We start from the raw sequence: 112,693 nt of genomic DNA, 5'->3' as shown, positions 1-112,693 counted from the left end.
GGTATAAAAAACGGAGATCAAAAAAGAAACCCTTTTAAGTAAAAATGGTTTGGACACAAATGACATTTTTTTAAGTGCACCCTTTATTGGAGGCCTCTCATACTCTCCTAACATGTGTAAAGTTAAGGATGTTTATTTCCAATAAGTGATTCGCACTCTTAATTTATTTCTTCTGTCATACGTCACATTATCATACATTCTCTCTTCTGCCACCCATCACAATATCTTCCACTCTTTATCATTCATTACATTCCTTTGTTTCATCTTCTCTCATTCTTCACCTCAGTTCTTAATATTACAGCTAAGTTACATTTGATTATTTTACTTCTTTTCTTTATTTTTACAATCATACTCTTATTCTATTTTATTAAACTATTACTATATTGCTATATACTCATATTGACTTATACTACTTTCTTACATTATCTTGTATTAGTGGTAGGCTGGGTCTTATAACTACTCACTACAAATGACATTTAGAAATGGGTCAATTTGGGTTTTTTACATCGCTGTTACAAAAGATACTATAGTACCGTAGATGCGAATACCTTTTAGTAAAATGTAATTCAGTTAAAATTCAATCCTACATGTGAAACCTGGACGATCACACAGAAAGACGAAATAAAATTATTAATGTTCTAGTGGAAAATCTTTAAAAAAATTTTCATCACAAACTTAATGATTTTGATACACAATGAAATGACTGTCAGGATCTTCAATTCACAAAGGATCAGATGGATAGGCCACTTGGAAAGAATGAACCACACCAGGGCTGTTAATACCATCTTTAAGTGGACCCCTCAACAAAAATGACCCAGAGGAAGATCTACGAATATGAATAGAGATTTTAGGAGTATCAGAAGGAAGGCACCTTAGTAAACAATGAAAGATACAGTGAGATGGAAGATGATCGTGGAAAAGACCAAGACAAATAGAGTTCTAGCGCCACAGGAACAAATGGACTCCAGCAACAAAAATGACCCAGAGGAAGACCTAGGAATATGTAGAGAGATTTCAGAAGTATCAAAAGAAAGACATCTTAGTAAACAACGAAGGATAGAGTGAGATGGAAGATGATCGTGGAAAAGACCAAGACAAATAGAGTTCTAGCGCCACAGGAACAAATGGACTCCAGCAACAAAAATGACCCAGAGGAAGACCTAGGAATATGTAGAGAGATTTCAGAAGTATCAAAAGAAAGACATCTTAGTAAACAACGAAGGATAGAGTGAGATGGAAGATGATCGTGGAAAAGACCAAGACAAATAGAGTTCTAGCGCCACAGGAACAAATGGACTCCAGCAACAAAAATGACCCAGAGGAAGACCTAGGAATATGTAGAGAGATTTCAGAAGTATCAAAAGAAAGACATCTTAGTAAACAACGAAGGATAGAGTGAGATGGAAGATGATCGTGGAAAAGACCAAGACAAATAGAGTTGTAGCGCTACAGGAACAAATGGACTCTATCAACAAAAATGACCCAGAGGAAGACCTAGGAATATGTAGAGAGATTTCAGAAGTATCAAAAGAAAGACATCTTAGTAAACAACGAAGGATAGAGTGAGATGGAAGATGATCGTGGAAAAGACCAAGACAAATAGAGTTGTAGCGCTACAGGAACAAATGGACTCTATCAACAAAAATGACCCAGAGGAAGACCTAGGAATATGTAGAGATTTCAGAAGTATCAGAAGGAAGACACCTTAGTAAACAACGAAGGATAGAGTGAGATATAAGATGATCGTGAAAAAGACCAAGACACATTTGTAGCGCGACATGAAAAATAGAAGAAAATTCAATCCTTTTGTAAAGTATCAAAATGGTTTGAAAATATCGTGAATATTTCTCCTCTTGTCATCATCATTTCATCTGTAATATGCCCAATGCTGGACCTATTGAAAAAGTCGGAAGTGGCTTCTATCTAGCAATGTTCAACAACTTTTCCAAGGTCATCCACATTTTTATCATTTATTTTTGAAGCATTTGACCAAGAGGTCAAATGCTTTACATCAGGTAAGAACCTGATGTAAAGTGATGTCAAGGTCTACCATGCTACATGCTTGCCTAGAAGAAACCTATTCATTCTTGTCTTGAAGACACCTAAGTTATATTTAATGGCATCAGGTGTTACCTTGCGGAAGTCCTTCCTAAGTAAGAAAAGGACCAATATATAGCTACATCCGCACATGCAGTGGTAGTCGTGCAACAAAGTGCACCGCTCGCCAGCCCGCTGATAAATGCGTATGCGGCAAACAATGCGAATCACACAACTGCCACTGTCAAATCACTCAACACGTGTCTCACCCCTCCACGAGGCATCTTCAGGAGTTATGTTACACCGATTAGTGCCAAACACAGAGTCACTCCTTTTCTTACCTAAGTTATAATTGGAAACAATGACGCCGGTAAGTTGTTACATTCTGCAGTTCGCAATATAAAAGTATTAATGAAACGTTTATGCTGGTGAAGAAAAGTGGAAGGAGAATGGGGGACTTATTTATTATAGCCTTGTAGAAAAATAGCCTACTTTGCGCTTGTCTGTACAATTCTATTGACCGCTTGCGAGAGATTTATAATTCACGGTCAACTGTATCAATATCGGCTTTTATATAGTTTAATATTATGTACTTAACAAGTTGTTAAGTTCATTACTTAACTGCATAAGCTACTTATTGTAATCCGGTAAGTTATAGAGATTTTAAATTTTATATATGTATATTTATTTAATAGCTAAGATAGAAATATTGAGATTGGTTATTTCATATCATTTATGTTCCCTAATCAAATGTTACAGCCTTATAATTTATGACATGCTTGCATAGACTTATTAAGGCTAGGGGCCACTCGGGTAAATCATGAACTAATGGTGGGCCGGCCGCCAGAAGTATAGGTAATTAAATTTTTTTGGTTTTATTCTAGAATAGAATTCAATATTTTTCGAATGTACGAGAGTATTATTTTTGCTGTCGGCGGGCCACCAGTATTCGACCGGCGGGCCACCAGTATTCGACCGGCGGGCCGCGGTCTGTGCATCCATGGTTTATGGCAATATAAAGTTTACAAGGACAGATAGTAAACAATAGTTAAATTTAATATACAGTAATGGGACCTTTTTAAAATCTTCTTACTTATATTATAAATTAGTTATTATTTTTGAAATCTGATTGATATTTGAAAATGGGGTATGATACATTATACAGTAGAAAGAATAAAATAATCATCCTTTGAAAGGTTTTACATCTACAACCAATAAAAAACTGTCCTTAGAGAGAGAGAGAGATAGCTAGAGTAGACTTTTTCCTCCTTCTTCACAACTATAACACCATGCGAAGTAGTGTCAAACAAAATATAGATAAAAAAATTATTAGTTGTAGATCAATTTTATATATATATATATATATATATATATATATATATATATATATATATATATATATATATATATATATATATATATATGTGTGGGTCTACTTTAAGTGAGATTAAGTAATCTCACCTCCGACCCTTTTTAAGTATCGGATCACTTAAAACGAAACCTTTATAGCCGTTTATATATCGACACTCCAATTATTACGTCATTCTAGAAGTAACTAGCAAGCAATAGAGGATTCTTGCAATTGAAGGTAGCCTTTTCGATTTCCGGGATACAGCCTTATATAACACTCCATTCATTAATTATATAGGATTACCACTGTTCATCAAAAGTTTCCAGATGATATGCAGCAACGTTCTCTGCGTACAATAATACTACACTGCGATCACCAGTCTACCACCACACCATAACAGTTTATTCTCCCATAGATCTGTGGTGAAGATCTATACTTTGCAACGATCGTCTATGGGGTAAAAAGAAGAAAAACAAGTTCACTTTGATAGTTATTGCTACAATGGTTATGGTTTACACATAGGCATTCGTATATCGCATATCTCGCCATAGATATCTTTGGAGAAATTTGGGATAAAATTCGTAATTACAACAGATAGACTTGCGATATTAGGTCGCGGGTTCGTTTATATATATAAGATTGTCACTGCTCACTAACATATATATGTTTGGGGGAGGCTTATATCTTGCAGGAGGGTTTAAGTTGAAACACTGATGATGAATATTTATTATTTTGTCAACGAGGATTTTGGTCGCAGGAAGTAACTGCATGCGGGCAGTGCAAAACCGGCGAATGGTGATTTTTGGTGGTGGTGAATATATCATACAACAGGTGATTCATCTTGATAAATATTTTTTGGTGATGGTATCATGTATAAAAAAAATATCTATTGTCTGGTACTTAAATTTTTGCTGTTGTTAACAACAAGAGACCAGTTGCAAAGATATACATCTTTGTAAAAGATATAATCACTCTTCAGTGCGTGTGTTTAAATTGTATCTCTATGTCTTTATACTTAAGACTCAATTTTGGTCTGAGTTACGGCACGTTCAGAGTTAGAGAGAAAGAGATGGGCTTATATAGCAATTTACACGTAAAAGACAGAGACGGATAATTATTGCATGTTTGTATTAAAAATGTAAACTTCGAATTTTCCGAACGACATCAAACGCGCGGGCGTTTAGCTTTCATGTGCTTTAAGACAAAGAAGCAAATGCAACCAAAAAAGTTCACTAGATCGCCATAAAAGATACGAGAGCTCGGCTCAGGGTCGACTTACCATAGGACTCCTTTCGAAACTCACCGACATAAACAAACTGCGAAAACTCATCAAGACATCTTTCCATCTCACACAACTACTGAGCGGGCACGGATACTGCAAGCAGTACCTGCACCGTTTTAAAATAATCGATAATGAGACTTGCCCATGTGACGTCCACAGTACAGACTTTTGATCACTTACTCAGACACTGCTCCCGATTCGAATCCAAAAGACGTAACCACGTGACCTTATGTGAAAACCTTTATATACCTCCGTTCAACTTACCGGACCTTGTCGAGAAAAATCTACAGCAGAATCTTTTGATGAGTTGGCCCGGCACATTGTCTTCAATCTCAAGGCATTTAACGGTCTGTAGCGCTTGGGCAGCGACTTGAAATAAAATAATGTAGCAACTAATATATAATTGAGTAAAACTTCCAAATCGTTTTTTTAATATGTATAAATTTTAGCTGTATTTACCCATAAGAGAAAATCGTGTAAGAAAAATTGTAAAAAATTACAAAACAGCGTTTTGTGGCTCGCAGCTGGGAGAAGAAAGATCCGTATCAAATAGCGGCAACCCTCTCCCAACTGTCTGCGTTTAGTAAAAGCGAAAAAAAAATGATTAAAAACAAACACTAGCAATACAAATTAGAGTTAATAAAAAAAAAAAGTTCGTCATAATTTTCAAGATTCCATTATTTCAATTTCACAGGTTTTATTTCGCCTTACTAAGTTCTAAGTCTGAGTTAAAAGTGTCGAAGATATAAAGGATATATATTTTTATTATTAGCTGCCCTATTCTCTCTCTGAGCCGTACTGAGTTAAATGAGTCAAAGATATAAAAGACTGATATATATTCCAAGATGGAAAACATATAAATCACTGTTTTCTTATCAGAGATATATTTTCCCATCTCTATTAACTACAAGTTATTTATACTTCTACTTTTTCCATACTACGGTTGTCTGTAAGAGATTGCCTCGTGTGATAAGACGACCCATTGTACATTTTTAAACGGTTTTATTTAGTTCGACCCGTACGGAATTTGTTTGGGTTAAAATTAGAAATTGAAATTTAAGCACCTTCCCGTTGTCAGATTGATCTGAAATTTGGTACAAACATTTAATTTAGATGACAATACAATATAATAAAATCAATAACATTATAAATCTAAGATGGTCGCCAGTACAAAATGGCGGATTACATATTTTTCCTTAACCCTCTCAATATGGGTATCAAATGAAAGGGCTACACTAGTAAAACACGATGATTATGTCAAAATTTAAAATTCAAGATGGACGCTGTTCCAATATGGCGCACTAGGTACATATTTATCCACAACCACCACAATATGAGTATCAAAAAACCGTTTAACTTAAAAGTTTTTTTAAACGGTTTTATTGTTTATTATGAAACTATTTAAATGCATCCTGGCATGTACAATAAAGAATATTAAAATAAATGAGCCATGCATTAACAAAGAGCGATATCGGAACAGATTCTTCCAAGAAATGATAGTTTCATTTCAGCACAGAGAGAAAAATAAATGTAAAGTGTATATGTGTAAATATAATACACCAATACCTCACTTTGCGTCGTGGTTATGTTCCAGATAAACACGACGCAAATTGAAACACCGCAAAGTGAATTAAGATTTTCTATAGCAAACCATGTAAAGATCGAAGATAGGTTCCAGGGTCACGGAAAAACTACTTTTTAAAAAGAAAATTGAACATAGTAAACATTTAAAAAACAATCATAATATAACTCTGCCAATAAATAAATTGGAATAATATTTACCTTTTTTGTAACCAGAAACAACACGTAAAAACTTATTTATATTTGTTATTCTCTTTTAAAGCAAAACACAACATTATAACACACTACGTAATTGAAACTGAATTCTAAAATTAGCAAAACAAAGTGAAAATAAAACTGTATTAAAATTGCGTTGATTTTTAGTTATAAAAGGAATCCCCGAGTTTTGATGGCATGGCGCAATAAGAAACGAAAGTGTTGCCATCTTTTAGAAAAAAAAGAAAATTAAAAAAAAAATTAAAGACTGGAACCCAAAACAACGCAACCTCGAAAATCTAACGCACAGTGAAAATTAGTAATAACTAAGCAGCGACGCAACTTCGAGGAAAAAAAAAAACGAAACGACGCAAAGCGAGGTGTAAGAGTGGTCGCAGTACTGTTGCTTCTTGTTCGTCGGTTGCTTCTTGATCTTCAGTTGCTTCTTCCTGCGTTGACCGCACCTCCGCTAGCCCTTATAATGAGCGCAGAGACTCTCAACAGCGCGATGCAGATTTTCGTTGGGTCTACTGTGGCGCCATCTGTACGTTGAATCGTAAATAATAATATTGTAATATGCACAATTGTTCGTTGTCACTGTACGTATAGGAATATAAGAAGCTAAATGTAAATTAGATAAAGAGTCTTTAAACATGTCTTCGTCTTTTCAGCCGATGAACGCCCACTGCTGGGCATAAGCTTCTCTCAAAGATCCTCACGATGATCGATCCTGCACTGCCCGAATTTAGCTACTTGTCTAGATTTTAACTACAGTAATACCCCGCTTTACGCGAGGGATACGTTCCAAAAAAAATCGCGTTAACTGTAATTCGCGTATAACGAGGTTTATGATTATACATAGTCAAAAATTATTACAAAAAAATAAAAATCATTTTAATCAATCACTTTAATTCTGGGAACACTTTATGCAACACATACTCTTAATTTTTACGGAAAAATACATCTATTGTCTTTTGGGTAACGTTTTGTTCTTGTAAAATTCGTTCATAACACCCAACACTGTTTTTAATTGTTTGACAGATGGTCAAGACACCATAGAGAAGTTGGTGACTACATTATATTTATACGCATTAATGGGGAGTCTACCCGTTGCGTCGATTGTCATAGTTGTTACATTTGTGTATATAAATACAGTAATACCCCGCTTTACGCGACCCCGTTATACGCGGTTTCACTATAACGCGAATTGCAAATTTCGCGCTCAAATGCCTCGAATTATGCGAAAGAGTGCGTATAAATAGAATGTAGTCATCAACTTCTCTATGGTGTCTTGACCATCTGTCAAACAATTAAAAACAGTGTTGGGTTTTATGAACGTATTTTACAAGAACGTAAAAAAAAAACGTTACCCAAAAGAGAATAGATGTATTTTTCCGTAAAAAAAGAGTATGTGTTGCATAAAGTGTTCCTAGAATTAATGTGATTGATTAAAATGATTTGTATTTTTTTTGTAATAATTTTTGACTATGTTTAATCATAAACCTCGTTATACGCGAATTTCAGTTAACGCGATTTTTTTTGGAACGTATCCCTCGCGTAAAGCGGGGTATTACTGTATATACATTTATATATGATATTTGGATTCAAATTTAGAATTGGACAAACCAATCAAGAGTTTGAAAGGTTGAACCAAATAGATTCGAATTAATCGGTCTGCGGTCTATATATAATGAGATGGCAACCAACGGAACGTTGTGGTCTGAGATTTTCGTGAAACTTTGCATTTAAAATGAGAAAAGAGGTTCAATTCCTTTTTATATTAAAAAAGAAAAAAATTATAATAACTTATACGAATTTTACAATATATTTTACGTATATTTGGTAAAGATTCATGAGTGAATATACGGAGTAATTGGTGATAAAAAACAACCTTTTAGAGGTTGTATGTATGAATCGTTGTTCAGCAAAAAAGCGGTGAAGATTTTACGTCATACAAATTTGTTAGGTTTTTTTTTAATTCAAATGTGACTGGCCAGTAAATGTTGGCAGTAAAAAGTCTACAGGGAGAGATAGTACAATAATTAATTGTAATATACAGTAATTGATAATTTTGAGTTTTCTTAGTATGTACCATATATCATAATCTGTGATCTAGTCCTGATATTAATCCGCTTGGATTTAGATCAGGACTAGGTAGACCATTCAGACCAGAAATTTTCTAAGTAAGAAAATGACCAATATTTAGCCACTTCCGCACATGCAGTGGTAGTCGTGCAATAAAATGCACCGCCCGCCAGCCCGCTGATAAATGCGTATGCGGCAAACAATGCGAATCACACAACCGCCATGGACTTCCGCGAGGTAACGCCTGATTCCATTAAACAGATATTTTCTGTCAAAAACGAAGAAGATTTCATTGTACCTATCAACATTCCAGTACACAAACATTTGACTAATTTTTTTATTTTAATCATTTGATTTTAAAAATCCGCCATACCTGCTTCATGTAATGCTATCACATTCGATTCTCTTTATCAACCCACTACATATTAATATCATATATATTTTCATCCATATATTGGCGCGAAAATAAGTAATAGTGACAGATTCCAAATTTAAAAGCGATCTTTTGTTTATTTTTAATTATAGCAGTATTTATGGCCAGATTAGATATAAATTTTTTAATGTTATTTATAAGTAAAGCATTTGACCTGTCTCGTCTGATGTTAAGCAATGACGTCTATGATACTACATGCTTGCCTAGATGAAACCTATTCACTGTTGAACACTCCTAAGTTATAGTTGGAAATAATGGCGCCTAGTTATTCCATCGCTGATCGCGCTGTAAAAGTACAGTAATACCCCGCTTTACGCGAGGGATACGTTCCAAAAAAAATCGCGTTAACTGAAATTCGCGTATAACGAGGATAATGATTATACATAGTCAAAAATTATCAAAAAAAATACAAATAATTTTAATCAATCACTTTAATTCTAGGAACACTTTATGCAACACATACTCTTATTTTTTACGGAAAAATACATCTTTTGTCTTTTGGGTAACGTTTTTTTTACGTTCTTGTAAAATACGTTCATAACACCCAACACTGTTTTTAATTGTTTGACAGATGGTCAAGACACCATAGAGAAGTTGATGACTACATTATATTTATACGCACGTTTTCGTGTAATTCGAGGCATTTGAGCGCGAAATTTGCAATTCGCGTTATAGTGAAACCGCGTATAACGGGGTCGCGTAAAGCGGGGTATTAATGTATTAGCAGAACGCTTACGTGTTTTTGTAAGGAATTTCGTATTGCGGTCTGATGGAAGAAAGAGATATAAGATGCTCCAAGCTCTAGAGCGCACGTCATTGTTACCAATCAGCCTCTTGGCTCGTCTCTTGAAGTCTTAAGCTTCGAGCTGGTACTTCAATCCATCATCTCCACAATCTTCATCCTTAATCTAGTGCTGGTGTAAAATACTGCGGAACCTTCCCCCGACTACCCAGCCTTTTTAGTTAATTAACCAATTTGTTTTATTAAACGGTTTTATTTAGTTCGACCCGTACGGAATTTATTTGGGTCAAAATTAGAAATTGAAATTTAAACATCTTCCCGTTGTCATGTTGATCTGAAATATGGTGCACGCGTTTAATTTAGATGACAATACAATATAATAAAATCAATAACAATATAAATCTAAGATGGCCGCCGATACAAAATGGCGGATTACATATTTTTCCTTAACCCCCTCAATATGAGTATCAAATGAAAGGGCTACACTAGTAAAACACGATGATTATGTCAAAATTTAAAATTCAAGATGGACGCCGTTCCAATATGGCGGACTAGGTACATATTTTCCCACAACCACCACAATATTGGTATCAAAAAACCGTTTAACTTAAAAGTTTTTTAAATGTATTTATACAATATAGTAATAAAGTTTAATAAAACGATATAAGATCTCATTACGGGAAATGCGAGAAAAAAATTGTTCATTTTTTGTTAGCGAAATAGACCGCAAGTAATGAAGCCATCTCTTCCGAAGTTATTAAGAATAATGGCGTACTCCACACCTTGCAATTAACGTTAGTCCGTTTTTTCAAATCTCCCGACTGATATACAGGCAACTGTAATAGCTTTACCACTGCTAGGCATATTTGGGTCTAAAGTACTTATTACTTTGTCATCTAAATCTTTTTCAAATAAAAAAATTAGAAGCCATTTTGAAAGTAAACTTTTAACGTATGTTTTAATAAGCAGTAAGACCACAGTTGGACTTAAACCTCCCCCTATAGTTCTAACAAGACCTATTCGAAGCGGTACATGTAGCAAAATTCGTATAACTCAAAATATATGTTACTTTTCTATGTTATTATTTAAGAGGAAAAAAATGGTATGTCGAAATTCGAGAGGACATTTTGGAAGAAAACTTTTAAGACAAGTAGTATTATTACTAAGCGGTTAGATCACACCTGGACTTAAGCCTCCTCCTATATTTGTAATAAGACCTTTTTTAAACGGTCTTCGTATAAAATATGTCACTTTTTTAATTCTTCAACGATAAAATTGATATGTAGAAATTTAAGATACCGTTTTCAGATATATATATATATATATATATGTGTGTGTGTGTGTGTGTGTATCTATACAAACAGATAGCTTTAATAGGTGGCCATGTATGTATAGGCAATAGGTGTTTTATAGGTGTTCATCGTCAAAAAGATATATATATATCCATATATTTACAATAGGACCGGTTTGGAGGCTTTGTGGATGGACATCGTACTCTGCGCTTGCACTTCAGAATCTAAAGGTCCAAACGTCCATTCTTCGTGCTATGCGCTCTGCCCACTGTCCCTTCTATTTTCAAAACCGCTATGATAACGATAGGGCAGATCAGCTGCCGAGGATGAGACTTTGAAGTATAAAATAAGATCGGACTACTAGGAATGCCCCATATCATTGGTCAGACGGAAGCTTAGGCTGGGAACACTTGACGAATGGTATAGGAGGAACATGGAAATACGGCATCGACAACGCGGAAATTCGTCCCGGACTCTTGGCTTACCTTGCACTCCGTAGCATCGTGCTGAACACGTCTTAGCTCAGATGATCACGCGGCACGAGGGATTCCAGGAGTACCTTCACAAGTCTAAGATCAAGGAAAGTTCCTCGTGCTTCTGTAAGACGGGGCTGGACCAGGTCATGGTGCAACTGGAGGCCAAGGGTCCCGCAGGACTTCCGATGCAATTCCGAGCTCTTGATAGGAATAAAAATTAGTGAAGACAGTATCGCTTCACTAATAAATGATGATGAAAGTTGAACTGCGTTTCTCAAACACTGCAGGGTCATAGTTGAGGACGTGATCAAATAAAACAAGTCGGGTAAACATGTAAAAACGGGAGGAAATGATAATAAAAGCAAAATAAAAATTGTAAACAATATATGATCAGATCGTATTTTCTCTCTCTTCGGTTTCGTAACAGTTGTGATGACGAGAAATCAAGGCGGATCTTGGAGGCTCCGAAAGAATGCCGAAATTGAGACTTTAGTAGCACAGCCAAATATCATTGGTGAATATAAATCTCAACGAATCCGCTGGCTTGGTCACTTGGAGCGAATGGGATCGGATCGGAGCGTGAAGGTAGCGTACCTGGAAAAACCGAGGGGTCGAAGACCAGTGGGTAGACCCAGGTATCGCTGGATCGATCGCGTTGAGGCAGACTTGCGCGAATTGAATGTCAACCAATGGCAGACGATGGCGCAAGATAGAGGAAAGTGGAAGTCTCTCGCTTCGGAGGCCAAGACGCATTTTGGGTCACTGAGCCAGCGGAGTAAGTAAGTGAGTAAAAAATATATGAAGATAATAACAAAATATATGAGAAAAACTAGAAATAATGTAATAAATTTAAAATCTTGTGGAGACCTGTCCAAAACAAGATAAGAAAGTACGAGATAGATCCTAAAAAAATACGCTAGGCTATTGGCAACTTTCATTCTTCGACAATATTCCGGGAGTATAAAGAATCATTTCACATTTACACTACGTTTATTCCGTGATAATATTCCTGAACGATGGTCACTGTGAAAGGTTTGCTCAACTGATCTAGTCTCATTTCCGTTGCAATCAAAACCTGCGATCGATCTCGTTTTGGAGAGCGACGAACTCGACCGACAGACTTTGTTCAAGTTGGCGTTTATATGCGCTTTTTAATCGTTGAATATTTTAACATAAGCAGTAAGTTACTGACTCGGAACTCTGATCAGTTGGAAAGAGCCGAAAACTCAACAGATGCTCTTTTAAAATTAAATTTATCATTTTTATGTGTACATTATAATATTAAACATTTAAATGAGTCAACAATGCTGTGCTATAGTTTAAATTTCGTTGCGAATCGAATCATAAACGAGGAGATTCTCAGAAGAACCAAGATCACCGACGTAGCTCGAAGAAATGCTCGTTTGAAGTTGCAGTGGGCACGGCATATTGCTCGTGCAACCATGTGTTGGGTTACCACCGCTCTATTGAATGTTGTATTTTATCTCACTTTAATTGACCACACTTTACAAAATTCTATTACACTATAATCCATTCTATTATTTTCCTAAAAAATTATTATTTATCATCACATGAGGTGAAAGACGCCACCACTGCAAGGATAACATTGACTAACACCACTATTATTATTATAAATGTATCGAGAACAACGCCATCTAGTTGCATCGCTTGCAACATCATGCAGTTTTATCGATACAAATAGTTTAATTTAGCGCCATTTAACGGCATTCGAAAGCCATTCCTTTAATGCATATGAGAAAAATACAAATTTCGTACAAAGAGCAAATAAAACATTAATTTAAAACAGCAACAAACCTGCCCTTAACAAAATAAATAAAAAGATGCATCATATTGAATCACATATATTTAAATATTTCCAGATGTAGTAACCACTAACTTACGCCTCTACAGACTTATTTGTAATAAGACCTATTCGTTCTAGTCTTTGTAGCGAAATTCGTATAACTCCATAATAAATTTTACTTTCCTATATAATTATTTAACGAAAAAAATTGAATTATATATAGAACTTTGAGAAGCCTTTTGAAAAGATTTATAAGACTTCGACGACGTATTTATTATATATTATTACATATAGAATAACTTAAATTTAAGTACCATCAACAGTCAAGTAAAACTTACTATGTCAAAACTAATCTGCATTCCCTAACGAGTTTAATATGTTAAGAAAAGCTCACTTTATACTTACTCGTTATATAAAAACAGGCACATGATTCACAGACCTTTCAGACAGGGTAACTGTTTTGGCAGGAATCCTGAATTTCAATTGACGTGTTTAATTCAATTCACCTAATGAAACTGGCGCCAAACATACAATTTTTTGGCAGGAACAAAGAGGATTTTGAGTATGATTGAGATGAGTAAGATATAACATACTATCAATGTCATACAGTGTCATTTGCTATAGGTGTAAAAGTTTTTAAGTTTTCAAGTTATTTATATTTTTAAGTTATCTATACATTCATCCATTTAAACCTCTTACAACTGCAATCGATCATCCTGTATATAAAGATATAAATATAATAGCATAGAGAAAAGGAAGGAAATTGGTAATGACGTAAATACAAAGTACAACGGGCGGTCTCATCACACAAGGCAATCTCTTACAGACAACCATAGTATTAAAACAGTAGAAGTATAAATAATGGGTAGTTTACGTATACAAAACATACATATATATGTTTATAGTATATATAGTTATAATAAATAAGGTAATTGATTTGGATCGCACTTGCCTCTGAAAGAATAAAGAAACAGAGGAAGAAAAAGAAATGATTTAACAGATAAATAATCACAGATCTAGTAAATATTTCTTAACAATTTTCAAAAAATAGGCAGTGAGCTAGCATGTCTTATGTTCAGCGGTAAATCATTCCACAATCGAAAGGACTGTGTGGTAAAAATAATGATAATGTAATAAGATAAAATATTTTCAAAAGTATTGCAACATATGAAAATTAATATTTACTATCTGTTCATACAGACTATTGCCAGAAGTTATTGACTCGGATACATTTGTACAGGTTGATTTATGTTTAAAAACTTTGAAAGTTTTAAATCACAAATGTGCTATACATTCGCTATTTAAAGTTTTTACTTTTGTGATCAATCATCCTGTGTGCTAGTAACATAATGGAGTGTTCCAAACAAGTTTCAATTGAGAATTTAAAACCTGCACTTAAAGATCGGTGACAAAGAGATTTATTTATACACGATAAATACGCTCCGAAAGCTTTGTCGAATGGAATTTCGTAAAATTCAACTCGAAGAATCGTTACATTTGGGAATTTTCGCCTTTGTCGTTTTAAGCGTCATGTCATTTAAATTCAAATTTACACATCGAATACAATATGTATTATACTTATGGCTATAAAAGTTGTATTGCGGAGGGTAATCTTTTACCTTGTGACATTTATTCACACTGGGACATACTAATACGTACAAACACAGGATCACATACTCTTACACACTCTCACACATCGATACGACTATATATCACAGAGTTCCCCAAACTTTTTTGTGTCGTAGACCCCTTGCCATGTTTTTCCATGTTGGGTAGACCCCCTACTTACCTGATATCGATTTCCTGTGAATTTCTAACTGTAGTGAAGTTTAGTGTTAAAAACTTGTTAATTTAATAATCCTACAACTTACACAATTTTATTAACATATACAAAGAATTTTTTTTCTTTATTGGGAATTTTGATAAATAATGTAAAAATCGAACTATTATACCGACAATATCACTGTCGAAAATAAAAGTTTTTTTTTTCGATTATTCAATTTTTAAAATATCGTCTATTTAATTTTATCAATCGGCTAGCTACAAATATGTCGCACACTTATATATAAAAACTAGCTGATCCCGCAAACGTTGTTTTGCAAAAAAAATTAAAGTTTTTAATTAACAAATGAAAGATAAGGGTTGATCGTAGAGGGGTGAAAATTTAGGTTTGTATGTATTTTTGTATGCTGTATCATAATAAAATAAAAACCAAAAAAATTGTCTAAAAAATTAAAAATAAAATTTAGGGGTGGACCACCCTTATCACTTAGGGGTATAAAAAATAGATAGTAGCCGATTCTCAGACCTACTAAATACGCATATAAAATTTGGTAAAAATCGGTCAAGCCGTTTCGGAGGAGTTCAAGTTCGAACACCGTGACACGAGAATTTTATATATTAGATATATCGACATATAGTAAAGTGGTTCTAGTATTGTGGTCTATTTACGTCAACGTTGAAATATCGTGTTACGTAGTTACGTGAATGTAGCGCGATGCGTTATTTGTTTGGAGGCTCTTGTTTACGTAGGGGTAGAATAAATAGTCGGTTATTTATACCCGCTTAAGCCTCCCTTGTTTTGTGTGATATTATCATACTATCTAGTTGTCATTTCATATAAGCAGGAATTTTATATGTACGTATACATTATTTTATTTACTCTTTTCTCCCACTTCACCTGCCTGCAACCTGGCAACGAACTTGAATTTAGATGTTAAACATCTAAATTCAAGTTCGTTGTCAGTACGCACGAGAAAACATTTCATTCCTCGAGTCAATATATATATATATTTAATTTATATACAGGTTTTGTCGTAAATAGTGAATAATCCATCAACTAGGGTTAGTCCTGTTGTCCAGTAAAAAAATAATGCACTTTTTATGTTAGGGTTGGCAACACTGTGAAAATTAGAAATATTTTTGTTTTTATTTTTTTTTCGAAATTTTTCTACAGCGACTAGTAATTTGCACATAACTTTCACAAATGAAGGTATTGTAATGTAATTTTTTTTTAATTTACTCAGCAATACTTGCACTATCTAAGAAAATTACTATATTATGTATAACTTTTTCGAAACCTATAAAAATTTGTATTAGAAGTCAAATTTATTTTTGTTTGTTAGTTGTCAATTTTTAACCATTCATTGCAAAAAAAATGATACCGCTCCATAATTGTCTATTGTTTTAAAAACTTGCTCAGTTTGTCTTGTTTATAAAAATATATAATAATTAATGATTGATAACCAAAATTACTTTGTAGGAGCGAAACGCGGTCAGAAAGTTGTTTTTTTCTATTATGCGTGTATGTACCGATTTAGACAGTTTGACTAATTTATATGATTTACACAATAAATAAATGCTATTGTATAACGCAATATAGCCCATAGCACTTCAAAATAATAAAATTATTTTATATTAAAGATTTTTGACTAAGTTCATACCAGTTGTAACGGATAATCTCGGTGGAAAAATAATAGATCCATTTGAGTTGGTAGCAACATTAAATATTGAAATATATTTGCACTTTTTGCAAAATATTTTACTTGAGGTGATGGATGATGTACCACTGGAGGCAAGGAGGGGAATGTGGCTGCAAAATGAGGGGTGTCCCACGTATTATGCTGTTCTGGTGCGAGAATATTTAACACGTTCTCCGCCAACGAGGTCAGTGCTGACCGTCAGCGAAGTTCCCCTTTAGGCCTATTAAAGATCATAAACCTGTTTAAAATTTACTAAATTGTTTTTTGATTTTATTCTTTTACTCATAAATCATGCGGAAGATCTTGGAACCAGCGAGAAATCAAGACGGATCTTGGAGGCTCCGAAAGAATGCCGAAATTGAGACTTTAGTAGCACAGCCAAATATCATTGGCGAATATAAAGCTCAACGAATCCGCTGGCTTGGTCACTTGGAGCGAATGGGATCGGATCGGAGCGTGAAGGTAGCGTACCTGGAAAAACCGAGGGATCGAAAACCAGTGGGTAGACCCAGGTATCGCTGGATCGATCGTGTTGAGGCAGACTTGCGCGAATTGAATGTCAACCAATGGCAAACGATGGCGCAAGATAGAGGAAAGTGGAAGTCTCTCGCTTCGGAGGCCAAGACCCACTTTGGGTCACTGAGCCAGCGGAGTAAGTAAGTATTCTTTTACTCAAATGTGGTTGTAACAAAAGTCAATTTGAGGCATTGTTTATGGAAATAACATCAGGTAGCATTGACCGATAGGGCCTGGACAGGAAACTGAGTTTTTTTTTTCTCGGCATAGAACGTGTTAAACAGTTGATACCCAAATAGGTGGATTGGGTGCATGGGTCCAATTTTATGCCCACCACTACCACTACCATCTGAATTAAACCTACTGGACTTTTTATTGAGGATGATGTGCAGCAAAAATACCTCAATCTGTAAAAGCTATGAGCAAAATACTATCCGCGGTAGAAAATTTTCGAAAAAAAAATATTTATAATTTTCAGTGTTGCCAACCCTAACATAAAGAGTATGTTTTTTTGTAGTTGGACAACAGAGCTAGCCCCAGTTAACGGATTATCCACTATTTATGACAGACCCTGTATATTTAGTCCCAAAGTTTAATTAAGTTTAATTACCTTTACAACCTTTTTTGTCCTCTGCAAACCATAAACCGGTAACATCAGGTGCGTTCTTCCCCATGGAAAAGTGGCCTGGCAATCGATTATCCACCATGCTTAAAAGGTTATATCAAAGCCTATTGAGTGCATATTGAACGAGCTTCGTGATATAATATGCCACGATATTGATCAGACAGGGAATATACAGGATGTTTGGTGGCATGTGTAAAGGCTTTAAATGTAAATACATATTATTAGAAACATACTTTTACATCTATTATTCATCACGCTTTATAAACAAATATCTCTGAAAACTATACATTTTCTGTCAGCATCATGTTGTACTATATTTACTAATAACTTTATTATTAAGTAAGAAAAATACCAATATTTAGCCACTTCCGCACATGCAGTGGTAGTCGTGCAACAAAGCGCACCGCCCGCCAGCCCGCTGATAAATGCGTATGCGGCAAACAATGCGAATTACACAACTGCCACCGTTAAATCACTCAACACGTGTTTCACCCTTCCACGGGGCATCTTCAGGAGTTATGTTATACCGATTAGTGCCAAACACAGAGATTGGACTCTCAGACTCAGAATTTGGCAGTGGCGGTTGTGTGATTCGCATTGTTTGCCGCATAGGTATTTATCAGTGGGCTGACGGGCGGTGCACTTTGTTCCACGACTACCACTGCATGTGCGGAAACGGCAAAATATTGGTCCTTTTCTTACTTAGGATGGATTTCCGCAAGGTAACGCCTGATTCCATTAAATAACACTTTATTATTAGTATATGCTATTTACATATGTATATATGTATATATATGTATGTCTTGTACACGTTAACTACCCGTTATTTATACTTCTACTGTTTTCTAGCGTTCACGATAAAGAATATTAAAATAAGAAGTAAAAAAATGTCTGAAAAACATATATATATATATATTACATATATATTACATATATATATATATATATATATATATTACAGTGTGTGCGTGAGAGAGTGAATGTGTGTGTTTGTGTTTTTCAGACATTTTTTTACTTCTTATTTTAATATTCTTTATCGTGAACGCTAGAAAACAGTAGAAGTATAAATAACGGGTAGTTATATATATATATATATATATATATATATATATATATATATATATATATATATATATATATATATATATATATAACGACAATATACTGTGATAATTTTTTATTTACTAAACTTTACTCCAAGAGAGTCTAGATGTTATATTTGATTACTTTAATAGCTATAGTATATAGATATATAGAATGTATAGAATCTGTATATATAGATGTATAGAAATCTCTATGTGTGTTCAATTATTGATGACCACAGCCATCGCTGAAAGCAATACGCATTTGTAACAATGGTTAGTCCTGAATCGACATTGATATTTTCGTCCATTGATCATAGTTCATTAATATTTTATTTTCACCTTTAAGTGACTTGGCGTGCTTAACAAAACAATTTTTACTATCTAGTTTATATGATGGAAAAGTACGTTTTTAATACTGTATACATGACTTTAATTTTTACGAAAAATTAATTTTTATTTTTTCACACGTACGGAAAAATATATGGTCACCCTTGCCATGATATTGTATTGAACGAACAGGGAATATACAGAGATGATTAATAAAAGTTGTGAAGGCTTTAATGGGTTAGAGAACCTCCCGTGCACCGTAAAGAGCTGGGCAGAGACCGCGTCCACCTCGATACTGCGGAGCACGCGGTAGGCTGAAATGGCGTTCGGAAAAAATGTCCTCGTTATTGAAGCCGTCGTTCCTTCCATATACCTCCTGTTCCATTCGTCGAGCGACTCCAATCTCAGTTGTCGCTTGACCCCCAACAGTTGTTGGACGAGCGATGTGATTTTTTTTTCTTATTTTGTTTACAGACACACAACCTTTAATCATAATATTCTTATCCTATCTAAGACCACATACACTAGTAAATTCTACACTAAATAATGCTAGCCTAGCTGTGGTAGATCAGCAGTAGAGGAATGAGATTTGCGATCGTATGTCGCGGCTTCGATTTTCGGGATACAATCTTATATTACACTTTATCCATTAATTATATGGGATTGCTACTGCTTACAAAGAACTAAACAGAGGATGGGCAGCAGCATCATCTGCGTACCATAATACCACACTGCGATGGTCAACCCTGCCAAGCATGGCGATTATGATGTAAATTCACTTTTTATTGTGATCAATTTAATAATACTGTACTTATGTTGAAAATTCAACTAAAAAGGTTATATATTTATATAAAACTATTTATTCTACACGCTAGAAAACATATACATGGTTGAATAATAGTAAAGATAAAAGTAGAATGTGCGGTCTTATCGCATGAGGAAATTTCTTCCGGACAATCATATTATGGAAATAATAGATGGATAAATAACAGGTAACGTGTAAATATATACATGAACATACAAACATATGCATGTAGCATATATACTTAAAAATACAGTTTAATACATGATTAAAAATACAATGATAAATAAAAACATCAGACTGATTTGATTACACTTAATAGAGAAAGAAAAAAGATGAATTAAAGTAATAATAATCACAGGTCTAGTAAGTATTTTTTAATCATTTTCTTACATATAGTATGGAAAGAGTAAGAGTGCTAATAATGGGTAGTTTACGTGTACAAAAAATACATATTTACAAACAAACCAACATAAACATACATAGCTATACATACTTAAACATACATACATATGTATGTAACATATATACTTATAATAAATAAGGTTTAATACATATTATAAATATAATACAATAATAAATAAAAACATCTAACTGACTTCGATCAGTATTGGTTCGATCGCACTTGCCTCAGAAAGAAACAGAAGAAGAAAAAGAAATGAATTAACAGATAGATAATTATAGGTCTAGTAAATGGTTCTTAACCATTTTCTTGAAAATAGGCAGTGAGTTAGCACGTCTTATATTCAGTGGTAAATCATTTCACAATCGAACGGCCTGCGTGGTGAAAGATTTGGCAATAAACGAGGAAGAATCCACTGGTATTATATAGTATATATAGTATTTTTAATTCAAGATTCTCTGATGATCTCAAACACCTCTCATGTGTATCCTGAAGAAATTGAAACCTTGATTTGAGATACGAGCGAGTGAGTGGATTGAAAAAAATATATGAGAAGAATATTATAGAATTATATGAGATTGTATTTCTGGAATCGAACCAGTGACCTATATCGCAAGTCTCAGTCGTCTACCGCTAAGCTACCACTGCTCATTTTACATTTAATAAATAAATAATTGATCAATTTAAAATACTTTAAATTATTTTTTTCTATTGTAATACTTCAGGCACAGAATGCATTATGTCATAAATACATTATAGTACCCGGCGATAAATATTATGTGCCATTATCATCATCATTTATTCCTGTGTCCCCAAGATGGGTCAAAAGGCGTCCACAGTACGTCGCCATCCCGAGCGGTCTTGAGTCTCGCGCTTTACTTCGCTCCACGTCATTCCAACTGCCTTCACTTCTGCAGTGATCGTCCGCCGCCAGGTTTGCTTTGAGGAACCACGTCTTCACTTTGCTTGAGGATTCCATTCTATATCTTGTCTCGGTATGTGATCAGGGTCCTTTCGGAGCGTGTGACCTATCCAGTTCCACTTGCGGCGTTTGATCTGCTGGTCGATCGGCATCTCACCGCAGCGTTTCCAGAGATCTACGTTGGAGATTTTATCAGGCTAGTATATACCGAGAATACGTGTGTGCCATTTTAGTTATTGTTTAAATGAGTCATTATAATAAAAATAGGTATAATGGTGTTTATTATGTACAGTGTAATTTTTCTAAATAATTAAATACGTAAACATAATGTAAACATTTATTTTACCCCAACCTAAATACACCACGTATAGAAAAATTGGTGTATTTTATACATAGAATGAAAATAATTATCAAAAGAAGCAAATGATACTTGTTGTATCAGCTCCTTATAGATACCAAACGGTTTGAATTTCGTGCGTACGACAGAGATAACGCTCTACGAAGCCGAAATTAGACGGATTGTCTTTTTCCAAAGGTTGATGTACATCGTGCGGGTACGGTACAATGTCTTTCTATATAATACTATAAAGCCTTATATCACCTTGAAAAAGCTTTTGAGTTGCGTCCCCTCTTAAAGTCACTTGAAAATGAATAAACAAAATAATGAGCTTTCAAAGTTAAGACGTATTCCGTGCCATAATAACTTACAAAGCACTTTGTTTATATCATAGCAATATTAATATAACAGAGCAGATGTGAGAGAAATACTCGGTGTTTCAGTATGAGTTAGTTCGATGTGATTTCGGTATCTATGGGCTGATATACTATTACATCATTAAAAATACCAGTGGATTCTTCCTCGTTTATGGCCAAATCTTTTACCACGCAGGCCGTTCGATTGTGGAATGATTTACCGCTGATTATAAGACGTGCTAACTCACAGCCTATTTTCAAGAAAATGGTTAAGAACCATTTACTAGACCTGTGATTATCTATCTGTTAATTCATTTTTTTTTTCTTCTTCTGTTTCTTTCAGAGGCAAGTGCGATCGAACCAATACTGATCGAAGTCAGTTAGATGTTTTTATTTATTATTGTATTATATTTATAATATGTATTAAACCTTATTTATTATAAGTATACATGTTATATACATATGTATGTATGTTAAAGTATGTATGTCTATGTATGTTTATGTTCGTTTGTTTGTAAATATGTATTTTTTGTACACGTAAACTACCCATTATTAGCACTCTTACTCTTTTCATACTATATATAAGAAAATGGTTAAAAAATATTTACTAGACCTGTGATTATTATTCCTTTAATTCATTTTTTTTCTTTCGCTATTAAGTGTGATCTAAATCAGTTTGACCTTTTTATTTATCATTGTATTTTTAATCATGTATTAAACTTTATTTTTAAGTATATATGCTACATGCATATGTTTGTATGTTCATGTATATATGTACACGTCAACTACCCGTTATTTATTCCTCTATTATTTCCATAATATGATTGTCCGGAAGAAATTTCATCGTGTGATAAGACCGCCCATTCTACTTTTATCTTTACTATTATTCAACTATGAATATGTTTTCTAGCGTGTACAATAAAGACTTTTAAATAAATAAATATAACCTTTTTAGTTGAATTTTTGATCGAAGTCAGTTAGATGTTTTTATTTATTATTGTATTATATTTATAATATGTATAAAACCTTATTTATTATAAGTATATATGTTAGACATATGTATGTATGTTTAAGTATGTATGTCTATGTATGTTTATGTTCGTTTGTTTGTAAATATGTATTTTTTGTACGCGTAAACTACGCATTATTAGTACTTCTACCTTTTCCATACTATGGTTGTCTGTAAGAGATTGCCTTGTGTGATAAGACCGCCCATTGTACTTTTCTGTATATTATTGTAAAACTTATTAAATATATCTTAACGTGTACAATAAAGAATATTAAATAAAATAAATGATTCAAACTTAGTGCATTCATTATATATCCATTATTGAGTGTACTCATATATAATAAAGTTTCACAATATATCTTAGATCTTTCGTTTCTTAGTTTTAAGTCTAAAATTAAAAGTTTATTATTAAATATACTTTATTATAGTATTCGAGAGTTTTTAGTTGATCTAAATGTGTGTTGGTTTGTTGATTCATTTACTATTTGATATTATAATGTACACATGAAAAAAAATTAAATTTAGTTCAGAAAGAGAAACTGTTAAGTTTCTGCCCGGCTCTTCCTAGATCACCATTCTGATCTGGTAACTTACTCAGGGGCGGTTCTAGCTCGTGTAGCGCCCGTGTACAATAAAACCCTGGCGCCTCCTAGACCTGACCATGACCCTGACCATCCCCCCCCGCGGCTATAGCTATTAACATTGCCGTCGTAACAAGAAATTTTTTCCTATTCCAACAAGCTGTTTTATAAGTAGGTATAGCTTACAGTATTAAGTTTTAAAAACTTGAAATAAGGTTTATTTTGAGTTGGAATAGTGTTCGAATAAAGCCGCCCATATCGCGCTGGCTGGTTGTTTCAGTCATATCAATGTTGTACCAAGATAGTCCACGATGACGCTCTTCGACGGCGCTCATGTGCATTGCACACCCTGCACTATAGGCTAAACCGCCCCTGTGCTTACTGTATATAAAGTTAAAATAATCGACAATTTAAAAACAGGTGTAAATGTAAATAAAGTAAATTTAAACAAAGACTAGAAGTGAATATGATTTTCCAAAACCAAGTTACCAAGTGGACACTAGATATATCGTACTTGTGTTAAGTTTCACGAAATATTCATGAGATGCAGTGGATGTATGCAAAATAGAGATACATGCTCATTAATTCTGCGACGTGGATCCTGTGAAATTTATCTCAAAGGAGATATTTAAACAACAATAAAAAATTCTACTATTATATACAGTCATATATACAGTATTAAAAACGTACTTTTCCACCATATAAACTAGATAGTAAAAATTGGTTTGTTAGGCACGCCTAAGTCATTTAAAGGTCAAAATAAAATATTAATGAACTATTATAAATGGAGGCAAATCAATGTCGATTCAAGACTAATCATTGTTATGTGCGTATTGCTTTCAGCGATGGCTGTGGTTATCAATAATTGAACACACATACAGATTTCAGTATATTTATATATACAGGGTGATTGACTATAGCTATAAAAGTAATCAAATACAACATCTAGACTCTCTTGGAGTAAAGTTTAGTAAATAAAAAATTATCACAGTATATAGTCGATACATGTATATTCATACATATATATATATATATATATATATATATATACATAGTATATATATACATATATATATACATAGTATATATATATATATACATATACGTCAAGAAATGTGACTCAATTTTTTAAAAAATACCAGGCAAGCATAAATGACATACATATATATATATATATATATATTTGTCGCCACTGCAAAGGCTGCATAAACCATAATCGCCACTATAGGAGGAATAGGTGAGTTTTTTTATTTATTTATTCGAAAGTCCTCCACCATTGGACTTCTACTACTCAATAATAAAACACATATTATTCAATTCTTTATAGTTACATACGTGTGTATATTTATGTGTTGGTGTGTGAATCTTTGGTAGTGTCGATGTGTGGGTGCTTGTGTGTGAATATCTTTGTGTGTTAGCAACTTACTGGGTCGCTTAAAACCTCTTTATATTTTTATGTTTTTTTAAACTTTTTTATATTTGACAGTTTGGGTCGTTAGGCGTCCTGCATGTGCTTTTGTTTCAGTCTATTGTTACGCTTCTATTAACTGTTACTTATTTTTGTGAAATTATATTTAAAAAACTTTTAAGTTAAACGGTTTTTTGATACCCATATTGTGGTGGTTGTGGAAAAATATGTACCTAGTCCACCATATTGGAACGGCGTCCATCTTGAATTTTAAATTTTCACATAATCATCGTGTTTTACTAGTGTAGTCCTTTCATTTGATACCCATATTGAGGGGGTTAAAGAAAAATATGTAATCCGCCATATTGTATCGGCGGCCATCTTAAATTTATAATGTTATTGATTTTATTATATTGTATTGTCATCTAAATTAAATGTATTCCAAATCAATCTGACAACGGGAAGGTGCTTAAATTTCAATTTCTAATTTTGATCCAAATAAATTCCGTACGGGTCGAACTAAATAAAACCGTTTAAAAACTGTTGAGTTTCTGGCCGGCTCTTCCTAGTTCACCATTCTGAGCTGGTAGCTTACTCAGGGGCAGTTCTAGCTCGTGTAGCGGCCGGGCTAAAACCCTGGCGCCACCAGGTCTTACGCCCCCTCCCCCCGCGGCTCTAACTTTTAACTTTGCCGTCGTAACAAGTATAGCGTACTATCATATAAACTAGTAATTGAACCCGTGATCTAAATCGTAAGACTCAATCCCTTACACCTGGACTACTTGTGCTTTTACCTTTGTTCGTGAGGTAAATACCTTCGTATATTAACCAACGCAAGGGATATTAGTATGCTAAATGATACCTATTTTAGATACGATAAACATCAACAACAAATAAACAAATTATTTATGAAAAAAAAAACCATAGACAATACAATTATGACAATTGTTGCTATATAAAAAAAAATACCAACCATGATGTGGTCAGTTCGACATCATCTTTTCTCTATTTTGCAGCTGATAGACGCCCAATGTAAAGCATAGGTTTCTATCAAAGAACGCCATGATAACTGGTTTTACTCTGCCTGTATCCGGGGACTTCCCGTTCTATGCCATCGGTCGAGAACTCTTCAGCACCAATGGCCATATATATCCCGCCTTCTGCCACCTGACGTGCTATTCTGGCTGTGGATCATCTCATTCGATCTCATAAATTCAATCATACCCTCCTCCATTGTTTTCCGGGTGACATTGATCAATATGTCATCATCGGCAACACATATTAGTCAAAGACCTTTATATTCACATCTTGTTACTTGCTTAATAGAATTTCTATTATACGAATATAAAAAAGGCTTTCACAATTACGTCTGGATGTCCGCTGTAGACGAAAGAAAATAATTAATAAACCTCACGAAGCGTGAAGTCGATCCGAAATGAAATCAATTTCACTTTAGTTTTATGTTCTGTTTTTCTATCGTACATGATGACATAAGACGATAATGTTCTTTCGTTATATTTTTAAACGGTTTTATTTAGTTCGATCCGTACGGAATTTGTTTATTTGGGTCAAAATTAGAAATTGAAATTTAAGCAACTTTCCGTTGTCAGATTGATCTGAAATTTGGTACACACATTTAATTTAGATATATATGTAATAAACGGAATCATACTGTTTTAAATAAAATTCAGCAAAACATTGCTGTAAAGTAAAAAGTAAATTGACGGAAAATGCTCATTATTCAATATACATATATTTAAATGATAACGATCCTTGGCAGCGATGTCGCCTGATTATTATGATTTCATTTAGGATATGTCTGATATAGTGTACATGTATAAATATATGTTAAACTTTATTAAAAGACGTGTTGTTGTGGAGTATTTTCCTGCTTCTTCTCCATAACTATAACACCTTGCGAAGCAGAGAAGAATTCAAAATGAAATAGATAATAGGTTGATCATCAATAAGAGTTCTTTTAAAAGTGTTAGTGTTGAATAAATTAATTTTATCTTTATATATTATCATTATTAGGTCACCATATAAACGCCATCTGCCTCCCTAAACATCGTAATGATGATCGGTCTCGTGCTGATCGCTTCCAGCGACTTCCTCTCAACTCGACTATGTCGTCGGTCCATTTAAAAAAGAGCTTACACCATATTTAATGGAATCAGGCGTTACCTTGCGGGAGTCCATCCTAAGTAAGAAAAGGAACAATATTTAGCCACTTCCGCACATGCAGTGGTAGTCGTGCAAGTCGGCGGTGCACTTTGTTGCACGACTACCACTGCATGTGCGGAAGTGGCTAAATATTGGTCCTTTTCTTAAAGAGCTTACACCATGTTTACCTGCTGGTGGTCGCAACTCGAAATCTTTTCTGGTCCAACCATCATCGCTCACTGCCATGAGTGATTCTGCCAGCTACGTCGGTGATCTTGTTTCTTCTGCGAATATCTTCCATTTCTAATTTAATGTGACAGCTAAATTCCGAGCGTAAACTTACAGGTAGAGATAAAATTCGTTAATCCAACATTGGAGCTTTTAACAGCACTGTTATTGATCGTCGACTTTATTTTTAATCTGTTTGATTTTTGACTCTACTTTGCTTTGCATGGTGTTATAATTGTGAAGAGAAAGCAGGAAAAGTATGCTCTAGCTCTCTCCATGTCTCTGTGTTACATATGTGTGTATATATATATATATATTTATACATAAGTACATTAGGATAGATGGCTGTATATGGGTTGACACGGGGTGTCAGGGGGGGCTGTCAGATTTGCGATGTACGAATGTCATTTTTTAAATAAAGTCCTTAGTTTAAAACAAATGTTTTCACTGCTGCGTCCCCTCTATATATATATACACCTAAATATATGTACATATATATGTATATTTATACGTATATATATAAATATTTATAAATCTTGTCGTGGGTGCCTACCAGATTCGCGATCGCCACGGATTAAGGCTATACGAATGTGTTTTAAAACACGTATTCCACGAGTGGTTACAAAAGGCGTGAAGGGTGTACGCCGTCAGCTATTTCACAAGTGAGCAACATTCAAAGTGTCATAGAGAACTGTGTCAAGATAGATCGACCGATAGCACCATCTTTGTGTTGTGAATGTTAACTTAAGAATGTATTTTGAAAAATATTCAATATTAAATATTGAATATTTTTCAAAATACAAATTCAATTTTCAAGAATTCAAGACCGTTTTAAAAAAATATAAATTATTTTTTCAAAAATTTTTTTCAGACCAGGCTATTTAACCCTGTGTTTCTATAAGTAGTAAGATATAACATATAAGCAGAGATTTGAGGGGACGCCTTGACCTGGAGACACATAGAAGGATCTAGAAAAAAAGCATCGACCTCCATGTCGATGGACCAACTTGAAAAGTGGGGAGATTGGCAAATGAGATTTTTAGTCGGTTAGAGTCCGACACTACCTGGGCAACATTCCCAGGTGTCCAGAAGGATTTTCCCCATTTGCTAATTATCTTCACAACATTTAAAAAAAAACCCTGTGTTTCCCAACGTGAGGCCCACGGCCCACAAGGGGGCAATTCGAAAGCGGACTCGACACGAGTTTATACCTTTCGCTTTAATATAAAAACATATATATGTTACAATGGAGCGAAAATTTTTTAGTTAAGGTGTCGCATGACATATTAAAGATTGAAAAATACTAGATCCGTATCCTTTTTACTATCCACCATTGTGGTAACGAACTGGATTCAGCTCAGCACGCTTGAGGAGTGTACAGCATGGGAAGAGCAGTGCCTCACCGACACTGTGGTTACCAGGCTTCGTTAAGGCGATGGTACAGAACGAGCAGGCATGGAGCGCTGATATAACCTTCTGAAAAGTGATGTTGCAAAAGGAAGCTGCGGAGAGAAAGAGAGAAAGAAAGAACATATGAGATCACAATCCACAGTCAGACCTGGGCTAAATAAAATTGTAAAAATAAGCAAGTAAATAAAATAATACATATAAAAATGTCTACCTAGGATAGATCGAAATTGTTATATAGAATAAAAACAAAGAAATTATAATAGTTTAGGTTTGAGGAGAATAAAGAATGGTATCGAATAAAAGGAAAAATGGATATGAAATGGATCTGAAATGGAAAGGAATGGAAGACCATAGGAGGAACAATAGAAGAGTGCAAGAAAAGGATCAATATATAGCTACTTCCGCACATGCAGTCGTAGTCGTGCAATAAAGTGCACCGCCCGCCAGCTATCCCGCTGACAAATGCGTATGCGGCAAACAATGCGAATTACACAACTACCACCGTTAAATCACTCAACACGTGTTTCACCCCTCCATAGAGCATCATCAATTATGTTACACCGATTAGTGCCAAACACAGAGTCATAATTCAGCACTGTGTTTGGTATTAAAAAGTTTAATTTTCAAAATAACGCCTGATTAAATAGAATAGTGCGAAACATTATTAAATAAAAACAAAGTCATATCCCACAATAGATAGGGGGGTACAAGGGGAACCAATAGAAGGGGCGTTATATAAAAAGTCAGACCTGGACGTCGAGAGGGGCTATACCGCCCCTTTCTCCAACCCCGTGTGGACTCGGGGTGATCCACCACAAGTAAGGAGTTGAGGCACTAGGTCACGCTGTTGAAACTGAGGTAGTATGCGAAAGTGTTCCCATAGTTTCCACAACAGGCGTTCAAGAAGACCTGGGGTTTTAGCAGCTAGGAGTCTGGCATAACCCTTCCGTTGGCCCCGCAGCGAAGAGGTTCTCCATGAGTAAAAAAGGTACCCTTTTACTATAAGACAATATTGTACAGTTCAAATTTAGAATAGCTGAAAAAAAGTTTTACTGTGTATCTTTTTATGATAATAAAAAGTTCGTATCGACTTTCCTTATTGTGAGGCGATAGTTCCTTCTGGTAATCCTATCTTCGTCCATTAGGGGACAGCTGGTGATTAGGTCAACACTCAAACACCCTGTATAATCGAGAAAAGATTTGACATTAGTTGATGACTGTTTTACTTCGTCACCTCTCTCGTCTTGTTCATTTACAGATATTAAAAAAAATTCTTGAGTCACATAGTACTATGTTTTTAATATTTTTTGAGTGGTGATGCCAGTTTTTACAAGCGAGCGCGCCCGTGTGTATGCACATGTATTGTCAGATGTAAGCATTTCTCATTTACTATTGTTCCGTCATATTTAAAAAAAAAAACACTTTTCATTCGCTGCCATGTTCGTAAGAATAAATTTTCCATTTTCTGTCAGTTACATAGAAACAATAAAGTTTAAGTTTAAAATTATTTGTAATCCAAAATACGATGAATATTGCACATCGACCTTTGGAAAGAGACAATCGGCTAATTTCGGTTTTATAGAGCACTATCTCTGTCTCACACTACCTATGTGATGTTTTGTCAGTCGTATTTCGTGCGACAGAGATAGTGCTCTATAAAACCGAAATTAGCCGATTGTCTCTTTCCAAAAGCCGATGTGCAATATTTAATGCCGAGTACTGTATATGTATATATACACACATATACACACATATACACATATACATACGTCTGTACGTGTGTTTTAGGTTAAGTTATATATAAGAAGAATGTTTACAGCTGTATGACAGTTTATAACAAGAATAGCTGCCATCGACGGTTCTAGAATTAAAGTTTTTAATTATTAAATATCCAATAATTATAAAAAAAGAACATAAATAAATTTAATTCTTCCCTCAAAGGCGATTATATATGGAATCTCGGAGTTTCGTTGTGGAGTTTCTTTTCGCTTCTTCTCCATAACTACAACACCTTGGGAAATAGCGTCGAAAATAATATACATTAAAAAAAGGTGACGATCGATAAGAGTTTTTCAAAAGTTCCAAACTTGAATAATTGAATTTTCCTGAAAATTTATCCTATAGGACGGTAAAAAAGAACAGAAACGAAAATTTAAAATAAAAAACCTTAATAGATTATTATTACACATTAAAGGATAAAAGAACTGTGGTCACACATTCGATTTCCTGCTTAAAATCTTATATCATTAACACTTCATTTATTTTTATTTAATTTATTTAATATTCTTTATTGTACACGATAAGATACATAATATACAGATACAATAATATACAGAAAAGCACAATGGGCGGTCTTATCACTCAAGGCAATCTCTTACAGACAACCATAGTAAGGAAAAGATAATAGTACTTATAAAGGTTAGTTCACGTGTACAAAAAAATACATAACACTTCGTACATTATTAATATAGAATTGATACTGCTAACATACAAGTTTCCAGAGGATGAGCAGCAGCGTCTTCTGAGTACCATAATACCACACTGCGATCGCCAAACCGCCTGCCAAGTGTGGCGATTATGGTATATCTCCATAGATATCTTTTGGCTGAAGCGACGACGAAAGTATTGATTTCTGATTAGGGTATTCCTCGTTACAATGTACATGTTAATAGGATTGAGTCAATTCAACGTAAATTTTTGAAATACTTGCAATATAAATGCGGAAAGTTCGATTCAAATTATATCTCAAGGTGCATCAGACACCACATTTTACCACTTCAAGAAAGAAGGACAATTGCAGACATTGTTTTTCTAGTGAATATTGCACAGAGTTTAGTAGATACTCCACACTTGCTAACTCATGTTCACTTAGTTGTTCCAAATAGGACAATTAGACAGCCTATGTATCTTAACATTCCCAAATGTACATCAAGTTACAGACAAAATTCCTTCTTTATAAGATCAGCGAGAGAGATGAACAAACTAGCTCGGTACCCCGAACTAGATTTGTTTGTCTCTAGCACGCATAATTTTAAACAAACTTTATCGAAGGCGTGGTTTGACAGTTCTGGAGCGTGGTGATGGCTTCATATTAACTTTAGTGTATTCGCTCAACTTAAAGGCAATAATGTATTTTTTATTGGTTTTTACTTTCTGCGTTTTTTATGTTTGTGTATCAATGTGCGAAAACATGTAATTGGTGTATAGTTTTTATTTAGGTTTTTATTTGTAGTTATAAGACACTGTTTGTTTTCCGAATAAAATAAAATAAAATAATACTTTTGTTGACAGTCAATGAGTTATATATACTTTTAAAAACATTCACGCCGACCAATCAACCTGTATATACTTATAAATTATCACTCACGCACTATATATTTCCTATGTTTTCTGAAAGACGTAAAAAAGCTAGAAAAGTTATTCGAGTTATATAAAAAAAGGTTAAAACAATAGAACGCCTCGTAAACCATAAAATGTATACCAACATCATTAAAACCGGAACACATTAGCTATTTATAAGTACAATTTAGTTACAGATATATACGCCGAGTATATGATAGACCAGGGGTGACCAACACGCGGCCCGCGGGTCTTTGTGGCTCCGTTAACACGTTTATGCGACCCTCCGAGAATTTAGTAAATTGCATTTATTTTCTTGACAATCTCACATCAATTTACTTTTATAAAATTAAATAAATCAAAATGTTGGTACATACTAAACCGAAACAATTTTTTTCTATTGGATTTGTAAATGAAAACTTTACCTTTTTTATTTTTACATTCATAATAAATATAGTTTATAAACTTAATAATAGGTGTATGTGCGGCTCGCAGAACAATTTTAAAATTTAAATTGACACCTCGAGTAAAAAGGTTGTTCACCCCTGTGACAGACGGTATTTATACGAACTTGTACAAGGGCTACATATATCGAAATGACCAGAATACCTTCATATAATTTGTTAATCAATATTTTCAATGACCTCATACCCGCCCGCTGTATTCAATATTTACGAAAGGAGAGCGTATCGAAATCGAATAAGGAGGCATTATGGTCTCGGTGGCGAACATGTTACTTCGTACATTTCTCCGGGGAAGCCCCGATTGCATTACGCACCGGCTGCCACTACACCTAACTTACTTTTGACTTTCTTATGAATCTGATATGATGCTAGAGTTCAGGGAGCACTAAACCAAGGCCCGCATTGATTATTTCAGTCCAGTGGACAGACCTTGTCAAAGACTTATTAACTTATGGGAAAGGCCTATGTCCAACTGTGGGCGTTCTAAAATTAATTATACTATTCTCTTCATTCTTCACTTAAAATAACAATTATAATTATATTTGGTAATAACATGGATAAATATATAAGAGTAAAGATACACGAACGCACTTAAGTGATACGTAACAAATATAAAAAGTATTTCGTAAAGTACCCGTGGATTCAATTTAGAAAAGAGTGAAGGAAACCACTCGCCGGGATGCGAAGTAAAATCAATATATTCCGAAAGCGGTATCGCAAATACATCAAACAGATTTCGAATTCCGAACACGTATACGGGAACGATGATAAATTACATGCAGATATTTACTACGTGATATGTACACTTTCAATATTACAAATCTCGATTCGTGAAAATTATAGGCTTTTATGGGTTTTAAGAGTCGCTAGATGCGGGTCAAATAAGTCAGGTCATCGTGATCTTTAGGAGAAGCAAATGTCTTGCAGTCAACAACTCTCGAATGATGATGGTGTAAAGCAGAGTTCAAACTTATTTGTGTCGTAGACCCCTTGCCATGTTTTTCCGTGTTGGGTAGACCCCCTAATTACCTGATATTGATTTCCTGTAAATTTCTAACCGTAGTGAAGTTTAGTGTTAAAAACTTGAAGTAAAAACACATGTTAATTTATACATTTATTAATTGAATTTAAATTAAAACTACTCAAAATAAAATTTTGTATCTGTTATGTAAAATATACGTAACATTAAATAAACACGAGACTGCGACTCTCAGGTTTTTACAAGTTCAAAATGTATTGCGATCACAAAGCGAATATCAACATCCTACAACTTACACAATTTTATAAACACATATAATATTTTTTTTTACTTCATAGGTACTTTTATAAATAATGTAAATGTTTTGATATTATAAGGTAGTATGATGTAAGTAAATAGGTACTATCAGTGTATATGTTGAGATCCACTATCGTGGACCCCCATTTTCATTTCATGGACCCCCAAATTTATTTTCGCTGACGTAGATCCCTTGTCATAGACCCCTAGGAATCGATATAGACTACTTTGGGAATCATTGATGTAAAGGCTTCAAAAATAAAAATGTACGTAAAGATACCGCAGACAAGTCGAAGGTTTTGAACCAATGTGTGTTGCCGGTGATGACTTACGACTGATCTCATAAGAAGTCTGATCGTCACCGAGAGAGCAATCGAGAAATGAGAACCGGAGAAGAACCAAGTTGGTGATCTAAAGTGGCAGTGGGTGCCCCCCTCCAGTGCAGTGGAGGGGGCACATCGACTAGGGCCTTCCACTAGGTAGACCGTCAACATAATTAAAGTAGCAGGAATTCGATACAGGCAGCGCAGGACCGGACATCGTGACGATTTTTGCAAGAGTTTTATTTCTTACATTAGACGTCATCGGCTGAAAATAAAAAAGGTTTCTCCTGTTTTTGGAGACATTTACCTACTCTACCAAGTGTAAGTAGGGATATTTGCAATAACATTTTTGTTACTTCCGCGCTCCTCTTTTTCCTTGTCATTCTCTTTCATGTCTTGTTACTTATACATCCTATCTCTTCATTCGCCTTCCCTTCATTATACTGCTGTAATTGTAAATTTTTATTTTTAATTTCTATTATACAAATTGTAAAACTATTTAGTTTTATTATCGAGCGGTACAGTTTTAATATATGGCGGGCGGTGCATTTCATTGCACGACTACCACTGCATGTGCGGAAGTGGCTAAATATTGGTCCTTTTCTTACTTAGGATGGACTTTCGCGAGGTAACGCCCGATTCCATTAAATGTTTTATTATCGTCACGACCCGTTGGTTTACTCTCAGACTAACTACATTGTCTGAATTGAACGCAAAACAGCGATTTCGTATCTACGAACTTGTGATACCAACCCCAAGAGAGTTGCAAAATGCGGTCAACACTATAATTGTACCCATATCACTCGCTATGCAAATTTGTTTGCAAGTGTTAATGTTTGTACTGCATTTAACTGTTCCCCCACGCGAAGTCAGCCATTACACACGCAATTTGATTATTTTCTATATATACTGCAGAACATATAAAATGGTATTCGAGAAATAATATAAGTGTAAGTCCTGAAATAAAAATGAAAATTGAAACTGTATATACGTGGCCAAGTTCCTTGAGACTTCGAGCCATTGTTCGAAATTTGAAAATTCGCAAATGAATTTTTTTTTACAAAAAAGACATTTATTGAAATTATATGACAAAAGTACATATATGTATTGAAGTTAGATATATGCACATGTATATGACAGCACTCCTAATAATACTTAAGATGCCGGTTAGTTAATTATGATCGGTGTTTGGATTTCGCTTATGTTATGGTGGAATAATAATAATTATTCACACCAGTAATTTGTTTCAATTTCCCAGGAGCCTATAAGTTATATATATTTAAATACTGAATTTATTCGACAGTCAATCGGAGGCAAAAATAATCGTTCAAAGAACCGCATGTGACTCGCAGTTTGGTCACCCCTGGTATATATATACGAAAATGGTGTGGCGAAGAGAAAGATGCGAGGGGTGAATGAAATGTAAATAGTAAGAGAATGAAAGAAAACGTGAAGTAGAACGCAAGAGAGAGACTACAAAACTCAAATTGAAAAAGAAAATTAAAAAGGTTGCTGTTCTCAATGTGGTAGAGCGTACGAAAGGCTATTGAAACGAGGGCCATAAAAAACCTTTTGGAGTGAAGACCACGGACCTTAACAATGTGGACAGACCTAAGGTCGTTGAAAGACGTAAGATATACTCTTCAACTGGTCCTATTGGATATCTATGGGGGAAGTCCCCGTGGACGTCCTGCGACTGACACGATACAGCTTGTCGGGTAGGAACGCTACTCCATTCACAGTGTATATACCCTCGTTGTAAACTCGTTTCATTGTTAAAGACAAATATTATTTAATAAAAGGTATCTGAAATAATATACACACACGTACATAAATACATACACGCATATTTATTTATAAATATATATGGACCGTTTATTTTGAAAGTGGTATAAGTCCATTTTATTTTGTTTCGAGAAAATTAAAAGGTTACTATATTTGTTGATTTAAAAATAAAGGTAAATTATAATAGGTTGTCCAATATCTCCCTTCCGCCTTTTTGTCTTTTGAATTTCGCGGCTATGTACAAAGCACTACAGAGCTCGTATCTGGCAATACTATACATAATTTGAAAGGTCTTGACATAACCTACAAAACGACGCTATGCATGATTAGTTTGGATATTGCGTACAACAGTTATAGACGTGTAAACATGGAGTTCACTAACGCCGAAATTCGCGCTATTGTTTCTATTGTTTTATCAACATTTAATTTGTTCATATAGATTTGTTTTTGGCTAATTAGACTACGATAACACATATATATGTGTTGTTGTATCGATATATATATATATATATGAAATCTATTGAAATGACAATGGCGCCATCTGTCGAAAATTGATAGTACTAACTTAGAAACCTCTGCGGGCTCACGCACAACCACTTTGCTGAAGATCATTATATGATAAAATGAATAGTTTATGATTCTATAAAGGACATACAGACAAACATTCATTCTTATATATACATGTATATATAAAACAACTTTCACCCTAACGTTCACTTTTATTTTAATATTTACAATTAATTACAATTATTTTGTAACTTCAAGTAAAGCGCCAACTTTGCTCGTAAAATGCTGCTCGTAATTTAGCTTTGCGTATTCCTAATGTTTTCCTTGAAAAGTTATTTAAGTTTTATTTAAAAAGTTACCCGGGTAAGCGGATATTCGACTTTGTAAGATATCTGCTCATTCATTTTGTATGAGAGGAAAAGAGAAGTACACCTTTCAACTTACATCACCGACTGTCTTGCATTTGTCATAGACCTTATAGATGTCAGTTTCAGTTGCAGGAGACAAGAAAGAAGTGAAACATTGCCAGGCTGCTTAAAGAGTAAAGGCGTCACATCTTCCTAGATTATTGTAAAAAGATCATATGTAACGTAGTACAGAGTAAATAATCCTCGTAACATTAGACTAAGAGGAGAAACAAAAAGTGATAAAGAATTTAATAAAGTAAAAGAAGAAAGTAAAGCATAAATAGGAATAAATAAAAAAGTAAATGAATATAAATAAAACGAAAATAAAAGTGTCAATGCAGTAATTGATGAAGAAGTAAGAAAGAGGATGTGGGAAAGTTAAATAAAGCCTGAAAGGAATTGCAGAAAATGGGGCATATGAAAGAAAAATCTGGAAAAGATAAAAGATGAGAATGAAACAAAGGTTGTAGAGGTTCTCAAAAGTAGGGGCCAAAATGAACTCACATCGTTGTCCTTGTCGATGAGATTTGTGATAACCTGGATATAGAACACCTTGGACTTCACCACGCTGCCTGTTTATAAAGTCTTGATAGATCCAAACGCAACGGCGGTTCAAGCTAAATCTCCGTCTCTGTTATTATTTCTGTTGATGTTAACGCTGATAACTCGGGGATTTATACAGCTTTATTGGTATTAAGCAATGTAGGAGAAAGAGTGAAGGAGAAGGAAGAAAAGCAATGCGTAGAAGAAAACTAGTACCTAAGCCCCCTGCAGTAGCTGAGGAAGGTCATACTCCAGTTGCAAGATGACGTTTGCACAAAAGTGGTAGTTCCATGCGTGTAGGTGTATGGTGTAGTGTGTGGCTTAGGGGTGGTAGCGTGGAACAGTTCAATCTAGAGGAAGATGCGGCGATCACACGGTCGGTAGAGTCGTGGATAGACTCTACTGGATGTTGGCAGTGCAAAGTCGGTCATCACCTTGCATTGGGTGTTTATCGGTGTACATTTTTTTATATAGTTTTAATGGAATAGGCGTTTGCCTTCAATCTCACCTAATGGAAAGTGTAGACAAAGACGAAGGTGTTACACGCCCACCCAAAAGAAACCTGTTCACTTTACTCTTAAAGGCTCCAGAGTTGAACTCATCAGCAAAAATAGACCCAGGCAGGTCGTTCCAAATCTTGGCGACTCTCACCAAAAACTAGCTGTCAAACCGTTTAGTTCGACTTTTGGGTATGTCAACAACGTATGGATGGAACTTTTGCCTGCACCTAGTAGTCCGATAAAGGAATGGAGATGGCTCAATCAGTTCGAAAAGAGCTTTTAAGTACTCTCCAAAGTGTATCCTAAAAAAACCGATAAGCTTGCAACTCGACAATGCTCAAGGGTGTGTAGTCTGCTATTTGAGAGCTTTTCGTTGTTAATTAACCTACGGGATTTTTGGTCAACTAAGTCCAAAGCTTTCAGATGATATTTGGCTGCACCGTCCAAGAGGTGACTGCAGTACTCCATGCAGGATCGAACTTGGGCAGTGTGAAGATTAAGCAGCTGTTCAGAGCTGAAGTACCGCTGAACCTTGATGATTGTAATATGTGATAGATATTGTACATGATTATAATATGTGGCATTACTTACCGTAGAAAGAAAGTCGTTTTAAATCGATGTAAAAATATATTTATGTACATATTTGCTACCAATTACCTGATAATACTTCATAGAAAACATGTATAATGTGTTAAAAATGCATTTATATTTGCATTGCATGCAACGGTAATATAAATTTGATTAGTACGTGACCTGAGCTTTGATATTTGATTTATTAGAGAACTGTTTTATAACTATGTTATATACAGTATAATCGTTTATAACAAAAGGTCAATACGGGGACGCGGCTTTAAAACGTTGAGGAGATAAAAAACATTTTTATGAAAAATTATAAAATTAAAAAGAATAAGTGTAAATCACTTTTTATTTTTTTATTTCTGTACTCCTTTTTCATTCGTTGTCTTCTTCCTTCCTTCACATTTTTGGGGCCCTAGTCCCTCTATCATTTTTGACAAGATTTTTTATTTCATTTTTCACTTATTATTTTTTATTTTTATACTCCTCTTTCATTCCTTAAACAATTTCATTCGTTTCCCTCTTTCGTCCTTCACATTTTTGGGGCCTCTTGTTTCTTCATTATATTTAGAATAGTAATTATAATTTCAATTTTCACTTATCCCTTTTTATTTCCATAATTCTTTTTTCTTTCCTTATCATTTCATTCCTTTCCTTTTTCCTTCCTTCACATTTTGGGGCCCTAGTTCCTCTATCATTTTTGACAAAAAAAAAATTATTTCATTTTTCACTTATTCTTTTTTATTTCTATACTCCTATTTCATTCCTTAAACAATTTCATTCGTTTCCTTTTCCGTCCTTCACATTTTTGGGGCCTCTTGTTTCTTTATTATATTTAGAATAGTAATTATAATTTCAATTTTCACTTATTCCTTTTTATTTCCGTAATCCTCTTTCCTTCCTTATTATTTCATTCCTTTCCTTCTTCCTTCCTTCACATTTTCGGGGCCCTAGTTCGTCGAACATTTTTGACAAGAATTTTTTTTCATTTTTCACTTATTCTTTTTATTTCTATACTCCTATTTCGTTTCTTAAACAATTTCATTCGTTTCCTTCTTCCGTCCTTCACATTTTTGGAGCGTCTTGTTTCTTTATTATTTTTAAGACAGTGATTATAATTTCAATTTTTCACTTGTTCTTTTTTATTTTTATGCTCTTTCATTTATTACATTATTTATATTTTTAATACACTCTTTTCAAACATCTAAATTGTAATCGCAGGTAATTTAATTACATATAAATATGAAACATTTAAAGATAACCTAACTTAAGTCTATGGCTTTGTTTATAGATACAGAGAACTTAAAGTGTGTGAAGGTCGTAACTTCATTCCGCGAGTTAAAAATATCGATTAAAAGCCTCTATATTTCTTATGCAACGTTGCACTAAGGCTGTTCAAGTTAAACTCCAATCTTTTGTAATGAAACGTTAAACTTTTAAGTAAGGAAATTATTTATTTTATTTCTCGTAATTTTTTTGTAGTCGCTTTACTTCCCTTTCTTAAAGCAATAGAGTATATACTGCGATGTTTACTGTTTTATTCTTCCTTTCTTAATTTTATATTTACAATATCAAGTTACTTAACTCAAGTTACTTACTTAACTTTAGTTGTTATCATCGGTTTATGTGAAACTTAATTTTAATGTCAATATTATTCATGCCTGTCCGTATATTGCTTCAATATAATTTAATATTATTTATTGTACACGATAGAAAATATATACATAGTTGTGTAGTAAAGAAAAAAGTACAATGGACCGTCTTATCACACGAGGCAAGGCAGACAACCATAGTATGTAACATTAGAGGGATATATAATGTGTGTTAAAGTGTAATAAACATGCATAAATATATATATAGCATTTTAAAAATCAAAATGACTTGGATAACACTTGCCTCAATAACAATAAAGAAACAGAGGAAGAAATACAAATGAATAACAGATAAATAATCACAGATATAGTAAATAGTTCTTAACAATTAACCTAAAAATAGGTAGTGAGTTAGCACGTCTTATATTCAGCGGAAAATCATTCCACAATAAAAGGGCCTGTGTGGTAAAAGATTTGGCTTTAAACGAAGAAGAATGTGCTGGCATTTTTAATTTCAGATTCTTTGATGATCACAAAGACTTCTCATGTGTATACAAAATGCCATCTATTAATAATAGATGGCATTTAGATGGTTTAACTAATTGTTTTAATTATATCTAATATATAAAATTCTCGTGTCACGGTGTTCGAACTTGAACTCCTCTGAAACGGCTTGACCGATTTTTACCAAATTTTATATGCGTATTTAGTAGGTCTGAGAATCGGCTACTATCTATTTTTCATACCCCTAAGTGATAAGGGTTGTTCACTCTTAAAAATTTTTTTTTATTTTTTTGACGAAATTTTTTGTTTATATTTTTTTATGATACAACATACAAAAATACATACAACCCTAAACCCCCCTCACACCCCACACCTCTCTACGATCAACCCTTATTTTTAAATTGAAAATTAAAAATATTTTTTTTTTGCAAAACAACGTTTGCGGGATCAGCTAGTATATATATGTAATCTATTTACTTCTCTTGATACTATATCTTCAATGAAATTCAATGATTAATTTCCTTCCTTTATACTGTGATTAAAACGTAAAGTGAATTTGTTCACAAAATGTAATTTCTCTATTTATTCTTCCAAGTCAATTTCATCCACTTCAAAGTAATCTCTGTCCTATAAAGTGCACTTTAGCGAAAGCTTTTTCAGCTCCACTTTATTAGATATCAGTTATTTGGTTTTTTTTAATCTAAAAAACTGGTACTTGGATAGTGTGTTTTATATATTTCCACAGTATTATGTCTTATGGATTGATGGTTGTGGTAGATGTGCGGAAATTGAAAATATATTTGTACTAGCTAATCCCGCAAACGTTGTTTTGTAAAAAAATCAAAGTTTTTAATATATAAATAAAAGATAAGGGTTGATCGTAGAGGGTTGAAAATTTAGGGTTGTATGTATTTTTGTATGCTGTATCGTAATAAAATAAAAACCAAAAAATTTGTGTAAAAAATAAAATAACAAATTTAGGGGTGGACCACCCTTATCACTTAGGGGTATGAAAAATAGATAGTAGCCGATTCTCAGACCTACTGAATACGCATATAAAATTTGGTAAAAATCGGTCGAGCCGTTTCGGAGGAGTTCAAGTTCGAAAACCGTGACACGAGAATTTTATGTATTAAATTGCAAAAGAGACCCATCTGAGCTGTTTACCGCTTTGAGCCGTGAATCTCCTTGAGAGAGCGGTTCAAAGAAATCAATATTCTTACATTCGTGGCCTCACAATATATTTATGATAATATTCTCTACGTTTATAATAATTGAAAATTCAAGAAAATATGTCATGTACATAGTGTATTTATAAGGCACTGTGAAATACTGAGTGTACCAAAGTTTCTACTGCAAAAAGTCTCTCATTTTGTTTTTTCATGAAAATCCGCAAGACTTTATTGGACTACAATTTACAAAATTCAAAACGCATATTAAAAGAAAATTGGTAGAAAAGGCTTTTTATTCAATAAACGAATATTTAAATGACAAGAATCCTTGGCGGTGATGTCGTATGATTGTTTTGATTTAGGCTATATCTGATAAAGTGTATATGTATAAATCTGTATTGTTAAACTGTTAAAAGACATGTTGTTGTGTAGTTTCTTCCTGCTTCTTCATCACAACTATAACACCTTGAGAAGCGGAGTAATCTCAAAAATAAAATAGATTATAAAAAGTTGTCGAACTAAAGTTCAAAGATTGAATAAATGATTTTTTTTTACAAAATCTGCATTAGCTAGGGTACCAGTATTTTGAAATACAAAATCATGCTTTTCCGCCATTTTGTTTTGTGTCGTAACAAACTATATTTTCCTAATAGAATCAGGCGTTACCTCGCGGAAGTCCATCCTTATTAAGAAAGGGACTAACATGTAGCTACTTCCGCTATGAAGCAGTAAAACTATGGGTGAAACACGTGTAGAGTAAATTAGCGGTGGTAGTTGTATAGCTATATTAGTCGCTCTATTAAATTGTATTTTGATATTCCAGTTAAAGTTTATTTTCAAACAAAGTAAACCATGAAACTGGGTAATCTATTCTGCGGTATACCAGTTAATCAACAAAGAGGCAATGTGTGTGGCTTTCATAGAAGCTCTACAGATATCGGCCAAGCACTGTTTGATATTGAAATGAGAACAATAGATGTTGAAAGTGTCTATGCATTGTTTTTTGTATCTTACTTTTGCATATAATGGAAAAACATTTTTGACTTATATATTTTTTTAGATAATTGTCTCTAGTAAAGTTATTTGTTATAAATATGATTTAATTATTCACTTCAGATTTAGATTTAAGAGTCCTATAACAATGTAGATCAGGGGTGCGCAACACGCGGCCCGCAAGTTCGTTTAAAATTGAATTTAATTTAAATAACATTTCTCTCATCCAATACATTGTAATAAAATTAATTATAATAAAATGGTAATACACCAATACCTTACTTTGCGTCGTAGTTGCGTTCCGAAAAAACACGACGCAAATTGAAACGCCGCAAAGTGAATTAATATTTTCTATAGCAAACCATGTAAAGATCGAAGATAGGTTCCAGGGTTACGAAAATATTACTCTTTAATAAGAAAATTGAATAAAGTAAACATTTAAAAAACAAAAATAATATAACTCTGCCAATAAATAACTTGGAGAAATATTTACCTTCTTTGTAACCAGAAACAACCCGTAAAAAATTATGTAAATTTATTATTTTCTTTTAAAAAAAGCACAACACACTACGTAATTCAAAGTAAACTCTTAAAATCAGCAAAACAAAGTGAAAATAAAACTGTATTCAAATTGCGTTGATTTTTAGTTAGAAAGGGAATCCTCGAGTTTTGATGGCATGGTGCAATTAGAAACAAAAATGTTGCTATCTTTTAGAAAAAAAAAAGAAAATTTAAGATGATATTAAAGACTCGAACCCAAAACAACGCAACCTCGAAAATCTAACGACGCACAGTGAAAATTAGTACTAATTAAGCAGCAACTTCGAAAAAAACACGAAACGATGCAAAGCGAGGTATTGGTGTACATAAATCTAAATAGCTACCTCATCAATTGAGACTTATATTTATCAGCTTGTATCGTAAAAACAATGCCAAAATGTTTCTTTTCAATTTTAAATTTATTTCGTATTCTGTTCTTTATTTGTTTTTATTTATAGTTTAAAAACGTGTACGTGAAACCTCTTTTGTGCTATATTTATTATTTATTGAAACTAGCGCCATCTATCGTGGCAGCCGAGTATGAACCGGCTGTGAGTGAAGATAGCTACGAGTCGCCTGCTACGCGAGGCCCGCGGCTAACTTCACGCCACTCTATGTGTCTATTGTTTCAAACGTCACATTCTACCTTTAATTGGTCAATACGTGCTCTCATTACATTTTTATTGTTAATTTTTAATTCGTTTTAATAAATGTTATTGTTAAAGTTTAAATAACATTTATTGAACACGATCTCTGTTCTACCACCTACACGATAATTAGCCTAGACCAGTGATTCTCAAAGTGGTCTATATCGACCCCTAGGGGTCTATGACAACCTGCAAGGGGTCTACGTCAGCGAAAAAAAATTTGGGGGTCTATGAAATGAAAATGGGGGTCCACGATAGTAGATCTCAACACATATACCGATAGTACCTATTTACTTACATCATGGTACCTTATAATATCAAAACATTTACATTATTTATAAAAGTACCTATGAAGTTAGGAAATTATTGTATATGATTATAAAATTGTGTAAGTTGTAGGATTATTAAATTAATATGTGTTTTTACCTTAAAGTTTTAACACTAAACTTCACTACAGTTAGAAATTTACAGGAAATCAATATCAGGTAAGTAGGGGGTCTCCCCAACACGGAAAAACATGGCAAGGGGGGTCTACGACACAAAAAAGTTTGGGGAACTTTGACCTACACGATAATTAGCCTAGAGCTAAACATATTTTTATGTTTGATATAAATAAAATGTTGGTCATAACTAATACGTGTTACTTTATGTGCAGCTGCCCAAAAAAATATTAATTTGACATAAAAAAGGTTGCTCGCCCCTGGTGTAGACGATTTTTAAACGACATCCTTCGTATTAAACGTTCTAAACTAGTAATTTTATACTTTCCTTAAAATATTAGTATAGAAATCGATTTTCTAGCTTCATTCAGATTCAAAGAAAAAGCCAAAAGTAAATTAGGTGTAGTGGCAGCCGGTGCGTAATGCAATCGGGGCTTCCCCGGAGAAATGTACGAAGTAGCATGTTCGCTACTAGGACCATAATGCCTCCTTATTCGATTCCGATACGCTCTCCTTTCGTAAATATTGAATACTCCGGGCGGGTATGACGTCATTGAAAATATTGATTTACAAATTATATGAAGGTGTTCTAGACATTTCGATATATATAGCACTTGTACAAGTTCGTATAAATACAGTCTGTCACAGGGGTAAACAACCTTTTTACTCGAGATGCAAATTTAAATTTTAAAATTGTTCGGCGGGCCGCACATATAGTAACATTATTAATAAGTTAAAAAACTATACTTGTAATGAAAGTCAAAATAAAAAAGTAAAGTATTCATTTACAAATCCAATAGAAAAAAAATTGTTTCGGTTTATTATGTACCACGATTTTGATTTATTTAATTTTATAAAAGTAAATTGATGTGAGAGTATCAAGAAAATAAATGCAATTTACTAAATTCTCGGAGGGTTGCATTTACGTGTTAAGAGCCGCAAAGGCCCGCGGGCCGCGTGTTAGTCACCCCTGGTCTATCATATACTCGGCGTATATATCTGTAACTTAATTGTACTTATAAATTGCTAGTGTTCCGGTTTGAACGAAGTTGGTATACATTTTATGGTTTACGTGGCGTTCTAATGTTTCAACCTTTTTTTATATAACTCTAACAACTTTTCTAGCTTTTTTACGTCTTTCAGAAAACATAGGATATATATAGTTCGTGAGTCATAATATATATGTAGGTAAAGGTTGATTTTACATCAGTGCAAAAGGATATATAAACTACACACTATCCAAAAATTATTGGTTTCAGAAATACGTCGAATATTACGTCATTGGAAAAAAATATTAATTTAAAACTGTATGTGTGTGTGTGCGTGTGTGTGTGCTTCAGCTCATAGACGCACACTAAATGGCATAAGCCTTCACTAATGATATCTATGACTCCCCTTCGATATACCACAATCGCCACGTTTGGCAGGACCCTGCTGCCCATTCTCTGTAAACCTGTTTTCCATTTTCAAAAAGTCAACAAAGCCTTCATATACACATGTGTACTTATATATAATAAAGTTACACGATATATCTTAGACCTTTCTTTTTTTATTTTAAATCTAAAATTAAAAGTATATTATGAAATAAATCTTATTATAGCATTTAAGAGTTTTGCTTTGAAATGTGTGAAACTTGTTTTGTTGACTTCACATGGTTAATATTATTATGTATATATCAAAAAAAAAATTGTTGAATAACGTTTAGAAATAGCAAAACAAAACAGTTTTGAGTTTTAAGACGCTTCTTTTTAACAGATCAACGCATGTAAATGACTATTTTAATACAATTCTATATAATTAATGCACAAAATTTGAACGATAACTTTATATACCGTATATTTCTGTGAGTTGTAATAATTACTAATGTATTCCGGTTTAAAAGAAGTTTTTATTTATTTTTATGATATACAAAACGTACTGTACTGTTTAAATTTTTCTTACACCACTTGTGACAACTCTTGTTAGGAGATCACTTAGATTAGAGTTCCCCAAACTTTTTTGTGTCGTAGACCCCTTGCCATGTTTTTCCGTGTTCGGTAGACCCCCTACTTACCTGATATTGATTTCCTGTAAATTCCTAACTGTAGTGAAGTTTAGTGTTAAAAATTTAAAGTAAAAACACATGTCAATTTAAACATTTATTAATTGAATTTAAATTAAAACTACTCAAAATATAATTTTGTATCTGTTATGTAAAATATACGTAATATTAAATAAACATAAAATAAACTATAAATAAAATAACATAAGCAGCAAGTCAACATTTTTAGTGAGAAGGATGAACCTGATGCTTTAATACTAAATTATCAACATTTGGCGTCAATTTTGTAAGGGTTAATCTTAAATCTCCTCGGCTAATGATTTCCAGTCTGTGGACCCCCATTTTCATTTCATGGACCCACAAAATTTTTTTTTCGCTGACGTAGACCCCTTGCAGGTTGTCATAGACGCCTAGGGGTCGATATAGATCCGTTTTGGTATCACTGACTTAGATACAAAACACCTCGTATAAATATATTAAGGCCTACCAACTACTTTCCATAAATATATATACATATAAATGGTTTGGGGGGGGGGGCTCTTAATTCCCCTGTCTAGTGTACACAAGGAGTATATTTACAATATATATATATATTTTTCTTCATATTTACATTCTCATCTTTTTCCTTATCAATGTCATTTATTTATTCACCCTTTATTGATCACATTTTTTTCTTAATCCTTTCATTCATCACCTCACTTTCGTCGCCTTCCTACAGAAATACTACAGGTTTATATTTTTAATTTTTTTACTTTATTTTTACATTGAAATTCTTTTATAATTTAAATTTTAGTTACCTATTTCTACAATACATTTATCGTAGATTATATATTTATTATGAGCAGTCCAGTAAGTCTGTTATATAATCAGACTGCATCGAACACCCGGTGCACACGACAGCTGCCTAAACGTGATTAGAAAGTGAAGCGAAATTAGTTTTCGACTCATTTTAGAACTAAATTCAAAATGCATTCGCTTAATGCCTATTTCAAAATGAGTTTCCACTCCCTGTGATATTAACGTCATGTTTTTTAAACCACGATTGGAGGTTTAATGCAAATTCATCTGAGGCTAAATTTAAATTTACTCGTCGATAAATGCATATACATATATATATTGTTATGTTCTGTGGGTTCTGACTCGAAATTAAACACCACTGGTTCACAAGGACTGCTTTATTCACAAATCAAATGGTCACCCTACTTTAACACAAAGTATACTTTCGCTTAGTTCAAACTACTTCCAAATCGCACAAAACATCACTGCCCAAATAACTTACCAAATAGTCACTTTGTATCGCTGATCGTAGATCTTAATCTTATAACTCGAAAAACAACACAGAACTGTCGTACGAACGACGAACCATCAACGAACACCTATTTATACCACAGAGAAGGTTCTAGTAAGTTCGAGATAGTACTCGGTTAGAATTTCCGAGAACCGTACACACATATCTATAAATAATTTCAAGGTCACGCGTGTTTACGACACTTCATGAACCTAGGGTTCAGTGTTTATTGTTTAGAGGGTTCTGTAACTCGTGCTTTGTAACGTAAATATAACCTATCCTAGGTGATTGTTTATGGGTGTAAAATTTTTAAAGAAAAGGACCAATATTAATCCACTTCCGCATATGCAGTGGTAGTCGTGCAACAAAGTGCACCGCCCGCCAGCCCGCTGATAAATGCGTATGCGGCAAACAATGCGATTTACACAACTGCCACCGTCAAATCACTCAACACTTGTTTCACCCCTCCACGGGGCATCTTCAGGAGTTATGTTACACCGATTAGTGCCAAACACAGAGTCACAGTACAATAAGGCAGTAAATTATAAAGGTAATATATAGCACGGTGAATTGGTCGACTGAAGTGGTACGTCGCATGTGGTGGAAGCACATCGCTCATAGAACAGATGGCTGTTGGGGTCGAAAGATTCTCGATTGGCTATCCCCAACCAGTAGACGCGGCGTGGGAATCCCCCTAGTTGGACTGGCGACATAGAATTGGATATCTTTATTCTTGTCTTTTTTTTCTTCGTTATTCAATTAGCAATTCTTTCGTTAACAACTGCTTACGCATTTGTCAAAGTTGAATAGGTAGACCAACAGGATAGGGTCATGCGTTCTGGAGTGAAGACCAGAACATCAAGCACAGCGTTGGACATCTAAAGAGTTAGTGTCTTATTAAAAGATATTTGTAACACTTTATCAATTTATTTAACACACGAACAAATTTTTATTAGCGCTAGAGGGCGAGCAAAAAGGACGTGCATTCGTCGTAGGACTCTGGGGCGCACTGTGCTCCGCGACCGAGTGAAAGCGGGCAATAGAACAAAGGCGCAAAAGAAATAAAAGAAACAAAAGAAACAAAAGTAACAAAAGGTCTGCGCCCGCGTCACCGGTGCGTGCATGTGCCCGCTGCACTAATTCGGCACACTAAGTTCGCCCGTCGGCTTCGCTCGCCCACAAAATCTTACACCTATTAATTATTCAGACATCACATCAGTGTATATACGACTCCCACACATCCATCCATAAGTTGGATGAACGACTTTTAATTTTTTTTACATCCATAACTAACCACCCTGTATATGTTTTTCTATTACTTTATATCACTGTTTGAAAACAACTCTAAAAATCAACTCAAAAAAGGAACTAAAAATTTCAAACATGTTACTACAAGATAAGAAGTAAGTTTTAAAATATATACAAAGTATACATCTACGGTTTTGTATGTTAATAAAAAGTCACCGCACATACTAGAAGCGCAATAGTAAACCCGCAAAGCTTTTAAGACACTTACATGTCAAGCATAAAGTCAGCACTCATGTTAAAACTAAGTAATCCTTCTTGACCCACTTATTACTCTACGCTTTGTAGTTTTCTTTGTATGCATACAAAGATACTGTTTCTTTTGTTTTATACATTCAAATCAGAATTCTAGAATGTAAAGTCTCTTAAAGATTTTTAATTATATCGCAGTCTTATCAACCATATAAAATACTTTTGTATTTCGAATATGTTTTGCAGCAAGAGATTTGTTTTTTAAATCAAAATGAAATAAGTATATTTTTATTATGATAATAAAAATGTAAGGCAAATTAAAATAAGTAAGAAAACGACTAATATATAACTACTTCCGCTATGTATCAGTAGTCGTGCAATAAAGTGCACCGCCCGTCAGCCCGCTGATAAATGCACGTGCAGCAAACAATGCAAATTACACAACTACCACCGTTAAATCACTGCACTATTTTTTTCTTGAGTGATTTAACGGTGGTAGTTGTATACTGACTATTGACTACTGCTACATAGCGGAAGTAGCTATATATTAGTCGTTTTCTTACTTAGAATAGAGTTCCGCAAAGTAACGCCTGAACCTATTAGAGATTAAAATGATTAATATAGTTGTGTATTATAAGAATAAAAAGTTTTTATTAAGTCGCATAGTCAAGTCAGGGGAATACCCCTGAAAGAAGAAAGTAAATAAGCAAACGAAGATAAGTAAGTAACCGTCATAATTCAGCGGATTTACAAATTGCAGCGGAAATGAACACGCCAAATATCAGAACACATCTGGAAACGACATATAAAAATTTCCATCCACAAGGTAGAAGCTTGTTAAAGTCGGAAGAAACAAGAGAAGGTGTGAGGTGTGATGTTCTGCGGTTAACGGTGAACTATCTTATCATACTTCTTCAAATTATAATTTATTTATGTTTTTAATATAAATGAAAAAGAGTATATTATTAAATATAAAAATACTATACTGATTTTAATGCGTTGAATTAAAAGTTTTTTTTTTAGTTTAATATTACAAAGTTTTCCTCTAACATATCCAGAGCCTATATTTCTTAATTACAATTTCTAGATGGGGGGGAGGGGATTCCCAAATGGACGCCTGGGAATGGAGGGCCCAGGCAGTGTTCTGACACTGCCCTGGCCCTCCATTCCCAGGTCACACTCTCTTACTGACTAAAACCCCCCTCCGTTGAATGTGTTTCAATTAAATTTCTTAAAGTTATACATTTCCTTATTATCTAATATATCAATTGTTATTTTACGATTATATAATATTGGCATTGACTGCTTTTATTTTCTTTGATGTAACTTTTGATTATTTTTGTCGCAAATTCAGGAAATACGTGACGGCTTCGGGCGTCGTCTATGATAGAAGAGATGGTGTTCCTCTGTATGTCAACGCCCATTGTCATTTCGCAGTCATACTTCAATCTGCAGAAATTAAATGTTGATGCTCACTCGGGAAGATAATTATTGTCAAGTGTTCTTTCTTCTTTTTCTTCTTTATAGCTGATGGTCTACTGCAAGGCATATGCCTACCGCCTAGCAGTAACTAGCAACTTCCATTGACTTTAAATATGTCGTCATTCCAACTAGTAGGGCCATCTACCAGCCAACCATCCATGCTGTATCTACCACCTCGTGGTAACCACTCGAGAACCTTTGCTCCAACAGCCATCTCTTGCACTAGCAATGTGCTCCTTTACAAAACTATATTTGTAAAGAGCAACTGTTGAGTTTCTCGCCGGCTTCAGTAGAACTGATTTCCGAGCTGGTGGTAGCTTCCTGTAGGGATAACAATTCCGACATTTTTGATGATTCGAAAGGATAATAGCATATTCTAATGAAGAGTACAGTACCCGGCGATAAATATTGCACATATTTGGAAAGAGACAATCGGCTAATTTCGGCTTCGTAGAGCGTTATCTCTGTCGCACGAAATACAACGACTACATAGGTAGTGTGGAACAGACTCTGTGTTTACCACTTATCGGTGTAACATAACTCCTGAAGATGCCCCGTGGAGGGGTGAAACACGTGTTGAGTGATTTAACGGTGGTAGTTGTATAATTCGCATTGTTTGCCGCATACGCATGTATCAGCGGGCTGGCGGGCGGTGCACTTTGTTGCACAACAACCGCTGCATGTGCGGAAGTGGCTAGATACTGGTCCTTTTCTTACTTGAGACAGAGATAGTGCTCTACAAAGCCGAAATTAGTCGATTGTCTCTTTCCAAAGGTCGATTTTAATTTGTTATATCCTCGTATTTACACCATCTTATGTAACCTAAACTTTAGTATGTCGATATTTCATCAATTTAAAATGGTAGAACGTTTATATATTTAGTATAGTCTGTAGTCTTTCCTTATAATAGGATTGTAAAAAACTTGCCGCGTCTAAGATATAAAGGAAGGTCATTAATCTTGTCATCTTGTCCCTTTTTTTTCAGGAATCGCATAGAGAGGACAGCTTCGAAGAGATGGCGGGGGTCCGTGCGGCGTGTGGTTGCCGCCTCTGTGTGTGAGTTTTAACATTTTTCATATACCTTTTCTTTTTCTTATATATCAACCTTCTCAACGAGAATAGTAATAAAAAATATTATAAGTCTTCGTGTTTATTTTAGAATAAAAAATATTTCAAGGTTGTTTCAAATAATTCTCGAAATATAGAATACATATTTTTTTTAAATCTTGGCTGCCCAAACAACGGCCCGCATTTTTATAAAATTAACAAGAAATATTTTAACTGTTTTGTTTTCATACAATCTGAAAAGCAAGTTCTTTCGTAAATAATCATATCTATATAAGGTTATTAGTTATGTTAAGGCTTTAAAGTGGTTAATATATAGAAAATTTGTTAGTAAAGGACGTGAAACAACATCTATTTATAACCTTGTATAAAGTGCTCTGAAATATGTTACATTCATTTATATTTTCGAATGCGACAGAACAATAAATTTTATCAGTATAGTCTTTAAGGACAGATAGTAAACAATTATTAATTTTAATATATAGGGGTTCGAAATTTAAAAACACTTTTTTAATATTATCATTACGTTATTTATTTTTGTTTTCATTTCAACGCAATTTATTAGGTTGGTAGATTTCTTTGTTTTCAATGTACGGATGAGATAAAATGATTTAAGATAAATAATAATAAACATATGTTTAAGGATTTAGATCAGTGATTCCCAAAGTGGTCTATATCGACCCCTAGGGGTCTATGACAACCTGCAAGGGGTCTACGTCAGCGAAAAAAAATTTGGGGGTCGATGAAATGAAAACGGGGGTCCACGATAGTGGATCTCAACACATACACTGATATTACCTATTTACTTACATCATACTATCTTATAATATGAAAACATTTACATTATTTATAAAAGTACCTATGAAGGAAAAAAATTAATTTATATGTTTATAAAATTGTGTAAGTTGTAGGATGTTGGTATTCGTTTTGTGGTTGCAATACGTTTTGAACATACACTAAACTTCACTACAGTTAGAAATTTACAGGAAATCAATATCAGGTAAGTAGGGGGTCTACCAAACACGGAAAAACATGGCAAGGGGTCTACGACACAAAAAGTTTGGGGAACTCTGATTCAGATTAAAAGTTTTTATTAAAATGTTATATTAGCACCATCTATCGGCACACAAATTGCATTACTATGTGCACACGCTTCGTGATTCCAGATATTTGAATAAGGAATATATTTAAACGGGATGATTCGTTATATTTTAAATAATTTACAGGGGTAACACTATAGGTCATTGTCAGCAAAGAGGTTAACACCTAAAGAGTTTTTACACCTATATTTACCATAACTTTTTTTTTCGATTGAAATGCGATAATTCAATAACTTCTATCAATACAAAGTCTACAGAGACAGATAGTAAACAATAATTTATTTTTATATATGGTTTTCCGAACGTTTTTCGAACTATATTATCATTATGTTATTTATAGGATGTACAATAGATTAATTTACAGAAAACGAGCTATACATTCACTTTTAAAGCTTTTACGTATCATCCTGTATATAAATAAAAAGTATATCGCTAAAAATGTTGCCAGTCGAACAACAAAAATAGATTAAATCAATTAGGCATGCATTAGTTATATTACTTTTAAGTTGGACATATACGAGGGAAGGTATACAGAGAAATGAATCGAAAAATTCAAAGGCATAATGTGAAAATTATATTTTTAATTTTTACTATCATAGAGTAAGTTATAAAACTAGACACTTAGTTTTTATCATCATCATGTTCGGCAAAAGACGCCCATTACAAGCCATAGAATTCTCCAAGATCGCTACGATGCATCTATCTAGTGGGCGTATACCGGCTAGTCATTGCCACTCGAGAACGTTCCACACACTGCCACTTTAGACAAACAATTCTTGCATCTACGTGATCTTGGTTCTTCTGCAGATCGGAGCATTGTCCTCTTCATTACTCTCTTGGTGACCTTCTTCTACAGCCTTCTTATGAGGGCCGTCGTAAGAATTAAAACGCTATTTTCGGTTTTCAATCAACAAACTACTTTTATTACAGATTATACATACATCGTTAGTTCACAACTATGACACTAGATGACGTTAGTGGTAAATAAATATTACTTTGTTATATTTATTTAACAGTAAGTGACCATGTTTTTAATACGTATCATTACTGGCATTACACATTGATCTCAGGGTACAAAATAGCAAAATTATTTTTATAAGCAATCATTATTTATTATTTGAATTTCAATTCAATAAATTCATGTATTATTTTAACTCCAAAGCGGGCCCTAAGAATTTTGAGTTAGGCAGCTCTGGTTTAAACCACATTTTTCATAACGATTGCTAAAGTAAATACGATTTTCTAGAAATCAATTTTCTATTCAAAATATTATAAATATTTTACGAATTGAAAAATATCGTGGTATTTAAACGGTTGGTTTGGGCAACGAGTTTTCGATGTAAACAAAGAGAATTCAGCGGTGTGACGAGGAAGGTACATAATTGACAAGACGCATACGATAGAGTTAAGAACATCTTCTACTTTTACTGAGGTATTTATTTATTATCAAAACCAAGTGTACAACAGGCATACACGTTTAAAATTGCCGACTAGTAATGCATTATATTTTTCATTTCATGTCATTATCTTCCGTTCAGTCGCAGGGTGTCAGCTACTTGTAAGACGTTCTTTAGTTCGCTGACCGGTCCGTGGACTTCACTCTCGGACCTTAAGGTCCCAAGTAAGAAAAGGACCAATATTTAGCCACTTCCGCACATGCAGTGGTAGTCGTGAGTCGTGGTAGCGGTAGTCTACTGATATTTATTTTTTAATCTTTTCTTTCTCGAAATTTACACACCTTCCTCGGCTATCGTTTATGTGGATATATTAATGTAATGCTTATCTCGGTACCACTCTAAGTTGACTGGTAGAGACATTACATATATTACGTGTTCATAGAGTTCGAAATAAATGCCTTTTCTACTTAAAATATGCATTTATTCACCGACACGACAAATCGCCACAGACGTATGATTATTTGCGTACAATTTCATAACAACATGAACACTATACTGCAACTCCGCGAATAAACTCATTATTTACACCAATTCTATTAAAATCTTCGGTAACGCTTTACTATCGCTTTGTTATCGCTTCGTATAGCTAATGAGACGTCTAACGATAAATCTCCTGGTTCCCTATATATCACTGGCTGGAATTTTTTAGAGGTTGCTATGCGTAATGAGGAGATGATACCTCATGTAAAAAAACAATAAAGGTATTTGTAGGTCATCGTCTTCAGCTGCAATTAAAGATACAATAAACTGAGAGACGCACAATAGGGTATGCATAACTTTATCGCCTGTATTTCCCCACATATACTTTGGTGTTTCACCGTCAGCCCCGATAAGCTCGATCGTAGAATTTGTCATATGTTCTTTCAGACGGTCTTTTTTATGGTTCGGATGTCACAATATATTTCGTTATAAAGTTATAAAGGTTTGTAATATAGCCTGCTTGCTTTACATACCACGTTTAATATTCTACTAACTTGAAACTAACGTTAAACATTATGTATGAATAGACTATAGTCGTTACAACGGATATTAGCAGTTTAATTGAGTTTCGAAGCAAGTTTATTTGCTCTCTAGTTTACCATAAGTGGCCTATAAAGTGTAAAGGGTCTGAAAGCTAAACTAAGTGTACGTTGTAAGTATTCATTTATGCTAAATTATTCCCGAAATTAACCCGAGTGCGTTGACCTTTTAGGTATTAAGAATCTTAGGTGTAAAGAGGTTGTATATTTTAAATGAAATAAAGGTATAGTGTCTGATGTAAACTGGGTGGCTCTTTTAAACAGAATGCTTGTATTAAAATATTGTTATAAAGCACGAGTTACAGAACCCTCTAAACAATAAATATGGAACCCTAGGATCAAGAAGTGTCGAAAACACGCGTCACCTTGAAGTTATTTAAACTATCTCGAACTTACTAGAACCTTCTCGGTAGTATAAATAGGTGTACTCTCCATGTCGTACTACGTATATATATATATTTATATATATATATATATATATATATATATATATATACATATACATATATATATATATACGTAAGGATTATAGCAACGTGTGACGCAGAACATATGACTCGGTTTTAAATTGTGTGTGCAATTCGACGGAAGACCTTTGAACAAGAAACTCTGTGGGGTTTGCAACATGTGGGCCGGTGTGGGATATTCTTTTATTTTGGAAAAAATCTTAAACAAAACATAAACTAAATAACAATTTTTTTGTTTAATTCCATGCAGACGAAGTCACGGGAACCGCTTGTCTCCTATATAGTCATTAATACAATTATATATCTTATTGATTAATCGTGTTTTAACATATGTATATGTAAAAATTGCACTATCAAAGAATATATTACTAAATCAATCTTTTAACATACATTTTGGTCTATCGAAACGCGTGGAACTTGGTTTGTTGACTCATTTTCAGGGTTGATATTATAATTTATACATTATATATCATCAAATTCTTCTCAAAAAGAGCAACCTGTTGAGTTTATGGTTGATTCTTCTCAGAAGATCAGCACTCCAGTTTGTGTTTATATTATTAAAGATATATAAAATTTGAAATTTCAGACAACCTTTCCTGTTTTACTCATGGGTGTAGCACCGGTTGGGTGTCCGGGGTCCTCGGCAGCGAAGCCTTAACTGGAGGGGCGTGGCTTGCAGCACTGCCTTGCCTCGTTGCACTCCCTGCGGCGCCCTTCTTCGCCGTTCTAGCTGACTCTAGAGGAAGGAAAGCAGGCGCCTTCTGTGTCTCCATGAGTTTTATTGTGAGCAATGTACTTGTTAATCACTTTTTTTATTAACTATCTACTTATCACCACCGTATGAGCGAAAAGATGTCCAACTCCAAGACATAATAATAAAGTAATTTTAAATAATCTTCTTCTTCTTTTTTCCCTTTTCCCTTTATTTGGGGTCGGGTCTCCTTACCAATTTGCGCCAGGCCACTCTATCCTGGGTTGTCTCTGCATCAAGTTGAAGGGTTTCCAGTTCCTTTCTGATATTAGACCACCACGTAGCTTTTGGACGCCCTCTCCCCCTTGGGAATTCTGAGAGGCTTAAGGCAGTTTTTACCACGTGGTCATCTGGTTTTCGTTGAATGTGGCCATAAATTTTAAAGTAATTTTAAATAATAGTTTTGATAATTTTGTACTAAGTTTGTATGGACCCCCTCAGGGTAAAAGCCTTTTCCAAAGCTTTCCATTTTTCTCTAACTTTGGCAACTTGAAGCCACCCGTGACCTTCCGTATCCACTATCTCGTCAGGCCATCTAGCATTAGGTCTGCCTCTCGCTCTGGTACTCCAAGACATAGCCCACTCTGTTGCTCTTTGGGTGGTATTTTATAATAATATTAATTCGTAATAGTTATAAAAGCATAAACCAAAGAAACATAAAAAGAAGAAATAGAAATATTGAAAGTAGATATATGTAAAGAAAAGCAAAAATATATGTCAAATTAATCTTATACGCGCTTGTTAGTGCTGTCATTTCAATTAAATTTACTTGAGATACCCCCCCTACCTTTAAGTCGATAAAGACCAGGTGTGAAATTATAAGTTCAAGGTGATATTACTTACCAGATAAGCTGGTCTTTGGCCGCATGGTGTGGACCTCGTGGTGTGTGGACGGCGAGGGTGGCTGCCGGTGCAGGCGGCGCCGGGGCTTTAGCTCTAGCGCCGCTCTATTGCGCTGAAATAGCTCCCAGGACCAGAGGACTTGCCGCCATGCCCGCCCTGGCCTGCAGGTAATACTAGTAAGCATAAAACTTATTGCAGGCTAGCCTGCAGATATGCATAGTAAACTTAAAATGCTTTAGCTGGCTGACCTATTGATAAGTCCAGTAAAATCTAGACGTGATGCTAGACTGGCAAGTTGGTCAATGACTGCCTACAGGGAACGTAAATAAAAATCAAGTAATCTGTTTTAAATATCTCGTGTGAGTCTTGTCAATTACGTTCTTCCCCATCTGCTCACAAATAATCATTGTTCAGCACTTCCACGGACATAATAAAAGTGTTGTTAACTATGTATAGTTAGAAAAAGATGCACGGATTCACGACATCCATATACGGTTGGAATTCCTTCCACCCGCAATGTTTTGCTAATACCTTTATAGTGTGAATAGCCAAGGTATGGAACAACTTAATTGCATCATTCTTTCCAGCCAACTTTAACTTAGGAGTCATCAAGGCAAGAGTGGATGGTGTGAGGTAATTTCTTCTAAGCAAGCATGTAGCATCATGCACCTCGTCATATCTTAATAACAGGCGAGTCAGGTTTAATGCGTTGCCTATAAACGATTAAAAAAATCTAATTGATCAATGTTTTTGTCCAGTTGTGGGATCCTCTTCGCTTACTGCGCTGGTGGACTTCTTTCTCCACACGCGCTATCGCTGTCCATGGCGGTGGCTCCTGTAGTCCTGTTACTGTCTCTTCTCTGGCTGCCAGAGACTCCACTGTTCCTCATCAATGTCGGCAAGATTCAGGTAAGAGTCAGTGTTTTAATCTCTACTTTTATCATTAGATTGAGATCGCTCAAACTCTACTTCTTCTTTTTAACCTATAGATGATTACTGCAAGGTGTATGATACCTTCAAAGATCACTACAATCACCAGTCTTGCAATGCCTGCTTCCAGCGACCTAATGTCAAATACGTATAATACTGTAATCAAAAATTAAAGTGAATTTATTAATAAAATGTAAATTATTTATTTATTCCTCCGAATCAATTTCATCCCCGTCAGATAAAACGCAATTTTGCCAGCGCTTTTTCAGGTCCTCAAAACAGTCGAAATTGTCTTTTTCTGATATAGCCTTCAAGATCTTCGATTAGGTTTTTATATCCTCAGTCGTGTGAAGACGGCGTCCCATTGGCTTTTTGTGTTTGCTGAATTGCCAGAAGTAGCACGGAACTAAATCAGGCGAATTCGGTGGGTATGGGTCGAGTTTTTGGCAAAAAAATTCGCAAAGAGCCAGTGCAGTTTGACATCTATCAATCAAGGCTTAACACGTTTGAGACATAAAACATCCTTCAAGATGGTTTGGTCTGGTCCAAATTGTATCCCAGCTTTTGACAAATGTTATAGACAGTCCTACCAGCCTAGGAAAATGTGCGCATGAGTTTTAAATGACAATGTTACCTTATTTTATGGTCACAGTGGTACATGTCCAACATACTATAAGAAATCAAATTAGTTAAACCTCTTTTCATATTTCTCCTACATCACCTTTTATTTCTTCTCTCAGGAAGCAGCAAGAGTTATGTGCTGGTTCGACGGCTCGGACTTCAGGGAGGATCTGACTGATGTCATAGAACAACAGGAGGTCAGGATTCGAACGTCGGACTGCGCTGGTGGTAGGCGGCAGCACATGCGGCGCCAGGACTCGGATACATTCCAGCCCATGTTAAAGAGGACTAGTGGATTGGACTCCAACTCAGATAGGAAGGAACAGATGTCGCCTTGCAAAGAGCTTTGTATGCATCTCTTATAATTCTAGACCTAGAGACTCTTAGAGAAATGTTAAGTATAGAAAATATTACGAGAAATAATTTTTAAGGATATTGTGCTATAGTGTGTTCACAAAAAAATAATCGATCTTTACAGGAAATGTGACGAAATATGCCAAGTCTTGATTTTATTAGTAACTTCACTGTCGTTGTGTTGAAGACAGGAGTCAGACAGAAACCAACTTTCAAATTTTCATTTATGTCGTTTATTAATAATGCAAATGTTATTATTTAATTACCACCGCATATATAAGGTAATTAAGATTTAAAAAATAAGACATCAATATCACGCACCAGCGCGAGATCGGCACTTCGAAAGGGAATTTTCTCTATCAATGCCGATGAAGCTGTATTTACAATTTACACGACCCTTACACAACGGCAGCGACCACATCACTGATGGCTTTCGAATTTAAATTTAAAATTTTCCCAATAATGATTTATCATAAAAATATAATGACTATAGTGGCCAGCAATACAAAACGTGAACGCTACTATAGTATATATTTAATTTTATCGTATGTTGAATTCTAAATTCAAATATTAAATTTGAATTTGGAATTCTTCTCCTAACAACACAACTAATCACTTAAAACGATTCTAAATTAGTAATAAAATGAATTAATACAAATGTATTTAATGGATAATTCTGCTAGGCTTATTGTTTCAGCACTGCCAGGCCATATGCCTCCCCCAAAGATATCTATAGGTGGATATGCTATAATCGCCATGCTTTGCAGATAAGTAAGGGATCTCAATGTGATATTATGGTACGCAGAGGGCGCTACTGTCTATCCTTTGTAAACTTGTTTTTAATAGTGACAATCCTATATCTAACTATTTAGGATTATGTAATAGGACTATTTAATGGAATCAGGCGTTACCTCGCGGAAGTCCATCCTAAGTAAGAAAAGGAACACAGAGACTCTGTGTTTGGCACTAATCGGTGTAACATAACTCCTGAAGATGCCCCGTGGTGGTGGTGGTTGTGTGATTCGCATTGTTTGCCGCATGCACGTTTATCAGCGGGCTGGCGGGCGGTGCACTTTGTTGCACGACTACCACTGCATGTGCGGAAGTGCTAAATATTGGTCTTTTTCTTACTTGTAATAGGACTATACAATAGCTACGATTGCAAGTATCAGTTCAATACCGCTGGGAGTATCTGCAAGGCACAGTTCAATTTAATAAGAATATTCTCTGACAGTTTCTTTCTCTCCCCTCCACATTTGTCTCGTTTAATTCAGTCTTCCGCCGTCGGTCGCGGCGAGCGCTCGCGTCGTGCTGCGTGGTGGTGGCGGCAGCGGCCACCAGCGGCGCGGGTGCCGTGAACAGCTTCGCAGCAGCCGTACTCCGTCATTCAGCTCATCGTGTGCCAACCCTGAACCTCACAGCTTACAACTTCACCATCTACAATGGGTGAGGAACTTGTAATACAAAGGACTGAGTCCGCCTCACGCTCCCGCGTACGTGTTACGTATAAAAATCGTTTACATGATATCAAAAATTCCGCAATTTAACAGTGAAAAAAGAAAAGTTCCTTTCTCTATATTTTGGATGATCTGTTTAAAATCCGACATAAAAACAGAAATTGTGAATTGAGTGCAAAACGCGAAGAAAAAGAAAATGATAAAATTTAAGTAAACATTCAAGTAGGTAAATAAATGTGTTACGTATACGGAACTAAAGGAATGAAGATAAGAGTAGCAAAAGTCTATTTTTAATCTGGACAATTTTGACAAATAAAATGGACGCCATTTTTGAAATAGAGTATCGAAACCGGCGTATAAGTAGTTAGTAAGTAATGAATTGAAATTTAAAAACAAAACCAGTTTAAATCCATCTTGCAGAAGCCTGCCACGTGCTTTACTGGGCGCGTGGGACGCTGGGTCGGTACTTTGCGGCATCGCTTTGGTGGTGGGAGCTGGTGTTGCCACCCTCACGGTGGACAAGCTGGGCAGGAAGGTACGTATTTACAGTCTCAGGCCTTATTCCTGTAAGAGGCTTTAATTTATTATTATCATTGGATTAAATACTAACTAAAAGTGATTTATACAACAATTAACTAATTTTATAAGTTACCTTACGTAAGAGAGAGAGAGAGAGAGTGAGACTTATACCTATTTGGGTCTGCGCTGTGGAGAGAGATCGCTCTCCGCTCATTTTGACGAATCCCTCGCGTGGGAGTGTGGCTTCCCGTATGCCCATAATCTCCCTAGAGTAAGGCTGCCTACTCAGAGAGTGCTATTAAGCACTCTTCTTGGACTCTCTCTCTATTAAATTAACTTATAGTCTTTTTTTTCAGACTTCTATAGTCTAAAAGTAATTTATACAACAATTAACTAATTTTATGAGGTACCATATCTAAGAGAGTGAGAGTGAGACTTATGTCTAATTGGGTCTGCGCTGTTGGCAGAGATCGCTGTCTGGTCATTTCGAAGAATCTCTCGAGGCCCAAAGCGTGGGAGTGGGGCTTCGCGTATGTTCATAATCTCCCTAGAGTAAGGACGCTTACTCAGGGAGTGCTTTTACGCACCCTTCTCGGACTATCTTTCTCTCTCTAATAAATTTAGTCTATACTTATAATCTTTTTCTTTCAGACTTTACTTCTGTGGTCGTGCTCTGGAATAGCCTGTTGCCTGGCAATATTAGGCGTTTATTGTGACCCACACATACACACACACCGATCGTTGTACAAGAAAATAAATATCAAAGAGAAGAACATAAGAGAGGGAATGGGAGAGCAGAACATAACAAGAGATGAGAGCTTCCGTGATTTATACAATGACAGCGTTGGTAACGTGAGTGAAACTTTAGGTGATCCTGTTGGTTCGTTAAGAGTCAGTTTGGAGGAGGGTGTGACGTCGAACTGGACGGAGCAGTATGAGAGTGAGCAGGAGAATGCAGATATTTGGGCGCCAATAGTTCTTCTCTCTATCGTTCTATTTTTATACAACATTGGACTTGGATCTGTACCGTATGTGCTGGTATCGGAACTCTTCTCTGTAAATGTAAGTTTATATTTGTCTTTCTCAATCTTACTTCTTATTGGTGGAGAGGCTTTCGATGTTAGTTCGCGGGACTTTGTGGATTATTTAGGATTGCCACTGCTCACAAACAAGGTTACATAAGATGGGCAGCAGCGTCTGCGTACCATAATACCACAAAGCCTCGAATTCGAGTGCCGGTCTGGCGTAAAAATCAGGGAGGAAACCATAGCCTCCCTGATATGTGACGAAAAAACTAAAAAAGAGTTCATTCACCTCTGTAAAAAAATTGTAGGAAAAGCAATGGATAAAAATAAAGACTAAAAAAGTAAAAAATTGTAAACAAATAACACACAGATAAAATAAAAGCAAAATAAAGTAATGTGATATAGAATAAAAATAGAATGTAAGTAAAAAATGTGATATAGAATATAAGAAAATGTAAAAGTAATGAGGAATGAATGAAAGGCGATACAGAGAGAAAGAGAAAGATAGTGGAATTGTGGAAAGAAAGAAATGAACGACAGATAATATGTGAAAAGTATGTGAAAAAATAAAATAAATGTTAACAAGAAGTCCCTGTTACACACCAGATAGAAGCTACGAGAGGCTCCCAATAACGGGAGCCATTAAAGTAAAAAAAAATACTACAATGCGATCGCCAACCTATCTACCAAGCGTAGCGATTATGATATATCTCCCATAGATATATTAGGACGACGTATCCTCACGGAATTACTCCCCTGACCATAAAAATATTTTTATATGAAACAGAGGTATTTAACTAATCTGGTATCCAATCCAGTGGATAGACAAGTTGTAGAGGCAGTAGGCAGGTCACAATGCGCAGAACAGTTCAACTGGGACCTCTAGCTTTTGAAATCAAGTAAGATGAACACATGAGATTGTGAAGGTTTATTCAAATAAATACCATATACCACACCACTTATATAAGCAAATACCACCACATAGTCAACGAAACAACATAATTTTTATGTGGTGTAGATATATAAATGCCAATACTCTCTGCTGAAAGATTTAATGAAATCTTTTAAGTTAGCTGTTACTGGTAACTGGACACCAGTATATGATTCTTTGTATTAATGTCACGACGCTTTTACTTCGTCGCCAATAGATGGCGCTAGTAGTCTATTGCATTGCGCTAAACATTGACGCCTGTATCACATAAGTGCACCGCTCGGTAGAGTCGTCAATTGGGGAATCCAGGAAAACCCACTGGACAGAATAATCAACCTTCATCCTTCAGCCGTAAAACGTTCTCTGCTAGACATAAGCTTTCTCCATAGTTTTCTCACAGGACAGATTGGAAGTGGCCTATATTCAGTGTCTTTCGAAGACCTTAACAAGGTCATCTGTTTTAGGGGTGTCCTGTCCTGATCACCATCATCTAATGCAAGGCTACTCCCTAAAATTACCACGATGTGATGATGATGTCTTGCGCTGTTCTCATCCAGCGACTTCGCGCGACTTTAATCATGTCGTCTGTTCATCTGCCGGGAGTCTATCTAAACAGCGTCTCCTGACACGTGGTCTTCAACCAAGACTTCTTTGATCATAATGGCTGTTCCACGAGCAATATGCCCTACCTATTGCCACTTCAAAAGAAAATTATTTGAGCTACGTTGTCTTCTATTATACAGGAGGAATATTTGGTCTAGATACCAGACGTGCTTAAATGGTGAATATTTTATATCAATCATATTCATCACCAGGTTCGCAGCCTCGCGTCCAGTTTCCTCATCAGCTGCACATGGCTCAGCAACTTCTTGTTACTACGATACTTCGGACCTCTAGCCACCAGCTTAGGGCTCCACGCTGTATACTACATGTGCTCAGGTAGCACTCTTCTCGGAGCTGCAGGACTATATGTATTATTACCAGAAACAAAAGGTAAGTCACAAGGGCAGATTGACGAAGAACTGAACCGTCCACTTCTACTGAACTGGAGAAAGAGAAAGCAGAGAAACCTACGATGACAGGAGTTGAATGATGTATTCTCATCAGATGTGGTAAAGTTTTAGGGACATCCTAATTATATTTGGATATACACTAAAGGAGTAATATATCCAGAAACGAATATATCGTTACATCTTGTTACAACGTACAATTAAAAAGGTACAAATAAAATTAAAATATGTATATATCATTACAACCTAAAAAATATTTTCACACGAAAAGAAATTGTAATTATTTTGATCGAAAAAAAAATATATTAAAATATTTAAAATCATAGACATAGTAAAAATGGCAACATTTTAATTCACGTGACATCTGTCAAATTATGCCGCCATGTTTGCGCGGTGAATATCAAGTATGGCGTCATGTATTTACATAATAATTTAGAATAGATTAGTAAAGAACTATTTTAATATGAAATGTGTGTATTTAATTATGAAAATTCGTGCTAAATTTATACAAAATATATATAATTTTATTCAAGTATTCATATGATACTCGAATTTAATATTTAGATATATTAGGTTAGGCAAGCGATGTAGAATATTGAACCAATTTTATGAGTTCTTATATAGATACCTTTAATTAAACAAATTATATGTTCATATAATATAATTGTAATCTTAGGCTATGTTATCGAATATTTGGATGCATATATAAATAAATATATTTAAATTTAATACACATTAAATTGTGCATAAAAATAGCAAAGTCATCGACATAATTCGAGAAGTTGCTTGTCTGAATGGTTCTCGATGCCCAACTTTGGTCATCATGGCTACATTGGGGAACACCTATGCCACGCAGTTGGCATCTATCGACTGAAAGAAAAAGAAAAATGTACATTTGACAAACATAGTACGGATATAAATAGTTCACAATCGCAGTAAAAACTGTAATAGATAGTTTACAATATGCTTAACATATAATTTACTCAAAAGAAAATATATATTTACATATCTATTAATTGTTTTCATACAATATAACGTATAATCAAATATCAAATAGGCAGGTGTCTAAAAGTAGAAAAAAGTTATATATCACTATATGTTTAAAATATAATACGCGGTGTGGGTAATTCCCCCACTAGGTGGACAGAAGATGTAGTGAAAGTCGCTGGGAGCGCAAGACAAATCATCGTGATTTATGGAGAAGACATGCCTTACAGTGGGCATGTATTAACTTATGTGATAATGAAGTATTTCTTATAAACACATATTAAAATATGTATATATACAGATCATTAAAAGTAAGTGGTCTATGTGTGCGTTATAAGAAGAGAAGAAACGAGAATCAGGTTGGACTCTTCTGTAATGGCATCCTAAGTTTTTAACATTCAAAGCGCGCTTCTATCTAATTATATATGTAAAGAAACTAAGTTCTTTTTTCTATTTTGTATTATATGGCGCTGTTAATAATGTTTTATGACGGCGTCCATTGCGGTTGCCGGTCGGTAAAGCAGTTTGTATTTATGCAGATCACTTCTAAAAGGAATCTAAAATAAAAATAATAACTTTTAATGTCTCATTTCCTTGTTTTCAGAACAACGCATTTTTGTATTGAAGATAAATTGTCTTATATATCTATATATATAAGAGGAGTTATGTCGATTCTTCCAATAGTTCTCGAACCTTCTTTTAAAACATTCTATATTATTCTAGATATATCCAGCTGTGGTCGTCCCATGTTTAAAATGGTAACAGTTTCAATAATTTACTGTGACTAATATACAACTCTACAAATAACCATGCAAAAATTTATATTTATACAATAGTGCTTTCCATATTAAGCCAACTTCTTCAATTTTAGACAAATATGGATTACATAAACGCTTGCAGTGATAGCTCAGCGGTAGAGACTGAGATTTACGATCGTAGGTCGCCGGTTCTATTCCTGGGACACACTCTTATATATTTACACAATGCATTCATTATATATTGCCATTGCTCACAATCAAGTTTCCAAAAGATTGGCAGTAGCCTTTGCGTACTATAATACCACACTGTGATCGCTAACCTGCTTGCCAAGTGTGGCGATTATGGTATATCCCCCCTTACATATTTATAGGGGAGGTCAATGCCTTCCAGTGGGTATCTATGGACTGGAACGACGACATAGACCAGTGATTCCCAAAGTGGTCTTTATCGATCCCTAGGGGTCTATGACAACCTGCAAGGGGTCTACGTCAGCGAAAAAAAATTTGGGGGTCCATGAAATGAAAATGGGGGCCCACGATAGTGGATCTCAACACATACACTGATAGTACCATACATCATACTATAATATCAAAACATTTACATTATTTATAAAAGGTACAGTAAATTTTAGTTTTGTACTCGTGTTGTTGTTTGTCATGACAGTTAGAAATTTACAGGAAATCAATATCAGGTAAGTAGGGGGTCTACCCAACACGGAAAAACATGGCAAGGGGTCTACGACACAAAAAAGTTTGAGGAACTCTGACATAGACCTATATTGTACTACCGTACAAAGTTATCTACAAAATAGTTTTCAATTTTATTAAAAGGTGTAATAAATTTATTGTAATTTTTAAATATACATCCAAATATTCGTTATCTGTTTAGTCTAATGTTATTTATATGAAATAATATACAATAGTATATAGAGACAACTTGTCAATTGTAAATCACAGTGCAAAGGATTATATGTTATATGTAAATTGTATATTTATATAGTCTATTGTATATTTGTGTCCGTATATATATGGTAGCATAATAATTATTAATTGATATCTCAAAATAAAATTTATATTTGGCGATACTCATATATTTATATACATATATATGTGCGTGTGTGTCGTGGTACAATATATCCGCGCAGTGTCAGTTTTATTTGAGTTTAGAGGAAAACTACTAGCGCCATCTGTCGGCTCCAGTTGAAAATTACAGTTTAACCACAATTAAACGTATTTATTTTATCTATATTTGTGTTTGAGTAGTGGTATTTCAGCGGTGGAGCACTAAAACTTGCGATCGTAAGTCGTAAAAAGTTTCATAACTCAAACTATGAATAGAAATTACAATATATATGTTAATGTTCACGTTTATTAATAAGTTTTAAAAGGTATATATATTGTTTAAAACAACTGTCTTTTAATTTACAAGGTGTTAATTCATCGCGACACTACCATTGCTCATGTATTAATAACATAGTAGAATTAAAAAGATCCATACAAAGATACTGTGTCTAAATAAGAGTTTACCTTTTTTATAATAAAACGGTACGGGGTGGAATTTAACAAAAAAATAATTACTACATTTATTTCGGTTTTTGTTTAAATATTTTTCTAATACTAATAAGCATAAGCAAAAAATAGTTTATTTTAATATTACAAACAGATATTCTTATTATATTTATTTGTATAGATAATGAAAATAACGATTTTATCACGTAAATAGGTTCGCTAGTAGTGGTTCCAAATATGAACATATAATAAGAACTAGTATGTGAGATTCTTTCTAGGTCTCCGGTCTCCAGTAGGTCTTGGAGATAATAACAACTCGAAGTCCGAAGTAAAATTGTGTATATTCATCAAGCTTAGCCCATATTTATACCGATTAAAAACTATGTTCGACCAATAAAAACCGCTAGCCAATCACAAGCCGAAAAATGTTGTAGAGCGCCCTCTTTCGGCCGATATAAAGAATTATATTTCTGTGGGATTCCCCTTTTCTATACGCCGCTGACGATGACGTAATGTAACTCCTATATCAAATAGATTTAGGCGGTACGTTGCGGAAGTCCATCTTAAGTAAGAAAGGGACTGATATATAGCTACTTCCGCTATGCAGCAGTAGTCATGCAATGAATTGCACCGCCCGCTAATATAGTCGCATGCGGCAAACATTGCAAATTACACAACTACCACCGTTAATTCACTCAACACGTGTTTCACCCTTCCACGGGGCATCCTCAGGAGTAATGTTACAGGCATTAATCAGCGGGCTGGCGGGCGGTGCACTTTCTTGCATGACTACCACTGCATGTGCGGAAGTGGCTAAATATTGGTCCTTTTCTTACTTAATATTATACCGACCAGTACCAAACACCGAGTCGAGTTGAGTCATTTATCAGCGGGCGGTGCACTTTATTGCACGACTACTGCTGCATGGCAGAAGTAGCTATATATTAGTCCCTTTCTTACTCCTATATCACTTCTGACATCATTGGCAAACTCAATTGCTCGACATTCCATGGAGATCTCGAAGGTATTTCTCTGAGATCGAATCAGGATTGAAGTTATCTGTAGACTAACGAAAGTGAAAGACATAACCCAATGGATAGCTGGTTAAAGTGGCAGTAAACACACCATACAGCGCGCCAAACAAATGTCCGGAGCAAAGGGTTGGAGGGGTGAATGCCAAGTACCAGCAGGCACCGTCCCCCCACAAAGTGAATAGATAATGCTATGATTTTGGAAAGCTGGGCGAAATATTATGAAGGCGACAATATAAACGCAGTTTCAATCACGTGGTTTTGTATGCGCCATTTTAAATTATATTAAAACGCCGGTTATGTGATTCGAACAGAACTAACTTTTTTATTATACGTTCAGAAACATACATTCATTTTACTTTATAACAATGATGGTAGGAACACTATACAATCTATGTTCCAATAGATGGCGTTACATGTACATTAGTTAATAATTATTTGTATATAATTTCCACATAAATAATGTATATATTAATAAGTTATGTTATCAAAAAATTCAAAGATGCTAGAATGAAGTTGAAGAACCGAGACGAGAATATATAACGTAAATTCGAAATAGCCCCGTCGTGTGTGACGTCACATAGCTGGTGAACGCAACCGACACAAAGAGTGTGCGTCGGTGCGTGAGACGACACCTAGCTAGTGAACGCGACCGAGGCCTGGGTCTTTCTCCAGGGCAATGGATCTAAACTCCTGAGGCTAGTGCGCGGGCGCATAGTAATACAACTTAGAACTTACCAACTTACTACGTACTGTAATACAATTTATGTAACATTTCTTGTGTTTATATATTTTTTGTTAAGACTTTAATTTAAACATATGGAACGCTAAATGCATCGTTACAAAGTAAGCGTTTACTACACGAATAAATATTTAAATTACTTGAAATGTCAGATTGACAACTGTCAAAAAATGGCGGCAAATTTTAAAAAGTAACCTCTTATCTAGACATTATTTAGTTATAATAGAACGTGAGTACAATTTCTAAAATGATATTTATTTTAACGCAATTCATGATGTAATATTCTAGAAATAGATTAAAAATATTTATGTATTAAAATTTTTTGTATAGCTTATAATATTTTTTCATACAGATACAAAAAGCATTTTTAATAAGACGAATGATATTTTTTTAAAAATAGAATCACATTTTATGCCATATATACATTTAGACGACACTGTCATTTTGTATGTTGATACGGACAATTTATAATATGAAATGTAGTTAAATGTTGAAAATAAAAATATATGTGGAATTTCATAGTTTTTTTTTTAATAAACATCATCTTGAATTTTGCACATTCTGCCGTATTTAATAAAGTCTTGTTTACTTTTAATATATAGTTGACAAGCATGACACGTTGGGGCTGAAAATAACCACAGGTTTAAAAAAACTAAACCATACTATGTTACAAGGTAACATATATGAGAAAGAGTGGGTATGAATACGGTAGACAAGTCTACTTTCATTTATTCAATCCTGCGCGCTGGTGGGAGAAATCGCCATCTTGTAATTACGGAAAATCTAACAAGACGCAGGACACGAGGTAGATTTCCGTGTATGCTCAGTGCAACGCTAGCCGCCAGTAACAGACACACTCTTCTATGAGAGAGAATCAATAGCTTACAGATTATAAAATAAAATAATGTTTAAATATAGTCCAGCGGTACAAGACTGAAATTTGCGATCTAAGTAAGAAAAGGACCAATATTTAGCCACTTTCGCACATGCAGTGGTAGTAGTGCAACAAAGTGCACCGCCCGCCAGCCCGCTGATAAATGCGTATGCGGCAAACAGTGCGAATTACACAACCGCCACCGTTAAATCACTCAACACGTTTCAACCCTCCACGGAGCATCTTCAGGAGTTATGTTACACCGATTAGTGCCGGCAATCGGCGGTATGATGGACTTCCGCAAGGTAACGCCTGATTCCATTAAATATTTGCGATCTATTCCAGATACAATCTTATATAATTCACACCTTATATAATAATTATATAGGATCGCCACTACTCACAAGTGTACAGAGGTAAGGCAGCAGTGTTTGCGTACTATAATACCACACTACAATCGCCCAACCTGCCTACCTAGAGTGGCGATTATGGTATATCCAACCGTAGATATATTTGGTGGAGGCCTAACCCTTTCTAGGACATCTATGAGCTGAAATAAATGTTTAATTTTGACAAAAAATCGTGTTGGTATCCACGTTGATTGGTAGGTGGCTTTAAAAGGGTGTATGTATAGCACATTTTTCGGCCAAAAGTTTTTAAACCTATTTCTCAATGCAACATGGATAAGCAGTAAACAGAAATTATTTTCTGTATTTATTATCATTACTTTATTATTTCTGAAACCATTGGTCTTGTGATAATTTTTACCATAAATTAATTGACAGCTTTTACAACCTGTATACGGCAAATGAAAGTAGCGGTATGAGCTTATTGAATACTAGCTAGGCCCGCGACTACGTCCGCGTGGAATTTAAAAAAAATGATTAGTGTACTTAGTTTTTTTTTAATAAAAGCAGCCTAAGTAGCTCCTTATTACATCAGCTACCTGCTAGTATAAGTCTTGACAAAATCGGTCCAGCCATTTCATTGATTAGTCGGAACAAATTGACAGACAGACAAAAAATTTTGAAAATATGGTTTTGATATATGTACCGTATATATATTCATATGCATGTAGTAAAAAGCAGTTATTTTAATACTACAAACAGACACTCCAATTTATTTATTTATCTAAATATTATAATTTTTAGTATTCTCCACATTAAAAATAGATTTTTTTATTACATATATATAATGCTTATAAATATATTGTATGACATATACATACTATAAAGCTTGTTGAGTAACTTGCATATAGGATTTCAATAATCATGTATGCCACACTTTTTGTGTATATCTCTTATTATTACGTAATAAGTTTCTAAGTTTCCACAATAAATAAATAAAAAATGGTATTGAAAAACAATAGTAAATAAAAAAGACAAATATTTGTTTATATATGTATTTAATTTTGACTAATATCTAACATCTTAAATACGTATCACATTCATTCATATAAACAATATGTATTTGATATGGAATACGAGATATAATGTAAAATACGCTAAATAAATTACATAAATAAACTAACACGCGGCGCATAAATAATGACATAATATGAACGCCACTTAATTTTTACAAAATGGCGCCAAATGTCTTTGTGTTTTGACGTTTATGACGACATAAAATTAGTTGTCAACAAGCGATGGACTACATTTGGCGCCATTTGTAAAAATTAAGTCGCGTTCATGTTATGCCGTAACCTTTGCGTCATCTTTTATACTATGAATTGCAAAAATTTAGTTTGTGTTTTTTACTTTATTTATTTAATACACTTTATTGTACACGCTATAAAATATATAAATATTTGTATAATAGTAAAGAAACAAGTACAATTGGCTGTCTTATCACACGAGACTATTCCAGACAACCATAACCAACATATATAAAATGTAGTGAACGTGTACATATAGACAGAACATACATATATACATAGATATGTAGTTACTCTAGGCAAGATATTTTTGTATATTTAATGTTCAAACACAATTAAAGACATGCATTGTATACTAATTTACGTAAACAATGCAGAGATTGTAATTGGTTTAAAAATCAAAATATCTGAGCGATTGAAAGTCAGAAAGAAATCTAGTCATTACATCTCATTAGTATGTCAACCTCTATACATTTACAATAGGAATGGTTGGAGACCCCCTGAAACCAGTAAGTCAATAACATGCAAAACAAATGTCTAGAGAAAGGGGTTCTGGAGTGAAGATCATAGCAAACGCAGTGCAGTACGACCCACAAGATGGGCAAATCACCTTGAGGTAGTCCAAAGATACTAGAGCTGGCTGCTAAATCACATCACCACATAAACCACATAAAAATATAACAGAGTAAAATAATTCATTAAAAATTTGATATTTAATCTGTATTTATTCATCGTGTGACATTTCACTTCATTATAATCTATGTCTATTTCTATATACTAATGTAAATACAATTTCTTTATATTCATTTGAATTGTAATTAACATCTTCATATATACAGGCTGTCTTAATTTTATAATATAACTTTTAAATAAATTTTCTTAGGTTATCGTGACGTTGATTTATGGGACAACCTATTTATCCGAAACGTTTCAACTTCCCTGGATAATAAAATCATAGTTTAATATGGCCTTGTATTACATCATTGTATAATTTTTCTGTCATCGGCAGATAACGCTCTGTCTTGAGGTCTAAGAAATATACGGGGTCGGTGTGCGAATTGGGGTTGAATCCATTTTTAATTAGTTCCTTCTTCCTCAATTTGAAAGTTGCAGTGAGGGGTGGCTCAGGCAATATCCTCAGGAACAGAGGTCTGGCGAAGACTGGTAATGATGATGTCAGACCTTTAGCGAGTTGGTTGAGGTCCAGTTTCTTTTCAGGGTCCGCGATGGCCGCCATTCCGGCTTTGCCTTCCAAATTTGGGATCTAAAATTGTTAAAGTTTCTTACAATATATAAAAAGTTTACAACGAATCAGGAATCGGGAACTGGGATTACAGGAGGCTTTCATAGAGGCGATTACTATTTCTCTTTTATTTATAAATTTTGTATCTCAAATTATATTTTCGTATTACTCAATTAAACAGATTAAAAATTAATTTCAAACAGATCTTAATCTTTTTTTTAAAATCGTAATTAAAATAACAAAAATTTTACACTCACTGGTACGCCATAGACTACGGTGTCCTTCAAGCCTACCAGATTACTGATCACTCCCTCCACTTCTGCCGTGGATACATTCTCACCGCGCCATCTGTAAAGCAAAATGAATTGACTCTGTTTGGCACTAATTGGTGTAACATAACTCCTGAGGATGCCCCGTGGAGGGGTGAAACACGTGTTGAGTGATTTAACGGTGGTAGTTGTGTAATTCGCATTGTTTGCCGCATACGCATTTGTCAGCGGGCTGGCGGGCGGTGCACTTTATTGCACGACTACCACTGCATGTGCAGAAGTGGCTAAATATTGGTCCTTTTCTTACTTAGGATGGACTTCCGCACAATAACGCCTGAATTCATTAGATGAAAGCAAATTTAAATTAACACGGACGCTGCTAGACTTATTTTTGCGCACTTTCATACCACTTCTGTTTTCTCACTCATTCGACTTTTACTTTTAAATCCAAGAAACAGTTTTCTGAAAATTCAATTAACAATTTTAAAAATTCTGTTCAGATAAGGATATTTAGACATACCGGTATGTGTCGCCGGTTCTATCCTTAAAGTAGAAGTATCCGTAATGATCCATGACGAGGATATCTCCTGTATTGAAGTAGCAGTCATTCTCCACTCTCACGTTCCGGACCATTTTCTTCTCCGACGCTGTCTTGTCGGCGTAACCAGAGAAAATCAGAATCGCTTTCTTCGGGTCGATCTTGCCGAGTAGAAGACCTGAATAATGTAATTATTTAAATTGAATGATTAGAAATAGAAGAAAAGTTTAAGGCGGAATACACTATCCAAAAAAACTATTATTTCTGAAATAATAAATAACGTAATGGTAATATAGTAGGAAAAAATAATTATTATTTACTATGTGTCGCTATATTCCAAGAAAGTTTTAGAAAGATAACTTTATACATGGTAATTAAAAATATATTTGTAAAAGCTTTTTGGTGACATGAAAAATTCACCACGTTCACCCTTTTAAACCTTTTATATACACCAATCAGACTGTACAACTTATGTTGTACGAACTTGTTATGAGATATCTAATGTTTAGTTTGAAGTACTATTATTGTACTTTTAGAGAGTCAATAATTCGCCTAAAACATAGGTGAGCAACATTTTTAAACAACGGGCGAATTTAAATTTAAAAACTTTTTTTAAATAAACATAAGAATCAAAAAATGTACAAATTTCAATGCCAAAATAAACAAGATAAGAACGGTTAAACGAATATACTTGAAAATTTTAAAGAGAAATTTAGCAACGCTTATATATATGCGTATATATCAGGGGTGGTCAACCTGCGGCTCGCGAGCCACATGCGGCTGTTTGCAAGATTATTTGTAGCTCTGTATAAATATAACCAGGTTAAGGATATAATCATTAACATAAAATACACCTTATATAAATATATAACATAACCTATACATGTGCATTTGATTGTCAGTTTGATTTGGCTCCTTGGCCTCATATCATATTTGTAAAATAGTTTATATATATATATATACATTTATTTACATTATTATCTTGATAATATATTAACTTAAATGTAACCGTCAGAAGAAATTTTGCAATTTTTATGCGTTTTCTATCAACCGCACAAAAACGGGTTTCATTGTACGTTCCAGACGAAAGAGATTGAAATGACTTTCCAAGACAGAAGAGAGTAGAAGAATAATTAATTTACCAGGTTCATGAGGTCCACAGGTGATACACCTTCCGTTCTCATCTCGAAGTATCTCGCCGGTGATTTCATCGCATCTGTAAATCAAAAATATTTATTAAAGTAAATATTTGCATCGTTTTTTTAACATAAGCAATAAGCTACCACCGGCTCGGAACACTGATCTGTTGAAAGCCTGCCAGAAACTCAACAGTTCCTCTTTAAAATTAATTATAACAATATTTGATGTGTACATTATAATATCAACCATCTAAATGAGTCAACAAAACAAGCTACACACATTTTAATCAACAAAAAACTGTTGAATGCTATAATAAGATTTATTTAATAAATATATCAGCTTTAAATTAGTATTGATTGTAATTGATAATTGGTTAGTAATTTAAAGCCTTAAAAAGCCTCTATTTTTAAGCCTTTTTATTAGAATATATTCCATAGGCATTAGCATCCATGCCTTTGTTTTTACAATTAAATTTAATATTTCTAATATACTTTTTTGTTCACGTTATTTCATGTTATTGTTTAAATATCTAAGTTATATCGTAAGTTACTTAAAACTAAGTTGAAGTCAACTAATTACTTTCAATTCTACTACAGATAAAATTTGTAACTGTTTTTATACAGAGGTTTAAAACTGTTTGGGTATCGTTAGAAAAAAATTGTAATTTTTTTTCTTTATATCTTTTTGATATGCCTTAATAAAATAAAAAAGAATGAAGTAATCTTCTGTGCTATCTTCAGAGCGGACGTGGTCATGCCCCGGTTCAGGTGCCTTCGCTATTCGTCGCCATGTAACTCGATGTTTGGCAAAGTATTTTTGTTTTATCACTTAAGTTATACTAAAGGATATAAGTTACTTACTTAACTAGTGTTAGAGGATATATTGACGATACGAGCCGACTTAAAAACCCGATGGCACCAACTTTCGAGTCAAGGTTCACTGGAAGTAAACAAGAGTTAAATTTAAAAAATAAGGTTTTGCATTTTTAACACGTTCACTGCGGGCCCAATTTTGAAGAACTTTCAGCTGGTGCGGCTGAGGTCGAATCAGCCTCAAGCTGAACTTTCTAGTAGTGCGGTTGAGGCCTTTTCTGCCTCTTAATACATTACTACACTTTTCTTATTCTATTTTTCCTATTATTAATTGACTAGTTATTTTATGTGCAGTTTATTAGGTAGGTACTTATCTATACTGTTTTGTTTCTATTAACAGTCTCACTCACCACCCTGCGAGCAAACGATAGGAATGATGGGCGAAGCTTGTGATATACCGTATGGCTATGTTCAGTAGTGAACGCCCTTTTTAATTTTTTTTTCATGTGAAATTTTCTTGTATATTAATTAAAAATAGAAATTTGGACAATTCTTTGTAATATACATTAGCCCACATTACAATACCCGACGATATTTTACCCCAACATAAAGAAATTTATAGAAAAAATCGTGTATTTTATACAAAGAATAAAAATAATTATCAAAAGAAGCAAATTATATTTGTTGTAACAGCTCCTAATAGATACTAGACTGTTTGTATTTCGCGCGACAGAGATAACGCTCTACGAAGCCGAAATTAGCCGATTGTCTCTTTCCAAAGTCGATGTACAATATTTATCGTTGGATACTGTAAAAGGTGGATGCCGTCTAATTCTGCGCTGGTAACGAAAGAGTTAATAAACGTATCGCGCCACAGTCCATTAAATATCAAAGTGAAAAGCGCCTCTGTGGAATACGGCTGGAGACTCAATAATAATTTGTCTTGTGCTGCTTCCATCAAGTAACGTCCCTCGACTTTAAATATGTCTACCTAAGTAGGGCGTTGAGTAAATAATAACATTAAGTAATATTCCGGAAAACATTATCACCGGACAAATGAAATCTACATCAAATAAAACTTACCAAGGTTGCTATTTCCTTCCGTAGCGCCGTAAAACTCGAGAACCCTCTTGACGCCGAAGCGATCAACGAACTGCTGCCAGATCTGTGGTCGGAGTCCATTGCCCACGATCACTCTGACACAGTGTGCGCGGTCGTTAGGACCTTCTGGTACCGTCAGCAAATATCGGCATATCTCTCCAATGTACTGAGCAACCTGGGTATATAAATTACAATATTCTTTATTCAACACACGATGTATTTTTTTTGTTCAGTTATTATTACAAAGCACGAGTTACAAAACCCTCTAAATCAGTAATTCCCAAAGTGGTCTATATCGACCCCTAGGGGTCTATGACAACCTGCAAGAGGTCTACGTCAGCGAAAAAAAATTTGGGGGGTCCATGAAATGAAAATGAGGGTCCACGATAGTGGATCTCAACACATACACTGATGGTACCTATTTACTTACATCATACTATCTTATAATATCAAAACAATTACATTATTTATACGGGACCTATGAAGAAAAAAAATTAGGACTGGACATCATTAGCCGAGGAGATTTAAGATTAACCCTTACAAAATTGACGCCAAATGTTGATAATTTATTATTAAAGCATCAGGTTCATCCTTCTCACTAAAAATATTAACTTATTGCTTATGTTATTTTATTTATAGTTTATTTAATGTTACGTATATTTTATATAACAGATACAAAATTTTATTTTGAGTAGTTTTAATTTAAATTCAATTAATAAATGTATAAATTAACATGTGTTTTTACTTTAAGTTTTTAACACTAAACTTAACTACAGTTAGAAATTTACAGGAAATCAATATCAGGTAAGTAGGGGTCTACCCAACACGGAAAAACATGGCAAGGGGTCTACGACACAACAAAAGTTTGGGGAACTCTTCTCTAAATATTAAGCACGGAATCCTAGTAAACACCAAACACAAGTGCCGTAAACACGCGTGCCTTTGAAATTATTTATATATTTTTGTGTGCGGTTCTCGGAAATTCTAACCGAATACTATCTAGAACTTACTAGAACCTTCTCCGTAGTATAAATAGGTGTACTCCCCATGTCGACAGTTCAGTGTTGTTTTTCGAGTTATAAGATTAAGATCTACGATCAGTGATATAAAGTGACTATTTGGTAAGTTATTTGGACAGTGATTTCTTGAGCGATTTGAAAGCGAAGTTTGGACTAAGCGAAAGCATACTTTATGTTAAAGTAGGGTGACCATTTGATTTGTGAATAAAGGACTCCTTGTAAACTAGTGGTGTTTCATTCCGAGTCAGAATCCACAGTACGTAACAGTACATTATTTAATTGATCTTATTATACTATTCAATAGTTTTTAGTTTTTAAAAAAAATAAATAACTTAAGTTTCTTGCCGGCTCTTCTCAACAAATCTTCTTACCGCCTATAATGTTAATATAATCGATGAATCTAAAGTGTAAATGCCTACTTGAAAAAATATATTTTTTAATTTGACGTCAAATACAGTATACCATCTTTTCGTATGAGATACCTTAGACCAAAAAAGGTAAAAGAAACTCAAAGGCAATATATATTTTTTATCTTCTATTTCATTCATTCAATAGGCGCCGTCTGCCAGGCCTCCCCCCAAAGGTGGTCTTAACTATGTCATAAATCCACTTTATGTCTCTAAACCCCAATAGGCACCTGAGTCCATTAGTGGACAAACTGAAGTAATGTTAAATGTACACAGTTACTTTGGATTACTTGCTTGATTTACGAAATTACATCGACATAACTGAATTCCCGAGAGAGGTTAAGCTTTCCTAAATATGTTTAACCAATTTGAGGTAATGTCTGAACACTATCCTCTATGTCCGTTGTTTAGTTCTTTGCAAGACCTGGTCGTGTTTGTAGTTAAAATAATAATCAATACATTCTTTATTCCAATAGGCTATTGAAAGCACTTTGGTATTGTCAATCAACATAAAATGTCGACATTGTTGTCCCTACAGGAAGCTACCAGCGGCTCTGAAGGCACTCTTGCTGAACCGGTGAGAAACTCAACAGTTGCTCTTTACAAATATAGTTTTATAGATGCGCGACTTCCTAAGTAAGTAAGTAATATAATAACATCAGTATAGTGTTCACAGTATAGACAAATAGTTTTTAGATGTAGGCATCATATCATGTAGCATCAGAAACTTCTTTGGAACGCTTGACTCACCGTACAACCATATTTTGCGGCGTCGACCCAGTAGTTGGAGGCGGAGAACTTCTTCCTCAACACCACGGTGCAGCCGAGCACCAGGCCCTGACCTGCACCGAGTACACCACCAGCTGTGTGGTGTAATGGCAGTGGGTCGTATATCACATCTTGTGATGTAAGCTGAGCTGAATTGTGAACGCCAAGCGGGATCAGTAAGTATCTGGAATATAAATCAAAATATTCTTTATTCGAATTTATCGAATCGCCAATTAACATAAAATGTCTACATTACGATGGTCTACTAAAATTCACCTGCTTTTCATAATAATGAATAGAAGTACTAGCATGATTTCAATGTAGGCAGATAATATTTTAAGATTCTCAGAGTCTATTTTTTTAATATTTTACAAAATCTATTAATTCTTGGTAGGAACTCAATCGCTACTGAAATTTGAATACCTAGATCTAATCTTTGGGTTTTTTTTGTCGAGTTTTGGGAATATGGTAGAAATTTAGCAGCAGGGAAACTACCGGAACCAACTAAAATTATAAAGGGTAAAGAATAAAAATAAATAAAATGTAACTAGCAGAAGATGAAGGAAAGAAAGAAGGTATAAAAGAGCAAAACGAAAGATACTGTGAAGGACAAAAGTAAAGAATGAAAGATATTGTGACGCGTGAAAGAGAGTGATAAATAAAGAAAAGACTGAAAAATAATTATCATAAAGTCCCTGATCCCAAAAAGTTAGGGGTACGAGAGGCCTCCAATAGCGGGGGCCATAAAAAAAATATAAAGGGAACTCTGTTCTTCTTCTGCTTAGCTGATGAACGCCCACTGCAAGGTATAAGCCTCACCTAAACATCGACAAATGACCCGTCTCACGCTGCCCGCATCTAGCGACATCTTGCGACCCTATGTTGACAGTCCACCTAGTGGAGGACTATCCACGCCGCATCTACCAGCTTCTGGTCACCACTCGAAAACCTATCGGCCCCACCGGCCTTCAAAAGAGCAAGTCTTTGAGCTATACTTCTGATTCTATCTCTTCATTGTTCTCTGGATGACTTTTAGCATTCTTACGAGGCCCGTTGTACGTGACCTCTCGGATCTATATATCATCACCGGAAACACACATTGGTAAAAGACCTCCTGGAATTTACTGCTCTACTATATAAAAATATAAATCAACTCACCTTATGTTTGTTATGATTGCTGCTTTTGGGAATCCCGTTGTACCGCTCGTGTATATATACATCAAGGTGTCTCTAGGCTTCGCAGGTTCCACGTCCTTGCAGGCTTCCACTGACATCTCCATCAATTCCGTCGCCAATGGCACCGTGTTCGGCAGGATTGGTGTCAATTTACGGTCGGGGGAGTTAAATTGGAAAAGCGGGATGTCCTGTAGTTCGTTCTGTATTTCTTTTATAGCTGGAATAAACATGTAAAATTTAATTCAGCGCCATCTAGTAATGAACAAAGAAACTATATATGTGACGTTTTTATATTCCTTGTTACGAACGTAATTAAAAACTAGTACACCTTTTTAGTAAAAGTAAAAAAGTAGTCACATGTAACCGTATCTTTATATGTATATTCAATTACAATCATCTATCTACTTACTTACCAATATAATTTAAAAAATCATTTTTGACTGGACAGTATGCAGCGGGATTTGAAGTAGCAGTTTGCAGAGGATGCCTATCTTAAGATCTCTTTTGAAGTGGCGAAACCCTAGGGCTCCCGAGGGAGCTTCGTTCGTGCCGCTGCATATTACTATTTTATCGCATTGATAGGTCGACGAGCTCAGTGTACGCTCTATGGAGTGACTTTTTGATGACTCCAGTTTTCAGGGGCCTTTCGTACTTTCTGTTTCTTGGGTACACAGGGACTATTTTTACAAAACACTTTTTAATATCACAGATTTCATTATTTGCGTTCTCATCTTTTACTCTCCATAAATTCATTCGTTCCTTTCATTCTTTCATAATCCTTTCATTCATCACTTCACTTTCGACGTTCCCATCAGAATACCGGTTTACATTTTGGTTTTTATTGCTTTATTTTCCTTGATTTATTTATTTTGCTCTATTTATACATTTATATTTACCCCACAAGGGGCCCCTGGCTTGGGCTATCGCTCGTCGATAATATCCGCTTAGCATTCCGACACAAGGTCGCCCGAGTCAAAATTTTTCTTAGTCTGTTGCTATTGCTTTGCATTATCGCCACGATGACAGATCCTGCACTGCCCACATTCAGTGACTACTCGCGATATACTTATATATTATATATATATATATATATATATATATATATATATATATATATATAGAGGCACTATAATATATCAACACTTTATATCATAATGCTGGAACTGTAATAAATAAACACTTTAAAATTATAATACTGGCACTATAACAAATAAACACTTTGATATCATAATACTGGAACTATAATCAAAAATGTGGAGGAGTTTTAACAGTCTACAATTATATCTTACCATCAGTCATTTCATCACCAAATATAACGGCCTTGCAGTTTGCTATCTTCAGGCAGTATATCAGCGAAGCAGCTCGAAGGTTGGTGTTCACCAGCGCGCACGTCACCCTGATCTTGGCCAGGCCCAGCCATATGAACACGTACTCCGGTTGAGTCTCCATGAACAAGGCGATAACTTCACCCGTCTTGAAACCCTGGAGCTTGAAGTACCAAGCTATTCGGTTGCTGAATTCATCACCCTGAAAGAAGGTGTTTGGTTAACTAAGTTAAAATTACGAACTGGAGTAATACAAGACACTTTGGTCTTAGGTCTATAGGTCAAATGTCACAAAGGTTTTGTATCCACCCGTAAAACCAGGGTATTGACTAGAGTTAGGAAGAAGAATGGAGAATGGCACCATCACCTCCCGAAAAAGTTAAAAAGAGTGTCGCCAAACCTTACATAACAGTTCATTATTAAAAATGCAACGTAAGTCGTGTAAGAATAAAAATCAGATAACAAATTGTATTTAGAATATAGAAAATTTGGAAATAATATAACATAAATAAGTCCTGATATAAAACTCAAAATTGAAACTGTACTGTGACATACCAAAAGAGTGTGGCGAAGAAAAAGAAGCGAGGTGTGAATGGAATGCAAATAATTGGTAAAAGAATGAAAGAAAACTTAAATAATAGAAGAGGAATGATAGAGACTATCTTTATATATAAAACAGGAGAATGCTTAGAAAACACAAACTGAATAAAATGAGTTAAAAAAGTTCCTGTCCTAAATATGATAGAGAGTACTATAGGCTCTAAAAATAAGTCCATAAGAAAAAAAAATATAAAGGAAAAGATGGAAACAAAGATAAAAGTAAATAAAAGGATTCAGATAAAGATACATATAAACATAGAGATGCGTTTATTCAACATTGAAAATTTTTACAGAACTTATTTTTTGTCAACTTGTTATAAATTTATATTTTTATTCTATTTCATTTTCGTCTCTACTCTACTTCGCAAGTGCTATAGGTATAGAGAAGAAGCAGGTAGAAATTCCACAACAATGACAAATCGATCTCGTGTCTCTCTGTCAATGATATTTAGTCTTATCATAAGAAAGGGAAGTCATATATCTACAATAGCCTTTGACATGCTTCAACCGGAATCTGTCACTTAGATAGGTTTTTAGCGGAATACATCCATCGAAAGCCCTACATTTAGTCAGTCTACTATTACTTGTCCTTTTAATCCGATGAACTAAAATTGCATCTCATTGAGGCTTCAAGGTTCTGGAAACATAGAAGTAGGGTATTCACACACAAATCGGAGAAATGGCCATGTAATGGTCGTTGAAAGACGCTGTATGCATACCGCATCTAACAGTTTCATTAGTAAATCTGTAGGTGATGATCACGGCTGAAATTATGATGATGAGCAGCCTGTGATGAAATTAGGAGGTCCACTAGAATAGTTGATATATAGCATTTAGGTTATGCTACTTCAGCGCTGTGCTACCAAAAGTCGGTAAATCTGCTATTCTAATAGATAAAGTACAAAAAATAAATATAATCAAGGAAAATATCCGCTTAACCCTTTCGATACTGCAGTACAATAGTATGTGAAGTGTGAAATTATATTTAATTCTTACTTCAGGCGTGTGAATGTACTTATTTGTGCTAATTGGCAATAAACATATAACTTTCACTAAGATTTAAGGAGTGTAAAGACTACATTGGGACCATTCAAACCAAACTGCTTATAAATTTGACATAGCAGTCTCTCATCACAATTCAGTGGGACGTTATGTCCCAACAGTCCATACACATAGTCCATATAACATTATATTTTATTAATAAACTAGCTGTGTCCAGTCTGTTGCACAAAAACAATAAAAACCAATTCTTAGTAGAATTTCAAATATCAAAAGTAATATGCCTACCAAATCTCAAATCTCTAAGGCGAATGGTTTCAAATATATCGTGATGAGTGGGAGACCATAAATGAAATCTCATGTATATATCATTACTTCTGCTATATATATATACCTACAGTATTGTAAGGATTAACAGAATAGCTTACCTCACGAAACGTCAAAAATCTATCATCCATTACGAAAGCCTTCTTATCAGGATCCATCTTGACGACTTCCGCCCATCTGCTCACCACAGTTATACCACGCCGTTCCCATCTCCCTATCCTGAACATGGTAGCGAGAAGGACTCGAACACCGCTGAAAGGGTAAGGATATTAATTTTACTAAAATAAAAACTGAAACTGTTTCTTTATCATCATCAACTAAATTACGTATATAATATATATATACACAGAGAAAGAAGTCGTGGCTTCGTAACATTAGAGAGTGGACCGGAATCGCCAGCGCTGCTGAGCTATTACGCAGAACTAAAAATAAGGAAGAGAGCAGGAAGCTGATAGCCAACCTCCACTAGTTGGAGAGGCACTTCAAGAAGAAGATATATACTCAAGTATTTTTCTATGTATGTATGTGTGTATAGTAATGTATGTATTTGTATGTATATATATTCTAAACTGCCCTCTCCTTCATGTCTCTCATCTCCATCCAAAGGTTGTCTGGTAGAGATCGCTTCGAGTAATAATACCACCTCGTGTATCTCCATATAAATTGTTCCGTTGTTTATTTATTATCATTGGTGTATAATAAAGGGGTAATAAATAAATATCCACTTCTGAACATAGGTCTCCCTAAAGATTTAAAGATTCCATTGGATGTAGCATTTGTCAAGCATCTTTCGTGGATTTTAAACCAGTCATCTGTCCATTTTGTTGGTGAACGTTCAATACCGTGGTTGGCGGTTGGTGATGTCCAATAATTTGAAATTTTAAGCAGACCACTTATGTAATGTAAAATAAACTTAAATAATAACATTGGACATTATATGCATAAAAGTGTAGAGTTGTCAATGTCTTTATTAAAGTTATTTAAAGAAATCTTTGCGCATTTAACGTGAAGCTGTTGCATGACAAGATAACGAAATCATCACGATAATTGGATCTTATTATTTATTATATTTATATATATTAGGATATATTTGTGTATAATTATAGTAAGTAGTAGCCGTTAGTATATTTATATAAAGTGTTTTTTATGTAATTATTTTCCTTCTAAATTTGATTTTACTTTTTTTATTTTACATTACTTGTTTTACCTTTATTTATTTATCTCCAAACCGCCTGACGGTTAACTGGTAAAGAAAGCCTTCGGCATTAAGTTCGCCGCTGTACATTAATTGTGTAAAAAATATTTTAAATAAATAAATAAATGAACTCATTTATTTATCACATAATAAACATATCATCATATCAGCTTATAGACGCCCACTGCACAGCATAGGCCTCCGTCAAAGATCACCACGGTGATCATCATCGGTCTTCAGCATCCAGCGATTTCCCACAATCTTAACAATGTCGTCAGTACATCTAATGGGGGCGCCATGTCTACTATCACCAAAGCTATGATGTAAATCAATCATCAATCATTAGCTGATGATGAACGTATGCTTCGCGTAAAATTGTTTTTTTTTTTATAAAAAAAAATAATGTCCGCAATCCACAGTGATGTGTGGACATACTAATTTTTTAATATCTCCAATTATCTCCCCTCTGGGAGCCATTTACAAAGACAGCGATTCTCAATCTTTAATACGCGTATTATATTAATAAAATTTTAAATAAAAATATTTGTAAATTTACATATAATGGATTTAAAATTAAATCATTTTTGCCGAAACTCTTTATAAAACTGTATATCAGCTACTGTATCAAAATATAAATATTCTTCATTCGAATACGCTTTCATAAGCATTTTCAAAACGTCAATCAACGTAAAATGTCGGCATTGTTGTACAGGAAGCAACCACCTACCCAGAAGGCAGTTCTGCTGAGACGAGATAGAAACTCAAAGGTTCTCTTTACAAATATAGTTTTATAGTCTGCGACAATAATTAGCTTGCTGAGTGAGCATCAAAATTTAATTCCACGCATTAATATCAGTATAGTATTCCTGAATAGAATATTATAACTTTTTCAGTAATATTTTTTTAATATTGTTTTTAAATCTCTATTGACATATCAGACGCCCACTTTAAGAACCACCCACTTGAGAACCTTTCGGCCCTGACGGCCACTTCGAACACTCACTTACTTTTTATAAAACTATATTTGTACAGAGCAACGAGAGAGAGAGAGAGAGAGAGAGGGAAAGTTTCTCTGGCTCTTAGCAAACTGCCTTCCGACAGAGGTAGCTTCCTGTAGGGACAACAATGTCGACATTTTATGTTGATTGACAATTCAAAAGTGTAATAGCCCATTCGAATAAAGAATGTTTTGATTTTGATTTTAAATAATAAACAGTGGAACGGTGGTGTCGTTAAAATAACTGACGGTGCGGATTTCTCAGTTACATTATTGCATTGGTAGGTTGCTTCGCTTGTTCACCGTCGAAGCATTTTTAAACGGTTTTATTTAGTTCGACCCGCACAGAATTTATTTGTTTGGGTCAAAATTAGAAATTGAAATTTAAGCACCTTCCCGATGTCAGATTGATCTGAAATTTGGTACACATATTTAATTTAGATGACAATACAATATAAAAAAATCAATAACATTAGAAATCTAAGATGGCCGCCGATACAAAATGGCGGATTACATATTTTTCCTTAACCCTCTCAATATGGGTATCAAATGAAAGGGCTACACTAGTAAAACACGATGATTATGTCAAAATTTAAAATTCAAAATGGACGCCGTTCCAATATGGCGTACTAGGTACATATTTTTCCACAACAACCATAATATGGGTATAAAAACTGTTTAACTTAAACGTTTTTTAATGTATTTATTAAGAGTAATAATTCTTCGACTCTTCTAGGTGTGTACTTCTTTATGGATAATTATAAAATTCTTTGAGAGAATTTATTATAAAAAGCTATAGTAAATCCCAAAACGATTAATTAAAAGTGAAATGATGTAACTAAAAAAGGTTGGGAAGCACTCGGTTAGGATATTGCCGAGATCAAGGTCCACTCGATTGTAGCACCTCACTGGCGCACATACAATAGGGTAATGGCTTACATCCGGGCACGACAGCGACGACACGCTAGTAGGCAATTGGAGCGATGTTTCAACACCTTTAATTCAGGTGCCGGAGGTCAGGAAATTGATTTATCACTTACAAATTGAATAGCAATTTAAATTTTTTATAAAGCTAGAAATGAGACAACTGTATATCTCTTCTATTATATAACGAAAACATAATTAAATATACTTTTTATATGACTAGCCTTTAACTGCTGCACAAAAGGCATTTGCGGATTCCGTGGATTCGAGATGGTTTCCATCTTCTTCCTCAAAGACCTACTTTGAGACAGCCTCTTTTCACCCAAATCCTCTCAAAGCTAGTGCATCTTCCTATTCCCCACGTACCTCTCCCAAGGTCACGAAGAAGCATCACATAGACATTCTCGTCGCTCCCTGATGAGTTTCCACAATCTAAGCGCCACACACGCTGCAGACCCATACAACACCGCAAGCGCAGGTCCCACTATAATAACATCTTGAGCGATCCTAGGTCGGTTACATATCCTCTATTAAATCGCCGAGTGGTTCAAGCTGCCATCTCTCACCATACACCTACACGAGTAGAGCTGCCACCTTCGTACGAACTTCATCTTGCAACTCGAGTTTGATCCAGAAAACTTTTTTGGATATTCACGAACCCATCCGTTTCGTGAAGTCACTGATGAAGCTGTTAAAGACCCCAGGCTAACAAAATCAACAGAAACAATAGTATAGCCGTTATATTGTTTTCAGAAACAATTTTAATAATTCACTGTATTAAGGCTAGGTTTTTAATACAGTACTTCTAGGACCCTTTTCGAAGATATATTCAAGGTAACATGGAGTAGCTGAATGCGAAGATCTTTCATAATTTATTCATATGTCCCCAAGATGGTGCAGAGGGCGTCCACAGAACGTCGCCATCCCGAGCGGTCTTGAGCCTCGCGCTTTACTTCGCTCCACGTCATTCCAACTGCCTTCACTTCTGCAGTGATCGTTCGCCGCCAGGTTTGCTTTGGGCGGCCACATATTCGCTTTCCTTGAGGATTCCATTCTATAGCTTGCCTCGGTATGTGATCAGGATCCCTTCGGAACATGTGGCCTATCCAGTTCCTCTTGAGGCGTTTGATCTGCTGGTCGATCGGCATCTCAGTGCATCGTTTTCAGAGATGTACGTTAGAGACTGTCTCAGGCCAGTATATACCGAGAATATGTCGAAGACAGTTGTTAACGAAGACTTGGAGCCGACTCGAGATATCTTTGGTGTCATTCCACGTCTCGCATCAATATAGCAACACGGTTTTCACATTAGACCGGAATATTTTGAGCTTAATTCTCCTAGTCAGTTTCCAAGATTGCCATACAGAACGGAGCCGGAGGCTGTCGTTCTCTTGGAGATTTACAAACGATGTCCTCTTCGGTGCCTCCTGATTTCGATATTACGCTGCTGATGTAAGTGAATATATGGACTCTCTCCTCTCTCTGTGCCAATAAGCAACGGCAAGGAACCTTTTGCTTCGTATCTCATTTCTTGGGTCTTCAAAGATCTTTAGGGACCCCTATATCTTGTAGTGGGCGTATATCAGGTAATTTAATGAAGATAAAGGGATATTTTAAAAGAAGAATTATGGGTGCCGGAGAAATCATTTTGACATTAAAATCTCTTCGATTGTCTAATGTTTGTAAGTAAACTTTTATGTTCTTAAATATAATACAATATAATACAACTTGTAAAGGATAATAGAAACCATTATTAGTTTATAATGTAATCTGTACTGTAAATAAAAAAAAATTATTTGCAATACAAATTTTTATAGTTTAAAAATTGATTCATTCATTGCATTTGAAATTAGTTCAAAAACACACTTTCTCTCTCATACAGTGGTCAAATTAAAACCACATTGCACGTAATAAAATGTCAATTGAAACGTGGACAGCACTGGATTGTACCAGAGCGGCATGACTACGAGGCGTCGATTGCAGCGCGAATAATTGCGGTCAACTGAAATCCGACCCTACCCTTCTCGTATGGTACCCTGGTACTTCTAAACATATGTACATGATTTCTTTCATTCAAGTTTTTAAACGGGCTCTCTCTTCATTCATGAGTTTCATGAGAAATTTATTTTTCGCAGTGAGATAGGTTTTTTTTTATTAATACTAATTTGTATCGCTAAAGTTTTTTTTTATTATTTTTTTTTCGCTTTTACTAAGCGCAGACAGTTGGGAGAGGGTTGCCGCTATTTGATACGGATCTTAATTCTCCCAGCTAAGAGGCACGACAGCGTTTTACATAATTTTTACAATTTTTCTTACACAATTTTCTCTAATGGGTAAATACAGCTAAAATTTATGCATATTAACAATATAATTTGTAACTTTTACTCAATTATATATTAGTTGGTACATTATTTTATTTTAAATCACTGCCCAAGCGCTACAGACCGTTAAATGCCTTGAGATTTAGGACAATGTGCCGGGCCAACTAATCAAAAGATTCTGCTGTAGATTTTTTCTTAAGAAGGTCCGGTAAGTTGAACGAACGAATGAATACTAAGATTTTCACATAAGATCACGTCGTTACGTCTTTTGGAGTCTTTTGAGATAGGTAGTTGTTAGTTAGCAAGTTATTTATTTATTAGGGCGACCGGAAAGTAATGTCGTTTTTGTTAACATATTTTACATTGATTTGTATACTAGATGGCAAAAGGTTATTTGATTACGAAGGTGAATAAATTGTTGATTACAAATAAAAACTTGTTAAAAATGTAGTCGTGTGAATTTAACTTAAGCGATATTACTTTCCAGTCCCCCTATAATATTTATTCAAATAAACTGTACAATTTAGAATCATTAATCAACAATATAAAATGCCAGTATTGTCTTCAGGAAGTAACGTAGTCTCGGAAGGAAATTCAGCTGAAAGGAGTTGGCAAGGAACCCAACAGTCGCTCTTTTCAAATACAGCTGTTTATTTGGTCGCAAATTACAAATAATTATTAACTTTAATGTACGGTACACTCTATCTAAAAACGGTTGGTTTTATAGATAATAAATACATTTAAAAAACTTTTAAGTTAAACGGTTTTTTGATACCCATATTGTAGTGGTTGTGGAAAAATATGTACCTAGTGCGCCATATTGGAACGGCGACCATCTTGAATTTTAGATTTTGACATAATCATCGAGTTTTACTCGTATAGCCCTTTTATTTGATACCCATATTGAGGGGGTTAAGAAAAAATATGTAATCCGCCATTTTGTTTCGGCGGCCATCTTATATTTATAATGTTATTGATTTTATTATATTGTATTGTCATCTAAATTAAATGTGTGTACCAAATTTCAGATCAATCTTACAACGGGAAGGTGCTTAAATTTCAATTTCTAATTTTGATCCAAATAAATTCCGTACGGGTCTAAATAAAACCGTTTAATAAATGACGTGATGATAATGTAATAAGAAAAAGGATTTAAAATTCAAATTACTACATATTAAAGTTAATTATTATTTACTATCTATTCCTGTAGACTTTACTGCCAATATTTATTGGAATTCAAATTTAAAAAAAAATTAATATAGCCTATTTCCAAGTGATCACTTTAGACTTAAATATTTAATGGAATCAGGCGTTACCTTGCGGAAGTCCATCCTAAGTAAGAAAAGGACCAATATTTAGCCACTTCCGCGCATACAGTGGTAGTCGTGCAGTGGAATGGAAATATGAATATAACTTACGCGTAAGAGAGGGTATAATAAAAATAGCCCACGTGATCGGTCACGCGACTTTGAGTGGTAGTGGCGGGAGGAGATGGCATATAAACAACAAGCGGCGACGGACTGAGTTCGCTCAGTGTTTGGCACTAATCGGTGTAACATAACTCCTGAAGATGCCCTGTGGAGGGGTGAAACACGTTGAGTGGTTTAACGGTGGTAGTTGTGTGATTCGCACTGTTTTCCGCATACGCATTTATCAGCGGGCTGGCGGGCGGTGCACTTTGTTGCACGACTACCACTGAATGTATGGAAGTGGCTAAATATTGGTCCTTTTCTCACTTTAGACTTAGCAATAGGTATAAAGGCTTGAAGGCAATTTGCTGATAATTTAAATAGGAAACTTATTTAGACGTTTTTAATTTTAGTTATAGAATGTCCACCGCTGGACGTCGGCGTACCCCGTAGGTTTTTAAATTGACCGATAAGAAGCGACATGCATCCAAAGGCTTTCGATGACCTTTAGGAAAAAGCCTAAGGTTCTATTGACTGTCTGTTTTGCAAGTTATATCACCTGCCAACTTTCACTTCAACTTGACTTGCTAGGCTATATTTCAGTCATGGCGACAGGCAATAATTATGCAGGCCATATAATTTCAGCAGTTAAAATGATCGTGCATCGCTTGTGCAACCTTTAGGGTCAAAAGGTTCTCGGGGGTCGACCACGAGACGGTAGACGTGGCGTGACCCTCACTAGGTAGACCGACAACATAGTTAAGTTCGCAAGAATCCGCTGCTACCTTACAGGAGGCTTTCACCGGATGGAAAGAGGAATAAGGAGAAGAAAATCATGTTAACGTTGATTTCGTTCACAATGGCCAATAGAACAAATGGATCAAACTCTAATAAGGTCGATGATGTCGTCTCCCGTAAAAAGAACAGCAACAAAGCAATACTAGTTTTTGTATATCTAATATATAAAATTCTCGTGTCACGGTGTTCGAACTTGAACTCCTCTCAAACGGCTTGACCGATTTTTACCAAATTTTATATACGTATTCAGTAGGTCTGAGAATCGGCTACTATTTACTTTCCATACCCCTAAGTGGTAAGCGTGGTCTACCCCTAATTTTTTTTTTTGGTTTTTATTTTATTATGATACAGCATACAAAAATACATACAACCCTAAATTTTCACCCCTCTACTATCAACCCTTAATTTTTTTTTGCAAAACAACGTTTGCGGGATCAGCTAGTTGACGATATTATCAGTGTAGCCACACAAAAATACGCACACTCGCCACAAATGCCGGAGCGCCTTTTACTGCTACAAAATGTACAGAACGCGCGCACGGATCCGAGTGATAGGCACTACTATTATGGCTCCGCCCCACTCGGATCCGAGTGATGAACACTGTATTAAAGTTTTAGACAGAATAAGATTATATGTTTTACCTGTTTGTAACGATAGTCGATAGCCACTGTTATTCCATGGACATTTACAAACACGTGAATTTTAGGACGCAGGGTGTAGATGGCGTCTTATCTAAACTAGGTTTTGGTATCAAGCTTGATATATCTCTTAGGAGCCTGTACTCAGACCTCCGAGATGGTACCCCCCAAAGTGAACGTCGATTAAAGCTGTCATTGTAAGTATTTAGACTCCAGAACGTTCGGAAGGGTTTCGTCTTGATTGGTTGCTATTATGTGTGAGTAATGTATGTGTATTATGTGCATATGTGCGTATACCCTCGCGTCAGTGTGGGTGGGTGTGTGTGTGGTGCGCGCTCGTATGTGTGCCGTGCGTGTAACGAGCGCTCGTATGTTTGTGTGCAGTATCTGTACATTTGATCTTTGATACAAAATTTTTGGTTTCATTATTTAAAAAAAAAAAACATTTAGACAAAAAATTTAATGTAAAGGTGATATACTCACATAGCGTCCCGTTTATACGTCTTGCTCCAGATGTACACCCACTGGTATCTATTCCCGGTCATCAGGTAAACTGCCATCATCACCAGGATCCCCATCACCATCGGGTACCCGTACGCCAGCCATGCCAGGAGCGTTGTGCATATTGCGATTGATGTCAGAATAACTCCCTTCTTTTTTTCAGCTTCCTCAAAACGCGCTTCTGTTTTCTCCGCCATCGCTTCTATTCTTCTTGCATATTGAACTATCTGTGACAATTGTAACATAATAAAATATATTTATTTTTAATGTTAATTTTAAAAAAATCAGTTCATCTTAAGTAAGAAAAGGACCAATATTTAGCCACTTCCGCACATGTAGTGGTAGTCGTGCAACAAAGTGCACAGAGACTCTGTATTTGGCACTAATCGGTGTAACATAACTCCTGAAGATGCCCCGCGGAGAGTGTATATATATATACATATATATATATAAACAAACAAACATACATAAAGAATGTTATAGAATCTATGAAGCAATATCGATGATATAAAAAGAAGTTGTAATAATGTAAAGAGAAACAGACACACACACACACACACAGAGAGATAGATGTGAGAGAGATAGATATATGTCAATGTGTATATATATGTATGTTGTATATATATTATACGGACATCCGATGTAAAATTAAAACAAAAAATATAAAAAAAAATTATAATATACAATAATAATGTGGACGACACTAGAAAGTACCAGAGCGGCATAAATTCAAGGCGTTAATTGCAACGCGGATTATTGAGGTCAACTTCAATCCGAACCTACCCATCTGTTATGTTACCCTGGTACTTTTCAAAATATGTACAAAGGCTTTAGTGATTCTTTCATTTTAACCAACCAGGCCCTTTTACGTTCTCATGGTAAATGACGCTCTAAATTTCAAATAGAAATCTAATTTCAAATTTGAAATGGTAAGTTACATGTTATTTTTAAATCAGCAACGGTAGCCCAGAGATAAGGACAGGGAATTTCAATTGCACGTCGCCGATTCGATTCCATATACAATCTTATATAATTCACACTTTATTTATTAATTATATAGGATTTCCACTGCAGATAATTAAGTTTCCAACAGATGGCCAGGATCCAATGCGTACTATAATACCACACTGCGATCGCCAACCCGCTTGCCAAGCGTGGCGATTATATATCCTCCCATAGATATATTTGGAGGAAATAAAATCGGTAAAAAAACTTTTAAGTTAAACGGTTTTTAAACGGTTTTATTTGATACCCAAATTGTGATGGTTGTGGGAAAATATGTACCTAGTCCGCCATATTGGAACGGCGTCCATCTTGAATTTTAAATTTTGACACAATCATTGTGTTTTACTAGTGTAGCCTTTTCATTTGATACCCATATTGAGGGGGTTAAGGAAAAATATGTAATCCGCCATTTTGTATCGGCGGCCATCTTAGATTTATAATGTTATTGATTTTATTATATTGTATTGTCATCTAAATTAAATGTGTGTACCAAATTACAATTCAATCTGACAACGGGAAGGTGCTTAAATTTCAATTTCTAATTTTGACCCAAACAAATTCCGTACGGGTCGAACTAAATAAAACCGTTTTTAAATATGCCTTGTAGTGGGTGTCTATGAGCTGAAACTATGAGGAAAACTATCTAGAATAATTGGTTATGTACTAACAAAGATAAATAGCTTCAGAAACACTAAAAGACGTAATGATATTACAGTAATAAAAATCGTTTTCAAAATTCGAATCACTACATAAATCAATTATTGTTTACTATCTGTTTATTTCTATATATGTAATGACAAAAGTAAAATCTTTTTTTAATGGCCAATGTTACCTGTGAAGTAACATATGTAAGGACTTAGTTTACAGCAGTGATTCCCAAAGTGGTCTATATCGACCCCTAGGGGTCTATGACAACCTGCAAGGGGTCTACGTCAGCGAAAAATTTGGGGGTCCATGAAATGAAAATGGGGGTCCACGATAGTGGATCTCAACACATACACTGATAGTACCTATTTACTTACATCATACTATCTTATAATATCAAAACATTTACATTATTTATAAAAGTACCTAGAAGTAGTATTTTAAGTAGTTTTAATTTAAATTCAATTAATAAATGTATAAATTAACATGCGTTTTTAATTTAAGTTTTTAACACTAAACTTCACTACAGTTAGAAATTTACAGGAATCTATATCTGGTAAGTAGGAGGTCTACCCAACACGGAAAAACATGGCAAGGGGTCTACGAAACAAAAAAGTTTGGGAAACTCTGGTTTACAGAATTTATAATATTTTCAGGTTAAAATTTCTTTTTATTTTCTCCTTTATGCTTCACAACTTCTATTCTTCTCTTATTCTTAGATATCTCCATTTATCACTTACTATTATTACTGAGGTGTTACATCGCTTTTTATTTTTGAAAATCATAATACTTTATATCAAAACTTCAGTTACTATTTAGTAGTGTCTATTTTATTTCTTATTTATTAATATCCTATCTGTTTATTTAAATTTCTGATTTTATAAAATCACAGTAAGTTTAACTTCCTTGATCGTGGGTTTCTTACTCCACCTTATTTATATATATTGCACTCTAAATAAATGCCTCGCGAATACCGCAGAAACACAGGGCGACGAGTCGTCATCTATTAGCGAGTCGATGTTCCTATCCTGTACACTTTTAACCAATTCTCTTTCACAGACAGACCGAAGTCCTCTAAATACCGGACAGTCTGTCACCAGGTACACCACAGTGGTCCATTGCAAATCACAGGTGCACATAATATAGTTTTAGGTGAAAAACGTGTTGAGTAATTTGGCGGTGGCGGTTGTGTGATTCGCATTGTTTGCCTCATACTCATTTATCAGCGGGCTGGTGGGCGATGCACTTTATTGCACGACTACCACTGCATGTACGGAAGTGGCTAAATATTGGTCCTTTTCTTACTTAGGATGGATTTCCGCGAGGTAACGCCTGATTCCATTAAATCTTAATATATATAAATCTCGTGTCACAATGTTTATACTCAATGGACTTCTAAACCACTTAACCGATTATAATAAAATTCGCACACCATGTGCAGTTCGATCTAACTTGAGAGATAGGACAGTTTAAATCTCAAATTATAGTCGCAATTTTAATTTATTGCTAATTATTGTCTGTTATTATTTGACAGTCACAATTATCTGTTAACTCCAAATGATTCTACCAGATGTCGATACCTTTCGACTGGGTTGAGTAAGTAATCAATAGATGGCGCTGCTATGGTAAATCTACGAACGTGTCATATAAGCTACATTTTAACAGCATAATTACCACGTGTTGTTGACGCTATAAAATTAATTAAATTTATTTTGTAGTGAACGAAATACCGTATAATTCAATTATTTCCACTTTTTAAATTTTCACAGCAACGCGTGGCCGGGTCAGCTAGTATGTTATAGTTTTGTCTAAATAACTTTCCCATCTTAATATTTATGTAGTCACCGATAGATGGCGCTTTTTCCAAAAATTAAATAATTAAATTCGTGTTTCATATTATCTCCCTTATATCACTTAACCTCATTCTTTCATTGAAAACAAAGAAACCCACCAGCGCAATGAAATGTTGTTTAAGTCCAAACAAAATAACATTTTTCATGGAAATGAGACAATGGCATATCATTGTCGCTTTGTCTTCGGTTTAACGAATTGAAACTTTACTGAATCGAAGAAGATACTTCGTAATAGAATAATAAACTAAAATCACTTAAAAATATGTGATATATACCCAATTTTAGTGAATATATGTAACAAATTAATATAGTTTATGAGAAATCAGTGTGTCATACACTAAATATTCTAATGCATTTAAAGTTATATAACACTGTGATAAAAAAGTATTTGTTTATAAAATATAAATTCTTTATTTATTCTTCCAAATCAATTTCATCCACTTAAAAGTAACTCCGATAAAACGCGCTTTTACCAACGCTTTTTCCAGTCTTCGAAACAGTCTGGTTATTCTTTTTTCGGGATAGCCTTTTAGATCTTCGATTCGGTTTTTATCTCCTCAATCTTGTCAAAACCTTCCAGCATTGGCGTTTCGTGTGCTGAATAGTTAGAAACCGCCAAATTAGGCGGATACGGTGATCGCGGAATGATATGAGTCGAGTTTTTGGCGAAAAACCAATGCAGTATGACATCGACCAACCGAGAATCGACGCCTTTGAGATACAAAACATCCTTCATAACGATTTCTGCTGCGCCAAATGATATTCCAACACTATCAGCTAGGTCTCATATTGTCAATTATAATTTTTCAGGCATTAAAATTGATTTTTGGATGTTGTCCATGTCGGTTTTGAATGACAGTTTCACCTTCCTTTTTTATCACAGTAATATAACTTTGTTCATTTGTGCGAAGTTACGGAAGTGGCTTCAATGAGTTCATCATCAACACTTCCGCCATAGAAGGTCCTCATAATTATCCGTACATTTCTAAGGAGTTAGTGTCTTATTAAAAGACGTTTGTAACACTTTATCAATTTATTTAACACAAGAACAAATATTTATTAGCGCTTGAGTGCGAGCAAAAAGGACGTGCATTCGTCGTAGGACTCTGGGGTGCAATGTGCTCTGCGACCGAGTGAAAGCGGGCAATAGAACAAAGGCGCAAAAGAAACAAAAGAAACAAAAGTAACAAAAGGTCTGCGCCCGCGTCACCGGTGCGTGCATGTGCTCGCTGCACTAATTCGGCACACTAAGTTCGCCCGTCGGCTACGCTCGCCCACAAAATCTTACACCTATTATTCATTCAGACATCACATCAGTATATATACGACTCCCACATTTCCAATATGTCCGGTTGAAAGCGGCTTGCGTATAGCGTGTTAAAGATGATCAGATAAAGATTGTCTGTCCGCCTTGTCCACCTACGCTGCTCTTGCAGGTTTGTGATCTCTTCTCCAGAACATTAAAGCTTTAGCAAATTTTACATGATTTTGCTTTTACAAATCATAAAAAACTATGGTAAATTTATTTATAATATGTATAGTCTTCCTCTATTTATCCAAATTAATTTGATCCCTTTCAAAGTCCTCGAAATAGTAGGAATAGTCATTTATCGATATAGCCTTCAAGAACTTCGAATCGGTTTTTATGTCCTCAATAGTGTCAAAACGGTCACTCCATTAGCTTTTTGGAGTTTACTGAATAGCTAGAAGCCGCACGGAGCCAAATTAGGCTAATAGGAAAGTTGTGGAACGATATCAGTCGAGTTTTTGATGTTTTTTTTAAAAAAAAAATCTAGCGATTTTGGCATTAATCGACTTGACGCGTTTTACATAATTGAAGTATTTGACAAAAACATTTGTAACTAAGAGATAGTTAAATCTTTTGAAAAAAAGACGCTTAGCAAATGTTATATACAGTTTATCTGCCTTCATAATGCACAGGAGTTTTAAATTACAATTCCATCTTACTTTTTGAACACAGTAGTATATATAGCTCGTGTATGTTGGTAACCGAAAATAGTGTGTTATAACTGCAGATAAAAACCTTATACTGTGATAATTGAGGAGATATAAGAGTCGATGCAAAGAAGTGATTAAAAGTAAATGATATTATGTGAAGATTTACAAAAGAGAATGACAAAAAAAGTAAATGTGATAATAATTATAAAAGACGAAAGTACTTTTCCAAAAATAAGACAGAATTGTAAGATGTTCCTCAATAACGGTGGTCAGAAATAAATAGTGCGTCCATAGCTTTTTATTTTTACATATTTTACTTTGACATTTGACTTGTTCCTTGTCATATTTTTTTTTTCGATTTAAATTTATTAAAAAGGTTTTATTCAAAACCGTATAAACTGTGTGGCTACAAGGTCTTATAACCTACTTATTATAACTTCTAACTGTCGACTGACTTTGTAGGTTGTATCACAGGTAACACACATTGTTCTTAGAATTTCGTCATTAGACAGAAGATGAGAGAAGAGAGAAATTTTGTAGTTGCAAACGCTGCCATGTTCAATTGGATTTGACAATGAATCTCTTTCTCGAAGTTGGTCAGTAAACAAGTGTATATATATATATATATATATATATATATATATATATATATATATATATATATATATATATATATATATATATATATATATATATATATATATATATATATATAATTAAGGGTTCATCGTAGAGGGGTGAAAATTTAGGTTTGAATGTATTTTTGTATGCTGTATCATAATAAAATTAAAAATAAAATTTAGGGGTGGACCACCCTTATAACTCAGGGGTATGGAAAATAGATAGTAGCTGATTCTCAGACATACTGAATACGTATGTAAAATTTGGTAAAAATCGGTCAAGCCGTTTCGGAGGAGTTCAAGTTCGAACACCGTGACACGAGATTTTATATATTAGATATGTATATAAATATAAATATATATACGTATATATATAAGCCAACGAGATAAACCCACCAATGGTTTTGCATATCAAATACAGAAAAACAGTGATGTTTTGTGACCACATATACTGATTATTTAACTAAATAAAAGTTGAATGCCTTGTTGATTTTATTTTGTCGATTATTAAAATGTAATGAGTCATAAAAAAGCAGATAAACATTACGGTTCACTACCAAATATCAATGTGAACAGCTTTGTGATAATAGAGTTTCAAAGTCAATGTCAGATAACATATGCTTTATAATAACATATATATGTGGGATATAGTGTACATTCAGATTTCAATTACTATCGAAGCGTTTAGAAAAAGTTACAGGCACAGCTAGTCTTATATGTTTTTGTACCCGTACACCCATCTTGGGTAGGACAGTCATTTATTATCTTTAATGATTTTTTTTTACATAATTTTCTTTCATTTCTTTTATTCGTTTTATGTTCTTTCGTACTTTAGTTTTCTTTCCACATTTCTTCTACCTCTCCTTTTCAATTAATTTTCTCTTATATTGGACCATTTTTTCTTCTCCTCATACCTTTATTGTTATAATTTTTATTGCATTCTATTTTTATTTAACGTCTTTCTGGATATTACATATTAAAGTTTATTAGTTTGTTTATATTAGTATTTTTAACATCTACTTAACAATTTTGTTTTACGTCATTAAATCATATATTTTAGCTCTTATTTAGTCTTATTTATTTATTTTATCTTGCAATGAACTATAGTTAATATGAAAAATATTAGGTTCACCGGAAAGTAATGTCGCTTTCTTAAGTTAATTCACACGACTACATTTTTAACAAGTTGTTTTCTAATCAACAATATATTCACCTTCGTTATCAACAACCTTTTGTCATCTAGTTTATAAATCAATGCCGGAGCGGTAAAAAACAATTGTTTTTTTCTGTAAAATATGTCGACAGACACGACATTACTTTTCGGTCCTCCTAATACATGTATATCATATAACTAACTGCCTGTGACATTGTCCGTTATCCAAAAAAATTAAAGTTCTTTTTTCTGTAATCAATTGTCTAAAATAACAGTAGCCTGTGTTACTCCTTATTACATCAACTACCTACCAGTGTAAGTCCCGTCAAAATCAATCCAGACATTTCAAAGATTAGCCGGAACAAACAGACAGACCAAAATTAAAAAAAGGTAATTTTTTGTATATGTATCGTATATGCATATGCATGTAGTAAAAAGCGGTTATTTTTATATTACAAACAGATACTTGAATTTCATTTATTTTATTTTTTTATTATTATAGATTAACGATATATTTGTTTGAGTTTCGCCATTAGTATATTTTTTCCTTCTTTGGCAAAGTCAATAAAGATCTATGTGTGGTGTATATTAAAGAATGTATTTACAAAATATATGAACAGAAATAGCAGATAACATCTAAGTTTTACCGTCAAATTCCAATTGCCAAACGAGTTTTAAATTCGAAAAACAAATACTATGTTGAACCTAAAATTTATTTATAGCCTTGGTGACAATTGTACCTAAATATGGAGTATTCTCACTCGAAGTGATATCATTACATCGACTAAATAATACCACCAGATAAAATAGTAGTACATTGCAACGACATATAACTGTAGAAATAAATATCTTTGCAGAGCGAGATTACTTTTCCCAATTTTATTGCACTGGTAACACTTAAAAACACACACAGGATTTAAATATTTATCATTTTGTTTACACTATTATTATTATTAACTTTAAGTCAAAGCCCCAGGTTATCTGTTACAGAAGTCTTTCATAAAAGATAAATTTTACAATTATTTTAACTACGTAATGTAGTAAGGTACAAATAGATGGCGCTTATATATATCGATGCGCTTAACGGATTTTGATATTATAATTTATATTTCTAATACTTCAATCATTATTGCAGCCTTTAGACGTCCACTACATAGGTTTTACCGGTAAAAATCCACGAGAAGCAATATTATTGCCGATACACTTGATAGGCGGGTTGACACAGTGTGGTATTATAGCCCTCCGATGAATGGTGCTCCCTACCATAAACGGGGCCTTCGAAGTCGCGGGAGTTTAGGGTGAGAGCCCTAAACTCCCACTAGCTTCGGCGACACTGAGACGGACAATGGTTCGACGTGGTCTCGAACCATCGTGATAGCACCACGAGGGTTTCGGGGGTAGAGTAAAAATAGCACGGCACGAGGGAAGACCGCGTGGCGATCCCTGACCGGGAGATACCGCGGTCCCCCGTTTAGCGCAGAGGGCGACCACCGGGGGGAGTTTTGGTGGGTAGGAATCCCACATACCCCTGTCCTCCCCCCAGAGGCAGGGCATCTTGAATATCGGAAGATTTCCCCCACCGAAACAAAAAAAAAGTTTGGTATTATAGTAAATAGAGGGCGCTGCTGTCCATCCTCTGGAAACTTGTTTTTAAGCAGTGGCAATCCTATATAATTATTACACAAAGTGTGAATTACATAAGATTGAGAATCAAACCCGAGACCTATGTCTGCAAGTCTCAGTCCGCTAAGTTACCACTGCCTAAAGAACTTGAATAGTAATCACTAATATGATTTTTAAGTTCCTCTTTATATTCGGTGGCTCTTATAAACTGTTATTAATCTTGTATAGTACACTATACAAGATTAATAACATTTTAAATATATCACATTTATTACTATTTACATCTTTTTTATCGACTACAGGCAAAGCATTTGATTTGTCTCGTCTGATGTTAAGCGATGATGAAGTCTTCGATGCTACATGATTGCCTAGGAGAAACCTATTCACTTTTGACTTGATCAAAGGCGCACACTAGCGCCATCTAGGGAACTATTAAAAAAATAGCTACTAATAGGCAATTAATGCGTAATAGTTCCAATTTCGGCCACGAAATCGCAAGTAGCGCTGTTAAATTATAATATGATGTAAAATTATTCCACTTTTGTATTGAACCACACAACGCAATACACATTCAACTAATCCAAATCTTTTATTCCGGCCCTCATGTTTGTCACAGTACACTCGCATTATTATGTAAATGTTTATTTATATCGAACTCAACATTCAAAATTACCGTTCAGGGAAAGGTTTTAATTAGAAAGTTGTCGTGATATATTTGTAACTGTATCTGACTGGTTTTGTAAATTAAAAAAACATATCTGGTGAAAACATTTCTCCGCCATTTTTTATCTGTACGACAAAATTTATGATAAAAAAAATTTACCGAATTTAGACAGCTGTTTCATCACCCTTGTATATTATTGTTGTTATTGTTTTTCTTTTTTATCTATTTATTGCTTTTGATTGTTTTTCCTAATACCTTATTTTAAAACTCCCAAAAGATCTGGCGATAGTTCTCTTCTTTCATCGTTGAAGCTATGTACTCCTCCTCCATTTTCTTAACTTTGCAACGGTTAGACATAAACATATTTATTTTCATTTATAGGCGAAGCAGCACCTGTCCCGTCTGATGTTAAGCAATGACGAGGTCTATGATACTACATGCTTGTCTAGAAGAAACCTATTCACTCTTAACTTGAAAACTCCCAAGTTATAGCTAGTTGAAACGACGCCGGTAGGTTGTTTCATACCTTGACTGTTCAAACTATATACTATCAAAACTCTTAGCGCGGGTTGAAGATATTTCAACCGAGTATTTATTTTATTTATTTAATATTCTTTATTGTACACGTTAAGACATTTAATAAGTTTTACAATAACATACAAAAAAGTACAATGGGCGGTCTTATCACACAAGGCAATCTCTTACAGACAACCATAATATGGAAAAGGTAAAAGTACTAATAAAGGGTAGTTTACGTGTACAAAAAATACATATTCACAAACAAATGAACATAAACATACATAAACATATACAGACATACATACTTAAACATACATACATACGTATATAACAGAGTATATATATCATGAATCCGTGCGTCTTGTTGTCTGATGGAAAAAAGGAGATACAAAGACCAATTGATGTAACTCCGACACACATATATTTAAATTACATAACTAATATATGTTCCTGTAATAAACTAGTTACCCAGATGATTTGCAAGTTGAAGTGACAATGATCAAACCAAGTAGCGCTCAGAACAGGTGGCAGTTAAGAACTCAAGGCTTTGGAGTCGAGACGACGGGCTGAATTGTCTAAACGAACCCACAAGGACAGAAGGCTTTGTTAATATATTCAAAGGACTTTGGATACAGGTCAACCAACCAACAAGTCCAATTGAAAATAACGGAAAGCCCCTATGTCCAGCTGTAAAATTGTTGGTTGAAATGATGATGTTATATATGAATAATAATTTTTATTTATATATCTTCGATTTCTGTTTAAAAAACAACTCTACACTAGGTTTGTTTCTTAGAATGTCTGAAATAATATTTGAATTTAATTACAGTGATATATAAATATATAAAAAAACAGACTAATAAAAACTATGACAAGTAATAAAAGGACCAATATTTAGCTACTTCCGCACATGCAGTGGTAGTCGTGCAACAAAATGCATTGCTCGCCAGCCCGCTGATAAATGAAAAACACAGAGTGCCAACTCAATTTTTGGCACTAATTGGTGTAACATAACTCCTGAAGATGCCCCGTGGAGGGGTGAAACACGTGTTGAGTGATTTAACGGTGGCAGTTGTGTAATTGGCATTGTTTGCCGCATGCGCATTCATCAGCGGGCTGGTGGGCGGTTCATTTTGTTGCACGATTACCACTGCATGTGCGGAAGTGGCTAAATATTGGTCTTTTTTTACTTAGGATTGACTTCCGCAAGGTAACGCTTGATTCCATTAAAAACCTATGACGATATTAATGTCACAAAACACAGATTAAAAAAGTTAAAGCCACCAAAAAAACGAGCACATCAACATAATTTCTTTGTGCGAATAATAATGAATTCATCAATTCATTTGCGATGTTATTTTTAGGTTACAAATTGTTAATGTGTCTTTCACGATGGGTTTTATAGGAAGGCTCAAAGTAATCCATAGAACAATAAAGGTGAAGACGATGGCTGACATTTACTCGGTGAAAGGAATATTTCTGCTGAATTTCCAGTCTCTAAGCCTAATGTTTCTAGAGATATCGTGATGAATTTGTCAGCACCCATCATTTCAAATAGGACCAAATAGGCCTGCAATGAGTGTATTTCTTCGTGTACCTTAATATGTTTAGGCTCAAGAAGAATGCCTTGTGCACCTGTGAACGAGGAGTTGACCAGAGCGTGATGCGCCTTATCACCGGCTGTGCAATATTTAGCGCGGAAAGAGCGGATTACCAGTTTCTTTTGCAAAATATCTAGAAGAGAACCATCGTCTTAATAGTGAACTACGTAATAAATATATTTTGTTTATTTTTTCGTTTAAAAATTTTTATAAAATAGAAGTAGTTTGAGTTACTCCTTATCACATCAGTTATTTCAGAGATTATCCGGATGAAACATACAAAAAAATGTTAAAAAAAAATAATTTTGGTATATATATCGTATGTATGTATATTAATAGGCATGTATTAAAAAGAGATTTTTTTTAATATCACAAACATACACTCATATTTTATTCATTTGTATATATTAACAATATATTCGTATTAGTTTCATCACCTGTTCAATGTATTTCTTCCTTCTTTAACGAGATAAATAAAAGTCAAGATCTACGTGTGGTGTATACTTAAGAGAGTAATTATAAAAATAAATGATCCAACAGAAATGGCAGATGATATTCATATAGAATGAAAATAGAAATAAAGATGATAAACTGTGATGTAGATAATAATGAAACGGCATTAATATTAAATTAAGGCAAATAAAAATAAATAGCGGAAATAAAAAAACATAAATTAATGTAAATGTAGGATCTTTCAGATAAGGCGATGTACGAAACAAAAAGTGAGGAAATGAACGCAAGACATTGTCAAGAGAAATGAATGGAAGATTTTAAGAAGATGAAAGAGTATGATAATAATAATATTCATTCCAAAGTTGTTGCATAGATAGTCCCTGGTTAATCATGGTAGGGGACAACGAGATGTCCTCAAAGAAGGGATCCATGTCATAAAAACAGCATCTTTCGATTATCTTAAAGAAGTCATTGGACATCCATGCCACTACGGTTTTTATTTTTTTAAGAGTGATTTGTGCAGTTTGATAGTTGATATTTAGTTTCAACAGGTTTGTCACGCAGAAGGCATTTGGTAAAGACCTTTTAACAGTGACTGCACGGTCCAAAGGATCCCTGTGGTAGACCTCTAGTCTACCACAGGGATCCTTTGACCGTGGTTGCACAGACTTATTAAGACTAGGGGCCACTCCGGCAAATCATGAACTGATGGCGGGCCGGCCGCTAGAAGTATAGGTAATTAAATTTTTTTGGTTTTATTCTGGAATAGAATTCAATATTTTTCGAATGTACGAGAGTATTATTTTTGCTGTCGGCGGGCCACCAGTATTCGACCGGCGGGCCGCGGTCTGAGCATCCATGCTTTGGACCATTAGTACGGTTACTCTTTCGATGTGGATAAAATAATATCTAGTATAATTGTTTTAAATGTGTTAGAACTACAGAAAATAAACTTTAAATTCGTAAAATCTAGCAAAATTTTTTTATTTAAAATATTTTCAATTTAAATTTAGAAATGTATAAACTTTTGTCACAGAAATTATCGTGTTCTTATTACGAATTTATTCGAATTGTATGCGAAGATTTAAAATTTAATTCACTTCATAATATATTTATGTAGAAATTTCGAGTATTTTTTTATGATTTTAGTACTTTTTTAGCAAAAGGTTTAATTTTTATAATTTTAGGTTTTATATTACATTGTTACAAAAACCTAAAGATTATTTACATGTATGCTGCTTCATTTGAAATTTAAAATAAAGATTGTTTTATGTCGTATTTTCAATGTTAGTTTATATGTAACCTTTTTCGCAGATTTAAAAATAAAAAATGACAGTATCCACTTATGATAACATAGTAATTAGTTTTGTTTCATGAACTCTTTGAATATAATGTTTTTGTTTTACTGTCGCTTATCGATCTAAATATATAAATAAACTAGCTGTGCTATTACGGCTGCAAAAACAACAATTTTTTTTTTCGTTTAAGAAATTTCTTTAATAAAGTTACCTAAGTTATCCTTTATTAAATTAGCTACCTGTCAGTATAAATCTTGTTAAAATCGGTCCAGCCGTTTCAGAGATTAGCCCGAACAAAGAGACAGACAAAAAAAAATGGAAAATGTAATTTTAATATGTGTACCGTATATATATTCATATGTATATATGAATACATATAAACAGACATTCCAATTTTATTTATTTGTATATATATGTAGATATACTAGATAGAAATCCATTCAACAAATAAGAGTTGAAGAACTAATAAAACTTATCTAAATATCTCCCCTCGTAGAAATGAAGGATCACATTAATATGTTATATTCAGTCATTATTTATCAATTAAAGTCATTATTTACGCGGAATAAAAAGCTAATTATATATTTTACTTACATTTATTTTCTGCAGAACGAAACGCACTTTACATAATTAAATATAAAATTAAAAAAAAAAACAAACAACGCGCAATAAGACGTACTGCGATCAAGAGCTTGATATAAAATGAAATTGAATACAATGTACTAAGGTTACGTACTAGTGTTGTGACATATAACTGTACGATATATCGATAATATAGCTATAATAGCATTTAAGAGAACAGCTATATATTGTAAACGTTGTAATGAGGAAATATTTTAATACTTCATGATAAGATGACATTTGTTTTTTTTATCTACAGATAAAGATTTGCTAAAAAGTTATTTAATCTATATATCTAAATTTTGTTATCTGTGAGACTAATATATAAATAGGTCGAATAATTAATACTGTAAATACAATAATCTCCTAAAAAATTGTTTTATTGATAATAAAGTCATTTTAATCTACGTATGGTATATCTATAGGATAATTAAATAGTAGTGTGGTCTTTTATAATGATAACATGAGACAACGCCTATTTTAAGACAGTAAAAACATAGAAAGTTTAGCTGGGAAGTGGTAATGCATTCGACCTGTGGTCCAGACCAGAGTTCCCCAAACTTCTTTGTGTCGGAGACCCCTTGCCATGTTATTCCGAGTCGGGTAGACCTCCTTACCTGATATTGATTTCCTGTAAATTTCTAACTGTAGTGAAGTTTAGTGTTAAAAACTTAAAGTAAAAACACATGTTAATTTATACATTTATTAATTGAATTTAAATTAAAACTACTCAAAACACTACTTCTAGGTACTTTTATAAATAGTGTAAATGTTTTGATATTATAAGATAGTATGATGTAAGTAAATAGGTACTAACAGTGTATGTGTTGAGATCCACTATCGTGGACCCCCATTTTCATTTCATGGACCCCAAATTTTTTGTCGCTGACGTAGACCGCTTGCAACCTGCAAGTCGTAGACCCCTAGGGGTCGATAAAGACCACTTTGCGAATCACTGGTCTAGACCTTGATCCTTCAGATTTCTACTTGTTATATTAGCATCAAAAAGATATATCACTATACACAAGATGACAAAAAGTCATACGACAATATTTAATAATTATTTTCATACGAAATATGCAGAAACTTTTATCCTAACTTATTAAAAAGATTCAAATTAGCTTTCTTTTTTGATTAGGATTGGCGATGTTCCAACTGTTTCATGTTATGTTACAGGATTTGGAGTCTATAGAACTCTTAGATCGGTTCGGAGGTTCTATTGATGGACCAGGCGCAATGGACCTTTACAGGAGAACTTAGTTTGGGTTTTTTTTCGTGGCTTTCCTTTTTGGAGATCTGCCACTACAGTGTGTGGGGTCTTTACAACTCGGGTAAATCGTTTACTTCACTTTATCCTTTAATTCTTCACAGTCTTACAATCTCTACGTTTCTTCGAGTTTAAATCATGTCCTGTTCATCACCTTCCTTCCCTTACCTTCGTACCTAGACCACAGTTTGCTACATTATCATAATTTTGACTCGATACAAATCCAGGTAATTTACAAAAATTTTTTACTAAACCTATGTTACTCTATTCATGACTTGCTTGGGATCTTGGTCGACCCTTTTTGACTTACTTCTGTGTTTTATTCTTTTCTATTGTATATTGTACTAATATTTTGGGGAATTCTAGGAATATAGTGCTATGTGGGAAGCAATGCTGCTTTCTTCGATCCTCTTTACAACCACGGAATCAGAGTGGAGTCTTCCAAATACAGGACAGTCGGCAATGATGTCTACCTCAGTCTGGTGTACCTCCGGATCATAGATATACGAGATATATTCCCCTTGAACCTGTACACGTACTCAAAAAACAACCTTACCCCGTGATAATTTTCATATTATATTACAGGATTTGGAAGCTATCGATCTCTTAGATTCCTTCGGAGGCTTTATGAAATGACTTTGTGCAAGTGCCTCTGAGAGGACTCCAGACCTAAGGATATCTGAGAGGGCTAGCTATACTCGATCAGTTACTACAACATTACCACCACTTCTGAAAGCATTAGCGGTGGAAGAAAAAGGGGTAGAGGAAACGCCAGTAACGATTTATTCTAATATGATCGAAGTTTGGCGGCTGATAAAGTTTATGAGGTCATCTTGTAGAATTTTCTGGAACGAAAAGTTATTCTATTGTTTTCAAGTGTCTAGTAAGGTCTTTGTCTATCTATTAATGATAAAATTAAAAATCATTTAATGATCTCCTCCAAATGACGACAATCACCAAATAATGATTAATTTAAACATGTTATACATATTAAATTTACACTCCCTTTTTAAACATAAAACTTTTTATCTTCATTTACAATCAGCTGTTGTAATTTTATAAGACGGTAAAAATTTTACTCTAATAAAAGCTATAAAATAGCATAACGTGTTAAAATAACGAGAGCTAATAGCATCAACGCTATTGACATCACTAACTGTACTTTGTCCTCGCTTGACTGCTCCATTCATAAAAACACGTATCCCGGCGTTTACGCAACCCTTCTATATACTCAAAAATAGACTTTATATTGTTGCGCTAAGATTCTTTTTCTTTTAAATCAATTATCTCGTTTCTACCGGTTACATTGTTTGCAATTCTAATCATTATGACGTTTAGTTAAAGAACATATTCGCTTAACAAACATTTGAATGTATTAGTGGAAGTTTCTGTACGGATATAACTGCTTTATTATGTCAGTATTTGAGTGTCTCAAAAATATAGCGTATATAACGTTACAGTATTTGAAATTCGATTTATAATTTAAAAAAATAGCTCTTTTTAAATTTAGAATAAAAAATAGATCAATAATAAATTAATAAATCCTTTGCAGGCAATTAAGACAAATAAACCCTTATGATAATCATACGATAAATAAAAAAACAGTATTTAAAAATATTACTAAAGTGTACAGAATTACTATGTGATATTCATCATCATTTATTCCTATGTCCCCAAGATGGTGCAGAGGGCGTCCACAGTACGTCGCCATCACGAGCGGTCTTGAGCCTCGCGCTTTACTTCGCTCCACGTCATTCCAACTGCCTTCACTTCTGCAGTGATCGTCCGCCGACAGGTTTCCTTAGGGCGGCCACGTCTTCCCTTTTCTCGAGGATTCCATTCTAGGGCTTACCTCGGTATGTGATCAGGGTACCTTCGGAGCGTGTGGCCTATCCAGTTTCATTATGTGGTACAGCTTGAGAATTAATAGCTAGAATTTCTGTGTCATCTTCACTGTTTCTGTAGTTACTGGACGATGTATGGAATGAAAGACATTGAGAAGGAAGAAAGATGAAAAAAATATTATGTATATAAATACCCTGTCTAACCATTATAAGGGTTGAACGGGAAACCTCTAGGGTCTATTAAAAAAGCGTCCCCTTCAGATATCCAATGCGACCGTTTACCTCCTGTTCAAGCTCAAGGAGAACTCCTCGTGCTTCTGTGAACCGGGCGTGGACCAGACCGTGGTCCACCTGGTATCCCACTGTCCTGGACTCCGGGTCGACTCCGAATGCCGGTTAGGCATGAAAATCTGCGAGGAGTTAATTGCCTCGCTAATAAACAAGGACGAAAAGAGACCAATATTCCTCGAACTTTGTAGGAAAATTGCAGAAAAAGCGACCTGTAAAAAAAAAGGTTAAAAATAATAATAAGTATAAACAATAAAATACCAAATAAAGCAAAATACAAATGAAATGTGTATAAAACAAAATTAAAAATAAATTAAAGAAATATAAAACTGAGGAATGAATGATATCAAATAAAAGAGAAAGACGGAAGAAATGTGGAAAGAAACATGAAGTACGAAAGATTATGACAAAAAAATATTGAATGAAATAAAACGACCCTGTCCTTCCTAAAGATAGAGATACGAAAAAAAATAAGACCGTTTAGAAATTCTTTGCATACGTTTCCCAATTTTATTAAAAACTTGCTCAATCGTTATAGTTTCAATCAAATTGGGTGCATATGACTCTCTATAGATAAGAAAAGGACCAATATTTAGCCACTTCCGCACATGCAGTGGTAGTCGTGCAACAAAGTGCACCGCCCGCCAGCCCGCTAACAAATACCTCTCATGCTCTCTCTAGACGCCTATATGTGATTGCAATTTCCTATATAAAGTATAAAACATATTATTAAACTAATAAACAACCATTTATTTTGATATCTATTAAAAAATAATAACATGAAGATATCGTTTTATATATAAATATGTGTTTAAAAATCAGCATGACTTTCGTTTCGTGGAGTTATCGTATTATATCCACGTGCGTGTTTATAACAAACATGTAAGTTTACACGGGTTCTTCTTTTAACCAAAGGTGGTATGGTACCAAACTGTAAGCTATACCTAATTTTAAAATAGCTTGTTGCTTACAAACTTTCTTGTTACGACGGCAAAGTTAATAGTTATAGCCGCGAAAGGGGGGTGGGGTCAAGCGTCAAAGACGCCAGGGTTTCACTGCACATGGGCACTACACGAGCTCGAGCCTCCCCTGACTAGATGTTTACATAACAATTACCCTAAAGGGATAAAAGTAGTTTCGATTTAAAGTATTCGTTTTTCTATTAGTTGTACGGAAAGAAAAAATCACACTTCCATTCATCACACACATGCTAGAAGGCCATTCGAAAGATACTTCAACATCGAGAGCTGGAGACGCAGAAGAATGTAACAGGTGAGAAAGATCCCCCCCCTCCCATCCAACCACATCTGGAGGAACGAAGGAACAGTTTACCAGAGTCACAGACGCGATACAACATCCAAGTGGCGGACGAGAGGAGAAAGAATTAATAGGAGAAGAAATTAAAATTTTTAACTCGCAAATTAGAGATCGATTGATTGACGAAGCTATAACAGCCCCAGAAGCTAACAGCAGCATCATCTAAGAGAATAGAGATGGGATCTTTGTAAAAGATATGATCACTCTCCAGCTCGCGTATGTTTCAATTGTATCTTTATATCTTTACACTTAGAACTCAATTTTGGTGAATGAGTTACGACTCGTTCAGAGTTAGAAAGAAAGAGATGGGCTTATATATTTACACGTATAAGAAAGAGACAAACAGCTATCGCATGTTTGGATTATATATTTTTTGATTATAAAATGCTTAATAGGAAGCAAATGCAACCAAAAAAGCTCACTGGTTCGCCATAATTTACACGTTTTTTTTTTACAATGTAATTTTTAATTTACAATTTCACACGTTTTCTTCGCCGTACTGAGTTCTAAGTCTGAGCTAAAAGAACCGAAGATATAAAGTATATATTTTTAGTCTTAGCTGTCTTTTCTCTCTATGCCGCACTGAACTAAATGAGTTAAAGATATAAAAGAATGATATATATTGCAAGATCGAAAATATATAAATCACTTTTTATTTTGCCCATCTCTATAACAGAAGCTAAATACTTCAAATCATCTTCTTAGCCTTTTAAGCTGTGATGCTCACCGTTATCTGCTAGCATCACAGCCTAGTATGTCTGTTTTAAAATCGCTATTTCAAAATATACGTTTACTTTATTACGTTTATTTTATTGTTTTACTTTATTGTTCTATTTAAAAAACAAGATGACAATGTGTTCTTTTAAAAACCCCACTAAATTATTTCTCAGATATACGAGTATGTATATATATATATAAAGACCATCGATAAATATGTAAAGGTACATCACTATTATATTTTGGCTTGTGTGAAAATAAATATAATGAGAGTTTTTTTTTTCCAAATTAATGTAGAAAAAAACTAATAAAATATTAACGACCTCTAATCTGATTTTATTTCGTAAGGTCATATTATAAATTTATTAAAATTTTTGTAACATTTGAATAATCGAGGAACCGTGAAAAATACATTAAATTAAGAAAAAAAAACGTTCTTTTACATAACACAAATGTATTAAACTGTAATACGTTGGACCAACGGCATAGGTAGTTGAAAGTCGCTGAAAGCAGCGCAAGAGTGATGGTCGAGGCGATCTTTAAGAAAAGTCTATGATGCAAGCATGTATGAGCTGATATGTTAATAATATCGGAAGACACAACTGACAAGACGCACACGAGATGTTTCTCCACTTATGTGTATGTCGTTTTACTCATGTACTTTTTATCCCAGCGTTATGACCAGACCGGTTGACTTCAGATACAGAAAACCTAACACAGAGTACACTACATAACACTAACTCTCTGTGTTTGGCACTAATCGATGTAACATAACTCCTGAAGATCC

The 112,693-nt window shown here is 34.5% G+C and overlaps 2 protein-coding genes across 2 annotated transcripts; one reads left to right on the top strand and one right to left on the bottom strand.

Annotated features, from left to right (window-relative positions):
* The first annotated feature begins 11,524 nt into the window (after positions 1–11,524).
* LOC137925769 (facilitated trehalose transporter Tret1-2 homolog) lies at positions 11,525–64,466 on the top strand. Its single transcript, XM_068769237.1, has 11 exons — positions 11,525–11,661; positions 51,834–51,904; positions 56,543–56,739; positions 57,554–57,717; positions 58,309–58,459; positions 59,221–59,449; positions 60,730–60,901; positions 61,333–61,447; positions 62,083–62,254; positions 62,300–62,493; positions 64,203–64,466. The coding sequence occupies exons 1-11, from the start codon at positions 11,525–11,527 to the stop codon at positions 64,464–64,466; spliced, it is 1,866 nt and encodes a 621-aa protein (XP_068625338.1).
* A 7,332-nt stretch (positions 64,467–71,798) lies between these two features.
* Fatp3 (Fatty acid transport protein 3) lies at positions 71,799–106,531 on the bottom strand. The gene is made up of 12 exons (XM_068768849.1): positions 106,447–106,531; positions 92,442–92,686; positions 83,778–83,928; positions 81,715–81,952; positions 80,408–80,642; positions 79,232–79,433; positions 77,038–77,230; positions 76,003–76,081; positions 75,145–75,218; positions 73,985–74,180; positions 73,453–73,543; positions 71,799–73,216 (listed from the first exon to the last, which is right to left on the bottom strand). Exons 2-12 carry the CDS (start codon positions 92,654–92,656, stop codon positions 72,905–72,907), a joined length of 1,986 nt encoding a protein of 661 aa, XP_068624950.1. The 5' UTR covers positions 92,657–92,686; positions 106,447–106,531; the 3' UTR covers positions 71,799–72,904.
* Between the last annotated feature and the right edge of the window lie 6,162 nt (positions 106,532–112,693).

The sequence above is a fragment of the Battus philenor genome, unplaced genomic scaffold (genome assembly GCF_028537555.1).
Source record: "Battus philenor isolate CCGP_79_NKW_IND1 unplaced genomic scaffold, ilBatPhil1.0.hap1 SCAF_27, whole genome shotgun sequence".
NCBI lineage: Eukaryota > Metazoa > Arthropoda > Insecta > Lepidoptera > Papilionidae > Battus > Battus philenor.
Note: the sequence above shows the minus strand (reverse complement) of the source record. Positions and strands in the feature narration are given on the sequence as shown.

Coding starts and splice junctions, on each gene's coding strand:
- LOC137925769 (XM_068769237.1), top strand. CDS start 11,525: ATGATCACGCGGCACGAGGGATTCCAGGAGTACCTTCACAAGTCTAAG. Junction 11,662..51,833: donor GGTCCCGCAGGACTTCCGAT/GCAATTCCGAGC, acceptor CTTTTTTTTCAG/GAATCGCATAGAGAGGACAG. Junction 56,740..57,553: donor GTGTCTCCATGAGTTTTATT/GTGAGCAATGTA, acceptor ATTACTTACCAG/ATAAGCTGGTCTTTGGCCGC.
- Fatp3 (XM_068768849.1), bottom strand. CDS start 92,656: ATGGCGGAGAAAACAGAAGCGCGTTTTGAGGAAGCTGAAAAAAAGAAG. Junction 74,181..75,144: donor CTGTGGACCTCATGAACCTG/GTAAATTAATTA, acceptor TACATTATTCAG/GTCTTCTACTCGGCAAGATC. Junction 73,217..73,452: donor CCGTAGTCTATGGCGTACCA/GTGAGTGTAAAA, acceptor TAACAATTTTAG/ATCCCAAATTTGGAAGGCAA.